Source organism: Symsagittifera roscoffensis, chromosome 1 (genome assembly GCF_963678635.1).
Source record: "Symsagittifera roscoffensis chromosome 1, txSymRosc1.1, whole genome shotgun sequence".
Taxonomy (NCBI): domain Eukaryota; kingdom Metazoa; phylum Xenacoelomorpha; order Acoela; family Convolutidae; genus Symsagittifera; species Symsagittifera roscoffensis.
Window position 1 is genome coordinate 58,059,488 of NC_087062.1, and position 144,179 is coordinate 58,203,666.

General features: G+C 38.5%; 2 protein-coding genes across 11 annotated transcripts; one reads left to right on the forward strand and one right to left on the reverse strand.

Annotated features, from left to right (window-relative positions):
• Nucleotides 1-30,012: 30,012 nt before the first annotated feature.
• Nucleotides 30,013-33,198, forward strand: LOC134856847 (uncharacterized). 3 transcript variants are annotated; one of them, XR_010164856.1, is made up of 3 exons: nt 30,013-30,045; nt 31,595-32,070; nt 32,565-33,198. XR_010164856.1 is itself a non-coding variant. In XM_063873139.1 (3 exons), the coding sequence occupies exons 1-3, from the start codon at nt 30,743-30,745 to the stop codon at nt 32,948-32,950; spliced, it is 951 nt and encodes a 316-aa protein (XP_063729209.1). In that variant the 5' UTR covers nt 30,720-30,742; the 3' UTR covers nt 32,951-33,198. The 3 variants fall into 3 exon arrangements, 1 of the variants encoding a protein (XP_063729209.1); XR_010164855.1 differs by lacking the exon at nt 30,013-30,045 and adding an exon at nt 30,708-30,801 and having other exon boundaries at nt 31,518-32,070; XM_063873139.1 differs by lacking the exon at nt 30,013-30,045 and adding an exon at nt 30,720-30,754 and having other exon boundaries at nt 31,518-32,070.
• A 20,364-nt stretch (nt 33,199-53,562) lies between these two features.
• LOC134846324 (MAP/microtubule affinity-regulating kinase 3-like) lies at nt 53,563-89,251 on the reverse strand. Of its 8 annotated transcripts, XM_063863640.1 has the most exons (20): nt 89,196-89,251; nt 89,068-89,121; nt 88,951-88,999; nt 88,746-88,882; nt 86,687-86,743; nt 86,468-86,602; nt 86,297-86,398; nt 85,992-86,211; nt 85,801-85,916; nt 84,727-85,105; nt 82,264-82,459; nt 81,676-81,925; nt 74,920-75,176; nt 74,781-74,795; nt 67,085-67,375; nt 65,578-65,934; nt 64,366-64,416; nt 57,464-57,514; nt 56,702-57,029; nt 53,563-55,159 (listed from the first exon to the last, which is right to left on the reverse strand). In XM_063863640.1, exons 3-20 carry the CDS (start codon nt 88,976-88,978, stop codon nt 55,046-55,048), a joined length of 3,084 nt encoding a protein of 1,027 aa, XP_063719710.1. In that variant the 5' UTR covers nt 88,979-88,999; nt 89,068-89,121; nt 89,196-89,251; the 3' UTR covers nt 53,563-55,045. The 8 variants fall into 8 exon arrangements, with proteins under 8 accessions (XP_063719710.1, XP_063719727.1, XP_063719719.1 ...); XM_063863657.1 differs by lacking the exon at nt 64,366-64,416; XM_063863649.1 differs by lacking the exon at nt 57,464-57,514.
• Between the last annotated feature and the right edge of the window lie 54,928 nt (nt 89,252-144,179).

A 144,179-nucleotide genomic window follows, 5' to 3' on the forward strand; every position in this document is an offset into this window, starting at 1 on the left:
GGATTTAGGGGAGCGAAAATCCGCCCCACCCCCTCGAGAAAATCCTAGATCCGCCCCTGAGGAGAAGTATTGTCGCATCGAAATCTCACTATAAACTTAAATATATTTTTTCTAATTTTAAGCACTTTTTAATTCAACGTATTTTTTTTAAATTTTCGTTGAAACTTTGTCCTAAAATGATAAAACATTAATAAAATGTATAATCACATCGTTTCTAAATATCCTCAAAAGCTATTGTGAAATTGTATTGTATTTTTTATTCTTGAACTTCAAAATTGGCTCGAAAGTATTAAGTTTAAGAATGAAGAGCTTTAAAATGAATTTGCGTTTACTTGTGTCAATTAGTGTCATAAAGAAACTAAGAAGCCGATACTTATTTCTTAATGGTTATTTACAAGACGTTTATAATTTTACTTAGTTTTCGCGCGTTTGCATATGAGCTCTCGACGTGTGAGGTATCACTGAACAGTAATATGAGCCAAAAGATTGAGATAAAGTTCTGTTTTCGCTGCTATATTCCGGAGTTTGTGAAGAACCATCTGATTCCGCCGAGACTGCCTATCTTTCAGACATTCCTCCCACTCCAGGCAATCAAATCAAACGATTTATCAGAGTGGCTAGCCAGAAGAGAAGGAAGCTTTTAAAATCAGAGAATCCAAATAAATAAGTTAAGTGAAATTTTCTTACAAGACGGTTTTTTATAATAAAAACAATAATTTTTTTCCAGCTAACAATACAATAATGATTGTTAAAATCCGAACTGACAATCATTAAAAATTAGACTGAAAGGTCATCATGAGATCGCCTTGTTTGTTTTCAGATTTCTTCGAGCAGAAAACTCAGGTTTCCTAATTGTAAACTCAAATTTTGATTAGTATTGACCAAAACTCAAAAAATTTCAGGAAAACTAGCAAGACGATGAAAATTCATCGCATTTTACTCTAAATTTAAAATAATTTTCCTGTCTAGTAAGCAAAGAACTTTTAAAAATGGCCTCTGTATAAAATGTGTAGCCCCGGAATAGCCCCTATACAAATGTTTCGTTTTGTTATTTGCACGTTTTTATGAGTTCAATTTTTGTTTTCATAATTTATTTTTGTCATCATCTATCAAAACGTTGAGTTAACTATCTACTGGGCACTTTAGGTGCAAAACCGTTTATAATTTTTTAAAAATCATAAAGCGAAGTTCAGTAGACGTATAAATTTTGTTCGTTTTCCTTGCTTAATCATAATGATTCGAATTTACGCTGCAGAAAAAAAATTCGATATCATTTGCTGAGATCATATCCAATTGGTTGACGACATTTTTGTATGCCTTTCCATCAATTGAATTTACATGCTGTACCATAAGCTCACAATTGCTCTATAAACAATTATCAACTATTTGTTGATAAAAATGTTTCTGAGTTAGGACCGAAGTGTATAACTCATAGAGTAATTTCGGATAGGGTACACCGTCTGCTCGTCACGCTATCTTATTTTCGGCCGGATAGATTCGTGCAACTTCTTAGTCTAATACCGATCCTAATCTTACTCTTATACTATCTAGTCTCAGGTTGTTTAACTAGTCTCTGCTAGGCTCAATAGATCTAGGGTATACTGGTTTATTGCGGCTGCTGAAGTGCTCGGGAGAGTCCAACTAATTTCTAAGTTAAATTCAAATCTCTCTGGTGCTGAAATTACAAGTAACTTCAGCACTTACAAATAAGTGGGTTGTTAGTTAGATGGATCATGATTGGTTAATATTAAATACTTTACATTGGTAAAACATTTAATTTATCCAATCATAAAATATAGTTTAGATCAGGTTCCACCCATCCGGGTTTTACAGAGTTTTTTAGAACAGTTCTTCTGTAATTCAAGGGTGGATGATGGACGTTGGTATTTGGCGAACATCATAATTTTCTTTCGCTTCTTCTTGTGACAACGACTGAGTCTCTGCAACAAAGTCAATTCTGATTCCAGAATGGTTGGCTATGTCAGGTTTTTCTGTTCTGCGTGGAGAACTTCTTTTGTGTATGATCTAGTTTGGGAATGGCGTGGAGATTGTGCGTGGAGGGGATGCCTGGTTACTCGGATCTGTACGTATACTTGAACATCGAGGTGGTCATTGGTCTAGTTCAATGAAGTCCTTTTCTGCGAAGTCAAGTCGTACTCTAAATCCTTTGAGTTGTGATTGTGAGCGGCATATCGATTGTAGTTGGTCATTCTCTCTCGAGTGTAGTGAGGTCGTCTTGTCTTTTGATGTTCGTCCTTGGTGTTGTATTCTGATCTATATATTGCATCATGTGATTTTACATTTTATAAAACTTTTATTAGTTTAATATTTTTTAATAATGATTTTAGTTAGTTGTTTTCACAAAAGCTTTTTGTTTTAGTTCGGTTATTTTGAAGAGTTACTCACCCTTGAGTAGCTCTTATTAAAAATAAAGGTGTGGTCACAAAGCGTGGATGTAGCGCGGTGGGTTAGGCCGGCTATAGAGCATGCTCAGGACGTCCTTTCCTGGTGGGTTAGGCCAGGAGTGGGAGTATGATTTCATGCGGTGTTTGTGAGGGGTCCTGTTATGTGACAACGTTTTATGTTGGGTTTGTTGTGGTTTTACTTATGTCTTGTTGGTTATGTACTTTTTCCAAAAAGCAAATTGTTTGTGGTATGGGTTTATCTTTCGACTTTTTTGTGTTTTATTATTTCTTTCTAAGACTTTGTAATAGTCTTCAAAAGAATAAATTATCCAGTTTTAAACTGGGTTAATCCGGTTTGGGTACCGTTGGTTTCCTTTTCTAAGTCATGCTGTTATTCTATGATTTGTGGTATTTAGTAAGCTGCGTTGGTTAGTTTTGTTTAGTATATGATTCCTTTCCAACCGGGTTAAAGGAAAGTTTGAAACATGTTATTGTATGTTAGAGTTGTTGAGTGTGAAAACTTGAAACTGAAATTCATTATTTTAAACAATTCTTCGTGGGCGAGCTGTGCGAGTGTGGATAGAATTTCTGTGCGAATGAAAGAAAATATCAAAAGGTTAGTACTGCAATTGCATTTTATTAATTTACTGCATAGAATTTGGAAATTTACTGCTAGTTATGGGGGAATTTTAAGATACAAATTTTCATCATAATTAGATTTACTGCTTTGGGGGAAAAGATTATAGATGAATTTATTGCATTGATATTAAATTTAGAAATTTATAAGTGTAGGAGATTAATAGAATTTTAAAATTGTTTGATGAAGATTGTGATTTTTATTGTTTCTTTTGTGGTTTTTGTAGGTGATTGTGGGATGAAAGCTAAAAATCTAATGAAAACATGAATAAAGAATGGTGAGTTTTTTAATATTTCAATTAGTTAGTTATATTCATTTAATTCATACTTACCTGTTAGTCGTCGGGGAAAAAACCGTGGGGGAAGATATCGTGAATTAGTTCTGAAGTTGTTAGTAGTTTAGCTAAGATGCGGATGATATTTTTAGTTTGAAGCAGTGGCCAAAGCAATTGAAGTGCCTTAATAGTGGTTAGTTCTTCAGTGCCTACTGCAAACTCATAAGGTGTGTTTTGGATTAAGTTATATAATTTGTGGTTAAATTTAGTGTTGTGGATGAATTCTAAAATTGGGATTTCTATAGGTTGTAGGAACTCGTGCGGGATAAGGAAGGGTCGGGATTCTTCGGCGTTGAAGGTCTTGGTGATGGGGCAGAAAATGTACATTTGGGTTATGGGGTCATAATTACGAAGAATACCATGGAGGTTAGTGTCTTTAATACAATATGTGAAATTTAGGAAATACGGTGAAGTGTATTTTGAATTGATGAATTGGAAACGATGGTGTGGTTGTCTAGAGGGTGTGTGGAGGTCAAAGTGATTTTGGATGAAACGATAGTAACTGTATGTATGTGTTTGTTTAGTGCGCAACATAATATCGTGTGAGCAGTGTAAATCTCTTTCGTGTGGTGCAAGGAAATGAAAGGTTAGTGAAAATATTTGGAAGCGTTCTTTAAAACTTTCGTATGCTTGTGTGTCTGTTAGTGCTTCTGAAATAATGTGATCAAACTTGCGGTCGAAGATGTTTAGTGTAAATATATATGGTGTCTTGATGAAAAATTTCTCGGTGATTTGTGGATTAGCGAAGCGATCGTCGTCTAAGAATTGATCTTGGTTAGCTCTAATGATGTTGTGATCGTAGTATTCTAGTGTATATTCATTAGCTCTAGGTGCAGTGTGTATTTTTAGTGATTTTTTATATCCAACGTAAGTAAACTGTCTAGCGGTTAGTGGTGTAGTGAGTTGATATAGCATGTCCTTGTTTCGTTCTATATCGATGGAAGTACTGGATAAAGGTAAGCAAAGAGGGTTAGTGAAATGATAGTATGAGGTCCAAGAGAGAGTGGGCATTAAAACGTATTCATCTACAAAGTTGCGTGTTTCGTTAGCGTCGTGAGGGGTGTTTAAAGTGTATTGTGGAAACGAGGGTAAGGTGATAGCTAAAAATTCTTTAGTGTTAGTATGCTGGGGGTGGTTGATGTATTCACGGGCTGTTCCTGGTTTTGCTGGGAAAGGATGGTTGGGGAATTTTCTTTTAAAAGTGCGGTAAGCTCTATTAGTGTTTAGGGAAGATATAGTGGATGTGGATGATGGTGTTAATGATTCAGTATAATTTGAAGAGGGTGTAGGGGGATTTGATGAATTTGGAGTGGAGGAGATTTGGTTTATGGTCGGGGTGTTAAGGTGGTAGGGTTGTTGTTGGAGGGTAATAAAATTATCTAGCTCTGGGGAGATTCGGGGGGTGTCTGGAGAATGAGATGATTGGTCAGATTGGTATGAGGAGTAGGTTGGGGTAACTTGGGAAGCATAAGAGGGTGTCGGAGTGATTGGGTCAGGGTTATTTGACAATATGGGTTGAAAAGGAGGTTGAGAAAAATTAGAAGGGTTACGAAAATTATTGGATGGGGATGGTTCTGAGTCGGCAAATTCATCGGGGGTTTCAATATTCGGGTTATTTAGCTGCGAGATGGAGTATAAAACTGAAATATGTGAGTTAGTGTCGGAATTCATGCCTGATGTTACATTGCTAGATGGAAAATCGGGTGGCGGAAAAGCAAAAAGTGGTATGATTGGGATTGAAGAGGTAAGATTGGTTGGATGGGAATTTGATCGGTGTAGTGATCCAAGTTGGCGGCTCATCGTGGGCTAAAAAAATTATTATTTTGAGACTGAAAAGCGGTGGTATGGGGTTGTTCAATAATTTGTTCATAAGTATTATCATCTTGTGACTGGTGTGTCATTATATGTTGGACGGGACTTTGTGATGTATTGAGTCGAAAATTTGGATTATGTGTGATTGCTAAATTTCGAAAATTTCGTGGGACTAGGGATAGTGGATGATTATTTGGTAGGGGTGGTAGTTGTGGTGCCGTTGGCTGTGTGTCGACATTGTTATGTTCTTCGTCGTATGTATTTTGTCGTGTTGTTATTTTTGTGTTATATTCTTTTATTTGTGCGTCTAAAAGAATTTTGTTTATAGATGTGGAAAAAATTCCAAAAAATCCTGCAAAGAGTATGCGTGCTACGCTTGCTTGTCTGTTTACTTGTGTGTTTATAGCACATGTATTGTAGATTCCTTTTAAGAGTGAGAAAAGAAATCCAATAAAGTTAAACATTGCGTATAAAATAGTCAATTTTTCTAAGATGTAGTAGGGCCATCCTAGAAAATCTAGGATCTCATTTTTGAGTGTAACAAAGCTAAAAATGTTAATTGGTGATATATCTTGGGGACGGTATTTTTCGCCGTTTAGATATATATAATCTTTAATGTCTTTAAAATATCCGCTATAGTCTTGTGTGTAGATATCGGCAAAACCTGCGGTTTCTGCAAGTTTGCGCAAGTTTTGGTCAATTGATTGTCTTTGTATTGTGTCCATTTGTGTTAATAATTCTTGGAATTGTTGTGTTCTAATGTGATGTTGAATATCTGATTTTGAGTATATTCCTATTGATTGTAAGTCTATATTTGGGTTTCGAGCGATAGCGCGAATGCTTTCTGGTGAAAATTTTTTGAGTGATTGCATTAATGTGGGATATGGAGTGAGAAGATAATATTTATTTTCATCAGGGTTTAGTTGTACTACATTGTGGCTGTTTTCTGATCCACATGGGACTGCGGTATCCCAGAAATAGGTTCTTCGTGAAAGTGTATCCACGAAATGTACTTTATTCTTATAAAAGATAGGGATTCTTTTATAACATCGTTTATCTTCAAAAACGTATAGTGGTGATACTTTTTTGGTACAAGTATAAAACCATAAGATGTTTCCTTCATAGTCTAAAAAATTTGATCTATTTCCTGATAATAAGTATCCTGCGTAGGGTATTTTTAATACTGCTAGTGCAAGTGATTGTAATATTTGTGTTCGTTCTAATTCGCATAGTTGGTGTAGTGTTTCTAATTCGGAGAGTGACATTTCTTGAAAAATGCGGCTAATTGTATAGTCTAGTTTCATATCCAAATGAATATCATAGTGGATATTACCGAAATATGTAGTATTCATTAGTGATAATTCTTGTAAGCGTGTGCTTCTGGTGTCATAAGGTTTTAGATGTCCACCAGGTTGTCCGTTACTTTTTTCAAAATTAACTGGTATATAGGATGTTCCTTCGTTTAGAGGATGACCTGTGGCATATGGGTCGATTTTTACTTTTCCAGTGGTCATGTCGAATCCTTTTTCGTATTCAACTAATATTTCAGAGTATTGTGTTCTGTGAAGTGGATTCCTGTATTTACATGCAAGTTCTGTTTCTTGATATATTTGAAAACGTGTCAATTTATTTTCTATATTGTCTATGTTTCTAAAATCGGAACTTAGTTTGCGTGATGGATGGACTTGTTCATATGGAATTGATTGTATAAAATATTTTTCGTGAAATTTTATCATACGAGCGTGTATTTTTGCTACTTGAAATGTTGTACATGTATCTTCGGGGAACCAAACAATTGTTGCTTGTGTTCTTGTTGTAGGGTCGCAATATCCTTGATCATTTTTACAAGGTAGTCGGATTCCTTGATAGATCATTGTATTATCAGATAAATCTCGTGTGAGTTGTATTTTTTCGAGTTGTATTTTCCAATCGAAAAACATTATTTCTTGGTATCCTTTATTTTTCGTGTCTGCTTTGCAGTTTGATGGGTTATTTATACCAATGTGTGGTATCCAATGTTTATCATGTAGGTCATAGGTTAATCGTCCGTGTGCGCCGTTATACGGGTATTTTTCGTCTAGTTTTATATGTCCTTGGTGTCTTTCAAGTTGTGATTGGTGTACAGAGTCTGAAAAAACTTGAAAATTAACTAATTTTCTTTGGGAGTTTTTATTTTGTGTGATGTTTAGTCTAAGTAATTCATTTTTACAATCGTCGGGATTGAGATGTAAAAGACGTTCTATATTACTTTGATAGAATGATTCATGGTCAAGTCGGTTTTTGTTTCCGTTCGAGACTTGTGAACAATGTACTTTCTTTTCGGAAAATGTCGCTGTGAATTTATAACCTGTAACTGTTGTTGCTCGGGCTTTGGAATAGAGTGTTGCTATTATATCTGTGGTTTCTATAGCTTGTGGTTCTGTTTCACATTGTGATACTTGATTTATTGCATATTTGTGTAGTGTTTTTTGTTCATTTTCTTCGCAATCGTAATGTGTTACTAATAAATCTTGTGGTCCTGTACGAGGGGAAGGGTTTATGTTTTGATTTGAGGTTACTAGAAAAGGGAGTTGGAGAAAAATTAATAATTTTAGAATATACATGTGTATGATAATCCTGAGTATGGATTATAAAATGTAATGTAACCAATTGTGTTTTTGGTGTATCTGTCGTATTTATATATTACTTCAGTAGTAATAAACGGTGGTGGTAGTGATTGAGCTGTTATGTTAGGTGGATTTAATGGGTATGGATGTTGGGTAATGTTATTTAACTTAACTGTGATTTCAAATTTTAATTGTAAACTGTTTTGTTGGAGTATTTGAATATTGTGATCACGGATATCGTTATGAATATCTTGGCGATATTGTAATCTATTAAGTGCCCAGTTATGAAGGCGGTTACTTTCTTGATGTTGTCCAAATAATGGTGGAGGTGCTGTGAATGTATTCCAGTCTAATCTTAAAGGAATATTTATTGATGATTGTTCTCGATATCTGGCGTCGAGATTATTTGGAAAATTTAAGTTAAAGGGTAGTGGTGAAAATTGGCTTATTGATGGTGTTGATGGTAGTGATAATGTTTCTGGTAGTGATGAGGATGTTGTTGTATCCGTAGAAATATCTATGGGGTCATTGACTAAATTTGGTTCACCTTGTGTAAATGAATGTGTAGTCCAATATGGAAATCGTGATGTTTGGTTTGGGGGGTTAAAAGGATTTTCACGTATTTGTTCAGATGTTGGTGTTGAACCTAAGTAGTCTGAGGGTAGACTTGAAGTGCTTCGTTGTGAAAAAAGTGTAGGAGTTTCTGGTTTGATACCAGTGGTGTTTTCTGGAGTGGTTTGTGGTGGGGATTGAGGTATATCAAAATGAACTCGGGGAGTTTGAAAATTTCTATTTCGTCGAGGATGTATAATTTGTCTATTTATTTCTGTTGTGTTTTGGTTTTGACTAAGGTTTCGTATTCTACTTAGTTCTTGTGGTAGTGTTGGGTAAAGATTGTATGTTGGTTCACTTAGGGATGCTTGTCGTTGAACTGGTTCTAGTGGTTCAGATAAACGAGCGTGCCGTTCTTCAAAAGTGTATGGATTGTCTTGAAAAGAAATTCGTGTAGATGTTTGAGGATTTTGAGTAGTTGAAGGTGGTGTTTGGTTATCTTGGGATGATGTCGGTGAAGACTGATTCTGTGACTGTTGGGTAGCAATTTTTGATGGATTTTTGAATTGTTACTTTAGTGAGAAATTTTGTGTTTATTATAATATTCTTCCAAAAAAAGAATTAGAAGGATTGTTGCTAGGGCAAATGTGATGATTGCTTTCTTTATACATTTACATATGGTCAAAATGAGGGATGATAAAAATGTTATGAAAATTACAAACAATAAAAAAATATCAGTTCTACTGAAAATTGTTCGTATCATTTAGACAAGTTGTTAAAATCGTACCTGTGGATATATTCAAGGGTTTTGGAAAGTTGGAGGAATAGTTCGAGTATAGTGTAGAAAATTAAAAAAATGTTACAAAAAATGATTAGGATTATTAGAAAAGATTCAAGTATATCAAAAAGAAATATTATAAAGGCTTCAAGTATTGAAAAAAAATGTTTAAAATTTATAAATATTTGAGCAACTGTTTGAGAGAAAAGCATTTAAGAAATGATCTCTTGGTCGAATATTTTTTGCTGTTTGAGGCGATTTTCTAGTGTGGTCGAATTATTTATTAGTTTTTTGACAAGTGGGTTGAGTTTTGTAAAAAATTGTTGGGGGCAATTTTCATGGTGACTGGGAGGTCGTCTTTTTCTTTATTTTTGTTTGTCAAATGATCCGGGGTATGGTGAGATTTTTATACTTTAGGCTAATTAAAATCTTCATTTTGTTACTTTAGGCTAAGTTATCAAATTTGTTTTGGGGGTATTCGTGGTCTGAATTGGGGAAATATTGTTGATCTTTGGGTTATTAGATAAGGGAGGGGTACGGTATTATGGTGATATTTATTTTAGTTGTCAAGTTGGAGTGGTTTGCTTATTTTTGACCTGGAGGTTGTAAAGTTATAGTTAGAGATGTGCCTGGAGTTCTAGATTATTCGTCTAATTGATCTTAGTTTGAGTTAGAGAAAGTGACGGATTGGATGAATCCTATTGGTCTATTTTGAACTAGAATTATTGCGTACTTGTGAGCATGTTATTTTGAAAATTGAAATGAAAAATGTTACGGAGGTTTCAAGATTGTGAAGTATAAAATCTTAAAATTACTTTTTAAATTCTACTTTCTTTAATATTTTAGATTGGGGGATGAACATTTTGTAGTTTTTACGTGGTTGATTTCGGAGTCTTGTTGCTTTTCTATGTTCTGATTTGTCTATTTCTTCTTGGGGTATTATTTGTTCTGTCATTTTTCTATTTTTTCTTGGTTTTGGAGGTTCTTTATGGTTTTGCGTATTGTTTTTGGTGGCGGTTGGTTTCGTGTTTTGATTTTCGGTGGGGTTATCATTTTGTTCTGTGTTTTTCAGATGTGGTTCATTTTGAATGATTTTTAATCCTGTGAAAGAATATAATTGAGTTAATTCGCGGAGTGCGTATTCCTTTGGGTAATAAGGTAATAGGTTGTTTCGATGTTGAACGATTTCTTTTTTGTCTGAGTCGGTAATTTTATATGTGACATCAGTGGGTTTTGCAATTATTTGGTAGGGTCCTTTTCGGAGGGGTTGTAATTTTTTAGAAATTCCTTTTTGAGTATTAAAATTAGGTATTAAAACAAATGTTCCAATTTTTAAATCGGAAGCTGGTGTAAAACGTGAATTGATTTGGTCATTTATGTTTTGTCTTTGTAATAACTTTTTCGTTATTTTTTGGTAAATTTCATTGTGTTTCTTATCTCTATTTAAAATCCATTCGGTGTGTGTACCGGAGGCTAGTTTAAGAATTTGTGGGTGATGAAAATGATCTTCATCGTGAGTATGTAATGGGAGGTTATAACAAATTGAGTCTTTATTTGGTTGACAATAACCTTGTGCGTTTTTATGAGAATTTGCTGTAAACATTATTGGTTTGCGTGGCTTTTGGTTAAAAACCATTTCGTATGGTGACATTCCTAAAGTTGTCGTGATTTGTGAATTATATGCTAAGGGAAATAATTTTACATCTGCTGACCATTCGGTATATTTTGTATCATTTCCGTTGATGATACATCTAAGATATTCTTGTAGTGAACGGTTCATACCTTCGACTAAGCCGTTTGTCCAAGGTGCATGAGATGTACGTGGTTTGTGTTTAATGTTGTATAAATGACATAGTGTTATTATTTCATTATTTATGAATTCTGTACCATTGTCTGTGACTAAAATTTCTGGTAGTCCAAATTTTGCTATCCAGTGTTCATAGAGTGTTGTGTAAGCGTAATAAGCGTTACAATGTGGTACTGGGTTAAGTGCTACATAATGTGTAAATGCGTCAACAATTACCATAATGTACGAGTTTCCTTCTGATGAGGGTGAAATTGGTCCTTTAGTATCAAATGAGATACGATGATTAAAGTATAAACTTTGTCCTTTAAAATCTTGTTTTTGTTCTATTTGTTTTTGATTTGGGTAAGGTTTATTTAGTTGACATACTATACAGTCATTGCATAGTACTTTTATCCAGATTGGTGCATTTGGGAAGTAAAAATTTTGTATGAAATTTGAATATGTTTTTTCTGATCCAGAGTGTCCTTTAATATTTTGTGTATGTGAAATATTAAAAGCTATAAGAATCATACTTATAGGGAGACATGGAACTGTAGATTCATTCAGGTTATACTCTAAAAGGTCTGTATTTTCGTTAATTGTTGTGTTGTTAAATTTGCGAAAGTATCGGAGGAGTGTTTTGTTTCCTAGAATGGTTGAATCTGCTTTGATAGGTTTAGTTTTATATTTGTGCCATGATTTCAGTTGTCTAATTACTGGGTCAAGGTTTTGATATTGTTTCAGTGTTGAAATTGTAATTGTTTCTGTTGGGGGGAGAAAAATGTTTTCGATTTCTAATTTAGATAAGGGTATTGTATCAAGTGGGTCATGGAGGTCAAAAACTTGATTTATTGTGTATTTTGAATCATTTGTTTGTGGTCCTGATAAATTTATTTTATCAGTTAAATCTTCTTTTTCAATTAGTGGAAAATGGTCTTTTTTAGGTAGGTGTTGTTTTGTTCGTTTCTGTTGGGTGTTATTTTTTATCCATTGAGAATATGGGATTGGTTTGAAAGTTGATGTTCCAAGTAGGTCAACTTCATAATGATTATTTTGACAATCTAAATAAAGTGGGAAATGTTGTAAATTATTTATTTGTGATTGTTCAATATCAGTTTTTACTGCATATTTGCATTCCAATCGGGGTGATGTTTCGTTTTCTGCAAGGTAGAATTTTATATTTTTGGGTATTTCAACTGTTGTTTTTCGTGTAAGTAATTCAGGTGGTGTATTTCGACTTAAGGTGTCTGGTAATGCAAGATTTTTTCCTGCAGTCCAAACTATATGTAAGTTTGGAAATTTCATTAGAATTAGTTGAAATCTGTAAACTCGGTGGTTTGGGTTAGATTTCTGTGTGAAAAGAAAAATGATGGGTTTGTGGTCTGTGAATAAAACTGTTGGATGTTTTGATCCAAGTATCAGAAATTCATATTCTGTTAGTGTATATATTATGGCTGTACATTCTCTCATTAGAGTTGAGAGTCGTAGCTCTGCTTGAGTGAATAATCGGGAATTTGCTGATATCAGGTTCATTTTATTTGTACCATTATGTGATTGTAATAGTGCTGCGCCGATGCCAAAGTTCGAAGCATCGCACATTGCATAAAATGGTTGATCAGGGTCTGGGATTGTATTTGAAATTTGTTCGGTTAAAAGTTTCTTTATTTCTTCGAATCGTGCTTGATGTTCTGTATTCCATTCAAAATTATTTTGTTGTCTAAGGATGTTGTAAAATGGTCGTAGATATAATTGCATTTTATAAACATATTTACTTAAAAAGTTTAACATTCCAAGGAATTCTTGGATTTTCTTTTTATTTGTTGGTGGTTGAAGTTTTTGAATAGCGTCAATGCGTGATTTCAGTGGAGTTATTGTTTTTCTTTCTATGTTATGTCCTAAGAATTTAACTCTTGTCAAAAAGAAGTGTGATTTATCCGGGGCGGCCTTCAGATTTTCGTTCTGAAGTATTTGATGATATTTTTCTAAAACTTTGAACATTTCGTCTTTTGTTTGTGATTGCATAAAAACATCGTCTAAATAGGTGATTGCGTTTTTCTTGAGTATTAGTGGTCTAAAAATTTTGCTCATAAAAGCTGAAAATGCTGCTGGTCCTATGGATATTCCATAGAATAAGCGGTTAAATTCATATTGTTGGTTTCCGATAACAAATTGTGTTAAACGTCGTGATTGTTCATCTAGTGGCATTTGATTGTATGCACTATTCATATCGGCGGTTGTAAAGTATTTGCCGTTTATTTTTGTTAAAATAACTTGTATTGGTTCAATGGGCCAATTACATTTTGATTCGTCTATAAGTGAATTGAGGTATCTAGCATCGAGAACGATTTTTAATGATTCTCCTTTAGCTAGAATGATAACGGGGTTGATGAATGTGTTGCCTTTTGGTTTTTCTTCTTTATTAACTGGTGATATAATGTTGTATTGTTCTAAAATATCGAGTAATCTGTTTACTTTATCATGTAAGTGAATTGGTACTTTACTTGCTCTCTGTTTTTTGAAAACTGCGTCTGGTTTTAATGGGAGATGTAGTGATGAACTGATTTTGCCAACATCGAATTTTGATGTTGCATAGACTGATGAATATTTAATTAGCTGTTTGGCTAATTTTTCGAATTCGTCTTGTGTTATTTGTGAATGTTGGAAATTAAACATTGTTAAAAATTTTTGTTGGTCCTCTGTGTAGTTACTGATGTTGAATGTAGGTTTGAAATATGGAGTTTTTGTGAAATAATCCGTATTTCTGTTTTCGTTACTTATTATATTATTTATAGATAATTCTTCATTAAGAATTGTAGATTGGCAAATATCTAGTAATTGGAGTATATTATTTACGCGATAGGCTTTTTCGTGTATTGGTGATATTGTAGCGTTGGTTTCACAATATCCTAAAAGTCCTAAAGGTAATGTTACTTGGTAAGGTGTGTTGTTATAAACATGTAAGGAAAGAATATCTGAATTCGAATTTTTCAAATATTTTATTGATGAGATTGTGATTTTGAAAAATTTATGAATAGGTTTGAATTCAAAATCTGACATATAAAATTTTTGTTTGTTTTGTTCTTTATCATATTGGTGAACTTGTTTGATTGAAAAATTATAGATGTTTCCTGATAGTGGTTTCAGGTGTTTTCTTTGTTGGTTATATATTGGATAAAATTTTGAAAAGAATGGTGGTTGTTTGTTTAATCTTTGAAAAAATGTTAGGGATGTTTCTTTTGTTTTTGTATATTTATCTTTGATTAATATTTTACTATTTAGGATGTTAATTGTTGGTATATACTTCGAAATAAATGGTATTCCAATGATATTATATTTAATATCAGTGATATGGAATATTTGTTTAAATGGCTTGTTTAGAATTTTACTTTGCTCCATTGTTCTGGTAGGGAGGAGAAATAATTGGATTTTTCCGTAGTTTATCAATGTTGATCCTTGTGCTGTTGCTAACTTACTGGAGGTTTCAAGAGGTGTTAGCTTTGGGTGTAAAGTTTTTATTTCATTCCATGTGGGAATGTTTATTATGTTTGATTCTGCTCCTGAATCAATTAAAAAATCTATTTCAAGGTCTGGTGGTTGAAATTCTTTATTTCTTGGGCTTTCTAAGAGAAATGGTATTGTTCAAATTTTTTCTTTGGGTTGTTCTTTTTGTATATTTTGATAAATGTGGTTTGTATTCAAGCATTTTGTTTTGGTGTTTTTATTGGTTTGATCTGTAGTGTTAATCTCATTTGTTTCTTGCGTCGTTGGTGTGGAATTTATGGGTGTAGTGTAATAATTTTGAAGAAATTCTGATTGATTTTCATATATGTGTGATGGAAAGGGTTGTTCATATATGACAGATTCATAGTCATTTTCGACTTTTATCATATTGATAGAAAGAGTGTTTTCAGTATCACTTTCTGAATCTGATGATGTACAGTTTATTTGATTGAGTTGTAACGTATCAGTTTCTGTGTTATCAATACCTGGGGGGTCTGATGTTGTTTCTGGATTAGCTTGTACTTGATTGATTTGTCTTTGATGTTTAGGTGTACTGCTTCTATGACGATTATTAGAGTTATTATAGTTATTATTATTCCGGTGTGGTGATTGGGAATAATTTCTATAACGATTATTATAACTTGGGTGTCGATTTTGTGAATTATTTCGCGATCTGTTTTGGTAATTATTGTTTGGTCTGTTATAGTTCGATCTATTATATGAGTTATTCCTTGATCGATTGTTCGGGTAATTCTGATTTCGATTGTTTGAATAACTTCTATTTCTATTATAGGAGTAGTTTCTATTCCTATTGTATGATGAATTTCGTGATTGGTTGTTTGGATAGTAGTTATTTCTTGATTGGGAATTAGATCTAGAAACAAATCGTTGTGTATTTGAATTTGATCTGGAGTAGTTATTTCTACTATTTGGTCTATTGTAGTGATTTTGTGATGAATTATACGTGTTTCTTCGTTCTGGTGATCTTCCTCTATAACTTGAGTTATATGGGGATTGATTTCTTGTATAATTTGTATTGTTCGGGAGTGGTTTTCCTGAACTGTTGTTGCTGTGAACTGTTTTGTTCGGTAAATTTTGATCTTTTTTCATGTATTGATAGAATGATTTATTTGGTTCTTTGTATTTTTGAGGTTTATTTTGACTATCTTGCTGCTTTTGTTTACATTCGGAAATACTATGTCCGTATCGTCGGCAATAATTACACCATTTTTTGAAAGATGGTTTGCCTTTAAAGTTCGGGTTCTTTTCGTAAATATTGAGTATTTCAGTGATTTTTTCAACGAGGTCTGTTTCTGATTCCTGTATATTATTAATATTAGTGGGAGTCGTTTCAATTCTGTTAACGTATTGTAATTTCAGATTTTCCGTTTCTTCTAGTTTCATCGTGATTTCTGCTTGTTCTAGTTTGTCTACTAGTTTTCGAAAATCTAAATCGGGTTCTCGAATTGAAGAAGGATGGGATGCTCTCTTTTTTATTGCTATTTTCCGTAATTGTGGTGTTAAGGTCATCATTAAGATTTCTGTCATCTTTGTGTTTTTATAGTCATGTGTATTTAGTGAATATGCTTTTCGAACTAGTGTTTCGATTCGTACTGCTATTTGCTTGATGGTTTCGTTTGGTAATCTGCGAATTTCATTACATAAAACTCTTTGTTGTTGTTTGTTTCTTTCAGAGTCAAACATTTTTGAAAATTCTTGTGTAAATCTTTTCCAGTTTGATTTTATTTCTAGAGGTAGTACTGAAAACCATTTTTGGGCTGCGCCATCTAAGGTTGTTTGTATCAACGCTGTGCGTCGATGTATCCAGTTTTGATGTAGTGGCGTATTAATTGGTTCAGGTCCTATATTTAAAATCAAATTTGCTGTTACTGCATTTAAGTAATCTTCTACGGAGTATTCAGGGTCTGTTCCTGTGAAAACCATTAAGGGTTTGTTTGATGTTATTGATGATCCACCCATTAGGTATGGATTCATTGTCATTTGTAATGATTCTGCTGCATTTGGCATTTGAGAAAAATTTGAAAGTTGGTTTCTTGTTATTTCATGTTGTTGAAGATAATATGGGAGTGGTATTTCATTTTGCATTTGTGATGCTTGATACGAGTGTGCAGTCATTGGATTTTGTTGTTGAATTGGTTGAAAAGATTGTGTATTAATTGGATTTTGTTGTTGAATTGGTTGTTGATGTTGTGCATCTATCGGTTGTGGAGAAAAATTCCTATAATTTGCACGTGTTTTCTGTATTCCTTGTCTACGATATTCTTGAGTATTTGGTGCAAATATATCTGGTTGTAAGAAATCGTCATCTGAGGATAAATAATCCATTTGATAAGATGTTTGTTTTTTATTTTTATTTTGTTGAAAAAATGGGTAATTTTCACTGCGATCCTGTGGAGGGTTTGGTTGAAAATTTTTGGAATTATATTGGGCCGTTGGGTTATCCCAGTTTCGAGGTTTTGTATATTGATTAAAATTCCTTTGTGGTTGATAATTTGTTTTTGATGGATGTGTATAATTATAATTATGGTCTGCAAAGTTGTTTCTAGTGAATGTTTTGCGTGTTTTTGATGGTATTGTCATGGGTCTGTATGTTTGGTAATCCATATGTGAATATTTAGGGGCAACCGAAGGTTTAACGGTTGATTGTAAGGTTACCTGTGTTTGTGAAGGATTTGTATTTCTTGGTGTTGTTAAATTTGGGCGTATTGGTGAAATACTTTGTTGTGTAGTTGTTGTGTGTACAATTTCTTCATTTATGAAGTGTGATGGTGTCTGGATATCTTGTTGAGTAAGATTCCTAGTTCCATTGAGGTTTTCGTTGTGTATGACTGTAGAGTTTAAACTATTATTTTGTGTATCGGGTAAAAATGTATTATAGTTTAATGGTGTTGCATCAATTGTTAATGGTATTACTCTTACATAATCTCTTATGTAAGATATTGTACCTATTGCTTGACTTGAGATTGATTGTGGAAAGCTTATAAATGCGGGATGAGACCATTCGGGGTCCCAAACATAATCTGATTGTTCTGTGATAGCGGTATCATCGTTCGAATTTTGGGGTCTAAAATTTTTTCTTGCTTGTGCAATTAAATCAATATTGTGTGTGAAATAATCTATTATGAACCATGCTAAAATTTTTTGTAGATCGTGTTTGGTATGTTGTGAAACGTCATCTTTCGTGAAATTTTCTTTAATGATGTTTAAATAACTAGAGAGTAGTGTAATTTCATGTCGTACTTTTAAATGTTTAGATGTTTCTGTCGGTGAGACATTTGTTAATGGGATTTCGTTTTCTAATATCGAAATATAACTATATATTATTGCGAAAACTTCATTAGTGAAAATGGAGTTTGCTCTTTGTGAGTTATGGTATTGGATGCTTTTAATATATTCTGAAAAAACTTTTGAAAATTCTAAATCAAGATCGTCTGTTTGAATAGTATATGTTCTATTATTATGGTTTGGGGAAGTGAATTCTATGGAGTAGATTCCATACTGTTGTGTTATGTTGCATATATCTTTTAGATAGTGATCTATGATTTGTCTTTTGATTTTTACATCGGGGAACTCTGTTTTACATGGACTGATTCCGGGTTCAAATAAATTTACGAGTAAATTTTGACAAAATATGTGTTGTCCTCTATCAGTATCTGCGTCTACTATAAAAGGAAAGATTTCATCGTCATCTGGAGTTTCGTCACCTGGGGTGTGTGTTGAACTCATTTTTTCGTTCGATGACTGTTAATATGTAATTATTAATGTGTCGAATTGGTTGATTCCAATTGTATAGATGTACTGGTTTGTGTTTGTACTGCTTTTTTATTCTTCTTTTTCCTCTTTGTGATGAATTTGAAGTTGTTTCTGAGTCAGAAAAATATAATTGATCGTGTTGTGGGTAATTTTTATCTATTGATTCTTTTAATTTGTAAAGTTCGTCTAAACTGTTGGTTTCTGATTCTGAAAATGCGTTTCGATTTTTTGAAAATCTTTTTCGTGTTATTTGTCTTTGTTTAGTTATTATTTTTCTTTTTAGTGTTTGTCGTTTTGTGCGAATGTATCCAACTGTTTGTGTATGAGGTGTGATTACAAGGTCGTATTTTTTGTTATCTATTTCACAATTGTGTAAAATGATTGTTTGTTTATTTCCTAGGTTTTTAAATGACATAAGGTTTAGAATGACGGATGCAAAGGTTGTTAAATGATTTCTATTTTCTTAAACTGTTAGTTCTTACGATTTTTTGGTTAGCTTAACCTGGGTCTATTTGTTCAGGGTTGGAGAGAAAAGTATATCGATTCCGAAGAATGATTTTTACTTTCTTGTGACTAGTATAAGCTAAGGTGTTAACTTACTTAATCTTACTTAGGGGTAGTGATTGTGTTCAAGGGTTGGAGAATAGTAAATCGATCCACAAGGTTCAGGTATAATTAGAACGCGAGTAGTTCGTTAGATACTATTTTAAACTTACTAAGTCTAAGATTTATCTTGGGCCTGGTAAGAGGGGGGGTCAAGTGAAGGATGAATAACCGAAGTTCTTCACTGTTTATCCTAATTTGAATGATTAGTTTTGTTTTAAAAATTTCTATTAGTCCTGGGTTTTTAGAAAGGGTTGGGTAGTGAATCGACGTTTGAGGTCGTTAGACACTAATTAAGTGGGTGGGGGAGAACAAAGTTGTTCTGTTTGATCCAAGGATAAGCCTTGATGATCAAATTTAAAATTTAATTAAGTAGAAAATGATTTAAGATCCAAGGATAAGCCTTGATGATCTGGTTTTAAAAATTAAGTGACTTTAAGTTTTAATAAAGTTTTAAATTTGTGTAAAGGAAAGATTAGTGTTTTATGATATTAGTGAGTTGATGATTGCTGTTGTGTTTTAGGTGATGAAGCTGGAACAACAAGATGATTTATGATTACTAACCATTTATTGTCATGCTGCTAATTTTTATTTTTATTTTCCAATAAATATTTTTCAAACATGTTTTGTATAATACTGCAGATAGGAAAACGATCTTAGATCTTTTTATCAATCGTTATTGTATAATATTAATTTTGTTTAGCGCCTGAAATGATTTTGAAGATTAACTTCAAGGTTTTATGTTTGCAAATGGAAATCTAAATTCATTGCAAGTAGTATTCGAAATATAAAAGTTTGTTCTGGCTTTTGCCGAACTATCATATAACTATACGGCAAGTTTCTACTTTGTCGTATGTCGTCTTTGGTTCGAGGTCTTCTTCCAATTCCGGGTAGTTCTATTATGGTTCGGAATATTGGCTCTGATCTATTGAGTCGGAGAGACATTTCAATTAAATTATTGTCGTATAACATTTTGTAAATGTTTTTGTCTAATTTCTAATCTAATTTTGGTTAATTCTAATCTAGTAAGGTCTTGTTCGAGACTTATGGTCGCACCAGATGAGTTAGGACCGAAGTGTATAACTCATAGAGTAATTTCGGATAGGGTACACCGTCTGCTCGTCACGCTATCTTATTTTCGGCCGGATAGATTCGTGCAACTTCTTAGTCTAATACCGATCCTAATCTTACTCTTATACTATCTAGTCTCAGGTTGTTTAACTAGTCTCTGCTAGGCTCAATAGATCTAGGGTATACTGGTTTATTGCGGCTGCTGAAGTGCTCGGGAGAGTCCAACTAATTTCTAAGTTAAATTCAAATCTCTCTGGTGCTGAAATTACAAGTAACTTCAGCACTTACAAATAAGTGGGTTGTTAGTTAGATGGATCATGATTGGTTAATATTAAATACTTTACATTGGTAAAACATTTAATTTATCCAATCATAAAATATAGTTTAGATCAGGTTCCATTTCGTATTTGATAGGAAAAACCGCAAAAAGTATTATATTTTTTCTTAACAAAAAAGCATTTGGCAAATTTAATGCTTTGTCTATTTTAGTCCTAAATGCGTAAATGATTTTTTGTTTTATGCAGCACTTTCATTCTTTCGAGTTTTAATAACAATTTTTTGTTTTTTGACTTCTCAAACTTCATCATGGTTTTCTTTTTATCGGTTTTGAGACTGGCAGTTTTTCCTTTCGGTTAATTTTCAGTTTCACTTTATAAAGCTTAAAGCTCTTGTGAAAAAAAAAGTTGGATCGTAAAATTGAAATTACAATGTCATAAGCATAAAACAAATGTTTATTTTGTTGGAAACAATCAGTCACCCATAAAAATCTTAAAAAGGATTTGACCTAACGAGGAGCCCTGTGGCCCAGCATAAAAAGATTCTGGCGCTTCATTCTTAGAAAAACTACGTAAAATGTGTTCTCTTTTGAAAGTATGCTGCTAAAAATTTAAATATTGAACAACCCAGGCCCTGAAAGGGACGACTTTTTCAAGAACTTGTATAAGATCGACCTTGTCAAAAACTTTATCAAGATCAAAAAAGTACATTGAGTTGATAATTTTTGATTACCCCACTTAAGTCGGATCTTATGTGACACTAAAGGCTCAGTTGCGTTTCGATCTTTCCTAAAGAAAACCGCATATTCTGTAGATTTTTTAAAGTTTAATTTGTTTGTTTCATTTGTTTGTTTCAATTCAAACTAGCTCATAATCTGTAAAACTTTTGAAATCTAAATGGTTTCTTTCCTTTGTTTATTTCATTGCAACCTAGCTTTTAAAATACTTTACTCAAGGAGGGAAGTAATGATATAGATTTGTAATTTTCTGCCATGCGTCCTAGTTTCATCTCTTCCCGCTTTGGGTAAAATGTTTGAAAAACTAAATTACAATTGACTAAACAATTTTTGTTGATATCTACTTTTCGATAGCTCATTTTTCAAAGCCTTCGAACATATAAAATTTCGTTTCATTATGTTAAAACAACAACCTGATCTTCTGGCTATTTGTTGACCAGTGAAATTGATAGCTCAGTTATAAATATTGGAAAACTTTAACCTGATTTTTCCACTAAATACCGATTACTGCATTTGTTCTACTTTTTCTTAAGTTATCTAGTTGCGTTAATTTTTTTCCTCTGTAGATGAATTTAAAATTTTTTTTCATTGTTTGTTTCTGTATAAATTTGAAATTTGGGCAACTTTTATTTTAAAAATTATAGAATCGAAGGTTTGAACACCAAAACACAAAAATTTAAATAAGCAAGACCACTGATTGCAGGAAAAAACAGTGAAGGTTTTGTTAAAAATATTTTGAAATTTTTGCGTCTTGCCAGGTATATTGTTCTCAAGGGGGTCTTCTCAAAAAAGGCTTTTTAAGAATTTTTTTTAGAGAGAGTTTTTTTTAGAGAGAGTCTTTGCAATGAAAAATTTGTAGTATTGTAAAACAAATTGACTTTTTCAAGTAACTAGCTCGTCGAAGGCTTTAATCTCTACAGAAAATATTTCCACCGATCAGCTGCTTAAATTGAACAAAACTCCAGCAGTTGGAGTCTTGCAAATAGACACGGATCAAGACTTCAAAAAGCTTACAGAAACAGAGACGGTCAAACACCACAGTTTCGCTCTTCTCGTCATAAAGGGATGATAACAAGTTTCATTTACTTTCATATAAAATAACAAGACCTACGGAGTGTTTCAGTCGTTTTTTCCATATCCCACTAGAAAATATCAGATCCTTTGTTTGAAACTGTCTGAAAATTTTTTTTAAAAAAACCTTAAAAATTGTATTTTCGTGGCTGCAACCGGATATCCAAAATTGCTTAAAAAGTTAACCAAACTACAGCCAGCCATCATCAGCCGGCCACTCAACTTATCTTATTCCAAGTCTACGCAAATATAATTCGGTTGCAAGCTCAAAAATTGAAATGAGTCAAAAAATTAGTCAGAAAAACGGAAAATTCAGACCAGTTTTTCTCGGCACTGAAAACAAATCCCCATGGTTCAGGTTACGGCTAAATGCAAAATCCAAGCATTCAGATTAGTACGAAAAAAAACATTTTCGGTTCAAACTAAATGTTTTGCATTTTAACTCAAGGGGTTCATATCGCTGCTGGTATAAAAAAATTTTTGTATAATACTTTCATCTCGACCGCTGAAAGTCGGAACCCCAGGCATAAAACATTCCGTCATATTTTGGAAAGTCGGAACAAAACATGACGGAAACAAAACTTGCAATCATCTTGTGGGGACATAGGATGGAGATTATTCTGCTGATGCAAAATTACTCGATGATTTCTTTAAAAAGTTCAACAGCAGTGTTATATTATTCAAAGGCGAGAAAAATTTACTAAGCAATGACTTTCCTGGCCCTTCAATAAGTTCACTCTATATCCAATCTTTCCTTCTAGACACTGGCGTCATTAAAAACTACTACGTCCCCAAATCGATGGAAGCTTTGAGTTTTGGTACAATACATTTGACATTACTAATTTCAGCATATTTTATTCGAAAAGGTGAAAGAAACAGGATTATTTTTTATTCGAAAGTGGTTGCAATTAACCGAAAAAAACTTGAACTAATTCGAGTTGAAGGAAAACTCCCAGTCCCTGTTCTACTCATGAATTATTTGTCAACTTCGATTTTATCTGTGACATTTAGTTTATCAATGTTACTTCTCGCGTTGGTTGACGAAATGATCATACCAATCCTGATTTTGTACTCAGGTTTTATAATGGGAGCGGCAGTTTTATTTAATTCGAGGAACCAATTTAACTTCCTGCATGCCTAATCAATCACTGTGGTTATAACATTCATATACATTGATAGGCACCTTTCAGAAAAGTCGGGAACGTTCAGGAAGCTCTGTAAAAATTTTCTAGACAAAAAAAACACTTAACACTTACGTAATCTCAAGCTAATTTTACTGTATAGTAGCATAAAAAGTCTGATGAAAAAAACAATAATAAAATTAATACCCGTTAATACTCGTACGTAGACCACATCAATTTTTGCAAAAAGAACTGACTAAGAAAACCAATCAAAATTTCTTGTTAGATTTTCTTCTCAGGTTTAGCGGCTTTCTTTTTGAGTGGTGTTCAGCATCCAAAATAAATTATAATAGTTTGATTCCAAAGTTTCTTATTACAGCAGCCGGATCGAAAGAAATGCTTTAAGACCGATTTTGAAGCGATCTAAATTAACTTTACAATGCTCACTTTGGCAACTAAACTAGGTTTGAAATCGTTTTCTTAGCCAAAAACAATTTTTTCAACTTAATTTAGTCAGCGTCATAGTGATCTATGGTTATGAATTGTGAGCAAGCACTTAGTTTGAGGAAGATTTAGCCGCAATTTCGCTACTAGTTACAATTAAATTATGGCAAATAAGCTTCCTTCAACCAACTTGGAACGATTTCTAAGACGGATGGACTCTACGCTTACGCGTTAATAGCGTGAAATATCGCGCGTTAATTTCCCAAATAGGCCAAATTGACAATCATTAAACCCCCATTACTTTACAAAACTTGATTGCAGTTGAAATGTCGTTTCGAATTCAGGCTCGCTTCAAATTAACAATACCGTTTGAATGATTAAAAAAAATCCGTCAAAAATGGCTAGTTATATAGTCAAAATTTGTCTGAAAAAAAAACCCACTCGAGCACAAATATTGCGTTACTTTTGTTACGAGAGTCGAAATAATAATACCCGTTTATTGCTGCGCTCGTACATACACCACATCAATTTTTGCAAGAAGAACAGATTAGGCAAATTCAATCAAATTTTTTATGTTGTTCCGACTTTCACAACAAAAATAACGGAATTTTTGTGCTCGGGTGGGTTTGTTTTCTTCAGACAAATTTCGAAATTTTAACTAGCTATTATTGACGGAATTGTTTGTATCATTCAAATGGTATTGTTGTTTTGAGCTTAATTTTGAATAATAATTCACCTATGAACATTTTTCATAAAGTTATAGGGGTTGGTTTAAAGATGGCCATTTTTGCCAATTAGTGACAATTAACGCGCGAAATTTTTAGCGCTGTTAACGCGTAAGTGGCAATTTAATCCGTCATAGAAATTTTTCCAATTTGGTTGAACGAAGCTTATTTGCCGTAATTGATTTGTTACTAGGAACGAAATTCAACACTTTGAATTTAATATGGTGTGGGGGGGGGGGGGGGGGGACGATTTTTACAAAAAATCTAAAACTAAAATAAAAAAATTCCAATTTTCCTGTTACATTTCTTTTCTTCATTTTATTACTACTCCATAGATGGTAAAGGATGTTCGAAACATTCAGGGTTTCGCCCTAATACGGGCAGTCTTGTTGGAGTTTCTACTCAGTTTTAGCGGCTTTCTTTTTGATACCAAACTTTTTAATACAGCAGCTGGATCGACAGAAATACTTTAAGTACTTTAAGGCCGATTTTAAAGCAATCTAAATTGACTTTAAAATGTTCACTTTGGAAACTAAACTGGGTTTGAAATCGTTTTCTTGGCCAAAAACAATTTACAACTCAATTTAGTCAGCGTTATAGTGATGTGCAGTTCTGAATTGTTTTAGGCAAGCAATTAATTTGAGGGAGATTTAGCCGCAATAATAAGTAAGCTATAACAAATTTCTGCAGATGCCATTTGTAAACAAAAATTTTCTATGCAAATTATTTTTTAAAAAAATGAAACTCAATGATGGAAACAACTATTTATGCTTCAGTTCTTCGCAAAAAAGACTTCTTATTTTTTCTTTCAGGCCAAAAACTGCACAAAAACAAAACTGCTGGAATCAAGGCGAAGCTCTGAATGTTCCGACTGCCTTTTATGTTCCTAGCATTCCTAGCAGTAATAACTTGAAAAAGTAAATGTAACAAAAAAGGACATTTTTGAAATTGAGATTTTTTGTGAAAACTATCACCCCGCACGCCATATAAAGTTCAAAGTGATAAATTCCGCTCCTAGCAACAAATCAATTATGGCAAATAAGCTTTCTTCAATCAATTTGGAACGATTTCTAAGACGGATTAAAATGCCACTTACGCGTTAAGATTGCCATTCTGGCCCATTAGTGACAATTAACTCGCGACATATTTAGCGCTAATATGTCGCGCGTTATTTGTCACTAATTGGCCAAAATGGCAATCTTTAAACCCCTATAACTTAACAAAAAATTTTCACAGGTGAAATATCCTTCACACTTAAGCTCAAGTAAACAATTTTTTTAAAATGATATGAAAAAATCAAAAATGTCTAGTTAAAAAGTCGAAATTTAACTGAAGACAAAAATTCCACCCCGAGCACAAATATTCCATTACTTTCGTTATGAAATTCGGAGCATTTACTTTTGTTATGAAAGTCGGAACAATAAACAGAGAAAGGTACTCGAAATTTTTGTTTACATTTTTCTCATATTTATGGTGAGACAAAAATCTGTAAATATCCAAAATTGAAGAGTAGAGAGAAAATGGGTAAAATGTTCTTAAATCAATTTGACAAAAATTAAATCAACTCGAATAATAACGCATTGTGATTTAAAAAGATAAAAAGAAAAATGGTGGAAAAAAATTTTTGTTTCGACTTTCGAAGAAAAAGCAGAACAGTAAGCTTTTTTCATTCAGTCAATTTTCGACTTCTTAACTAATCATTTTATTGAAATTTCTGATACCGTCGTAGAGAATCCTGAGCTCAAAAAATAAACTAATTTACCTGTAATCTTTTTTCGTAAGTTTATGGGAAATTGAAATTTGCTAATTTGGTCAGTTTGAGATATAATGCGATCTTACAAGACGCGTGAGCGGCGAATTAATGCGTTCGAATTGAATTGATTCCAGCACTACAAAATCTTTCCAAATTGAATCGAGGCAGCTATTTCATTTATTAACTCATACACGACAAAAATTGCAATACTTAATTTTTTCATATTTTCAGCGTAAAAGTCATAGTTTTGCTAATTTTTCCGACTTTCGATACGAAAGTAACGGATTATTTGTGCTCAGGGTGGGTTTTTTTCTTCAGACAAATTTCGACTTTTTAACTAGCCATTACTGACGGAATTTTTTATATCATTTAAAAGGTATTGTTGTCCTGAGCTTAAATTTGAAAATAAATTTCACCTGTGATTTTTTTTTCGTAAAGTTATGGAGGTTTAAAGATTGCAATTTTGGCCAATTTGGGACAATTAACGCTCGATATATTTTCTTTTTCATTTTATTTTATTACATTTAATTTTTTTATGTTACTACTGCTTCATAAACCTTAAAAGGCAGTCGGAAAATCCAGGGCCCGATACGAGCAGTCTTGTATTTAATTTACCAAAAATTAACGAGACCAAATAAAAGGCAGTCAAAACAATCAAGGTTTTTTCCTTGCCACGAGCAGTCTTTAGTTTGAATGTTTGACTAAAATAAAATCGATATGAAAACTATTTGACTCCATGTTTTGTCTAAACCTTTTTTTTGTGCTTCTGTGTTTAAACTTAAATCATCAATATCAGTGCGACAAGTGTTACAATCAAACATCAGCTATAGAAAAACCTTACGTATCCAATAAATCTAAAAGTTTATTTAATAATTAGACAAAAATTAGTGAAAACACTTGACCATGTAGAGGCAACATCATCAATCGCTTTAAACCTTTTCCATTCTGGTTTCCACAGTAAAATATAGCTCCCATTACTACAGTTGCAATGCAGAGGAGCTAGAAAAAAGTTTTTTAGTTGTGCGTGAGCTGCGTTTACTCTGCTACCTGGTAAAAGAATGCATAATTATGCCTGCAAATTTTTAAACCTGATTGTGAAATTCAGACAAGACTGCTCGTATCAAGGCGAAGCCCTGAATGCTCCGACTGCCTTTTAAGGTTTATGAAGCAGTAGCAACATTAAAAAATTAAAAGTAATAAAATAAAATGAACATTTTTTTCCCTAAAATTTGAAATTTTTTATGAAAACCATCCCCCCACTCACCTTATTAAGTACAAAAGGATAGATTTCGCTACTTCAAATCAATTATGACAAATAAGGCTTCGTTCAACCAATTTTGATAACAAATCAATTATGGCAAATAAGGCTTCGTTCAACCAATTTGGAACGATTTCTAAGACGGATTAAGTCTCCGCTTACGCGTTAATAGCGCGAAATATATCGCGCGTTGATTTTCCCAAATTGGCCAAAATGGCAATCTTTAAACCCCCATAACTTTGCGGAAAAAAATCACAAATGAAATATGTTTTCAAATTTAAGCTCAGGACAACAATACCTTTCGAATGATAATAAAAAAATTCCGTCAAAAATGGCTAGTTAAAAAGTCGAAATTTGTCTGAAAAAAGAACCCACTCCGAGCACAAATAAGAAAGCCGGAAGAATAACGGTTTATTACATCTCTGATTTTGTGTGTCGCTCTCCGCTGAACAATTCAACACTGAGAATTGCAATGAAGCGACATTCTGCCACCATTAAGAAAGTTCCTAAAACAAAAATATCATTGTTCTTCGGACTTTTGACGAGAGTGAGGAAAATAAAAGCGTGGAGTGGTTTTTTATTTAAAACGATTTTGATAATTTGACAGCTTATGGGTTTTGCTCTGGAATATCTTGGATTGCCAAGCAATTTTGTTTGCATTAGACAAAAAAGCCAATGGTGTTGCTGGTTCCCCCTTTTAAACTCTAAACAACTTAACGTCCTACAATTTTACTCCCTACTTTTTGTTGCCTTAGCAATAGAACATCGCTACATTTTAAAACAATTTCTATGTCTTAACACCGTTTTAATCCAAAATGAAAAGAAAACTTACTTCAAAGGCGATTTCGGTAACCATCAAAGAATTGAACGATAGAAATTTTTGCCATTTAAGGCCAGACAAATTCGCACTAATTAATTCGCGTAAGTTTTGAACAGAAATGACCTTGCAAATGATTTCAATGAAACGTTTCAAACCAAAATGAAATGGCCTTGCCAATATTTTCAATGAATCATTCCAAAATGAACCAAAAACAAGCATTAGTTCAATGAACTTCAAAAGCCCGCAAATAATTAGACGTCCTTTGACTAATATGGCCTAATTTTCTAGACATTTTCAGCCGGTATAGAAATTTCAAAAAGGTTTAACCAATGCCAAAAGCCTTAAAATCATTTGTTCTAGAATCATTCTCGAACTTAAACTCATGACCTGATCGCTTTGTCAGCTTTTTTTGAAATGTTTAGATGAAACTGTGAACTCGGAAGAAGACTCAATCATAATGTGTTTATTGTGTTTGCGTTTGCTTATCAATTGAGTAAAGTATGAAGTGATTGTCAAAATTCAATTTTTGTCAGAATTTTTCCGTCAAATTGTTATAAAAGAGCACAAGCAGCTTTTTTTTTAAATAATCATAAAGGTTTAGCGAAAAGTTTAATTGAAAAAAATTACAAACTTGTAGATAAGAGTCTTAAGTAAATTAGGAAGCCTCCTTTTAGCATGTATAACTAAGATAAAACAAGTTTTTCATTTTCGTGCGTGTGTTAATTGCAGGACTAACTTTGGTGTGATAAGAGTTAAGATAAGGAATTCATACAGCATTAATTTTAAGGTGTTAAAATGTACTGTGTTAAACTGGAAAATAGGAGTTATTTTGTTGTCGATTCAAATTGTTTAGTAGTGAATTGACTAATTGTTAAAATGTACGGTGTTGAATTGTATGTCATTAAATTGTAGGACACCGGTGTTGCTACCCGAATAGAATATTTCACTATGCGAGCTGTTTGTGCGTGGCAATTTATCCAAATTCATAATAGTTCCAAATTGAACTGAGGCAAGCTAATTGGTCTTATTTATTACCAATTATTAACTCAATCTTTCTCGACGACAAACAAAAAAGTCGAGGCAGTAAACGCAATTGAAACAAGGACAGCCGGTTACTGTGCAATTAGCACAAAATGTTCCGACCGTAGTCATAAACAAATATATTTTTTAAAGAATGCAAGCTAGTGTCCATTGTTTCTGTGTGGCTTGATGAAAAAATCGAAAAAAACTAAATTTAAGCATAGATGACAGCCATATAAAAATGAGAAAATTGTACAACAATCGCTGCAGAAAACTGGCTAAAAAATAAAAAAACTTAAAAACAAAAATTCAGATTTTTTATTTTATGAATACAATTAGTCTGTACTTTACCTGTACTCTGTTTCGACTTTCTGTATTTTCTGGACTATCAATTAACACGAGTGAATTGACAAAAACACATAATGTATGCTTTCATGTTTTTTTTTGTGATGATGCTTCAAATGAAAACAAGCTATCAGATTTGGTAAAACGCGAATTTTCTCAATCGAAAACTTTTTTTTTCAAATTAATTCTTTCAAACTTGTTTTTTTTTGTCTTGACTGGACTATACAAAACTGGACTAAAATTGATGATTCAGAGAATTGTAGGATAGCTCATGTTTCTTGCCGCAGTAACCCTTAGATCTCGAACAATTCAAGGGTTCCTTCTGAAATTTTTTGTTTAGCGATACGCCAATCTTCTCAAATGAATATTGCTGGTTGAACTTTCTGACGGGGGATTTTTTAGCAGATTTTTTTTGCTCAAATTCCAAATAAAATTTATTGGAAATTTCAGAAAAAAAGTTTAAAAAATTAATTTGTGCTCGACCTTTGTTTTGACTGTGCTCGACCTATGGTTCGACTTTCTCGACCAAAACCAAGTATAATTTATCTGTGCTTGACCTATATTTTGACTTTTTCAACCAAAGATTGGTTTATTTTGACTCTTTCGAATGAAATCGGGTATGTTTTGACTTTGTACTTGTATTAGTATTGCTTCTCGACCGCAAAACTTCAGTCGAAAAACTCGATTTACCAACTAGAAATATAAAACGAACCAATCGATCCTTGCCCCAATAAAAAGTTCTTTCCAAAATTGGTTTGGTTGAAAAAAAACACCCCAAGGATATATATTCCTCCCTTTTTTGAAAATTGGAACAAAAACTTTATAATAGGTATAAGGTCTCGAGTGTAAAGGCTTGCTTCTTTTGCACTGTGTTGTGTAATTGATTTGAACATTAAATATCATCAGGCTATTTTGAAATCCGTAAAGCAAAGCTTCGCTTTTTGATCAAAGAACACAGTTTGGTACTTAATTTTAGTCTCGAGTTGCTAGCATTCCTCAGCTCGTTTGCTGTAGAAAAGAAGCTTTGTAATTTCACTTTTTGCTAAATGTTTCCAGTTGTTGGTGAAGTTTAAAGGTTTGTCTAATAAGTGCTCGCTTAAAAGAGTCCTTTTGAGGTTGTTTTTTTTTGCTTCTTTATGAGTTATTAGCTTTTTGAATTTTTCTGAGTTCCAAATATAAATTTATTCGAATACAAAAAAATTCTGTAAAATACTTACCAAATATTCAAATTGAAAGAAAAATCGAGTACGACTGGATTTTTGTTTTCAAAAACGTTCTCCTTATAGCCACCCGTGAAAACGCTATTAGAATTACATGCATTTGATAGTTAGTTATGTGGAAAACACTTTGCACAGAAGAAAAATTTCAAAATCGTTTTTTTTTCACCGAAGCAGCTGATTAAAAAAATAGAACATTTTGTTGTATATGACCAACAAATCTGCTCACATATCAGGGCTAAACCCGGAATGTTCCGATTTTTTTAAATTGTCCCAAATAGGTCAACTTGTTAATTCTTAGGCTGAGAAATTTTTACTACATAATCACAAGGTGACACAGTTTTCAATTTTGAGCGCAGGAGGTCAAGGACTTTTAGATAGTATCTGAAACTTCGTTCAAAAGTGGTAGTTAAAAAGCGAAAGATATTAGAACATGAAAAACGGTTTGTGTGTCAAATATTACTCCAAGTTTTCTGGTATTTTGTGTTAAAAGGATTTGCCCGGACAAAAAGCAATCTGAATCCATATAAAATTCGAACCGTTGTTCAAATAACAAAAATACTAAAGCTAGTCGAAAACGCTAGCCCATGAATATCCCACACATAAATTTCGATACTAAAAATTGATCCTGGAAACTGTATTACAGAGAGAAAAATATTCGAAATTGACGCGCAATTAGGCAGACTTAACTAATGCGAGGAAAACTTAACTATTGCTCGTTTGTTACAACTAGATTTTCCAAATGAAATCATGCAAAATTACCACATATTTTTCAATGAAAAAAATTCTAAGATTTTTTAAAACTGAAGTTAAATTGATATCATACAAGAATCGTCGGCTCTTCGGGGAAGTTGAAACCTGAATGGTCGAAGATCAAGCGAGTGGCAATTGTAGTGGTTCCGGGAGCATTAGTTGGTCTAATTTTGGCATCATTTTATTGTGGGTTTAGAAAAGCAGATGGCATTTATGTGATGCAAAACATTCTGACTGGATTCATTGTTCTAGCAATTGTACTTCTTCTGAACTTCAAGAATTTAGGAGCTGCAATTGTGACTATCGTCATCAAATCAGTTTCTACAGTCATATTTATGAACATTACTTACTATCATGAAAACAGTCTTTTCTACCATAGTTTATTTCTCAAACCCCGAAATACGGCTGAAAAAATACCTTTTTGTGAAAAAGTTATCCAAAATGGAAAAACAGTATTGTTTGATTGTGCAGAATCAGTTTTCCAAGAGAAGTCGCCTTTTATGTTCTTCTTCACTTTCGCCGTGCAAGAGTGTTTGTGTCAGGTTCCCCTTTACTTCTTCAATAGTATGAGGCAAATGTTAGTGGCTATCATGTTTGCCATGTTTTGCTTGATTTACAATGAAGAACATTCGAGCAAACCTTCAGTCTGGTTCACAATATCCATCATTTTTGGTAAGCAGAAATTCTGAAGTTTTATGTTCTTCGCTTGCACGATCAATCCCCTAGAAAAAAAAACAAATTGAAACCCCTTACCAATTACTGAATAATCAACCCAAAAACCTAGATCTGCCCCTGCTTACAGTCATGATATTTTAAATTATACTGCAAAGTTTATATGATTTGTTTTAAATTATCGTCAATTTCAAAAAAAAACAAAGTGGTAACTTTATGTTAAAATAACAAAAAATTAGAGGGCCAACTTTTGGCGGCGAACATGAGCAAAATTCATCTGACAGTCTCTTGTGCTACTTTCATGATTGTCAACGACGATTTCCTGAAAACTTCTTTTAAGTTTTATCTACTTCGAACTCATGAGCAATAGAGCACAGTCCGTTTCACAGTTATTTTTTGTGGTTGTCAAACGCAAGAGACTGTTTATTCGCATTAGTAGCGAAAAAAATCGGCTCGCTTCTAAAAACAAGTTCTAAATTGATATATTTTTGCAGCGTCGACGTTCGGAGTTTCGATAGAGACTATTTTCTTTTACGAAACAAATGGGGGAATTGATTTCTTCAACTTCGCCCTGCTCCTCGCCATGCTCCTCTCGGTGGCAGGAAAAAGACGAGAAGTGAAGAATCTGTTCTGCGGTTGGGAGAGAAGCGAATATTACGATGTGTTACGAACGACGACAGAGGTAAACTCGCACATGCTTTGCGCTCCATTAGAATCGAGAGCCGAAACACTTTTACACGTTCGGTTTCCTCAACACCGATTGCTCAGAGCGAGTAGCATGACATCTATTCTGTACGACTATCTGGATTATGAAGGGACATTCTTGCACTCCCGATCTATGATCAACCATGATCTAAACATCAGGGGGGTTGACTGTTAGAACATAAGAGTAATTGCGATCAGCGAAAAAAAATAAGTCTTTCAGGAAGCTTAAGCAAACTTAAGATAATGAAAACGTTATTCAGTGTTCACTTAATTGGGTCGCGCATTTTATTGTTCATTCAAAAGTAAGTTGAGCTTGTTGTTCACTTTGACTGTTTGAGTTTGAAAATAAAATGCAACAAGACTGCTCGTATCAAGGCGAAGCCCTGAAAATTCTGACTGCCTTTTAAGGTTTGTAGAGCAGTAATAACATAAGCAACATAAAAAAATTAAATGAAATAAAATTAAATTAAATTTTTTTTTCTAAAACTTGAAAATTTTTGTATGTAAATCATCGCCCACACTCCATATAAAGTACAAAATATTAGATTTTGCTCCTTGTAATAAATCAATTATGGCAAATAAATTTCTTTCAACCAATTATCAATTGTCCCAAATTGGCCAAAATGGCAATCTTTGAACCCCCATAACTTTACGAAAAATGATCACAGGTGAAATATCTTTTCAAATTTGAGCTCAGGACAACAATAGCTTTCGAATGATACGAAAAACTTTGTCAAAAATGGCTAGTTAAAAAGTCGAAATTTGTCGGAAGAAAACAAAAACCCACCCCGAGCACAAATATTCCGTAACTTTCATATCGAAAGTCGGAACAATAAACCAAGATCAAGAGACATAATTTTGATCACAAAAACGGTTAATCAGTGGCTATTTTACAGTTCTTAGCGTATTGTCTACTCCTGTTCCAGAAAATTTCAAATCTCCCAAAAAAAAGTTTCGCTCGAAATCTTTCAGGGCTTTTTGAAAAAAGCTTCAAAACTTGTTTGTAGTTTTATTTTACTTAGAGTAGTTAGTTGCTAGAATCAATTTATTGTAGACTTCACAAAGTTCCTCCAACAGGTGAGCCCAAATTTTAACCGAAAAAAAATCTGATTCAGCTTTGCCCAAATTTTACTGACTCACAAAATTGATTTTGAATGCAAGCAATTTTAAGGCACCATTACAAAGAAATCGTTTTGTTTTTACCGCAACAGTTTTTATGGTTCAACCACAGAAGAGGAACAGGATGAGACAAGTGATTCCATAGAGATATGATTCGGGGTCTAAGAAATTAGACGACAAGAAATTAGACGACTGTAAGGAAATGCAATTATCATAGAACCAGGATTTACTCGGCCAAAAGTTTAATTAAGCCTGTGAACAAAAATCACGCAATTTGCACGCAAGTTGTAGGGTTGACAAATTAGACAATAAGCAAATTAGGCGGAGGCACTGAAAAGGAAGTTGCAAAACTGCAATTATGAGAAAACAGACGAAAGTGAGAGAGATTTAAATTCCTTGCAGACAAATTGCGTGAAAAAAAAGTTGTGATCAGATAACAGTTAAGTTTGGTTGGCCAAAAATTTTACGAGTCAATCATGCATAACTTATTCAATTCAAAATTCTCCTGTAAATTTCGGATTTAATATTTTATGTTCATTTAAAGTAACTGTTTCGATAGATAATGTCATTTTATGTTCTTTTTGTATTTGTAAAACTTGACTCTTAAGAAAAAATTTTGTTGGCCCTATCCTTTCATAGCAGTGATGTCTAAATGGACAGATCTGTAGGAAAAATCGTCTAAAGTCGTTTTTGTAGCAACCGTCTACTCTACTTTGCTTATCGTCTAGTTTCCTAGGACTCTCAAGTCACAGTTTAAGTTGGACAAGCAGAGCTTACTCAGCAAAAGATAATTTAAGTCGGTAAGCAAATTTCACAAAATTTGACGCAACCTGTTGTCTAAATTACATTATTTTTTGATCGTCTAATTTGCTTGTTGTCTTAATTCTTTGGCCTCATATGATTCATATCCGAGATGGTTTAAAAGTACCCTTACTTAGCCTATTTAAACTTGGCATTTCGATCTGGTTTTCGCAAACTCAATCAATTGATTCATAAAAGGAGAAAACAAAAATATTCGGAAAACTCGGAAAATAAAAGTATACACTTTTTTCACATTTTTTCAAAAACTTTTTTTACTAATTGCTCAACTTTTATCAGTTCTTTTCCGGTTTTTTGAGTTCAGTAATACTCTTCCAACTGTTCTAGAAAACTTCAAATCTCCCAAAAAAACTTTCGCTCGAAATATTTTAGGGATTTTTGGAAAAAGCTTCAAAACTTATTTGTAATTTTATTTTACTTAGAGTAGTTAGTTACTAGAATCAAACTTTTTGTAAGATTCACAAAGTTCCTCCAATAGTTGAGCCCAAAATTTGGCCAAAAAAATTGGATTCAGATGGGGAAACGGTAGAATAGCCGGGCAATTTGCAGTCCAATGTCACAAATGTTGTCCGAATTTTACTGACTCACAAAATTGATTTTGACTGCAAGCGATTTTAAGGCAATACTACAAAGAAATCGTTTTGTTTTTACAACAACAGTAAGTCGAAATTTTTCGGAAGAAAAAACCCACCCGAGCACAAATATTTCGTTACTTCGTATCGAAAGTAAGTCGCAACAACAAGGCTGCTCGTATCAGGGCGAAGCCCTGAGTGTTCCGCCTGCCTTTTAAGGTTTATGGAGCAGTAGTAACATAAAAAAATTAAATGTAATAAAATGAAATGAAAAATTTTTTTTCTAAAATTTGATTTTTTTTTGTGAAATAATCCCCCCACCCGGCATTTAAAGTACAAAAGAATCGATTTCGATCCTTGTAACAAATCAATTATGACAAATAAGCTTCTTTCAACCAATTTTGAACAATTTCTAAGATGGATTAAATCTCAGCTTACGCACTAATAACGTGAAATATATCGAGCGTTAATTGTCCCAAGTTGGCCAAAATGGAAATCTTTAAACCCCCATAACTTTACGAAAAATGATCACAGGTGAAATATCGTTTCAAATTTAAGCTCGGGACAACAATACCTTTTGAATGATATAGAAAATGGCTAGTTAAAAAGTCGAAATTTGTCGTAAGAAAACAAAAACCCACCCCGAGCACAAATATTCCCTTTCGTATCGAAAGTCGGAACAATAACAAAAACTTAAATGTCGCGAAAAGTGGCGCTCAAAACATTTCGAAAGACCATCAAACTTTTAGGATTCCACTGGGAAAAAAAATAACCTATCCAAGCTTTTTTCCCTGCCCAAGGCGTTAAACGGTTTTTTTCTCTAATCAAAGTCAAGCTATATTCGAAACCTGCAAAAAAATTCGGCTTATTGCACTTTTCTACATCGTTTCTCCGTGAAGAACGGAACAGCTCGTATGTTGGTCCTTTTACTTGTAAATATATCATCTTAAAAACCTGTGATAAAAAAAACGTTCGAGCAACTAAGACAGAAGCTAGCCCACCTGTTGAGAGCAGGAACAAGAAGAAGCAAAGACCTCGCAGTGCGCCAGAATTTTCGACCTTTGACGGCAGGATCAAGTACGATCCTCGGCTGGACAGTGACGTATCAGTGAACACCTTCGACAAGTTTACCTACCTCACATACTTTTGAAAAATAGCTGGTATTAAGTTCATTTCAAGTAAATTCACTCAATACTTTTGTATATATTACAAAGCTCTTCAAAATCAAAGTTCAAAGTTTTTTATCCTTTTCTAAATGTTAATGCTCAATGGAAGTAGAATTAAAACATACTTACAGTTTTTCTGATTGTTATAATCACTAATTCAAACAAGACTGCTCGTATCAGGGCGAAACCCTGAATGTTTCGACTGCCTTTTAAGGTTTTCTGGAGCAGTAATAACATCAAACAATTAAACGTAATAAAATAAAATAAAATTTTTTCTAAAATTTGAAATTTTTGATGAAAATTATCCCCCCAAACGCCATATAAAATACAAAAGGATAGATTTTGCTCCTTGTAACAAATCAGTTATTGCAAATAAGTTTCTTTCAACCAATTTTCAATTGTCCCAAATTGGCCAAAATGGCAATCTTTAAACCTCCATAAGTTTACGAAAAATGATCACAGGAGAAATATCTTTTCAAATTTGAGCTCAGGACAATAATAGCTTTTGAATGATAAAAAAAAATTCTGTCAAAAATGGCTAGTTAAAAAGTCAAAATTTGTGGGAAGAAAAAAAGAACACACCCCGAGCTCAAATATTCCGTTACTTTCGTATCAAAAGTATGAACAATATACCAATTTTGATTACAAAAACGGCTAATCAGTGGCTATTTTACAGTTCTTAGCGTATTGTCTCCTGTTCCAGAAAATTTCAAATCTCCCAAAAAATACTTTCGCTCGAAATCTTTCAGGGCTTTTTGAAAAAAGCTTCAAAACTTGTTTGTAAGTTTATTTTACTTAGAGTAGTTAGTTGCTAGAATCAATTTAATGTAAACTTCACAAAATTCTTCCAACAGGTGAGCCCAAAATTTAACCGAAAAAAATCAGATTCAGATGGGGAAAACAGTAGAATAGCCGGGCAATTCGCAGTCCAATGTCACAAAATTTGCCCGAAAATTACTGACTCACAAAATTGATTTTGACTGCAATCGACTTTAAGACAAAACTACAAAAAAATCATTTTGTTTTTACCGCAACAGTTTTCATGGTTTAACCACAGAAGAGGAACAGGATGAGACAAACGATTCCAAAAAGATATGGTTCGGGGTCTAAGAAATTAGACGACAAAAAATTAGACGACTGTATAGAAATGCAATTATCGTAGAACCAGGATTTACTCGGCCAAAATTTTATTTAAGCCTGTAAGCAAAAATCACGCAATTTGCACACAAGTTGTAGGGAATGACAAATTAGATAATAAGTAAATTAGACGGAGGCACTTAAAAGGAAGTTAGACGATTTTTCAAAACTTCAATTATGAGAAAACTGACAAAAGTGAGAGAGATTTAAATTGTTTGCAGACAAATCGCATGAGAAAAATAAAATTGCTTGCAGACAACAGTTGAATTTCGGTGGCCAAAAAACTCACAAGTCAACCTTGCATAACTTATTCAAATCAAAATTCTCCTGTAATATTCGGTTTTGATTTTTTATGATCAATTAAACTAAATGTTTTGATAGATATGGTCATTTTATGTTCATTTTGCATTTGTAAAACTTGACTCTTAAGAAAAAATGTTTTTCGCCTTATTCTTTTATAGCAGTGATGTCTAAATCGACAGATCTGTAAAACATTTTCGTCTAATTTTGTTTTTGTAGCAACCGTCTATTCTACTTTGCTTATCGTCTAGTTTCCTAGACCTCGGAAGTCACAATCTAAATTGGACAACCAGTATTTACTCAGCAAATGATAATTTAAGTCGGTAAGCAAATTTCACAAAATTTGACGCAAACTGTTGTCTAATTTACAATTTTTTCAGATCGTCTAATTTGCTTGTTGTCTAATTTCTTAAACCTCATATGATTTATTTTACTTAGAGTAGTTAGTTGCCAGAATCAATTTATTGTAAACTTCACAGTGTTCTTCCAACAGGTGAGCCCAAAATTTAACCGAAAAAAATCAGATTCAGATGGGGAAAACAGTAGAATAGCCGGGCAATTCGCAGTTCAATGTCACAAAATTTGCCCGAAATTTACTGACTCACAAAATTGATTTTGACTGCAATCGACTTTAAGACAACACTACAAAGAAATCATTTTGTTTTTACCGCAACAGTTTTCATGGTTTAAACACAGAAGAGGAACAGGACGAGACAAACGATTCCATAAAGATATGGTTCGGGGTCTAAGAAATTAGACGACAAAAAATTAGACGACTGTATAGAAATGCAATTATCGTAGAACCAAGATTTACTCGGCCAAAAGTTTATTTAAGCCTGTAAGCAAAAATCACGCAATTTGCACACAAGTTGTAGGGAATGAAAATTTAGATAATAAGCAAATTAGACGGAGGCACTTAAAAGGAAGTTAGACGATTTTTCAAAACTTCAATTATGAGAAAACTGACAAAAGTGAGAGAGATTTAAATTGTTTGCAGACAATTCGCATGAGAAAAATAAAATTGCTTGCAGACAACAGTTGAATTTCATATCCGAGATGGTTTAAAAGTACCCTTACTTAGCCTATTTAAACTTGGTATTTCGATCTGGTTTTCGCAAACTCAATCAATTGATTCATAAAAGGAGAAAACAAAAATATTCGGAAAACTCGGAAAATAAAAGTATACACTTTTTTCACATTTTTTCAAAAACTTTTTTACTAATTGCTCAACTTTTATCAGTTCTTTTCCGGTTTTTTGAGTTCAGTAATACTCTTCCAACTGTTCTAGAAAACTTCAAATCTCCCAAAAAAACTTTCGCTCGAAATATTTTAGGGATTTTTGGAAAAAGCTTCAAAATTTGTTTGTAATTTTATTTTACTTAGAGTAGTTAGTTACTAGAATCAAACTTTTTGTAAGATTCACAAAGTTCCTCCAATAGTTGAGCCCAAAAATTGGCCAAAAAAATTGGATTCAGATGCGGAAACGGTAGAATAGCCGGGCAATTTGCAGTCCAATGTCACAAATATTGTCCGAATTTTACTGACTCATAAAATTGATTTTGACTGCAAGCGATTTTAAGGCAATACTACAAAGAAATCGTTTTGTTTTTACAACAACAGTAAGTCGAAATTTTTCGGAAGAAAAAAACCCACCCGAGCACAAATATTTCGTTACTTCGTATCGAAAGTAAGTCGCAACAACAAGGCTGCTCGTATCAGGGCGAAGCCCTGAGTGTTCCGCCTGCCTTTTAAGGTTTATGGAGCAGTAGTAACATAAAAAAATTAAATGTAATAAAATGAAATGAAAAATTTTTTTTCTAAAATTTGATTTTTTTTTTTGTGAAATAATCCCCCCACACGGCATTTAAAGTACAAAAGAATCGATTTCAATCCTTGTAACAAATCAATTATGACAAATAAGCTTCTTTCAACCAATTTTGAACAATTTCTAAGATGGATTAAATCTCAGCTTACGCACTAATAACGTGAAATATACCGAGCGTTAATTGTCCCAAATTGGCGAAAATGGAAATCTTTAAACCCCCATAACTTTACGAAAAATGATCACAGGTGAAATATCTTTTCAAATTTAAGCTCGGGACAACAATACCTTTTGAATGATATAGAAAATTTTGTCAAAAATGGCTAGTTAAAAAGACGAAATTTGTCGTAAGAAAACAAAAACCCACCCCGAGCACAAATATTCCCTTTCGTATCGAAAGTCGGAACAATAACAAAAACTTAAATGTCGCGAAAAGTGGCGCTCAAAACATTTCGAAAGACCATCAAACTTTTAGGATTCCACTGGGAAAAAAAATAACCTATCCAAGCTTTTTTCCCTGCCCAAGGCGTTAAACGGTTTTTTTTCTCTAATCAAAGTCAAGCTATATTCGAAACATGCAAAAAAATTCGGCTTATTGCACTTTTCTACATCGTTTCTCCGTGAAGAACGGAACAGCTCGTATGTTGGTCCTTTTACTTGTAAATATATCATCTTAAAAACCTGTGATAAAAAAAACGTTCGAGCAACTAAGACAGAAGCTAGCCCACCTGTTGAGAGCAGGAACAAGAAGAAGCAAAGACCTCGCAGTGCGCCAGAATTTTCGACCTTTGACGGCAGGATCAAGTACGATCCTCGGCTGGACAGTGACGTATCAGTGAACACCTTCGACAAGTTTACCTACCTCACATACTTTTGAAAAATAGCTGGTGTTAAGTTCATTTCAAGTAAATTCACTCAATACTTTTGTATATATTACAAAGCTCTTCAAAATCAAAGTTCAAAGTTTTTTTATCCTTTTCTAAATGTTAATGCTCAATGGAAGTAGAATTAAAACATACTTACAGTTTTTCTGATTGTTATAATCACTAATTCAAACAAGACTGCTCGTATCAGGGCGAAACCCTGAATGTTTCGACTGCCTTTTAAGGTTTTCTGGAGCAGTAATAACATCAAACAATTAAACGTAATAAAACAAAATGAAATTTTTTCTAAAATTTGAAATTTTTGATGAAAATTATCCCCCCAAACGCCATATAAAATACAAAAGGATAGATTTTGCTCCTTGTAACAAATCAGTTATTGCAAATAAGTTTCTTTCAACCAATTTTCAATTGTCCCAAATTGGCCAAAATGGCAATCTTTAAACCCCCATAAGTTTACGAAAAATGATCACATTAGAAATATCTTTTCAAATTTGAGCTCAGGACAATAATAGCTTTTGAATGATAAAAAAAAAATTCTGTCAAAAATGGCTAGTTAAAAAGTCAAAATTTGTGGGAAGAAAAAAAGAACACACCCCGAGCTCAAATATTCCGTTACTTTCGTATCGAAAGTATGAACAATATACCAAGATCAAGCGACATAATTTTGATTACAAAAACGGCTAATCAGTGGCTATTTTACAGTTCTTAGCGTATTGTCTCCTGTTCCAGAAAATTTCAAATCTCCCAAAAAATACTTTCGCTCGAAATCTTTCAGGGCTTTTTAAAAAAAGCTTCAAAACTTGTTTGTAAGTTTATTTTACTTAGAGTAGTTAGTTGCTAGAATCAATTTATTGTAAACTTCACAAAGTTCTTCCAACAGGTGAGCCCAAAATTTAACCGAAAAAAATCAGATTCAGATGGGGAAAACAGTAGAATAGCCGGGCAATTCGCAGTCCAATGTCACAAAATTTGCCCGAAAATTACTGACTCACAAAATTGATTTTGACTGCAATCGACTTTAAGACAAAACTACAAAAAAATCTTTTTGTTTTTACCGCAACAGTTTTCATGGTTTAACCACAGAAGAGGAACAGGATGAGACAAACGATTCCAAAAAGATATGGTTCGGGGTCTAAGAAATTAGACGACAAAAAATTAGACGACTGTATAGAAATGCAATTATCGTAGAACCAGGATTTACTCGGCCAAAATTTTATTTAAGCCTGTAAGCAAAAATCACGCAATTTGCACACAAGTTGTAGGAAATGACAAATTAGATAATAAGTAAATTAGACGGAGGCACTTAAAAGGAAGTTAGACGATTTTTCAAAACTTCAATTATGAGAAAACTGACAAAAGTGAGAGAGATTTAAATTGTTTGCAGACAAATCGCATGAGAAAAATAAAATTGCTTGCAGACAACAGTTGAATTTCGGTGGCCAAAAAACTCACAAGTCAACCTTGCATAACTTATTCAAATCAAAATTCTCCTGTAATATTCGGTTTTGATTTTTTATGATCAATTAAACTAAATGTTTTGATAGATATGGTCATTTTATGTTCATTTTGCATTTGTAAAACTTGACTTCTAAGAAAAAATGTTGTTCGCCTTATTCTTTTATAGCAGTGATGTCTAAATCGACAGATCTGTAAAACATTTTCGTCTAATTTTGTTTTTGTAGCAACCGTCTATTCTACTTTGCTTATCGTCTAGTTTCCTAGACCTCGGAAGTCACAATCTAAATTGGACAACCAGTATTTACTCAGCAAATGATAATTTAAGTCGGTAAGCAAATTTCACAAAATTTGACGCAAACTGTTGTCTAATTTACAATTTTTTCTGACCGTCTAATTTGCTTGTTGTCTAATTTCTAAATCCTCGTATGATTCATAACCGAGACGATTTAACAGTTACCATTAGTTAGCCTGTTCAAACTTGATATTTTGATTTGGTTTTCTCAATTTCAATTAATTGATTCATAAAAGGACAAAAACAAAAATATTCGGGAAACTCGGAAAATAAAACTGTACGTTTCTTTTCACTTTTTTTTCAAAAATCTTTTTTACTAATTGCTCCATTTTTAATCAGTCGTTTTCCAGTTTTTTGAGCTCAGTAACACTCTTCCAAATGTTCTAGAAAACTTCAAATTTCCCAAAAAAACGTTCGCTCGAAATCTTTTAGGGCTTTTTGGAAAAAGCTTCAAAACTTGTTTGTAATTTTATTTTACTTAGAGTAGTTAGTTACTAGAATCAATTTTTTGTAAGGTTTTTCAAAGTTCCTCCAATAGGTGAATCCAAACTTTGAACGAGAAAAAATTGGATTCAGATGGGGAAAACGGTAGAATAGCCGGGAAATTTGTAGCAATGTCACAAATATTGTCCGAATTTTACTGACTCACAAAATTGATTTTGACTGCAAGGGATTTTAAGGCAACTCTACAAAGAAATAGTTTTTTTTACCGCAACAGTTTTTATGGTTCAACCGCAGAAGAGGAACAGGATGAGACAAGTAATTCCATAGAAATATGATTCGGGTTCTACGAAATTAGACGACAAGAAATTAGACGACTGTAAATAAATGCAATTCTCGTAGAACCAGAATTTACTCAGCCAAAAGTTTTTTTAAGTCTGTAAACAAAAATCACGCAATTTGCACGCAAGTTGTAGGGGTTGACAAATTAGGCAATAAGCAAGTTAGACGGAGGCACTTAAAAGGAAGTTAGACGATTTTGCAAAACTGCAATTATGAGAAAACAGACGAAAGTGAGAGAGATTTAAATTGCGGAGGAAAAAAATAAAATTGTCTGCAGACAACAGTTAAATTTGGGTGGCCAAAAATCTGTAAACAAAATTCGTCTAAGATCGTTTTTGTAGCAACCGTCTACTCTACTTTGCTTATCGTCTAGTTTCCTAGACCTCGGAAGTCACAATCTAAATTGGACAACCAGTATTTACTCAGCAAATGATAATTTAAGTCGGTAAGCAAATTTCACAAAATTTGACGCAAACTGTTGTCTAATTTACATTTTTTTCTGATCGTCTAACTTGCTTGTTGTCTGATTTCTTTAGCCTCATATGATTCATAACCGAGACGATTTAAAAGGTACCATTACTTAGCCTGTTTAAACTTGATATTTTGATTTGGTTTTCTCAATTTCAATTAATCTATTCATAAAATGCCAAAAACAAAAATATTTGTGAAACTCGGAAAATAAAACTATACGTTCTTTTTTCACGTTTTTTCAAAACAATTTTTAAAGCTCCATATTTAATCAGTCGTTTTCCGGTTTTTTTGAGGTCAGGAAAACTTTTCTAACTGTTCGATGGTAATGCTCATTTGTAGAAACTAGGGCTATTTCAGTTTTGTTGGGAACTGCAGTTCAAAATTTCCTGTCTGATCTTGTTTAATCAAATATTCATTATTTGCTTTTTGATCAGATTCTGACTTGATTTGATCAAGAAACAACTTTTAGTAGCCTATCACTAGCTAGTCACTGAACCTAAAGCGACAACAATTTAAAACTTTTTAAAAATTTGAATTCTATTTTTCAAAACTTTCGCTTTTTTTGTTTAGATATCCTTTGTAACTCTCATCGTGTGTGTGTTCAGATTCGCTTTATTGATGGTGAAACATTGCTTTTAAAGTTTACTGCTCTGTAAATCATTATATAGTCACATCTCTGAAGATAATCACATCTCTGATTTTGTTGTTTTTTTTCTTTTCAGAGTTGGTAGATTTTCGGGGGAGTTATTCAATTTTTGAGTTAGTTGTCTCATCTTTGACAGCTTTTGCTCGGCTTTGACTGTACACATTTCTTTTGAATCATTGTCTAATTTGATCTGCGGTAGGCGCTCAAAAAGTCAACAACGGTGAAAATTTTGGCTCATAAATAAAAAAAAATAGAACATTGTCTCAATTCGGTTAGAGGGTAGATTTCGTGGTTTCTTGTCTTGTATTTGAGGTAATTTTCATGATCATTTAAAAAACCTTGAGCTAAATTTATATTCCTAGGTCATGTTACAGACAAGACTTGCAAACATAGGTGCTTTGTAGACAAATTTCCGGCACCAGGATTTGACTTCAATTAGGTCGGCTAATTTTTGACTGACGACAATATTTCGGATAGCCTTTTTTTGTGTATCAGAGAAGGATCGGATCTTTTCCAGCACTGAGTCAAAACTGAGCTTTCTATCACTCGCGATACGAAAAACCTTGGAAGCTAACAAAAAATGATTCGAAAATCACTGAGTCGTACACCATGTATTCAAAAAACCTAAGGTTTTAAATCAGTCAGAAAAAAGCCTTGCCTGCATCCAGTTTCAAGCGTTAATAATCGATGATATTATGATTTTAGTAACATTCTTGCGAAAACTTAGGTAAAAAAATCAGATTTAATCAATTAAAAATCGATTCGATATTCCTATTTTGAAATCCAATTATAATTAATTATAATACATCTTAATCGAATATAATCGATTATTGATCCTTCTGTTTTTCTATACAATCATAAGCTTTTATAATAGATTGTAATCTATTATTTTTATCCCAGTTTCTAATTCATATATTGTGCACAAAAATCCATTATAATTGATAATCACCGATTACAATCCCTTTTGTTTGCCCCTTCTGTCTCCGACTTTGCATCCGAATTGTTTATATTTTATCGTTGTTGTAGGCGCTGGCTTATGAGAAAAATGATACAAATGTTTTAAGTTTTCTTAAATCAATTCAAAACAATCACTTTATTTAATTTTTCAATTCTCCATTGAAGTTGTTTCATGATGCACATCATACGTTTGCTTAACCAACAAAACATCAGCACACTGCTTTTGTTTCATTATTTAATCGGAAACACAATTGTTCACATACTGTGGGAACCTTTCAACTGTTACAAAAAGATCTCTATGAAGTTTTTGTTTCGTGGTATAACTTTGTGTTTAGATGAACCAAAGCATGACAAAACCGTTTTTAGAGATTTTGTTTTTTACAGAAAACTATTGAAAACTATAATTAAATGATACTTTTGTTCAAAAATTCTGACAAATAGAAAATTATTATCAATTAGACTCGATTATATTTGACTAAAAGAGTTTTTTGTATGAACTGTAATCATTTATAATCGATTCTAATAGATTATAACCTCTTGGATAATAGCACGATTATAATCGATTGTAAATCCTTTAAACACCTAACTTTGGTAATTATAATCAATTAAAATTGTCAAAAAATCATCATAAAAATCCGTCATAAGCGATTGCATACGCCTAACTTTGGACGAATAGTCGCCAATTGAGACGAAAGCATAAAGTAAAAAAAAAACTCTCAGAAAATTGTTGTCATAAATTTCGAGTAAAATTTTGAACTTCTAGACCACAACCAGGCTCAAATTTGTGAAAAACTAATCAGTTTACGCCCTGCAAAAGATTTCACTAGGCTAAATACTGAAGTTGAACAAACTTTAAAATTTTCATAAAAAAATTTATATATAAGTTAATTGACACAAAACTATGGGAATGTGAATTGTGATACTGGAATTTCCGACCTTTGCATTTTATGTAGACGTTACCTTTAGACCAAAATAGAAGTAGTCGATATATTGTGAATGTTCATTAGGAAAGCAAGTTCAACCTCTCACCGATTTGCCAGAAAAAATGTTTTGTTGGGGGGGGGGGGGGGGTTAGTTTGCGAAAACAATACACATTTAATTGTCAATATACAAAGATTGATTGTAATTTGAAAAACACAGAACCACTGCGCTGCTCATCTGAAATGGAGCATGAGTTCAGTGTGCAGGGGCGGATTTAGAGGGGGGAGGCCCTTTCTTCAGGGATTCGACCCCTTGCCGACCCAAAGTGTCCCTTCCTTTGGTACTTTTTAAGAAATTTTATTTTGGCTGACCGGGCCTAAAATTTTTCAAAAAGTGCCCAAAAACGGCTCTTTTTGACCTGTTTTTTCAAAATCTTGACTGCGGCGCAGACAATTTGACCGAAACAGCGTCTTTTTAGTGCTTTAGGAGGGCTCGGAAAATCAGTTTGGTCAACCTGTAAAAAAAAAGGTCGTCAAAATTTTCGACATTTTTTTGAAAACCTGCCCCCCTCGAAAGACCCACCCCTGACTGGAACAACCCTTGGATTTTTCTAACGGCGCCTTTGACACTAATTCATTTTTATTTTGAAGGAGAGCAGGCAACGAAAAAAGCGATTTTTCGGTCAAAACTGTTTGGTCTCAAAAAGGCAGACAAAATTTTTCAAGCATTTTTGAAAATCCTACGCCCTCCCCCCACCTCGAGAAAATCCTAGATCTGCTCCTGGTACGAACGGTTTCAACTAGAGTAGACGTTGTACTATTTTGAAATATGTTTTTTTTTAGCCAACCAACCCGGAGGCCTAACCCGAAGGTTAATTGTTTAGATTGACATGAGCATATATAACCAGCACCCATTAAGCTATTACTTACTTGCAAGAGCTTACCTTGCAAATTGCAGCGCACGTGCGATTTGATCCACCAATCATATGATTGCTGGGCACCATCACTACCGGAGCGCCGCAATGCCACAATATAAGCAAAAAAAGTCGATTAAAACGGAAACAGTATGCTGGTCTAGCGCAACGTCTACTCTAGTTGAAACCGTTCTTACCAGGAGCAGATCTAGGATTTTCTCGAGGTGGGGTGGGGGGGGCGTCGGATTTTTAAAAATGTTTCAAAAATTTTGTCTGCCTTTTTGAGACCAAACAGTTTTGACCGAAAAATCGCTTTTTTCGGTGCCTGCTCTCCTTCAAAATAAAAATGCATTGGTGTCAAAGGCGCCGTTAGAAAAATCCAAGGGTTGGCCCAGTCAGGGGTGGGTCTCTCGAGGGGGGCGGATTTTCAAAAGAATGTCGAAAATTTTTGAAAAAACAGGTCAAAAAGAGCCGTTTTTGGGCACTTTTTGAAAAATTTTAGGGCCGGTCAGCCAAAATAAAATTTCTTAAAAAGTACCAAAGGGGGGACACTTTGGGTCGGCAAGGGGTCGAATCCCTGAAGAAAGGGCGTCCCCCCTCTAAATCCGCCCCTGCACACTGAACTCATGCTCCATTTCAGAGGAGCAGCGCAGCGGTTCTGTGTTTTTCAAAAGGACAATCAATCTTTGTATATTGACAATTAAATGTGTATTGTTTTAGCAAACTAACCCCCCCCAAACAAAACAATTTTTCTGGCAAATCGGTGAGAGGTTGAACTTGCTTTCTCAATGAACTTTCACAATATATCGACTACTTCTATTTTGGTCTAAAGGTAACGTCTACAAATAACGCAAAGGTTGGAAACTCCAGTATCACAATTCACATTCCCATAGTTTTGTGTCAATTAACTTAGTAAAAAAAAGAGTAAAAACTTAGATTCGCGACTCCTTTCTATACAACACAAACAATCTGTAGCAAACCAGCTGATAGAAATTGAGTAAAAAATAGCTAGTTTGAAAATGGCCTACAAAAAGAGATTTGACGAAGTTTTCACAAGTTTTTTCTCTCCATTTATCTTGCGTAAATATCAGTTTGTGACTGGCACATCGAAGAAAACATGAAGCAGAAAAAAAACCACAAGCGGTACCAAAGCCGACAGTACTTGGACAGACACCCGTTAAGTCCAAAGAAGGTTGTCAATTAAAAATGTATAAACTCTAAAAAATACTTTTAAATTCCCACTTCAAATCACAGATATACATCAATTTCGCATATCAAACGACGCAACATGAGTCTGCTAAATCGTTTTAAAAACACAATTGTTTCTAAATTTTGAAAGACAAATGTTTCTAACTTGCAGAAAAAGCAAGATTGGTACCTGAAAACCAGACATGCTTGAATTAATATTTTTTTTCGGTTGACCCAATACAGAACTGAGAAATAGATTCAGTGATTCTGTTAGACAAGTTGACAAAACAAAATTGGCATAAAACAACTGAAAATTGAAAATTAAAAATAAAAAAAAACTTTGTCAAACATTGTCCACGTTTAAATTTGCGAAGGCTTTGGAGGGTAGAGAAGTTAAAACTTCAGCAAAAATGAAAAACTTTGGCAAAGGGGCTCAAAAAAGAAAAAAAATGCAATTTTATAACATTTGATTTTGACAAGATTTTTTTTCGCCCTCGAAATTACGCAATTTGTTATTCAAAACATGTAAATTTCAAAAAATCAAGACTACAAATTAGATGTCTTCAATCTACAAATCACCAGATAAACCCATGAGCTGGTTTCTAAAAATTTTTTTCAGACATAAGCAAAGCGGAACTTTGCATCACTTGCGATACAACGCAAGCCCAGCATTTCAAACGAGCAAATTGAAAATGAGACAAACAGAACAAAACAAAAAACCTTTTTCTTTCAGAAAAACATTCAAAACAATTTCAGAAAAAAGTCCAAAAACCCAACCATCAGTAATAAATAAGTTTATACTGTTTACCGAGCGGCCAACTAACTGAAAACAAGTAGGTAGAAGCCCATTGAAGCAAAAAAAAACAAATGTCATGAAAAAATGCTATTATGAAACAAAAAGTTCGAACAATTAAGTTTTAAAAATTTGAAGTCTTGCAACACAAACAACCTGAAACTTTCAAAAACAAATCAATCATTTTTGCTGTTACAGCAACAAAAATTTTAGCGGAAACCAATAAAGCTGAATTAAATTTTCAAGCAAAAAAAAACAAAAAAGAAAAAAACCAAAAAAAAAATTTAAGCAACCTCAAGGCTATATTTTAGAAAATTCAAGAGTAAAAAAAGTTTAACTAAGCTTACAGCACAGCATGATTACCGAATTGGAGACTAAGCCGACAAAAGATAAGCAGAAAAACTAAAATCCGACGACTAACAAAAAAATATTTCGATTTCATTAGGACACAAAAGCTACCACAAGACCTCTAGGCCAAATGAGAAGAAGCATAGGTGTTCAGGTTCATTAATAAAGCAACTTCACAATTTCCTACAGTCGTAATGTTATTTACTGTCTTACCTGTAAGAAAAAAATTTACAGGAAAGAAGCCTAGTTCCCGATTACAAGGCAATTTTCTCACGTCTACTGTGAACAATATACTGACCTAACTAAAAGGAAACCAAAAATTTAATTTTTATGATTACGGAATATCAAATTCAGCATTTTTAATACGGTTTTAGCAGACAGAAGTCAGCATCTACTTCTCTTTGGCATCTATAAATTTTATGTATTGTTATGCTAAAACATTGCCCGTAATTTTTTCTTTGATTAATTTCAGAATCATAGAATCAAAATTATTGTAACTTTAGGGCAGTTCTACCAATTTATATATCAATTCCTATCCTAAACTTGATTTAAAAAAAAAAACAGAAATGTTACTGTCCCATATGATGAAGAGCTCGCAAAACTGATAGTTTTCAGCCATTAAAAATGACTAACTCAATCGAGAAGAAATTGCAAAAATTTTGAAACAAACAAAAAAAGCATTTTGAGTTATATCAATTTCACATTTGGTAGACTAGTTTCTCAGAAAATTACTTGACAAAAATTTTAATATAGCTGAAATTGTTGATATCAGATGTGGCAAGGCAATTTTTGATGAAAGCAACAGTTTCAAAAAATCGATCAAAAACTCAAAGAAATTTTCTGAGACTTAAACTAAATTTCTACAAAGTGTGGAGCATTCCAGCTTATGCAGTTTACGGAAGATACACATAATCTACTTTTTTTGGTTGAACTCTTGATTCAAGATATGAAAGAACAGTTTTGAGCAATCGCAAAAATTTCAAAAAAACCAAAATGTCAAAAAAGCGTTTATATTCGGCCAAAAAATTTTTCTAAAAATTGGAGGTAACGGCTTATCTAGAAGATTTCCGCATTAGTTTTTTTTGCCATTTCAAGTTTAGCTTCAGATTTGGTACGGTAGTCTCTGTGAAAAAAAAAACGAAAATTCAAAAAATTGAGTCAAAGCTAAGGCTTTGGAAGGTAGAGAAATTAAAACTACAGCAGAAAGTAAAATTTTTGCCAATGCGACTCAAAAAATAATAAAAAAAGCCATTTCAGAAAACTTGATTCTGTCAAACAAGATTTTTTGCCCTCAAAATTACGCAATAGAAAATGATTATGCGTTTAAACATAAACCAAAACCGTTTAACTGAAAAAAAATAAATTAAATAAAACCCCTAAAAATCAGACTTCGAAGACCATCAAATTACAGAACTTTCACTCCTAGTGAAAAATTCTAAAATCAAAATGAAAATCAGGCTTTACAAAATAAGCTGATAGCAAACCGTACCAAGTAATATAAATTCAGTTTTAAAAAAATGAATCGACGGAAACAAGGCCGAAAACCACAAACCTGAAACAAATTAAAAGTCAACATTTTTTCCGAGAAAAGTATTTGAAAAACATCAACCCTGGAAACAAACTACTTTTATGTACTATTTGAATCATGGTATTTTTTGGGTTTTTTTTTAAATTGAGCTTGTCTTGAAGTTTACCATTCCCACAAAAATGACCATTCTCTGAACAAAATTAGTTAAGAGTGAAAAGGCTAGTACCCGATTGCAATACCTTTGCTTATCTCAAAAGTAAACAGAACTTTATTTCTAATTTGCATTAATTATGCAGCAACACTTTGCTGTACTGCTATAATATTTTACTCCTAGTTTCGAAACCGAGTTTGGGAATGTGGCGAACAGGAACGTCTGTTGTTTCTGATTGATATAAAGACTTCCATCACTCGGTACCTTCATCATGAGAATTTCCACCCAACTATATATTTCGCCAAATTTTTTTCTGTTTGCTTTATTTATTAATCAGTCACACTTTGGAGAGTAGTTTGTGAGATAAATCAAGTTTTTAAAACGGTCCAAAAAAATGACTTTTCTGGGGGCATAAATTTTTGTGTTAAACGAACTTGAGCATGACGGCTTAGGCTGGGGAGTTTCTCAGAACTCGTTTATTCAACTTGAAGCAATCTCAGATTTGAGAGGGTAGTTTTCGAGAAGTAAAGTTTCAAAAAGACGGTCAAAAAAAAATAAAATTGACCTGTAAAAAACATTGGGCGGCTTAGCTTAAGCAAGAGAGCTTGCCACAGCTCGTTCTTTTGATTTGAAGAACAATCTCGGATTTGGGAGGGTATTTGTTGAGATAAATACTCTACAATTTGGGCGTCGTAGCTAATGCAGGAGAATTTAATTCGCACATGAAGTTTGCACAATTCATTGTTTTTTCGAATTTCTTAAAAAATAGATGCCTTGTAAGCTGTTTGAATTGCTAGCACGATTTATGACTAGCGCATTTTTGATGAAATTAACCCAGCTTGAGAAAATTGGATCAACAGATAAAGTTTTTATTCCGCTGGAAATCTATAAATTAAATTCCACTTTTGAAACTAAAGTTAATTAGTTTTTTCACGCCATTTCCACGTTTGTATTTGAAGATTGCTATTTACGTCACTTTCAGCAGATGAATTTCAAATGAACTCAAAAATTGCATCTATACCTCAGTACATTCGTAAATACATCAATATGTATGAATGCACATCTGTAGTTACTAGAGACTTTTATGCACATTTTGAGTCTTTTTCCTGAAAAACAAGTTAGCAAGACTTTTACAAGAGTCGTTCCTACATTCATTACTCTTAAAAACGAAAAAATAATCTAAAAATATGCACCAAACACTCACCTCAGCCCACAGACTTTTTCGAAGACTATAGAATTAAGTAAGGTAAAAGGCGACTAGGGCGTGGGCTATCTTTCTTCTGGTATTTGACAGGGAAGTTTTTACCAAATCTTCGATTGTTGCGAAAAAGAAAAATTTATCGTAAGTATCTCAAAAAAGATGAAAAAAACATATCTCATACTTTTTCATAATGCATGCTTGTATCAAACAGGAATGAAGCTAAGAATCGAAACCTACTCAGACTGAAAAAAATGCAAACAACGAATCCGGTTGCTTGCCATAGCGATTTTTTTTGCCCCGGTCCTTACCCATTGCAAGACCAACGGTGTGGAGGTTGGTGTCATCCATTTCCCCGCAACTGGTCCCACCTTGAGGAGGCGGATGACACTGGGCTAAAGGTGTCCGCTATGATGCAGGAACGGAAAGTTATTTTTTATCGGAGGCGCGTTTTTGAAAAAATCTAAAACCTATTTCAGATAATTAAAAATTAAATAACTTATTGTATATCTGCACCAATTGTACAGCAAAACAAAACTGTCCTGCTATAATGATTTTTCCGTTAATAATGAATTCGATTTTGTGCAATAGTGTTTTGGTCAATAGGAACGTCTAACAATTCTGATTGCGTAAAAGTATCCGGCTGCTCATTAGGGTGATTAAAAGTTTACGGCTGCTCATTAGGGTGATAATCATCTACCTTGACAATAAGAACAGGAATTAAAAACCAGAGTGAAAAAAAAATAGTGAAATTTCAATAACCAATTTATATGAACAATGAGCAAGAAATGTATCTTATTTCCCCGTTTGACGAACAACTATCTGAATATATCAGAAGTATAATTACTTGATTCGTATTTGACGTAAGGGGAAACAAGGTGTGAATAGGAAACGAGACGACTATAAAAGAATTTTTGTAATTAAATTACAGCATAGAAACATTTTGAATCAACGGTAGACGTAGACCCTCGTCATAAGAGGGTGTCGGGATCATCTATAAGTCGAAGGTTGCGAGGAGAACGAACGAATGACGAAGTAGAAGAGGACGACTATTATGTCATATAATTATACAATACGATATCATATATATAATCATGTACAGCATTTGAAATTGCGAAGAGAACTTAAACTTCAGAAACGCATGAAACGACAACCGATTTGAGAACTTTTTAGACCGGACGAGTGAGCAAAGAGAAAACCAAAACATACAGAATATCTTTCATTTATTCAAATCAAAACTGCAGAAAAACATATTATGATCGAAACCGTTTCAAAACCAACAAGCTTGACAATTTCATAAGATACGATGTTAATTTCATTTTTAAAATTGAATTCTACTACAATTCAACTACAGTTAATGAAATTAGAGCTTTTGGTTCTGAAACTGGTCAGATGCCGAGATTTTCACATCTGTAAACATTCATTTGTTGGATTTGGACGTGAGAAGGCGAGAGGACTTAATAATGACGGAGTGGGTGTAAAATATGTTGAATTAAACAGGAGCTACTCTCTTTGCGATTCCCATTATCATAGAAAGAATGCTGAAAATCTGATGGAGGGTGAAAACTTTTTTCGCATGTTTAGTTGCATTTTATGATATTCTGGAAATGACTAAAGAGAGACGCCCCCAAATCAACCTGCAGCTTTTTGCTTAAGAGCGGCTTCAATTTTTGAATTTGCGATAATCGCTAGTGTCGTGCACTCATGTCGCCATCAGCTTACTCAACGTGATATTTACTATTTGCACGCACAGATTTTCATCTAACCAAATTCTGAACTCAATACAGAACAAAGAGGCACTAAAAGAAAGAAATTTAGGTGAGCAAAACAGGTGAGTTCGATCTTTCAAAAAAATAATAGACCCAATCAGTTATGCTGTAAATGCCACTTTCCTTTTCATTGTTTGTTCTTATAAGGTAATCTATTGTTTTTTTTCTGACTTTTCACATTCTTCTGCTTGCCATGAGTGCCTACTAAACAAGAGAAGGGGGACCACACGAGATGAGTTGTGATGAGGTGAAGGTAACAATCAATTTCGGAATCTAATTCATTTACACTACTGTTGGAGCGGAAAGGATATGGCTTGGGAATAATCATTAATTTAATTCATCCAGCAGAACTATTTCATTAGAGAGTAGAAGAAGAGATGATGTTGCTAGGATACGCTACCAGAAATCAGAAGATGAAATCAGATCAGAGCAGAGTTGAATAATAGTACAATACAGTCAGTACAGCCAATACACAATAATTTGCAATATCACAAAATTAATGAAAATTAATCAGGCCTAGCCATTTAGTTTTTAGTCGGCTGACTAAAGTACAATAGAATACAATTATTTGTACAGCTTCAACATCAAACAAATCTCCAAAAAATTTATCAGCTGCCCAAAAAAAAAGAAATTCATTATTGAACTACCAAGTAGAAAAATTAATCGACCCAATATGTATATTTATCAAAACTGTTCAGTCAACAAAATTCGAGGTTACTATTAGATACCGCCAGTGATAGTGATGGTATTAATATATGCATTTATAAAATTCGAATTGATTGAAAACTTTTGTCTTACTAAAACATGGCAATTTTGAACTGTGAAGCACCAGCAGTTAGATAGATCAAATGCCAATAACTGAAAAATACATTACATAACGCAACACGACTAACAAAACATCTCGTGCCACGATTTCCAGCACAGTCGGTTTATTCCGGAGTTACATTTCTTGGTCGAATATCCAACACAATAATTAAAGTTCAAAGTTAATTTTTCTGAAAATTTCGAGTACGCGAATTGTATTTTTGAGCAGTGTCAAAGTTTTAGTTCGTTGGCGATTTTGGAGGCAATCTGTTTGAAGCCTATTGACGTTCCAGCAATTCTCTTGAAACGCACTCCATTCAAGGAAAGTCGTGGTAACTTGCAAACCTGAAACATAGCCAACAGCCAGTTGGAAAAGTGTCAATGAACGCAAGGAAACCGATAAAAACAAATTTTTTTTTTCAAATATAAACTTCACATTTCGAATTTCCAAGTCAAAAAGAGATGGTCTTAAAACTCTTTGAATTTCAAGAAAAATTTATGATTGATACTTTTTTGATAAAATTAAGCCAAGTTGGAAAATTTGGATCACTAGGTGAGTTTTGTTTCCGCTAGAAAATCTTCAAATCAGAACCCACTGCCAAAACCAGAATTGGTCCACGTTTTTACGTGCCACTTTCAATTTCGTTATTTGAGAGCCCAGTTTCCCTCTTTTAGCTAATCAACTTGAATTAAAATTGAAAAAATTGTGAGGTTTCAATTTACCCTGAAATTATCCGAAACCATTTCATATGCTCTGCTTTTATGCTTGTTCACTAAAATACATGCTAACTTTAATTAGCATCAAACTTTTTAAGTTTCAAGGAAAGTAGCGAAGACACATGGGTGGAGTTGGTTTTTTTCATTTTTTAGGAGAACATATCTTAAAATTTAATCTTAAGCAGTTTGAGTTTTGACTTCTTTGTAAATCAGTTGAAGTCAAACTGCAAAAAAGTCAAATTGGGCCGGAACAAATTTAAGACATTTTCCCAAAAAAATTCACATCTACCTATTTATTTCTTCAATGCGTTCATAGTCACTGAAAAAGTTTGGACCATTAAAAAAAATTAGCATGTATTTTGAGTGTTCTCAGACAACTTCAAGAAAAATCAGTTTACGAACACAGCCCATTTTTATTCAGGTTGTTAAACTGCGAACTTTTAACAGAGGCTAAGCGGAGCTTTGCACCATTAGCACTAAAGCACAAATATAGCAAACCAGCCGAAATAGGATGAGACGATTACACCCAAAATGTCTATCTTTCTCGACCTGCCTTGAATACAGTTCATTTAAAAAACACGCTAATTAAGAGATTTGAATTAGAATTGAATTAGAGCTTAAGCGGTAACGAACCCGAAAACAACTGAGCAGACAACAGTTGAGCCGAAAAACTTATTTTCATGAAAAACGCTAGGTCGTTTTCTCAAAAATACGAAGGCATAAGAGCACATTTTTTTGCCTATCAAATGACTCAATATGAAGTCACTACGCCGATATAAAACAAGCTGAATTTTTTAAACCGAAAAAGTTGAAAAAAACTGAAATCATACCCAATACGAGTTGGAAAATTTACAGTCAAAGCCAAAATCGAATACAAACAGTATTTTAAATGCAGACTTGCTCAAAATGTGTATGTTGGTTGACAAAATACATAACTGAGAAATTGTTTCTGACTCTATTAGACAAGTTGGTTACCTGGAAAAAATTCTATGATGCATCATGCAATTTGGTAAGACTTGCTATTCGCAAGCGTAATAAAAGCCGGGTTACTCTTGCGTAAATTTTCATCTACACCCTTACGAAAAATCTGTTTTCAGTTTTTCATCCGATTTTCGAGTTGTCTATGCTTATAACCAACGACTAGGGCATGGATCTACATAAATGACCAACCTCCATTTCCCATTGGATGACACTGGCCTCGCCCTGATTAACCGACACCGCCCCTCCCGCCCCGTCTTGGAAAGTGCACAGCAGTAGGAACCTCTCCCTCTGTTCATAGTCACAATTATTATTGTCCAGTATCTTCCTGATTTCACTCATCATATCAGCCGGATCCATCGCACTAGTCGTCTTCATGTTCCACGTGAAGCGCAGAGAACGAGGTTTGTCAATTCCCCTGCCTCCTGCTCCCCCACTCATCGAGCCCCCTATAGTGCCCCCACCCTGGGCAGGTGCATGGAAACCTCCGCCTCCGTTGGTGACGTTCGTGTCGTGTTCCCTATAACGGAGGCACCATGTGAGTTAAATGCTCATTTCTTTAAAAAGATAGGCAGGTAGACAGTCAGTAGCGAAAAGCGGTTGATATTAATGATTATAGCCTATAAGGTAACTTACGTTTCCGAATAAAATTTCGCCGGTGTTCATTTCCTTGACTGAATCAATATCAGACAAAAAGCGTTCCATAACATGTAAAATAATGGTATGAACCTTTAAATTTCGACCGTGACTACTTGCAGGGTCATTAAGGGAGAGTGTAAACACTGAACACCGACTCACTCTATTATTAGAATCAAATGTAATTGAGTTGTTAAACATCATGACAACATCAATGAGGTAGTTTGAGATGCTCTCAGATAAGATGATTGGATTAATAAATACTGAAACTGACCAGATAAGAATGAGTTCAAAATCAATCCAGTCTGTGCTACTTGCCCTGTGATATTATGATGAGTGAAAACTGAGAAACTTTTGTGACGTCTGCCGCTGAAAACTCAAACAATTTCCGAGTTAAAAGATGAAAAATCTAATAAGGATTGATTATTGCAGTCCAATTTAACTGTTTAAAATTCGACACAAAAGCGAAGTTAAGAACAGAAACCCCAAGTCCGCCAATTGTTCAAAATAAAGCCAAAAAACAGTAGAAAAATAATTTACACAGAGGCGAACCTGCGCTTCGCAAACATTAGCCAGAACACGACAAAAAGCAGCTCAATAAAGTGAAATAAGAGAAGGCAGAAATCAGCCTCGAATTACTGAAAAAAATCTGCTACGTGTACAATTCGAACCTGCGACCTAGAAACTGAGACTCTCACGCCCTTACCACTCGGCCGACTCTTAAAAATACACAAACACTAGCTACAAATAAAGCAGAGAACTGATGATATGAAATTTCCAATGCTAAAGATTGTGACTATAGCAAAAGAGCCACAAATGGTGGCACTTTTGCGAACTAGGTTGCGAATTAGTTTGAACAAAAAGTAGATTTATACTGATTAACTACGCTCGCAACTTCGCTAGTTTAATCAAACTCAGAAACCGTGAAAAAACAAGCAAACCGTGTTTTTTTAAACATTTTTCATTTTTTTCAACTATCAAAGAAAAAATAGCCTAGCGCTCTTTGAATTTCTAGAATTATTTATGATAGAAGTTTTTTCGATAAAAATATCCCACTTTGAAAAAATTTGATCAATGGGTAAAATTTTGCTGGGAAACCTGTTTATGTCCATTTTCGAAATTAGAATTCGATTACGTTTTTCGCGGCCTTCATACTTTCACTGCTCGATAGTGGAGTTTGCATTCCTTTTAACAAAGGGAAAATGAAAAAAAAAACATTACGACCCACATAAGAATCTCAGCTACGTTCATCGACTCTTTATCAGCAAGGCGGTATGGCGCAGTAGTCAGAAAACTAGACTCTAATAGCGAGAGTGGGGTTTCAAATCACATAGAGAGCAGAGGTTATTTCATCCCTCACTTTCACGGTTAGTGTATAATGGCCTGTCAACTGCGCCATACCGCCTTGCTGTCTTCAATCACTCGCCATAAAAAAAAGCAGATACAGCATACCCTTTTATATTGCCAATGCTGAAATTCTAATTGTTGACATTTCAGAGATTTTGTCAGAACTGATCACTGAATTAAGCGAGTTGGGTTGGGGAAAAAATGAGCTCCGCTGAAAAATCTCATAATGAATATCCCACTATTAAAACCTAAACGGCATAAATTCCACATCTTTGACTTAATTATGAATCAAAAGAAAGCAGAATCTTTTGCGACATACATGAAGATACAATTTTAGCTCCAATCGGAAATCAAAATTAAAACGGTGTCTCAAAGAACACGACTTAGCACCAACACAAAAAATAATCATAAGCAAACTTCTAGGTAACCCTTTACAAAAATATCACCTTGAAAAGATTCAAAAAGCCATTTTCATTTGACGTAAATTGAGTTCACATTTGCATTGTTTTAAGAAAACCTATGTCATATTTTACAGAAGTCTTTTAATAAAAAAAAAACGATTAAAAATAGGAGAAAATGTGCATTACCCCCGAAATATAACACAAATTTCGTACGAAACTTGAAAGAATCAGAAAGCTCTCAAAACTGCGATCTTTTGCTTAAATATATCAAACACTAAAAAAATTTTGCGGGCATAAAATGACGCGGTTATTGCTCAAGGAGAGCTCGGAATATCAGTTGGATTAAGAAAAAGAGTAGCAAAAGGATAAGATCTTCGCTTGTTTATATCATGAAGTCTGATTCAGTTTGAACATTAACACTGGACAGTTGGAAAAGAGTTAATGCACGCGAGAAAACAGAAGCAAAAACTGCTTTAAATTAAATAAAACTACTTTTCAAATTTCAACAAGATAATCATAAGCATTTAAAGCTTAAGGAAAGCAAAAAAACGATAAATAAAAAAACACCTGCAATAAATGATTTTAAAAAATTGAAAAAAAAACATTCGGATAAATTTGAACAACAGCCAAGTGACAGTTGAAAACGAGTCAATGAACGCAAGTAAACAGCAAAAAGCAAAAAGGCAAGTAAACAGAGAAAATCTTAATTTTCGAATTAAGAAAAAAATGGCCTTTGAGCTCTCTGAATTTCTAGAACAACTAATAATTACTTTTTTTGATAAAATAAACGCAAATTGGTAAAACTGAATCAACGGCTTAAATTCCACATCTTTGACTTAATTATGAATCAAGAGAAAGCAGAATCTTTTGCGACATACATGAAGATACCATTCTAGCTCCAATCGGAAATCAAAATTAAAACGGTGTCTCAAAGAACACGACTTAGCACCAAAACAAAAAAAATAACCATAAGCATACTTCTAGGTAACCCTTTACAATAATATCACCTTGAAAAGATTCAATAAAGCCATTTTCATTTGAAGTAAATTGAGTTCACATTTGCATTGTTTTAAGAAAACCTATGTCAGACTTTACAGAAGTCTTTTAATTAAAAAACGATTCAAAATATGAGAAAATGTGAATTACCCCGAAATATAACACAAATTTCGTACGAAACTTGAAAGAATCAGAAAGCTCTCAAAACTGCGAACTTTTAATTAAATATATCAAACACTAAACAAATTTTGCCGGCATAAAATGACACGCTTATTGCTCAAGGAGAGCTCCGAATATCAGTTGGATTAAGAAAAATAGTCGCAAAAGGATAAGATCTTCGCTTGTTTATATCATGAAGTCTGATTCAGTTTGAACATAAACACTGGACAGTTGGAAAAGAGTTAATGCACGCGAGCAAACAGAAGCAAAAACTGCTTTAAATTAAATAAAACTACTTTTCAAATTTCACCAAAAAAATCATAAGCAATTAAAGCTTGAGGAAAGCACAAAAAACGATAAATAAAAAAAAACCTGCAATAAATAATTTTCAAAAATTGAAAAAAAACATTCGGATAAATTTGAACAACATAGCCAAGAGACAGTTGAAAACGAGTCAATGAACGCAAGTAAACAGCAAAAAGGCAAGTAAACAGAGAAAATCTCTATTTTCGAATTAAGAAAAAAATGGCCTTTAAGCTCTCTGAATTTCTAGAACAACTAATATTACTTTTTTGATAAAATAAACGCAATTTGGGAAAACTGAATCAACAGTAACATTTTCGAATTTAGAAGTCGATCATGTTTTAGTGACCTTAACAATTTCGCTTTTCGATAGTGGCGTTAGCCTTCCTTTACATGGAATTGAACTGAACTTCAGAAAACAAAAACTTAACCGCAAAAAAAGTAAATTTGAGTCTGAACAAATTGTACTTTTCCTAAAAAAAGTCATCGCGACCTATATATGAGTCTGAACTACGTTCATCGCCTGCTAATCAACCAAAAATGCCGATTATAAAAAAATGATATCCTAAACACAGTCAACAGATAGTTGGAAAAGAGCCAATGAATGCAATGAGACAAAAAAAGACATGGTTTTTGAAAAAACTTCAAGGTATTTTCAAATTATAAAATAGATGGGCTCAGAGCTCTTTGAAGTTCAAGAACAAGGTATCAATGGCAATTTTTAGATAAAACTAACCCCATTTGAGAGAACTGGGTAAATATTCAGGTAAAATTTTTTATTCCGCCGGGAAATTTGAAGATTACATTCTGGTAAAACTACAAACGTGGTAAGACCACAACATTAAAACTAATTGTGACACAGTGAGAACTCTACAAAAAAGCAGCTCCATAGAGTGTAGAAAGAAAAAGTAGAAATAGGCCTCGAATTAATAAAATTCTGCTGCGTCTCGGATTCGATTTGCGACCTAGCCATTATGAATCTCAGGCACTAACGACTCAGCCACGGATGCTTAATAAATCACAAACACTGGGCACAAATAAAACAGAGAACGGATGCTAAGAAATTTCCACTGCTACAGATCGTCATTGTAACATAAGTGCCAAAAAGGCCGGATAATTAAAATGCTAACACGCACAAAAGATGTCTTTTATGAAAAATTTGTTGACAGCAGAGGCCTCCGAGAAGTTTGCTCAGATGAGTCCTGTGAACAAAATTATTAAGGGTAAAAAGTCTAGTAACCGACTGCAACACACTTGCTATCGCAAGTGGAAAAAAGAAGATAAACGATTTTCAACAAAAGAAAAAAATCAACAATTTGAAGCAATTTTTTGCTCTTTCCACAATAAGGTTTTCATCGTCGACACACACTATTCACTATACTGAATCTGACAAAATTTAGGATCGAGAGAATAGGTATTTAATTTACGTAAACTCAACACAAACAATTATCCAATAAAATGCTATGCTTTTGATGTAAAATTGAAAAAATTGATCAATAAAGCCGAAAAATTTTATGTCTGATAAAGTTTACAATCAAAAAACTACTTAGAGTTCAACCCTCCATAAAAAGCACTAAGAAAAGGGTGGAAGTGGCTGGCAAAAAAAAATCAGAAACTAAGCCGACAAAAAATAAACAGAAAACCACAAATCGAGAAATCAGGAAAAACTTAAATTTAATTTATGATTTTTACCGCAAACATAATCGACAAACATTGAGGGATCCACAGTGAAGTTAATTAAAAGACTGTTGAACAATGAACGCAAAGAAACAACAAACTGAGTTGTTTTTCAGAAAAAAAAACTTCAATTATCGAACTTCAAAATTATATCGCCTTGAAGGTGACTGAAATTCAGGAACAGTTTATATTGACATTATGATAAAAATTAACTGAATACGAGAAAACTGGATCAAAATTCTTATTCCGCTGGGAAATCTGATAGTTACAAACCAATTTTCGTAGTTAACGTGAAACTTCTTCGAACACAGAGGCGAATTTGAGCTTTCAACCACTTGCAATTGAAAAATTATTGACTATGATTAAAGCAAATGAAAAGACAAACAAAAACTGAAAAAACTTACAAAAAATTGTCCTTTTTCAAAAAACTGGAACAAAATTAACTGCACCATTTGAAACTTTAAGAATCCGGTATTTGTCGCCTTCAGCATGGCTGATAATACTGCATCGAATGCACATAATACTCCTTGTATTTATAAAGAAAACCATTTCCAAAAGGTTATAATATGCATTTATGAAAAAGATCAAATAGCAAAAAAATTAGCTCTATTTCTTGGAATTCAATAACTTGCTAAAACTGAAATACTCTGAAATTATTCAACCACAATGAATGCAATTTATAAGTTCCCAAACTTTAGGCAAATTTGCTGCTGTGCCAAAAACAAGCAGACAAACAGAAGCTCATAAAGACTTTTTGACGCGGGGAGAATTTTTCGTTTAGAAAAAAACAGGTCCTTGCAAAATCATTGACCTTTGTCTTTGCAGGCAGGTGCGTTACCTCCTCGCTATATGCGCGAATCAACGTCTGACTTTTGATTTCAGATGAAACAAAGGTAGAAATGATTCAAGAGATTCTGTTAAACTAGTTGTTAACCCGAAAAAAAAATCTTTATTCCCATTTGAAAACGCTTGCGAATTGCAAGCCTAAACAATTTTATGAAAAAGGAGAATAAAAAATCACAAAGACTTATATAAGCGTCCTCACTATGTTCATCGATTCCTAAAACAAAAAGAAGCAAGTGTGCAGACAATACGTTAGGTGCTGAAATCCAAGAACAGAGTTATTTACGGAAAAAAACTTGTTGACCCGGTAAAACTAGGTTGCAAAACTTGCTATCACAAGTCTACACAAAATTGATGATTGACTTTTTTTGAAGAAACTAATGCAATTTGAGAAAACTGGATTAATAGAGTACTTTTTATTCCGCTGAAAAATCTAAGAATTACAACTCACTTTCAAAACTTTATATGCGACCTGAACAAAACTGGAAATGAACAAAACTTAAAAAGAAGTCAAAAGTCAACCGCAAAAAATATAATTTCCTTTCTTCTTGAAAAAAAATCATCACAACCTATATAAGTGTCTTCAGTACGTTCACTGACACATAAAATGCTAATTTCAAACAAAATTATCACACAAACATCTCATAACTTAATACAGTGCTGATTTAAATTATCCGGAAAAAACGAACAAAATTTGAAAATTCAAACACGTTTTTCTCGAATTGGGTTTGAAAAGATTAAAAGCGATGAGAATAAAATTTGCTCAGAATTTCACCAAAATTATTATGGTACCTCAAAAATGGGTAATTTTGGCTTTTTCCTATAATTCGAAAATCACGCTGAAACTACCTATTTGATTGATAAAACAATTTTTTTTTAAAAAAAGAAGCCTTTTGCACCACCCAACAAAGTTCTAGAAGAGTAAAAGTTCCTAAAACTTGCGTAAAAGCGTTTTAAATTTGGTTTTAAGCAAAGATTTAGATTTTTATATGGTAAATATGATCTTTTTTGGCTTTCAACCAAAAATACATTATCTTATACAGCTTTTTCGAAGTCTTACCCTTCTAGAACTTTAATGGGCTGTGCAAAAGGCTTCTTTTGATATTAAGTTTCAGCGTAATTTTTGATTAATTAGAAAACAGCCAAAATTACCCATAAATGTGGTAAAAATTTAGTTGCGAATTTTGCAAAATAAAATTCACCAAATTATTTGGTGAAAACCTGAGCAATTTTTATTTCGTTCACTTTTAGTCTAAACTTAACCCGGTTTGAGAAAATGGTTTTGAAGTTTCAAATGTTTCTCGTGTCCGGTTAATTTAAATCAGCACTGTACTAATCTATTTATATTTGCATGCTCTACAATTAAAAACAGAACTAATTCAAGCGCAGTAAAATACAAAACAAAGGGCAATCAACATGAAACAGAATGGTAGAAGCGTTAGTTTATAGTAGAGAAAGATGAAAGTAAAATATTCGAGGATATTCGCTGTTTACCTGGACTGAAAGCGAGAAGAGGACTTGCTACTAGGAAGGTCGTTTTTGAACCTGCAAAACACCAATAACTTTCTTCATCCAAAGCGAGTCAATTTCCAGGGGATCTTTTTTCCAGGCTTTTTGTCAAAGAACACCAAATCGTAGTCGACCATTCGAGAATTAAGTCATATTTCATAACTTTTCAACTATTCATTAATACAAAGTTTTTCGGAATTTTTGACATTTAACGTGTCCACGACGACAACCTTTCATTTTGATAAGGCGAAAGTATTTAATGCATTTTTAGTGCCGTTAAAGAAAAAATTATCATATGGAGCTATGAGATTGAACAACCAAACGATCATTGCCTAAAAATACTATTTCAGATAACAAGGAACCTTAAATGCCCCTGCACGAAATACTACGCTCGTTTCAAATTTCAGCCACTTTGTTTTTCGCTCATCAATGCAGAAAGCAATCTGAATATTGATATGTGACCAAAAATGAGAAAATAATGAATGATCTTAATTGGTATGGTTGCATGACTCAATAACATGAGGTTGATTTGTAAACCATTAGATATTGCATAGTGAAAACTCTGACAGAATTGAATGCATGGAATATGTTGAAATTCCAGCTTCGAGTTATCAACCGATGTTTAAATGACAGACTATTTTAGTTTCCAACTAACTGTTGCCTCTTATCTACTAAGGGCGAGTTCCCCATGCTATAAGCACCGGCCGCTGCCTCGTATACGTCTCCGGTACTAGAGTGTCTATTACGACTCTTTGGACTACGGTCAGCCTTAGAACTGCCACAGAACAGCAAAACAGTGATGTCTACAGAACTTCTTCTTGTGTGTCTTCTTTCCCTTTTAGACGACTTTTTTCTACAAAATCATCCACCCAATTCTCATTCATTTCATCTTCAGCATCATTATAGAAGCAATTGCGGTCGATTAACCATTGAAATAGAGAGCATGATTTCCCTAAGTCAGTAACATCATATCAAGCATCTCTTTTAGTTAATAGAATGATTATTTATAAGCTTCTATAAATTGACTCAACACACCGCCACCACCTGCATGCGCCACTATCAGGATAGAGAACAATATTCATGCACATAAATCACAGAGAAGTTAGGCATTACAACGAGCAACACTTATTCTAAAAAAATCATAACAGCCCTTGAGCCATTTAGCCTGCAAATTGATAGGGAATGAAAAAAACTTACCTCTTGCTGAATCGGTTTGATATTCTTTCGAACAGCGATGCTTGCACTGAGCTGCCTCTTGTGAACTCACTATGACCACCCTGGTTGGCCCCTTTTGCTGAAGAGGGGGCTGCTGGGTTGACGTTTGCCGCGGGAGGGATGTTTAGGGCTGTCCGGTGATCCTTAACAGGACCCCCGTGATATGTTTGCCTGCCCGCAACTTGTCTCGACAGCGAGGGGTTCTGAGGGGATGGACCTTGAGGTGCAATTTGGGAGCCAGGAGGGGCACCTCTCACTGACCCAGAATGGAGACTTGGTTGTTGCTGTGACGTGGGCTGCATTCTGGCTAAGCCAACTCCGCTAGTTGAGGAGGGCGAACTGAAATAAATGTTAAGCTCTTCTAGTCGAATAACCAAACCATTTATATATTTTAGATTTGTTACAAAGTCAAAACATACAAATGAGGCCGTATAGTCTGGACATAACAGCACGTGAAACTACCACATCGTTCTGTAGTAACATAGGTAAAAGTTGGTCCTCAAGACAAATTTCGTAGTAACTTTCTAAGTCTGAGACAATCTACAAGCGCTTGACAGATAAAATGATAAGACATAGCTATCAGTAAGGCTAAAATGAATAGACGCATGAACAAGTGGGTTTATGCAAACTAGAGATAGAGATTAAGACAAGGTCAGCAGAATACGACAGAACAGAACAGAATAGAACAAGATAGAGGATTCTCGAACAGATCAGAGCTTCGTTTGTCTCTTCTCTTACTCGATAACTACTGCCCCTGTTGATATTTCGACTCCTGTCGACTCGATTGGAGCTCTTGGGGATTGTAGGTTATAGAACAGCTGGCCTGGGGATCCAGTCGTTCCTGTTACCACCGGCTTTGCCGTTATGAGATGCATAGTATGCCTTTGTCTGGCACTGTTTCTGTGAGTTGAGGATGATGTTGATGATGATACTATGCTAGAGTGGCGATCTGTGTTCATAGATGAGGCCATAGTTGCAGCTACGGACGAGATCATGGACATAGGTGATGTTGTGGTATCCGTGACATACTTGTTTGACAACACACTAGCTGGGGTTGTGGTCGACGTAGTGGTTCCAGTGTTGACTTGGGTTTGTGTATGGGCCAAGGGAACATTGCTGGAGGGAGTTGCCACTACATCTGCCGATTTGCCACTCAGGCTGCACATACACATACAGTAGCATTAGTTAGTTGCGTTAGTTCATATTTTACATATTTTACTTTTCAAGAAAGAACCCAAAGAAAGTTGAAAGTGAAGGCACTCTAAGAATTGAGTCAGTAGAAAAAGCATCTAAGGAATATGAACTCTAGGTTATATCTACAGACACTGAAGAAGTCAATTGAACTCAATTTAGTCAGGTTAAGTGTGACGGAATTTCCAACAAAACAAACGAGGAAACCAAAAGTTCCATTCAGCCAAGTAACTCAAGCTCAAATATGAAACGGATTCAAACAATCAGGTTGTCCACATAGCATATCTATCAAGGCCACCTAGGATTTTCTGGGTCGAACTGGTCGGTGCCATAGGGAAGGAACGACTGTTCGTTGTGCATTGCGAAGGGGTATACAACTCCTTGAGGGTTGAAATCCTGGACCCCGCTGGACAACTGACCCAGCCGGAAAGGCTGTCCTCCGCCTGCAGTGCTTGGTCTGGTGGGGAGAGAGGGGTGACTTTCCGAGTTGCCAATATTTGAGTGGCCGTAAGTGGGATTATAAAAAGGATTGGTAGGGGACGCATCTAACTGATGAACGGCCGAGTTCCGTACTCGTGATTCTTCCACGCTAAATCAAATGGACAATTCACTCCATAATGCCATCAAATTATTCTGCCGTAAGGATGGCCGAGACGAAACAAAAAAAGCAATACCTTTAACTTTATATTTTCGATTTTTGTCATTTTGAAGAACATAGCCATCAAACAGCTGAACAAGCGTCAAAAAACTAGAGTAAAAAAGGAAAAAAAAACTATTGATTTTTTTACACAGTGATACAACCCTGGAGCGTAAAAATGTGACTATAAAAAACCGTAAAATCGTGACAAATTTCATATTTTCACACTTCGAAACATTACAAAATAGGAAACAATCTGGCCATTCTCCTACATGTATGATCCATACAGCTCACTTAAAAATCGAAGTAGGGGAAATATGGGAAAAAGAAAAAAATAAAACTATTTTTACGTCGTAATATTTGCATTCACATATTTTTGAAACGGCTTAATCAGAGCTGATCATGATTTCAAAAAAAATCAAGACAAGCCGCCAATCATTACTTTCTCTGGAATGAAGAGGCATTCGAAGGCAAACAAAAAATTGAACAAGCTTGCTGAAATCTTAAATAAGAAGAAATCCATGAACGCAAGTAAACAGAAAAAAAAACTGGCTTTTTATGAAAAAATTCGGAAAATTTTAAACAGAGAGGCGAAGATACGCTTCGCAAACACTAGCGAAAGCACGGATAAAACGCAGCTTTATAAAATGAAAAAAGAAAAAGAAGAAATAAGCCTCAAATTAGCAAAAATTCGGCAACGTCTCGGATTCGATCTTCGACCGCTCGCGATCTAGAAATTATTTATCTCACGCACTAACCACTGAACCACAGACACTGAAATTCTTTCAAACATTAGACACAAATAAAGCAGAGAACAGATGCTATAAAATTTCCAATGCTACAGATCGTGATTATAGCTGAAGTGCTACCAAATAATAAACACTATTATTTGCAAGTTAGGTTAGAAAAAAAGAAAGCTCGTAATGATACACTAGCTGCTCGCAAGTGTAATTAATAGTATCTATACATTAATTTTAACTGTTTATTCGCGGTTATAAGAACACATTGATTGGTCCTGGTCGAATGTTGAGATAAACTCACTATTTATCCGAATTCAAATTCTGTGACATACACCATTTACCAATGTGTAAAATTTAAGCACGAAAAATAACACATAACATTTCTTCATTAAGGGTATTCTCGCTCTTCCAAAAACCCTAGTATGCAATATAATTTCTGTTAATTTTCCGAACAAAAAAACAACACACTACCGAAAACACGGATAAAAAGCAGCTCTATAAAATGAAAAAAGAAAAAGTAGACACAAACCAAGTATTAGTTAAAATTCGGCTACGTGTCGGATACAATCCTGCTACCTACATATTATTAGTCTAATGCACTAACCACTCAGCCAAATACTCTTAACAATTCGCTAACACTAGCCAAAAAAGCAGAGAACAAATGCTATGAAATTTTCAATGCTATAGATTGTGATAATAGCGAAAGTGCCACCAACTAAGCATCTCTGATTGGGAGTTAGATTGGAAAAAAAGATTCGTACTAGTACACTAGGCTCGCAAGTGTGAACAACTAGCATCAGGCCTAATGTTTACACAGGCGAAGTTGCACTTCGCATAACAAGCAAAAATATGACCGATAATGCTACTGGGAAAAACAAAATGAGCAAAACTTTGACTCTAGTAAAACTTTGAGCCTAGAAAACATCTTAAGTGACTCACGTCAATTACGAGTCTACATAATTGCTAAGTAACGCAAGCCAATTATGACGCATTATCAGTACCAGTCAATTTGAAGAAAAAAAAGAAATTTACCAACTAGCATGCCTCAATTTATAGAGCGGACGCATTTTAGCCAGTATACCAAAAAGTTCATTAAGAACATCCAACCATGCCCAGGTTCGAACCCTCTTATTTTGTTGCGGCTCTCCTTCCCTACTTTTACGCTACAGATCTATGATACCTTGAAGCTAAAGTGATATTTGTAATATAAAAGTCTGTGCGTATATCCCTAGCAATGGCTGCACTTAATAGCTGGTTTTTGATCAAAATTAACCCTTTCAAAATGAACACTTTCACATTTTGACGCAACATTTTGTTCATACTATAACACAAGCTTTGCTTGTGTAAAAAAACTAACGAGTGCAATGTTTAACATTTCATTTTTCTTTTGACTTAGATATACCCTGTCCAATTGAACAGTTAAAAAATTTTAAGTTTAAATTTTTTAAGACCTTTCTTTCTGCTCAGCTAACTTCCGTTCAATTGAACAAATTGAATGTCTCCCGACATCTTATTCGAGCGTATTATCGAGCGTTAAACACTAGGTGGGTCATATCAGAAGATCGAAGATGCAAATAAAAAGTAAAATGAAAACAATTCATAGGTTTCTTCAAAAATTTATTTTCTTGATATTTTGGACTAACCATTTGCAAAAAAAAAATAACTAAGTACCTTCATTTGAAGTAGAAAAAAAATCAAAGTCGAAAAGCCAAAGTTTTCTGAGGTTTTTTTCGTGGTGAGTTTATAAGCTAACAGGTTTGCATTCAAATTATCTATGTGGTTTAGCAAGTTGGCTCAAAAGTGCCCAGTGTGAAGGCAGTAAAGATAAATAGCTAAATTGTAAATTTCAGAAAATCTACTTATTTCATATTTTTTTTATTTCAAAGTGCTTATTTACCACAAAATCATGAGCCAAACCGCGATAAATTAGAATTGAGCGTAATAAAATTTCCAAATTTTTGTGAGCAAACAAAAAAAAACATTAGGACTTATATAAATGTCCCCACAACGTTCATTGACACTTGAACAACCAAAACTTATACGTTATCTTTGTTATGAAAATACCATATGGCTTAAATAGGATTTTTAAAGATAATATGTACTCTCCTGAAGCCTATTATCAGTTAAATCTGTTGGCTATTTCAAAAAATTCAAAATATGAGAGCTTAAATCACACTAAAATGTTCAAAACATGAACAAAAGAGTGAAAAAACTGATTTTTGAAAAAACTTAAGCTTTGGAATTTTGAGTAAAAAAACATGGCCTTGCAGCTTTTTGACATTGAACAACTCACACAGAGACTAAGCTGCACTTCGCAAACACTAGGGAGAAAACGAGAAAGAGTAGCTCCAAAAAGTTAAATAAGAAAAGATAGAAATACGCCTCGATTTAGTAAACCATTTTATTACTACAATCGATAGCTTGCAAGTGTAAAAATTGACACCGTTTTGATAAAATTAGCTCTACTTGAAAAAACTGCATCAAAATGTACAAAAGAACTTCCGGGAAATCTCAAAAACAAAATCTAAGCTAAAAGTCGATCACGTTTTCGTCTTCTCCATATTCAACGAATCTTACACAGAGGTGAAGCTTTGCTTAACAAACACTAACAAGAACTCGACAAAAAGCAGCTCTATGAAGTACATTTTGAAAAGGTAGAAATAAGCCTCGATTTGGTAAAAATTCGGCTGCTCGGATTTGATCTGCGACCTTGAGAATATGAGTCTCACACACTAACCACTCAGCCACGGACGCTAAATAAATCACAAACATTAACAACAAAGAAAGCAGAGTAGAGATGATACGAAAATTTCAATGCTGCAGACTGTGATTATAGCATTAAGGCACACAAATGAGTGCACTCTTTTAATGAACACTTTTTTATGTGCAAGTTAGATTAGAAAAACGAAGGTTCGTACTAAGACACTAAGTAAAAAACTACAGGACATTCAATCTCTCACTCTATTCCTCTGTGCAGATAGGTCTAAAAAGCGGATAAATTCAAAACCAATAGTCGATAAAAACTTTTTGGAACTTTTTTGAAACTGAGTGCGAAACCAAACTAAAAGGGCTTATACATAAAGCAATATAGAGCTCTTAAGAATTTGGGGTACCAAAAATGCTTCACTTTAAGCTACAAAATTGGCAAACTATGAATCAACATGCTTCAATTGAACCAGACATAATTGAGTACTCCAAAAATTGACTAAAACAGCCTTTTTGAACAAATTCACCGCAAGTGAAGCAATCATTTCTAACACAAATTTAAGAACCTTGTGTTTCAGATTTACGCTTTCATATTTGAAAGTTGTATAGTTTTGCATTCGGCAAAAATGTTTCAATTTGATGAGCACAAAAACAAAACTGTTTTTCGTGACCTTTGCAGTTCGATAGTTGAGTTTCCCTTCCTTTTAACAAAGCAAATGAACTGAACTAATAAAAAGAAATAATTAGTCAAATCGCGCAAAAAAGTGATACAATTCAAGCGCAGCATTGCAAGCTAGCGAATAGAAAATGAGACAAATTACAAAATCGGAACAAAAATTGGGGAAAAAATAGAAATAATGTTTACCAAGCGACCACTAAGCCGACAACAGGCGGATAGATGCCCACTGAGCAGAAAACAAAAAAAAATGTCATTGTGTTCAATGGCCATTGTTGTCCAAAAACAGAAATTGTTGTCATAAAAAAACTTTAAAGTCTCGAGACAAACTACCTGAATTTCTTTTTTTTAAAAAAAGATCAATTTTTGTCTTTTAAGCGACACAAAATAGGCTAACTAACACAAGCCGAACCATTTAGGCCAAATATAGCTTTTAAGCGAAACAAAAAATATAACAAAAGAAAATACACAAACACTAGCGAGAACACGACGGAAAAGCAGCTCTATAAATTGCAAAAAAAGTAGAAGTAAAAAAAAGTTCTGCTTTGTCTTGCATTCGATCATGCGACCTACTTTGAACTAGAAGATTGAAAGTCTCACGCACTAACCACTCAAAACGCACGCTTAATACATCACAAACATTAGCCACAAATAAAGCAGAGAACAGACGCTATGAAATTTCCACTGCTAGACCACGATTATAGCAAAAATGCCACCAAATAAGTTAACACTTTCCACTTTCAATGAACACTTTTTATTTGCGAGTTAGGTTAGAAAAAAAAGGTTCGTACTAATACACTACGCTGATGGCTAGTGTAAATAAGACTATTGTAAATTCGAAACACTGGCATCTACGATGACATTGTTGAAAGCACAAAAAAGTTCGCATTTGTTGCAATAAAAACGAATAAACATCAGCAGACAAACTAAAGACCGACAATTCAATTTTTCCCCCAAAAAAAACTTTCAATTTCATACATACTAAAAAAAAGTTCCGGCCGGGACTTCAACTCCAGACCTAGGAGAGAAAAGGCAACAGAAATAACACTATCCCAGGTGGGAACGAACCTATAAAGTTTTGAGGTTTCATATTGACGCAAGTAAGATTAGTAAGAAAAGTCTAGTACCCAATTACAAAGGCCAGTTCGCGGTGAAAAAAGTCTAATTCCCGATTACAAGAGAAATGTTGTAGCAAGTGTAAACACAGTAAAATTCAAAGTAAAATTATTCAAAAACAAGTGAAAAATGGACAACCAACAGACATTGGAAAAGAGCCAATTATTGCAAAAAAAAGCAGAAAAAAATTCTTTGATTTTTTTTGTGAAAACTTTAACTTTCGAACTTCAAATAAAAAACATATGGCCTTAAAGCTCTTTGAAGGACAAACAATTTTATTGGCACTTTTATGGTAAAATTGACCCAACTTGAGACAACCAGATTATTAGGAATAGCTTTTATTCCGCTGTGAAATCCGATAACAAGAGAGTTGTCGTAGCAAGTGTAAGCACAGTAAAAATGCAAAGTAAAATTATTTAAAAATTAGAGAAAAAAGACAACCAACAGGAATTGGAAAAGAGCCAATTATTCCAAGAAAAAAGAAAAAATGATGTTTTTTAGAAACCTTCAACTTTCGAACTTAAAAACATATGGCCTTATAGCTCTTTGAAGGTCAAAAACAAAAGATTATTGACACTTTTTGGTAAAATCGTATGAAAATTCACGCCACAAGCTAATTTTACCTTATATTAGAATTTTTCAAACTGTTACCACGCAGCCTAAAAAAACTAGGTCACTCCCGCAACATGACAGTAATAAATATTTTTACAGGAAAAAAAATGCCCAATTACAAGACACTTCCTAAAGCAAATGCAATAAAAACCCGAAACATCAAACGTTAGTAATATTCTATTCATTATTTAGATATCAAACATTAGGCTCCAAATGACATGCATTTGATGAGTCAGATATAGATCTCCATTGACAAAAATCCAATACATGGCAGCGTATTTCAGTTGGACGACCTTGCGATTTTGGAAAGGTAAACCGGTGTCAAACAAACCAACATCACTTCAACTGGTGTACATATCAGACTACTTCAGTCAATAACTTCATTGACTTGGTATTTAGCTAAACATAAAAACTGAGCTGCAGCTACTATCTACAGTTCCAATTTGAATCGACAATACCCTTAGGTCCAGCTGCACTAAAGTACTGAGATCCTTTCGACCCAGTCTAATTTCAAACAGGCTGAAATAGCTGTTTACTCTAGATTCAGACAAGTAAACAAGCCTGCTTATACCAGAAATGGAGAGTGAATTAATCAAGCTTTGATCTAGCTAATGGATTGGCGCATGGTATAATCCCTCCCATCCCGTAATGACCATCATTTAACCTCCAGAGACTTTTTCTTATACTTTCATAGGTGCAGATCCTTATTCGGTAATATAAGGACGAAGCATATTGTGGTATAGACTACTGACGATCATCATTCAGTTCCTCATTTTCGTTCCGTTTGATTTCAGCCAAGGACAATTGTACTTTGATAACTTCAAAGACACAATACCACTAGACGGAATTTAATGCGTAGCTAGTGTCTCAAATACCACGTCTACGTCGAAACGAAAGAATATGCCTCTTGGGGTTATTAAATACAGAGGTGGCCGCTCATTTTTATTGCCTTTACAAGAATAAAGAAAAAAAATTGCATGAAAAACGACCATGATGTATTTTTGCTTATTGGCTTGTTTCTCATTATTGCCTTAAGCATATTTTCAGACTACATTCAAACCTCAGAACACTATGGTTTCGAACACTTTTGGCATACAGGGAACTTCACAGAACAACGGTTGCAAATTAAATGCAGCCGAAGTTAAAATGCAATGAATGAGATACGCTGCACTCATTTTTGCTCGTTTTAGAAAAGGTAGGTCATCAGAGACGTTTGCATGAGGCATTAATTCAGCGAACAAGCAAAACCTGCTCTGAAAAAATTGTGGAATTCGCTGTAGCATATAAAATTAGTAACAAAAAATTCGGACAGACAAAATTAATTAAAAATTGCAATTGACCTATTTTGGGAATGTTTTGCATACAAGTTTTGTCTGAAAAACGAAATTGCATGCAAATATCTGTCAAAATGGGACGATTACTCTTTTTTAATAATTCAGTCTGTCCAAACTTTTTGCACCTCACTAAAGTACAATGACAAACAAAAACGGTTAATTATTGCGCTCACCTGGCGTTAACACATCTAAACGAAAGGATAACGTTGTAAACAGGCTCATGCATAATCAGCAGTGCTTCAAAAACCTGATGTGCAACTGATTTGAAAATGTAAGCCAGTGAAAATTGATAACAAACCTAGAAAAACCTACCTTTCTAAGTTGCTGGGGTCTGGCTGGGCTAGATTAGCATTCACATCTGCCAAGTGAACCGAAGGAGGCGACCCATCAGACGGAGAGGCGGTTCCACCAGAGGGGTTCAGGACTGTGTTCATCCTAGTGAGGTTTCCATTTACAGGAGGGGATGCGTTGTTGCCGGAGAAGGAGGTACACTCCATGTCTCCCGCCCCAACTGTGGCCATCTGCTGTCCGGCTGCGGAGGATGATGAGTTGGAATGTTGTGTCGGATCCTGGGAACAATAAAAAAAATGATTTGTCCAAATATTGAATCAATTTCAAAGACACTTTTTATGAAGCCAAACCTGTTTTACAGACCATCCAAGAAAGATTTATGCAACTAGCACCAAAATTATTTCGATCAGCTTCGTAAATAATCGCAGGCGTAAAAACGTAAAATTCTTGAAAGTGAATTGAAATTGAACTAAATCTCTTTCAACATAGCCAACAGAAGGGTGGAATAGTCTGGAGGAACAAGGAAACCGAAAAAAAAACTGAAAACGTTTTTAACTTTAGATTAAAATGAAAATTACAGGACAATATACCTTATCCCAAATTGCCCTAAGCCATTCTACTATATACCAAAAAATCATATGCCAATCTACCCAACGCCAATCTATCCTATGCCTAATTATCACACCCTTAAGTTCTATCATATCACATTATATTACGCTAGGATTATCCCAAAACAATCACCTGTTGACTTAGTGATGACTTTTTTGGCCAAGTAATTAAAGAAACTCAGAGTAGCGGATCGTTTTGACCTTAAGGTTAACACAAGCCAAAAACTGGACTACGTTGCATCATATTGCCAACGCAGTAATATAAAAGGGGAAACAACCGGGCGAACATGCCGCGACCCTCTTCCAAATATCACTATCAAACCACTCTGAAGAGACAGGTTCAGGTCTTATAAGGACGACAAATGCCATAAAAGGATGGCATCTCAGCGTTACTGCGCTCTTCCAGGGCAGTCACCCATCACTTTACACACACCTGGATCAGATTAAGCAAGCGAATTCTCATAACTTAATCAGCAGTGGGGTAAATAGCAATCCAAGTGGAAAACAGTACAGTCTTGAATGAAAACAAGATGAACATATTGAACAGATTCAATAAGACTTATGTCGATTATTTCCCTGGCTCAATTGAGTTGCTTTCGAATGTATTTCAGCTTTCGATTGAAAAAACACATTGCGCGACAAGATGGAGAGGGAACACGGACAGCCAAAAAACTTTCTGCAAATAAGTTGGAAAAAGAAGATAAGAGAGGAAATTCGTAAGAGAAGAAATTCATCCTTTAAAAAATGAAATCATTCACCAAGCAGCAAATTTTGGGTCGAAATCTGTTTAGACGAAAACAAAACTAGTGTCATAAAAACTTTCATAAGTTTTACGACCCAACCAAACTGAAACACAAAATCGCATACAGATATATTTCGGCTTCAAAATTACGCAATATATGTTGACTAAGTCGATAAAACACAAACTGAAACAATTTAAGTATTTTATTTTTAAAAAAAAAACGAAAAAAAAACTCATAAAAAGACATATAAATTTCCAAATTTGTAAATTTCCAGTTATGGTATACCTGTTTTTATTGAAACGAAACCCAGAAAAAAAAAACAGGAAAAAAATTATCAACTATGCATTATCCACTCAGCCTAAATGACTGGATGATAAATGACTTTTGCTCATTTAAGAAACAGACGCAACGAATTATTAGGATGAAAAATGAACTTAATTTCTGTTTGTATTTGCTTAGAACATAATTATAATTTGAGCAAAGAAATCTTATATTGCTTTGATGTTTTTATTCAAAAGCGGCAATTTGTTTTTATGAAAAATTATGGCATCATGATCTGTTCGGAAATATTCTTCTTCGGATTTTTCAAAGAGATGGGGTAAGTTTCAATTGTTTTAATTTAAAGGTAGAGTTGCGTATAGTATAGACTGGCACAGGGTAGATTGGTATATAGGGTAGGATAGTATAGGGTAGAAGGGCATAGTGTCAATTGAACAGGGTTGATTGACATTGAGGAAGCCAAAAAAAAACATCAGGTTTCAGCTCTTTGAATTTCATAAGCAGTTAACGGTTAACACCTTTTTGATGAAATTGACCCAATTCTGGATACCGAGGCAAAACGGAGCTACACAAATTTTGCAATGCAAAAAACACAATGCGCTACAAGATGGTGAATGAAAAAAACATGAAAAAGTTTTCCGAAAAATAAAACTTTAAAAAAAAATTTTAAAATTACAGCTACAAAACTTCATTTTCGTAACAGATAAAGCTCATAAACAGCCTTCAAAAATAACCAATCATTTACCTATCAACAACAAAGTCAACAACTTTGGGTCGAAACTTGTTTGAGTCATATATTTCGTAAGTTTCAAGTTTTTACGACCCATCCAAACTAAAACAAATAATCGCACGGATAAAACTTGCAATATACGTTGACTAAGTCCGGGAAACATAAATTGAAAACAGAAATTGAAAAAAAAGATTCAAAATTGTGAAACTTCAGCTTTAATAAAAACTGTTGAAATTGGAGCAAAACCCATGTTTCAAAAAGCCAGACAATAAGATCCCTACCAGATAAAAAAAGGAGTTTCACAAGAAGAAAAATAAACAGACAGAAACCAGGACAAAAACCCATGGGTCCAGATGTGCCGCCTTTCAGTGGACTTGACAGACAGCGTCGCCTCTGCAAATGGCACAACCTCAACCTCCGATCAAAAGGGGAGCGCAGATAGCTTGCAAAGGCCGGGTTTTTTGTGTTCGGAGCTTCTAAGCCGGCCAGACTGCTCCGTCTATTAATCCTACTACTTTGCTCCGGCATAAATCCCAACCCTGGCCCGAACCAAGTCATCAAAGCAAACCAAGCAAATATGCGGTGCTACATTTGCGGGTGGAACCATTTTAAATGCAGTAATCTCCCCAATCTCAAAGACCACCGCAGAGATTTTTACTACTCATCCTGTTCCCAGAACCACATACTTCTACCCCCCTTTAACTAATATTCCCAACCGTAAAAAAAACGATTTCCAAAATCCAATTACTCCCGCTACCGACAATCCGCCAAACGTCCCATTTTCACATCGCGTCTCAAGCACCCCACAGATAAATTCTAATTCCAGTCAACCTCCACGCAGCAAAACCTCTTTTAACTCGGAACGTTTTAAAATATTTAACCATACTACAATTATATTGCAATGGTATTTTCGACAAAGCCCCTGAAATTGCAGCCCTACCATGTGATAAGCAAATCCACCTTGCAGTCTTCTAAGAAACCAAGCTGAAACCAAGTAACCGATATCCCCCGATTGACCTGAATTACACACTACTTAAGAAGTATACAAGAAGGTGGAGGCCTGCTGAACGCAACACAAAACTCTGCAAAAAAGACGGAATTCTGGAGGCTCAGAGCATTAAAAAAAAGGCAAACAACCAGTCTCCGAATCCCAATCTTCTACTTTCCCCCGGGCTGCAGCTTCCCGAATGACTATAAACCGTCTTTCACACAGTTTCTAACTGAAGAATAGGAATTCCAACATTCTTTAAGACACAGAGATGGAATTTTTAACGAGGAAATTATCAATTCAAGTTTTACCCCTGAACTTTGACATAACAACTTTAACCAACCAGGCTCCCTTGACGACAATACAACATCATTGTCTTCGCCGGATATACCTTTAGCATCACCTCCGCTTCTAATATCTTTGAGTTGGCAAACTCTTAACTTAAGGATCAGATCATCTCCCTATTTTAACCTAACTTCTTTAGAACGACGAAATCCCATTCTCTCTGAAAAAAGACCCACATTAATTTCAAAAAAGCGAATTAGCCAAATTTTAGCGAAAACATTAACACGTACTAGAATAACTCACCCTGCCGCATGATGTAATCGCCGCGGAGAAACAATAAAGTGACAATTTTACCGGCCGCTCGTGACCCCATTCTTGCCGGACGGCATCTTTTTCCACCTGTTCTCTCCCAGAAGCTAAATCCATGGCAGCGGAGTGAGACCAAAATCGATTTTAAGATAGTTTTAACCCGAAACTAAGTCTTTTAAACACCGAAATACAGAAATTAACTGCTAAGAGCAAAGACAAACGTTGGTGAGACTTCCTCCAGACATTCAGTCACCGCACGGCGTCATGCAAGTTCTGGAAAGTGGTCCGCTCTTTCACGGAGCGAAGTCTGAGGCAGGAAACCATCCAATCAATTTTAAAGCCAAAAAATTTTCTACTGCAAAAGACATTTCGAATAGCAACCATGTACGCAACAAAGAAAACATCAATCAAACAAGGCGCAGAGAGAAACCAAGCGAAAAGTCTATAAACTTAGCCTAGAAAACCAAGTTGAATTCAATCCAATAGATACAGCAACAGTCCCCCACATGGTAGACACCTCTCCGTGGTGTGGGGGATCAACGTCTTCGGACGGCGAAGTCTACCGGCTACGAGCCCTCCATACCCAACTAGGAGCTTCATGCGAGGTGCAGCTGGCGTCAAACACTGCCGACATAGAAACACGCTTCAACGTTGTCCCTCATGCGCAGCTATTCAAAACGCTTAATAACAGTTGGGCCCAAGAGCTCTGGATTGGACATAGAGTGGACTCGCTTAACTAACTAACTAACAGCAACAGTCATCAAGTCGACTAAAACCTCCAGAGCGCTAGGTCCCGACGGCCTGTGTACCATAGTTTTTGAATACTTAGGGCCGATTGCAATTGAGTTTCTCACTCACACTTTCAACCTCTTGCTCAATTATAATGTATTACCCCACGTCTGGAAAAACTCAACCCAAAACCAAAAAAGATTTGAAATCGTCCGAAGCTTATCGTCCGGTATCAATGCTCAGCCCAGCAGTTAATCTTTTAGAAGCCCTATTACATCCCAAACTCGCCGGACATCTACCTAGACCCCCACCAACACGAGTTCGGACCCTTCCACTCAACTACTACAGCCCTATCAACAAAAGATTTTTTTTTATATCAGATGGTTTTAACCAAAAAAGACCCCAAAAACGAACAGTACTAGCCACTTTTGACTTTTCGAAGGCCTTCGATGTGGTATGCCATCGTACTTAAGTCAAACTATTGCTCGGCTCTAGTTAACCTGACAGTCAGATGCTTCTCAAATTACCTTAGCAGTCGCCCTGCCAGGACCCTATTCAGAAACAAAATCGACAACCAGGAGTGTCCGTACAGGGGTTCCTCAAGGCTCAGCGCTTTTCTTTCTCTTTTAAGCTTTTAGGTAAATGATGCTCCTCTAAGGCCACCCTAAGTAAAACTTCAATCTTACGCAGACAACGATTTTCACCGTTTTGCTTATTCAAGTAGTATCCTCGAGGCGTCCGGCATTTTAACCAATCACTCAAACGAGCTCTATACGTTTTTAACGAACGGACACCTAGTGTTCTTCTCGAAATGATCAATAAGCCTGTTCAGCACCCACGACAAAGAGTTCAACTCCAAACCAACTGTTTTAATGAATTTCGATCAGATCAATACTCAATTAATTATGCCCAGTTTGCTACAACGCTGCAAGCAATTCCTCCCTGAACAAATTACAAGTCGTTCAAAACGCAGCTCTCCGTATTGTGACAGGGTGCACGAAGATGAGCACCAAAAACCACCTACACACTGAATGCACCGTGCAACAGCACCATAAACTTCTAGCCACCCAGTTTTCTTCGAAACCGTACCTTCACTTCCACCCCCTTAATTTCTATCGTAAGTTCCGCTCCCCTCTCAGTACAATCAAACCTAACTTCAAATCAATTAATTCTACAAAATAATCTCGAGACAAGCAATTTTACCCCATTTAACGTGTCAACAGGGACCAGCGCAAATTCGTTTTTAATAGTTTTAAACCTCTAAAAAAGGATCTACACAAGCTACGTAACAAATGCAGTCAATGACGCGCCCACTCCCAAAAATCTCCCGTTGCGTCCACCCGATATCCCTTTTAAAATACCATTATAATAGAATAGACCCCAATGTCCCCCCCCCCTCCCGAACTGTCCCTAGTGTCCGTCTCCCCATACTACTCTCCACCTCTAACTGCCCCTTAAATCCGACTGAACTGACCCCAATAGACCTGTGGCTACAGTCGGCCGAAGTAGCAATGTTCCTTAGACTCGGGCCAAGCTCGCATGACGCGCCCCCTGTGGGCAAGTAACAACAACATGACGAAAACCACGAACCCGAAAAAAATTGAAGATAACTAAAACCTGAAACGGGCTTTATCTAATTACTACTTAAAATATAGTAGTTTTATTAGAATTTTAAAAAATTGAGCACGTCAGAAGATGAATGATTCCAGGAGATGAGTAAACCCTGAGAACAAAATTATTTACGGGGAAAAAGTCTAGTACCCGATTGCAATACCTTTGCTTATCACAGGGCTAAAAACTGCATCATTAGGCACATTTTTTATTCCACCGGGAACTAAAAACTAAAACCTACTTTCGAGCTTCAAGTCGTTCATGTTTTTTCCCCGCTTTGTCCGTTTTCGTAATTGGAGATTGCAATTTACGTAACTTTTAGCAGATGAATTTAAATAGAACTCAAAATGTGCATACATACCCAAGTGCATTAATATGTATGAATTCACTTCTCTTATTATCAGAGAAAGAAGTTAAAAAAATCATCAAGACCTACATAAGTGATAATCACTTCACTCTTTTACACTTAATACGCCAAATTCAATGTCCCCTAACATTTGGGTTGACAGGCGTAGCGGTTGCATTGTTAATGCTAGTCTTGTGGCCACTGATCATGCCCTGGAATGGTTCACTCTTCTTCCTCTGGGATGCCGAGGATACTCCGCCATTGCCAGCTGTGGCAGACGCCATGACCCCACTGCCTCCGTTCGAGTTGGTTCCCTGTGTGTAGGAATTGTTGGACTGAGATGCGGCGGCAGGCGTTTGGTTGTCGTGTGGCGACGAAGGGTTTGTGACTGTGGATGACCTATGATCAGCATATATCCCAATGTAGTTTACCCCAGTCAGAGAGACTTCACGGTAAGAAGTCATGAAAACACCTACGATTATTTTGAAACTATGATTAACTGTTCTGTTCGTCAATTATTTTTTTGAATCACAATCAAAATAAATTTCTTTTCCGGCCATTTCCTTGCCTAAAACGTTCGAACTTTTAATTCATCGACGATCAACCAAATTAACTGGACGAGCTCACGAGAGCAAAAAAAAATTCAAGTTGAAAGCGCCACTGAAGGTTCTGTTAGCTTACAAATTTTGTATCTCGATTCCATGATAAAAATAAATCAGACTTAAAATAAGCCACACCTGTTGGAGGAGTTTGTAGAGGAGGCGACCATTGCGGACAGGGGGACTTTGGAGCCAGATCCTGTTCCATTCGTTCCAGCAGCCGTACTGGCTCCGCCGTCTGTGGTCGTAGATGAACGTCCACTCCTGTTTTGAGTTGGGTCCCTTTGGGACACTCCTGTGCCCACCCCTTCTGACTGTCTACTCGATTTGCCGCCTAAATGCCAGTTCACAAATTGATTTACAACTAACTCAATTCAGTGAAAAGAAGCCAGAGCAGTAGGAACACAGAGGCGAAGCCGAGCTTCGCACCACCTACGAAACATCGCAAACATAGCATGGCAATCTAGTTGACAAAAATATGAAAAATTATATCTCAGAAAAAAAATTATCACGATTTTCCTCGAAGAAATTCAATATGAGAAGCATGGCAATCTAGTTGACAAAAATATGGAAAAAAATTAGATCTCAGAAAAAAAATTATCACGATTTTCCTCGAAGAAATTCAATATGAGAAATTATGTCGAGAACGACAAATTCCAGCGTAAAATATTAGCATAAAAGAACAATTCCAACAGTCATTTGGAAAAATTCTCAATGAACGCAAGTAAACAGAAAAGAAATTATGACGTTTTGTGAAAAAAAAATCTTTCGAACTCCAAAGAAAAAAAAACAATCAACAAATAGTTGGAAAAAAGTCAATGAACGCAAGAAAAAAAAACTGATTTATTTTTGACCAAACTTCAACTTTCGAATATCAAAGTAAAAATATTTGACCTTAGTCTTTTCAAATTCAAGACAGATTTATGATTGAAATTCAATAATAATTTAACTCAATATGGGAAACTTGAAACAATTAAGTTTTTCATTCCGCTGAAAAATCTTTAAGTTAAATTTCACTTCCGAAACTAAGGTCGCTCACGTTTTTTTGCGCCTTTCACACGTTCGTAATTGGAGAAGACGATTTACCTTTTAACAGAATGAATTCAAATTATGAATGAATGCAGATCAATAGTTTCAAAGACTTTTTCCTGAAAAAAAAAACAAAAAAACCACTAAGACCTATATAAGAGTCCTCCTTACGTTCATCGACGTTTTAAAAATGTACCCTTGAAGCTTTTCGAACTTCAGGAACAATTTTTGGTTGACGCTTTTCTTTAAAAATTATCCCCTATGTGAGAAAACTGGATCAATAGGAAAGTTTTTCTTTCACTGGAAAATCTTACAACTTGAGTCGATTTATGAAAGAATTAGTCTTTCAGGTATTTTGTGATTTTATTACTTATACTTTTCCATAAGGGTGTTTGCGCTCCTTTTGGCAAGGGAAATGAACTGAACTGGAATAAACTCAAAAGTCAAACCTCGCAAAAATAAAACTTGAACGTGAACAAATTATTATGAACCGCGATAAAATAAAACTTGAATGTGAACAGATTTTATTCTTTGAAAAAAATCGTCACGATTAATAAAAGCATCTTCACTACGTTCAGTGACACTTAAACTCTTTGAAGTAAAAAAGGTGAAAACTTGAAATTATGCAAATCGGAAAATGTAAATCTGGAACCAAGATAAAATATTAATTTCAAATATAGTGGGCATTTCAATTCAAGCATTCTCAAATTATGCCTGTCGATGAGCTGGTCGTTTCAGCTGAAAATGAACTCTTGGGTTCAGCTGCGATAAGATGAAACATAGCAATGAACGCAAGGAAACTTAAAAAAACCCACTTGAAAAAAAAACCTTCAACTTTTTTATTTCGAAGAAAAATATAGATGGCCGCCTTGAAGCTTTTTGAATGTAAAGAACAATTAAAAATGAACATTTTTTTGTGAAAACTAACCCCATTAGAGAAAATTGGATGAAAAGGAAAAACTTTTATTCCGCTTGGAAATATGAAAAATTATCATCCATTTTTGAAATTAGAAGTCGATCACATTTTTCGTGATCTTTACACTTATGCTGTTCAATAGTGGAGTTTGTCTTCCTTTTAACAATGGAAATGACTGAACTTTAAAAGAAATCACAAGTCAAACCGCGAAAATTAAAATTGAGCGTGAACAAACGTTGAGACTTTTTCCTGAAAAAAAAATCACCTAGACCTATATAAAAGTACTCACTACGTAAGATACACTACAAATTTTGAATTCATTATGAACTAAGGTACGACCAGTTTAATGAGTCCTGTGGATAAAGTTGTTCACGGGAAAAAGTCTAGTACCCAATTGCAAAACCCTTGCTATCGCAAGGGTAAACAACAGCAGTACACACTGCTACTCTTGAGAATTTTGTTAGGATATTTTTTATGGAAATCGAGCTTTTAGTATCGATCATTCGATAATTCAAATAAGCTTTTTATTGCAGTTTATCCCAAAACCACAGAACACATTAGACAAGATCTTGAACCAGGAAAGCAAAAACATTAACGTGGAAGCCAATCATATCACCAGCACCCGTTTTCCACGTGTGGTTTCAAGACACACTTACGTGAGCTGGAAGAACCAGCTGTCACTGAGTCTCCTCCTGAGTTTTTTGGATAGGGCACAGGGTAAACATAGGGCGAATCTCTGTAAGGGACCTTGCTGGATGGTGCTATGCTCAGTCCCGGTGATTTCATTTCATCTGATATGTCTAACATTTGGGGTCCCGTCGGGGATGTTGGGGTTATTGGCGTGAACATATAATCTTGGGGAGGGGATACGTGGTGGGAGTATTTGGGGCGGTTAGTCTTCGAGGGGGCGTTGGCACTACAGGGAGCTACTGCACTGTGGTTTCTTCTGGGCAGAGCGGGGGCGCGCGATTCCTGCTGCTCTACAGCCCCTACCCAGTACTCAAACGGAGGAGACAACAGTGCCTCAATGTGAGACTTAAAAACAAATTAGGTCGGTTAGTACAATAAGAAAGAATCTAGACAGAAGCCACATCGACTATATTTAACTTTTTTGGCTTATCGAATGCAGATGGACAACAAATCATAGCTTTAAAAATATATTACATTGTATGAAGAACTCATCAGCATGATGTTCCCCGGCAATTCGAGTGAAGTTAAGTGTTTTCCTATGCCCTGCACTGAAATTGGGGCTAAATCATCCAAATCAGTCCGATAAAAAGTCGATGTGGTCTCTGCCTTTAAATAACCTTCATTTGTTCCTTTGGAACGGGAACTATTGTGGCCGCTTCTAGTGGAGTTGCCAGTTCTGGGTCCGGCAGATGAGCCCCTATTGGCCCCCGACCCCGGATCGTAGGTTGAGTTTCGAGCAGAAGAGGTGCCAACTATGGCATCGGCTGAGGACCTCGGCTTAGATGTAGAAACATACAGCTCCCCAGTACCCCTTGCTGAACCTCCATATAACTCTTGGTCAAGCTATTAAAAGATTAATTCAAAACAAAACCCCAAAACTTGAGATGTTTCTGAGCAAATACGTGACTCCAGAATTATATATACAAATATAGATCCGTTTGAACGATTATACAATCTTCTTAATAAACCGCAAGTTTTTCAGCGACTTTTGAAGAGTTATTATATATCTTTGCAATCAGATCACTGAAACTTCTACTTACATCTGTTGGTGATTTCCTTCCTAGCAACAAGTACGTGGCGAATATTTCGTCGTACTTTTGGTTGGAGATGCTGTATTCTATATCTTCCCTGTTGTACCCCATCTTCATAAGCGCATCTATTAAATATATGATTCCCTATCACACAATTAGTTCGAAGTAAAAATCATCCGAGGATAGAATCTGAGACATACCCATGCGTTTTGCGTCCCCACTATCAACAGCGGGTTCAGTGTAGGGGATCAGGGGCTGATCTTCATACCCTATATTCATCCACCTGTCTTGCATAACAGTTTCGAGGGATGAGCGCCTCACGGGATTTAGAACTAAGAACCTCTTCAGAAGATTTTCACAGTCTGTCGACATGTAAAATGGAATTCTGTATTTACCCCGAAGGACACGTTCACGTAGCTCCTAGAAAGTAAACATTTTATTTTAACTATAACACTTAAAGGCACGCGCTCGGTCTATGATTGAGCACTTATTCAAATACACTCACCTTTAAATTTGATCCGTCAAATGGGAGCGAACCACTAACTAATGTGTACAAAATTACTCCTAAACTCCAAACATCAACTTCGGGACCGTCGTACTTTTTGCCCTGAAAATTTAAACCCCTTGCTAGAACACGTTTTTAATTAATCGATCAAATTGTTTCAACCTAAATCACCTGGAACAGCTCTGGTGCAGCGTAAGGTGGACTGCCACAAAATGTGTCCAACTTGTTTCCGGCGCTGAACTCATTGCTGAACCCAAAATCAGCTATTTTTATGTTCATTTCGTGGTCAAGTAACAGATTTTCAGCCTGAAAACGAAAGACATTTATCTGCATAGAACGATAGAACATTGATAATTATTTCAGTTTTATTAGTTCTTCCTGATTACATACCTTCAGGTCGCGGTGAATTATTTTCTTTGAATGACAATATTGCACAGCTGACACAATCTACACAAAATGTCGATTATGCTACGACATCGACGTCAAATATTGAAAATTTTAGGGTTTGCAATGCGCTTATGTTTCACGTGTAAATACAAATCCACATTTCTTGAAAAAAAAATGATTTCCAAATTTTAAATAACGAAAGTTTTCAATGTCTTTTGCTGGTTTTAATTGTTACCGAAGCAACTATATTTCCTGAGATTTGTAAATTCAAAAGCATTGTAATCACTTTCACCAAAAAGAAAATTGATTCCTGGAGCCATGTTTTGCCATTGAGTGATAATCGATTATAATCGATTATATTGATACTTCGCACCAAGGCCAATAGCTTCTTTCTGATAACAAAGGTTTTTATTGTTAATGCCAAATGGTTGGCAGTATCGATGAACTTGAGCACCTTAATCGACTAAAAAACAAGTCTTAAGCAGAGGCAAAACGGAACCTCGAATTAGTAAAACGTTTGATGAGTGCCGGATTCGAGCCTGCAATCTACAGATTTGGAGTTTCACGTTCTCGCATCTGCGCTAGGGGCTATTCGAAAAATCCTAAAAATAGCCAACAGTGATGCAGGTATAGATGCTTATAAAAAGTCTAATTTGCAGCAAGAATGCCACCAAAATTTAAAAAAACGGGTGTTAAGTGCGGCGTTGAGCCTCCGCGAAGTAGCTTAGGAATCTCACGTCCTCCACTCTGATCCACGGACACCTGATTAACTGCACACACTAGCCGCCAATAAAGCAGAACAGGGGGTATGAAATTTCTACACTCCAGGTCGTGATTATATAAAAATGCAATCAACTAAGTGAACATTACCAATGAACACTTTTATTTACGACTTAGATTGGAAACAAAATGCATCGTACTATCTCACTACGCTCCGATTGTGTAATCATGGTAATGGGTCGAGTGTTATATAATGCTAAAGCCCTTTCCACTCGTGATTCGAACAACATTAAAACAATTCCAAGAAGTTGTCCCAGCGTCGAGAAAAACCTGTTTGAAATTTTTGATATTTAGTATAATTACGAGCGAATAAAGCAATCGAGTAACGTTCGATATATAAAAATGCTCATTTAAAATTTAAAAAATGTTTTGAACACAGATGCGAATCTGAGCTTCGCACCACTTGCGATACAATAATTATCGGATGAAAGCACCATGACGCTCAAAAACTAGCAAAGAACTTCGAACGCTGTTACAAATGAAGAACGAAGTGAAGTACACAGAAATTTTTTTTAAAAAATAGAATATTTTTTTGTGTTTAAATTCGTTTAGGTTTGTCATAGAAGTCCTAATGAGGTTAATTTAGGGCTTTCAAAGATTGCTGCCAGAGTCATCGATCTCAAAAGGACTATCGGGGAATAAGCCGGCAGTCAAGCTGACTCCGCCGAAATTTTTCGTCAAAAATCAAATCGAACAAATGAGCATGTAACGCCCATATAGGATCCACGATAGCTACATAAGTAGCGTATGAAAAGAGGACAAAGAACTTGGAAACTAAACCGACACAGCTTACGTCGACAACCATGAAGACGAAAGCTCAGCAGAAAAACTCTGATCGAATCTCTTGAATAAACATACAATGCTTTAAAATCAAATGATTTAACTAATTTTGTTAAAGTTGTTGTTAGCCCGAAAAGTTTAAAAAAGAAAACTACTTTAAGGTATTCATTTAGGTTTTCCTTGGCGAAAAAATTTCTATAAATATTACAAAAATATTATGCAAAAATATATATAGAAAAACTTCTCAAATTTTTTACTGTTTTTTTGTTTTTGATACATTTGCACAACATTTCTATGCATTTGTTAGTTCTTTCATCGCACCACGCACAAAAACTAACTTTTTTGTAGTATTTTTTTTTGTGGGCGGAACATTCAAACTACTTGCACGGCAACCAGCTATCCTTGTTAAACTTCTTAAATTCTTGCTTTCTAGCTGAGCATTCTAGCAAAGAATGGATAAGTATGCTTTCTAGATGGGCATGCTCAGCAAATTGAAACTTACCTGACGAAATTTTGCTCTAGCTTCCTTCTCCTTCATTCGTCCATGTGCAACCAGATAATCGAAGACCTCACCTCCACTTGCATACTCCATCACCAAGTAGAGTGAATTGTCCGTTTCAATGACTTCGAAAAGTTTTACTAAACCGAATTGATATAATACTTTTTGCAAATCCGCAGAGGTAATGAAAACACGTAAGAATACAAACCAATATTAGGATGGTTCAGCATTTTCATTATTTTCACCTCTCGGAATAGCTTAAAATAGACAAAAAAATGTATCACCGGGTTTAACTCAATATTCTCAAATTTCAAACGGATTTTACCTTCTGCAAGCTACTTTGATTCAACTTCGTCCGGTCAATAATTTTAACAGCAACCTAGAAAGGGAATTCAATATTAATTCAATAAAATTAAAGACCAATTGGTAAATATTTTTTAAAAAATTAAATACCTCTCGTCCTGTTGGGAGATGTTTAGCTAGCTTCACTTTGGCAAAATTTCCTTTTCCGATAGTCTTGTGAAATCTGTATTTTCCGATATGTGGTTCATGTTCTGAGATCTTATGTTCGGAGGAAATTCCTGAGCGTTCTTTTCTACTTGAAGCTCCCCTCGAAGAAGCGCCACCACTGGCGCTTCTGGTACCAGAGCTTGCACTAGCCACTTTTAACTGAAATCATTAGTACTTGAGATGAGACTAAATGAAACCAGCTCTATCGTTCATCACCAGATAACCCAACCGAAAAACTTCGAAAGTGTATCTTTGTCTGACTCACTTCATCACAATCGAGCTGAGTACGTATGAGGCGTTCGGAACATGTTTTGCAAAACAACTTAAATTTCAAAAAAAAATCATATCTAAGGAAACTAGTAATTAAAAAATGATTAGATTAATTAAGAAACTAGTACATTAGGCTCAAGGGCAATTCCAAATTTTTCTATTCCAATAAGATGAATTATACATAGAGTAGGTTCGTTCGCTCGAAAAGGATTATTGCTCAATTGTATTACCGAGTTTGTTAGTTCAAATCATCAAAAACCTCAGCAGATCGAAACTATTATTATTATTATTATGAATCTACAACATGAGTTGAAAGGGGGCACTCCCCTCAAAATTATCGTAAATCAGAAGGCGAATTGTCGGCAATCGTTTCATATGCACACAGTGCGCCATGTGCAAAGGTTTGTCTCAGAAAAATTGTCTTTAAATTAAGTCCATAAGTAGTCGAGAAGTCGCCTTTTGAGTCCATTTTCTTCCAAGTAGTTTACTTATACAGGCAAGTTGTTGGAGACACGTGCTGCGCGGTACCAGAAGTTTTCCGGCATATTTCTTTCTTGATCGATGGAGGCAGAAAAGTTTGTTCGGTAACCTGGGGTTCGAGTAAGGAATAAGATACGTGGTCCAGTCGATGCACATTTGGCCGTTAATAATTTTAGAAAGAAACAACAAGTCGGTCAGTTCCAGAAACAAGGGAATTGGTAAGATAATGAGCATCTTCAGTCTTTCTCTTTAGGTTAAATGCCCACCTACTATCCAGCGTATCTCGCGGTGTTGAGAACTTTCAATTGTTTTCATGTCCATTTTTGAGGGACACCAAGCAGGGCTGCCGTATAAAAGAATCGGAAGCAGCATAGACTTGTAGAGAATCAACTTGGCTTGCATACATACGGCTAGTTAAAACTTTTCTTTTTATTTGAAAAAAAAATACTATTGTTGCTTTGGCTATAACATATTCGACGTGTTTGTCCATTTCAGAGTCGTGTTTTCCATAAAACCTAGGGCTTTTTCCGCTGTCTTCGTTTGAATAGACTCTTCGCCAAGCATCAGGTCAACATTTTTTGGCGAAGAACATAAAAAATTCAGAACGGCACACTTCTCTACGTTGAAATCTATAAAATTTGTGATGCTCCAATATTGCAGTCTATCGATGTCATCTTGCATATTATTGCTTGATATGTGCGGGGTAGCATCCACAAGTTTTGTGTTGTCGTCGAAAGCGAAATTTTGATTGACTATTCCATCAGGAAGATCGTAAACATAAACTAAGAAAAGCAGCGGCCCCAGTAGTGAGCCTTGTGGATCACCACTTGTTACACTTAAATATCCAGAATGGTATCCATCTGTGTCCACATTTTGTTTTCTGTTACTGTTGAGACAGCTTGAGTAGTCTAATTAGAATCGACCCCTTTGTATACGGCTTCCAAATATACCAAGATTTGTGTTACTGTTGAGTGACCTCTCCGGAATGTGACATTCGACCAGAATGGACAAAAATGCAGATTCGGCGATTTCGAATAGTTAGCAGCTAACCTTCCGAATTGACAGTTTTGAGAGATTAGTGACGTTATTGGGACGATTAGTCAAACGATGAAGGTCAAGATATTCTGGTATTTTGAAATTTTAAAAATTCGAACTGAGAAGTCGCACTTCTGAGAAACGGCAAAAACCGCCATTTTGGAAGAAAACCAGAAGAAAATCAGAACAACAATAGTTGCGATGAAGATAACTACGGAAAAATTGAAGATCAGAATCGAAGAAAAAGCAGAGTTAGCAGAGACCGCTACGAGCTGAAACGATTGTGTCGCTACAATCGTTCCAAGGCCGTTCACAACAACATCCTTCCGGAAAGAAGATAAGGGCGTTATTTCCCCGGATTCAAGAATCCGGAGGGGTCTCGCGATTTGAACTGAAACTGTTTCATGTAAACTTCTAGCTTCCCGGATATGTCTTAAATTGAATTTATTTAACATCTGAATTCATTTTACGACAATGAGAAGCTAGGAGTTGGGGGAAAGGGTTGATCCATCTTCGATGTAGATGATGCTTTTTATCTGCTGAACAAAAACAGTAATATAACAAATAGTAGTAGCCCTGTTTTTAGGAGTGACCTCGTGGTCTGGGGATACTGAGACCCAGCCATGAGCTCACTAATTTTGCATGTAGGTAAGTTAGTTTGAGTGTTTTGACCGAAGCCGAAAGCAGTAACGTTTTGTTGACCAATGTTAGAAAGACCACCAAAAGAACTGGCTTTGGTAGAGACGGTGAAAAGCATATAGAGCTTAGTAACGCTGGCCAGTCGTTTTATAGCTTGGCTTCATGTTGCATCGATATGTACTTCCGGGCGAATGTTACATAGATGTTTTTATGGCGCTCCTGGGTGTTAATCTTTTTTAACACCAAGACCGGACGAACCGTTAACGAGCACTCAGCGCTGAGCGGATGCTCATAATAACGCCCTTAATAGGCCCTAACCGCCGGGGCGTAAGGGTAGTTCGGAACGCGGAAGCCTTTCGGATTACCGTGAATGGCTTTTTAACATAATTAAGACCGAAAATTCACGTTCCAGGAAAGGTCGGGTGATCCCCTCGTTCCCTGAGAGGTTTGTCACCAAAAACACTTAAAGATGTAAAAGAAACCAAACAAAAAGTAGTATAGTACCCAAGAAAAACAGAAAACACAAAAAATAACCGAAAAAAATCGAAAACAGTAAAAAAAAAAATAAAAAAAACTGTAGAAATCATCCCCCCAGACAAGATCCGAACCTCCCGTTTGTTGTTGATAGACATATTGTTGTTACAGGCAGTTATATCAATCAAGATTGTAACGATCATTTTTGTGGCCCGTTTGTGAGGCTTGTACTGTAGGGTTATTTGAGTATTTAAGCACGTTATTGCTAATTTGCGCTCAATCCGGAAGGGTCTGCTGATTTGCGCTCAATCCGGAAGGGTCTCGGGATTAGTGAAGAAGACTGATCCGGCAAGCAGTACAAGGAGTGACAAGAGAGGGCTCAACGACATTAACGGTCGACTGTTGGGTATCGTTAACATGTTTTGTATCATTTTTGGAACAAAAGATAAGATAGTAATCTGTGGGGGGCTCGACAGTGCTGCACTGTAGTGACCCTTCACCGAACTGCGAATTTCCGGGTTAAGCATCTTAATTCGGATATTGAACAAACCCGGAGGGGTATAGTATTATTAGTATTACTACTTATATACCCTATATTAATACTCTAATATCGTTTTTCAGTGAAAAACACAGTAAGCGGACCGGTTTTTAGGGTCAAAATAGCGATAATTTGTTCCCCCCACAAATCGCGATTTTTGAGATATCGATATTTTTTGAAACGGAAAAAAGCACTAAATTAGTGATTTACATCGTAACTGTGCTAGTAAAATAGGTAGAACCGGTTGAGTTTAGTTCAGAAGTGGTTGGAACTATTTTGGTACCAAAAACCGAATTTTCGTGATTTTTGAATAGACGAAACGCTATGAAACAAGAAAATTTTTTGAAATTTTTGAGTTAGGACGGTAAAAATTGTTGTTTGGACAACGTCAACTAGTGAAACCATAGGTTTTAAAACCGGTTTGCAGATAACCTTCCGGGTTACGGAGAAATCGAACTTAACGTGTTTGATTTAGTGGATTCATCAATCCGGGGGGGTCCAAATAGCATAGTTTTTCGCAAATTTTTCCAGCTAGAGCGTTTCAGATCGAGTTTTTTTTTGCATTGAACTAGAAGAGTGTAGGCTTTTTGAGCTCGGATCAATAAATAGGCCAAACAGAACAGAATTGCGAAAAAAATTTAGGAGGAACCTATAAGAGAGAAATTTTTGATTTTGGAAAAAAGACGTTTTGGTTAATAACTTTGGAACTACAGGACAGATCCAGTTGATCTTGGTACCATTAGATCACAAATTAGCTGAGCTTACTAATTAAAACACCAATTGTTCAAAAAAGTTAAGCTTGAAAATTTTTAAGTATTGTTTTTAGCAAATTCACCAATTCGGGAAGGTAGACCCTTCACATTTTATAAAAAATTTTTGGAAAGTCCTTACACCCCTACCAAAGAGTAGAAACGGACGAATAAGGCAATTTTACGCTGTTCTAGACAAAAAGGGAAGGCTAAAGGCACAACAAAACCTTAGTCGAGCCGAAATTTGGCTAGCGATGAGACCGTTCACCGTTAGTGTGAATTGTCAAATAAGAGGCTTAACTTCAATCCGGAAGGGTCTAGGGAAGGACCACATACCCTTCCTAGTTGATACAAATAGCATAATAGCATCGGAGAACGTATCCGGAGGGGTATAGGTTGAAAATCAAGGAAGTCTCCGAATAGCTATTTTTACAAAACCGGAGGGGTCCTAATCCGGAGTGCTCCAAATTTTTCCTAATTTGGAGGGGTCCCAATCCGGAGGGGTCTTGCTTTCACAAAACCGGAGGGGTCCCAATCCGGAGGGATCTTACATTTGCTAACCCAGAGGGGTCCCAATCCGGAGGGGTCTCAATTTTGCCAATCCGGAGGGGTCCTATTTTTGCCAATCCGGAGGGGTACTGTTTTTGTCAAACCGGAGGGGTATTATTTTTGTTAAAGGACTTAGGTAAACAGAAGAAAAGATAACAGTGAGGGGTGTTAGGTTATTAAGAGACAGGCTAGGACCCAGTGACTGCACTGGTAACTTGCCTTTCAAAAAAGACCAGACCAAAACAAAACAGGTCCAAACTCGGATATTCGCGACACTAAGTCTAAATTAAAAAAGAGTGTGTAACTCATTGGTGTGGACTGAAACCCAAAACGTTTTTGTTACAAGTGACTGCCCTGAGAATTTTAGTAGGTCTAGCTCGTGCAGTCCGAAGGCAGATAGGTAACAGGAGACTCGGTGGGTACAATAGACGCCCACTTGAGAAAATTACTGCCTTCAAGTTTTGTCTGTTTGGTGCAGCACCAAGCAGGGAAAGCTCTTTCTTTAAAATACAAGTTTGACTATTGTACTACAACCGACCAAAAGTACAATACACAAATGTTTTTCATAGAAATATTCTTATTAATATATTCGTTATTTCTGGTTTTAAATCAGCAATTTGTGCTTGATTGGGTAGTGAATACAGTATCTTTTAAATTGACTGATATCATCATACTGTGCTAGTTCTCAAATCTTATGACTAATAATCGATGATTGTGAATAAATTGTATACACGCTGTGCACTGATAACATTCAAGGATTCGTGGTCACTATTTAAAAGAAATTTTTGAAATTTATTGTGTTTTGTTACTATTATCAATAGTCAAACTAGAAGGACACTAGCAATCGAATTGAGTGTATAGGCAGTAAGAAGTGATATATTGAAAATGAGTCTAGACAAGTCAAGGATATCTAAACTAGGTGATAGCTTCAGGAAATTCATACCTGAAAGGCAAAGAAAAGCAATGACCGACCCTTTTGTGGAACGGATCACACGAACCCGGACCGACAAAGGGGAGACAGTTTCAGGCAGAATGGTTGAAACCAGGAGTCAAAAGTCCTCAGATGAGCTAAAAACTATGCTAGAAGTGGAGGTCCATCCGGACCAGGCCATGAATGAGAACCAGGAAATACAAGGACCGGAGGGGAGAGACAGAAGGCTGGCGAGTGAATCTACTCCGGTAGAACAAGGCCAAGATTTTGCCACTTCCACCGGGACACTGGACCGAGAGGAGATGTCGAAACTGTCCGACATCTCAACTGAAATAGTGGCAACTAGAAGATCTCCCACAGACAACACTATGATGGCAGGCGTAACGGAGAAACAGGCGACGTCCTCATCGTTTTCAGAAAGAGTGAAGAACACTTTAGGAAACATCTTTCCATTCACCATGGGAGTAGTTACAGGAGATGAAGGTGAATCCCAGGAGGAAGAAGAGGACGATGATGAGCAATTTGACTTTGAATCTCGAGTCAGCCTCAATAGTTCGACCCAGGAGAATGAGGCATACACCGACAGAGAGACTGGAACCATGGACAAATTTGGTGTGGTGAGAACGATAAGCAAAAACACAAACACATCAGGCCAGTCAAGAGACTTTGTGAGTATGAGAATTTTGGAAACGCGAACTTGGGAGAATAGAAACATAGGGCTAAGCAACGCATCGGCGGATCCAGAGGTGGATATTGAAAAGACGTCGAGGCAGAGAATCAAAGCCCGAATCTCGACCAGTACCAAGCTACCTGGGATCGACAGGGTGACACCGCCACTTGTGACCCCACTAGTAGAAAACGGAGCATCATTTGAAGAAGCCTTGAACAACATAGTGGGCCATAAGAATGAGTGAACTAGAAAGAGCAGTCCACGTTGAAAGAGAAAGTCTGCGGGAAGAAATAAACCGCAATAGACAAGAATTTGGTAGAAGCGAAAAACGCTTGAAGGAAAGAACGGATGAACACATAGCGTAGAACTTGTCGCGAATGACAAGATAAGCGGAACAGAGAGAGTTACGCTTGAGAGACGACATGGAGAAGTTGAGAATTCAACAAGAGCAGTCTCTTGGGACTCTTGACACAAAGATAGATGCGATGATGGAGAGGCGAACTCAGGCTATCATGGATAGATTGGACGGGCTACTAGGCAGCAGGAGTGGACCAAAAGATGGGGAACCGAACTGTGGACCCAGCAGGGAGCCGAGGGTGAACTTCAATGAACAACAAAATAGGAGAAGGACATATGGATCCACAAGAGGTAGGGGCAGTTCAGCAGGCTATGCCACAGGGGATAATAGAACATGGGGCCCAAACATCAGAGGAAGTTCAACTGCCAATAGACAGACCTCAAACGAACGACCGAAGCAAGGCACACATGCGACTGGGAGAGGTGATTCCAGGAACAGGAGTCATGCAAGTCCAGGGATGATTCATGCGAGCTAAGGAAGAAACAATCCAAGTGAAATGGACGGAAGGGAAATTCCAAGTGCAGAACCCTTATCAGGGGGCAATGATACTCAAGCAGGGCATTCAAGAGAGGCTACATCAATAGCCACAGCCCTGAACCTCTGAACAGGTCTTTGGAGATATTCCTTACGAGGTTATCTGGAACGAATGAACGTAGCGAAAAGTCCAGAAGGGTTTTTAAAAAACCAAGATGCTACAAAGGCGAATCTGATGGCTGCATTGATACCTGGATAGAAGTGATGAAACTGCATTTTGAGGAAAAGGACTTGTCAGAAAGGCAAGAATGCAGTGCGCTTACCAGTAACTTGGAAGAGACAACCCTAAATTGCGTGATGACCAAAAAGCAGTACCAACGGGACACTGCTGAGAAAATTTTTGAAATCTTGTTAGATCGTTTTGGCTCAGGGGTGCGGGGACACCAAGCAATGATGCGCTTCGAGAAACGGAGGCAACGAGAAGATGAGACGACAGACAAGTTTCTAGACAATTTGGAGATGCTGAGAAGGCGTAGCCAACCAGATGAGTCGAACAGAAGGATGAACCTGCCTGGCAGTAGCCTCAAATTTCATCGATGGTGTGAAGAATGATGAGCTTCGAACAATGTTAGCAACACATTACACACCACTCTCAACCAATGCGCCAACACTAGAGGAGTTGAGACTCAAGTCAAAAGAATATCTTTTGCTGAAGCCTCCATCGAGTTCTGGATATTACAAGAACAATTATGGCATTTTTAACAACGGACCAGCAAACCAAGGGAACAACTGGTATAAACCGAGAGACGATATGGACAAGAGGCGCTCTTGTGCAAATTGCAGTTCGACCGACCATCATGTGTCAGCATGCCTAACTTACAAACAAGGCATGAAAGCAATAGGCTTTAGCCTCGAGGACGAAGATGCATCAGAAGTCGACCATGAAGATTTCATGAGAGGAGTAATTGCAAAATTCGGCCCGAGGTGTTTCTTTTGCAACTTGGAAGGTCATTTTAAATCGGATTGTCCGCAATTCTGGGATGCTGTGGCAGACATCAAGCATCCAAGGCATGAGGAAGCTTTATCGGGTGTGAAAGCCAGCAAGGCTCGCCTATTGAGTGAAGCGGAGGTGCGCAGAAAAGAAAAACCGCAAGAGCTGGCAACGAAGAAGATGCAGGCGGTAACGGAAGAGATATGTGAACCGGAACAGTGATGCTGAACGTAGATGGAATCAGTATCTACACCAGGACATATGTGACAACAGACAGTGACCAGATAGGGCAGATCTATCTGGGTGAAGAAGAACTCAAAGTCCGCAGGATAGGCCATGACGCCATGATAGAGCAAGACGCAGTACACATTGGATACGAAGCACATGTGACTGCACATCTGCTCGACACCAACGGAAAGAAAATCGGAGTCACAGGGCTTCTGGACACAGGAGCGGTAGTCAGTGTGATGCCGATAAAAACTTGGGAAATAATGGGCTTCACGAGGGAAGATCTAATTCCGAAGAATCTCCGATTGGCTGCAGCCAACCGAGGAGCGATTTACGTAGCCGGAAGAACACCAATAACGGTCCTCCACATGGGAGGACGGGATCTTTGGATGAGCTTCCTGGTGGTAGAGAATTTGGACGAAGCCGACCAATTGATCTTGGGCAGAGATTTTGTCAGGAGTTTTGACGTGATGATCGACTTGAACAACAGTCTAGTAAGGATTAGGAACTCGGATCGGCAGTATGTTAAGAAACCAATTATTAGAATAAAAACAGACAAAAACAAGGTACCAATTTTTTTAGATAGAAGAGTAAAACTACAGCCGGGGCAGGCCGTGGTGGCAATTTTTAGAATGAGGAATTTGAATTCGTTAAGTGATAGTAAACAAGTTTGTTTGGTACCAAATCCAAATAGTCAAAGTTCGGTGATTTTAGGCCGGAGCTTCTCGGTAACTCGAAATGGACTGTGTGTCAGTGTGTTATTGAACACACTGGACACCACGGTTTCAATCCAGCGTGGAAAGAAACTTGGTTACGCCTTGCCGATGACGACCGACTATGAGGAGACATAAAACTTGAAGAAATATTGTGTGAAAGACTTTCCTTATCATGCCAACAAATATAAAATTTTAAAAAGGATTAATGAATTAAAATCTATTCATAAATTGTTATCAATGAAGGCCGAAACGGACGACGGCTTATCGAGCTGCTCGACTTTTCCGGAACGCCCCTCGTCACATGAACTAGAGTCTAACACACTGGTTTTGCCAGAGATAGAACACTTAAAAGGGAAAATAGACGAGGGAGATTTTGAATTACTTCGGGAGGTTTTAAATTGGAACGCGAATGTATTTTCAAAACAAAAGGCGGATATCGGTTGCTGTAACTTCGTTGAACACCAAATCGAACTTGAGGAAGGCGCCATTCCCCATAGGGTAGGCGCAAGACGAATGACACTACATAAATCGGAAGCGTGCCGAGCGGAAATAGAAATGTTGCTCGAATACGACATGATAGAACCCTCGAAGTCGCCATGGGCTTGCGGGGTAGTTATGGCGAAAAAGAAAGGGGCAGCTTAGGTTTTTTGCGACTTTCGCTACTTGAACGCGGTGACAATAAAAGATGCGTACCCGATACCGCAAATAGACGAGAGCCTCGCTAAACTTGGTGATGCCAAGTTCTTCACCACACTGGACTTGGGTTCTGCCTTCTGGCATCCCTCTGTGGAAGAAGGATAGAGAAAAGACCGGATTCGCGAGTGAGTTGGGGTTGTACCAGTGGAAGAAGATGCCCTTCGGCTTGTGCAACGCAACGGCCACTTTTCAAAGACTGATGGCTCAGGCTTTGACCAGAGTGACAAAGAAGTACGGGAATCTTGTGATGTGTTACGTGGATGACGTAGTCATAGCAACACCGACCCTGGAAGACCACATTGATTGGCTCGATGAGGTCTTTGGATGCATGAAAAGAGCAGAAAACCATCGAAATGTCAAATCCTTAGGGATTCAATCAAGTACCTGGGAATAATGGTGGACAGGCATGGTGTGAGGCCGGACCCGGAAGCAGTAGAAGCTGTGTTGACATGGAAGGCTCCCAGAACAGACACACAGCTCATGAGCTTCCTAGGGTTTGCCAACTATTACCGTGAGTTCATAAAAGGACATGCAGACAAGGTGTATCCGATGCAGAAGCTGATGCGCAACAAAGGGAAAAAGTTCGAATGCAGCGATGAAGCGTAAATGGCCTTTGAGAACATAAAGCGGGAACTGGGCGAGGCGCCAGTGCTAGGCATGCCTACTGAAAAGAGCATGTATATTCTTGACAAAGACGCATCAGTAGTAGCCATCTCGGGAATACTGCATCAGAGCAAGAATGGAATGGGAGAACCGTTCTCCGTCCCATTGCATATGGCAGTAAGGTGTTTAGTGACACTAAGATGAAAAATGGTGCACCAAAAGCAGAAATTCTTGCAGAAATCACATTTGTGGAAAAGTACCGCGCATACTTGGGGAGCGCTCCCTTTAAGTTACGCGTGGACAACAGGGCGTTATCCTGGTTGAAGACATACTCGATGGATCAGAGTTATATAGGAAGATGGATAGTGAGATTAGATGGCTACCACATGATAATCGAGCACAGGATGCGTGACAAACACCAGAATGCTGACAGCCTCAGCAAGAAAACCGAGTTCTATGAAAGATTGGAACAGAAGCAAGCCAATCAGGCGGAAATAAAGGAAGTATTCTCGTTTCTGGACAGAGAAACTTATGAAGCGCTTCCCTTAACGAGATGGTTGGACAAGTCTGGACATCCAATTCCAGGACATCCTGAATTACCTGTAGAGAGAGTAGCCGAGATAAAAATCCTATCCAAGAAGGACCCCGTGCCCTTGGATCTGTTGCTGCGCTCGAACCTGTTCCAGCAGGAACTTTCTCGAATGAACATTAACAGCCTCTCATTATTGGATAAAACGGTGAAGGTCACACCGCAAGTGATGCGGATGCTGGGTGGATTGTTAGAGAGAGAAGTGACCACAGATGACCCCGAGTGGGCAGCATCAGTGGCATCACTGACAGTCAGTGAAAAGGTGAAGATCATGCCGTCCAGACGACAACACAAAGAGAACGAGAGGGATTGTAGGACAATAGTTCAGCAACTAGTAGCCTCAATACCACACGAGGTTTTAACCAGTACTTCTTACGGACGGAAAGAACAGGGGAACGATACGCAAAAAAAAACCTTTGCCTTTGAGGACCAGGACAAAGAAAAAGAGAAGGTTGAACGAAACCTGGTTCAAGATTGTTTGTCCGGGGAGACGAACGGTGAGGAGAGTCGGCGAGTACAAGATCAACACCCGGGACAAGGAAGTTTGTCCGGGGAGTCTGATCAAGATGAAAAGGTTCCTGATGAGAAGCAGGACCTGGAGAATAAAGTTTTGTCCGGGGAGCTCAGATGGATGCGAAGAAAGCACAGAACTGACCCAGGAGATGGTGCAGACTCCGTCACAGACTCTTCAACAGATGACAATTCTCGAAACTCAGGAATGGACTCCTACTCAGTACTCAGACAGGAACTCATGCTCGGGATCGGAACTTTCAGAACTAGCGATCCGCACACTACTAGTGGAAACTCGAGCAAGGGATCTGGATAGAGAGGTATACCAGGACCCTGACAGTGATCTCTACCTCATACCAGGTGAAAGAGTCTTTGATAACGCAGCGGATGATCTGGAAACAATAGCGGTATCGAAACGTTCGATGAGTCTGCTGCCACAAAAAGAGGTAGTCAGGACTGATCTTCAGCCATTCGAACAGGAAACACAGCCATTGGCAACGATTTGGTGCGTTAAGATGGAAGAAGATACGCATCAACCCAATGAGCTGAATTGTCAGATGAGGGTCATGAAGACGTACTTGAAGGCGAGATACAGACTCTCGGATCTACTAAAAGCGCACAGAAATGACCGCATGACAAGCAACCTGAAAAAGTGGATCAAAAATGGGACAAAGGAGACCTCGAAGAAGGCAGTTACCGCATTCTGCGGCAGCATTTTATGCAGAAAGAAGAAAGTTATACTTGAACAAGGACGGGATTGTGGCTTGCAAGAGAAGAGATGAAGACAAAGTCCTTTACAAGTATAACGCGATAGTTTTGCCGCAATTCTATCAGACAAAACTCTTATTCAGGTCGCATGATCAGATGGGCCATCAGGGGATCGGCAACGTATATCAGAGGATCCTGAAGCGCTTTGAGTGGCCTGGAATGAAAAAGGCATGCGAGAAGTGGGTAACAGCATGCCTGTCATGCCAACAGGTCAAGGATCCAAGGAAGTCGCGATTTCCTTTACAATCGATCGAGTCGTCTGAATTCAACGAGGTGGTGCAGATAGATACCAAAAGATTTGCATGACATACAGTGGTTAGAATCAAGTCTTGGTCATAATAGATCACTTCACGAAGTATGCAGAGGCCGTGCCCTGCATCACTGCCTCAGCGGAAGAGACGTGCGACCACCTGATCAATACGTGGATAGCAAGACATGGGAACTCACGAATGAGCTAATGAGACGCTCACAGGTTGGTCAAGCTCACTCCACGACATACCATCCCCAGACAAATAGCTTAGTGGAAAGGCAAAATAGAACGTTAGTGTTGATGGTGAGGGCATATTGGTCCAGGTACATGACCGATTGGGACAGATATCTTCCACAGGTGATGGGAGCTTACAATAGCACGCAACATTCCACCACAGGAGTTAGTCTACATATGATGCTAACCGGGCGCGAGAAGTTTTTGTCCTTGATTATCTTCTACCCAGAGTATGAAGTTAAGAAGAGGTCACCACAGGTCTATGTAAGGGATGTAATAAGACGTCAGCAGGAGTTAAACGACTTATATAGACCAAATACTCAGCAGGCACAGGCAAGGCAGAGGAAAAGATTCGACAAGAAAGCAGCTGGTGCAAAAATTACTCGGTAGGAGATTACGTATGGGTATTTCAGAACGTCATACCACCGAAAGGAACGAAAAAGCTTTTAAAAAAGCGGAGGGGACCCTTCATGATTACGGAGGTGCACCAGGAGGGACGCTTCTATAGACTGAGTACTGGCCGAGCCGCTCATTACGAAAACATTAAGCCACACAATCCATCGACAGGAAAACCGAATGAGAAGATCCTTCCTGGGCTGCCCAGGAGGGCGACTACATATTCCGGCATCCAGTCTCGACTGGATATCCGGTATGCGATCGACGGGGACGTCGATGGATATTTTTTTTTCCGGGGAGTGGGGGTAGGACTTAACCACACTGAAAATTTATTAATAAAAAAATTGAGAATAGCAAGAGAAACAGGAGATTTAGAAGCGGAAACAGGCGAAGACCCTAAGAAACCGGGCATAGGGAGGGTAGTTGAGTCATATTTTAACTTACCAAATGAATATTCAAACAGCATAATACTAACAGGCAGCGATTTCATACTCACAAATAGAACATGTGCGATAGCAATCACAGCAGACATGAGTTGTAAGACAGCGTTAGCAGCGGATTTTAAGAGAGAATATAAAAACATAGAATTCCTTTGGAAGCAAAGACCAGGAAGAGGGGGCGTAGCAGCACTGCCTCCGGCGGCATCGCAGATACCGGAAAAATACCTATGCTTATTAGTGACACGGGCGACGGAGAAGCGGCACGTGGACCCGAAAACCTAGTCTTGTCCTTGACGAGATTGAGAGACTTCCTCGTGGAAAGGGAAGTGAAGGAGCTTTTGCTTCCAGTGTACGATCCGAACAGAGGGCGACTGCATCCTCAGGAACTGTACGCGCTCATACACGTAATCTTCTCCGATACTAATCTACAAGTATACTTACATAAGAAATATTACTTAAGTATAGATTACATGCAAGAGGACGTCAGACTAAAGTATGTGTAGTGTGTGATATGTGTGTTATGTTATTAAGGTCCTGGTTAAGAAGGAGTTAGTGACCACGAACAACTGAATAACGATCTTAGGAATAGATCCAAAGTTTGGACTGTCCAATCTTAGGTCGAATTCCAAAATTTTAGAGACCGATTGATTTTAATAATTTTTAGGATCAAAATCTTTTATCTGACTGTTTTAAATGATTTTTAACAAGACGTTAAGGTGAAACGGACAAGTGTGATATTCGTGACCTCTTTTCTAGATCCTGATTGATCGTTCAATTACTCACTTGAGTCAAATCATTAAATCAAATCGAATCGAACCTGAAAGGAGAATGGATAACTTCAACTTGGATGAATTAATGGACCTGGCAGAGGCATATGTAGGACCGATGGTAGATGCGATCTGTCGTCGGCTAATGGATCGAGACTTCGCTCTGGAGGACCCAGAGGTAGTCATGGTGCTGACCGCCCTGATAAACATCTTGGGGCATGACAACCGTGGGGACCACCCCACGGAAGTCCTATTGATGGCAGCATATGGAGAGAGGAGAGTACTAGACCGCACGAACATGAGAGTGATGAGGTGGAGAAACGGGGCTCTCTCAGGGAGTGACTTGGCGAACCAGCCTGGATTGGGAAGTTCTAGGACTTACCAACCAGGTGAGATGCCTTTGCCCTCCAAGCCCAAGCCTGGGCTGAGGAGAATGCATCAAGAGATGAACAGCGGGGCTACCTCGTCTAGTTCACCAATGAGAATAGCTGTGCCACCAAAGAGGGCGAGAGTAGAACATGAGGCTCAAACGAACCAAACCATGCAAGATCTAGATGGGATGAAAGATGAGCTGGAAAGGATCAGAAAGGAGATGGATGAAATGGCTAAGATCATGCTCATTACGGAGGACGACAGAGACATGTGGAAGAGATTGTTCGAAGACTGCAACAAAAAGCAGGGTGAAGAAATTGAACACTTGAGGCGGGACTACAAGGACCGATCGGAGCGGTTGGCATTGACAACAGCCGTGGAAAAAGTGATACCTGCTAGGACTATTCCTCGTGGGCAGTCCCCGATGGAGCTCTTGACGCCTCGAGAACTGAGTCAAACGACAGAAACGCGACTCCCAGCTACAACAGGTCGAGTGACAATCCCGGACCCGAGTGATACCTTGGGTGACCCAGTCGTGGAACAAACGGTGAGGAAGCTGATAGAGACAGCTGGACGACTAGTCGCCAATAGGAATGCGCCAGGTTCCGGAGTGACTGCACCCTATCGAACGATCGACGATACGGCAGAGTCCGGCTCTCCCAAGACATAATGACCAAAAGGGGAGCTAGCGATGCAACGCTACCAATGGGGAGCTCAAAAGTCCCAGACAGGAAGATACGAAAGATGCCGGCGAAGAAAAAATGTCACGGGTAATGGATGTACAAAAGAATAATCAGTTGAAGTATAACTTCACAGGAGTTCCGGAGGCGGATCCGAGAGCTTGCTTCAATCGAGAGACCTGGAACCCGGCAGTAAACCTGCAGCAACCACCACTGGGGACATAACATCCGATACTGGGAGACAGCTTGGTCAGAGTGCTCTCAAACTTGAGGACAACCTGGATCACCCCAGTGATGGCTTTCGGAGGCGCGACGATAGCCAAGTTTTTTCGGATGGTGGAGTTGATGAATCCAAGGAGAATCCCTAATGTAATGATCCTAGTTGGGACAAATAATATCTCGAGAAGCTCAGATAAGGAAGAAGCACTATGGGAATCAATGATGGTGTGCTTGTTTACTACCCTCTGGCAAAAGTTCAACTGCGCGGTACTGACCATTTTCACTGTGCCAATGAACACGAGAACATTGACTGCAGCAGGGAGAAGGCACAACGAAGGAGTAATCAGGTGGAACAACATCCTAAGGAATCTAGCAAGTCGGAATGCCGGAAGGATGATCCTTATGGATATCGAACATGAGCTGAGGGCTATGGATCAGGCCAGGCTGAACACTGACGGCATCCACTTTGATAGCATAGAAGGACAGGCTTGGTTGAACAGAGTCTTCCAAGAGCGATTGGATGAATTGGAAGTAGAACTCTTCGACACGGGAGTGCTGAAGGAAGAGGAAGCACCCGAAGAACCGACAATTACCACCTCTGTGCCTCCTAACCCGGAAACACGCTTGGGAGCGGTCCCAACCGTGATCATCTATAAGCCGAAAAGCTCCACCGAACCCGGGCACAGCACGGATGTACGAGGAGATCGATTGGGAAAAGCGCCCATCAGGAGGACCATTAATCCTGGACGAAAATTAGGGCCTGTCAACTCGACAGCGGAAACGACCAGCACCTCTAGATCGGATACGAGATCTGAGAGGACGAGCACCAGTCGAGAGTAGCGACGTCTAAACAGGAGCTTTCTAATGTGGTCGAGGCCAATACCTTCTCCATGGCACATTTACAAGGATATCCTGATGAAACTGAACCTTCAGACGGTGAGCTTCGCAGCGGATGCCATGAGGATGCTGAACGGAGCAAGGTTATCGATCAGCGGACTGTACTCGATAACAGACGTGGATTGGTTGATAGCTGCGGGCATAAACTTAAGCTCCACGACGGCCTTGAGGTTTGCTGATCTAGAGGGATTGCCCTCTAATAACACAATGGGCACAGTGAATGCAAGAACGTTACAAGACGTAAAACTGAATCAAGATGAGGGAAATCGAGAAGAGAGACCTGGAAGATTTTTGATAACGAGGGCGCCAATTGGACAACATGTGCAGATGTTCAGGCAGCTGAAAACTCCCCCAGGTCATGTGAAAGAAAGAGTATACCCGAAACAAGTGAATCAGGAAGGTGATGTCCAAGGATACGACGGGTTGAAAGCGATAAAGAAAGATGAGACCATCTTTGCCGCGTTTGACAAGGCGGAAATGAGGAAGGCCAAGATTATGATAGTAGCGAAATCAGACTTCGTACACACTTCCAAGTCTCTGTTTTGGCCGGATGTTATAATGTTGGCAGCAGTCGATCTAGACCTAATGCAATCCGTGTCAATGGCGATCGGGGTACAAAGACAGACAGAGATTAACCCAATCACAATTGTGTTTGCTGGCATCAATGACCATTTACACAGTAGGGGTTTCCTGAGCAGACTCAGAGAGCCTACGACAGCCTAAACCGCTGTATGGCCAGCGATAAAAGATATACTTGAGTCGATGGGTGAAGTAGTGGATACCCTGAAGGAAGTTTCCTTCACCAAGATGACACCGAGAGCCGTGTTCGCGCTGTCTCCGGGGTATGTACGTCTCCCGGATAGACTAAAATTCGTGTATGCGATAGTGGCTTTGCTCTCGGAAGGAAAATATGATGTAATCATATCGGCCCCAAATTGCGAGATAGAGATGGAGAATCTGAGACCACTCAGGGCCGAACTACCGGCGGTGTGGTCGGATATCTCGAACGCAATGAAAGGATTCAGGGACCACTCACTACACATGCTAGTGTTGGACGAGGTGCTGGGGTTGGAACTGTCCAACTTCAGTCGACAGCTCAAGTTGAAGCCAGGAATAAATGACGACCATCGAGTAATTGTGGCGATGTCGAATGACTTATATGTCCGAGAAATGGACATAAAAGAGGAAGGAGAGAGAAGAAACAACTCCAAGGATACCAGAGCTCACTTGGAGGCGATGGTTTTGAGAACAAAGCCAGAAGCTAACCAGTGGCTCACCTAACTCCTCGAGTAGCGGCATTGGGTGCGGATGCTTTTGAGCAAGGCCCAGTGATGATCAGGAAGATCCATGCCTACCTTGTAAAGGAGGTGAACCTGGCCGAAAATGCCGAAGAGAAGGCAGCCGAGTTTGTAAAATGAGTGTGCCAAACTACCCTGGAAACTTTCTGGACTCAGAAGGTGAAGGGAGAAGAAGGCTTTGAAAGGACTGATAGCATGCTGGAAGGGCTGGGAGCCGGATGGACCGCGTCCTTCTGGGAAAAAGTCTACCCAAAACTTTCTCGATACTCGATAAAAGAATTCCTCCAAGCAGTAGTGGAAGTATCAATCGTTGAACTACTAGCCTTGTTCGTGACGATTGGAGCAGAAAACTTCGTGAAAGGACCGGTAGTACTGCTCACCGAAGGAGTTCAGAACTCAAGGTTAGATGGACTTCTAACATTGATTGCAATAACACATGGAAACTTGGGAGGACTGATGAACCTGACACGTTACCCAGAGCAGATGAGAGAGAATATGAGGAGATTCGATGTGAAGAAAGCCACGGATTCGTGGAATAGGATAAAAAATCTGAGACATACTCTTATCCAGTACCTCCTGCATCAGAATCGCTTTGGAACAGGAGAGGATGAGACGATTGAGAGGGAGGAAGACGTGAGACGACATGTCGGGGGCATGCCCCTGCTAACTGATCTAAGCTTAGCTATGAGGACCGATCCCTTAGCGTTGATCAGAGGAGCCACGGAGTTTGTGACAGTGATCTATTGAGCAGCAGTCACGTTTGCGTTCCCATATGTTAAGGTGGAAGCGTACAGGAGGTCGGTGCTGCACCTGAACCTCATATCAGCAGTGGACGGGAGTGTGCTGAACTGGTGTGAGCAGCATGTTTTGCGAGAACTCATGAGCGAAGATCTGTTGCAGAGCCAGAAATGACGGTTGTCAACTTTGACGATCACTTCCCTACGACAAGACAAAGGGTGAGATTACCAAGATTCCTCGTCTCACTGCGGCATACCACAAGGTGAGAGAAGAGACGAAAGACTGGGGTGATTACGAGAAGCTGCCAGAGGAAATCCCTGAATTCCCTCTGATAAGAAGAATGCTGCTCGGAGCAGTCTCCGTAGTGCAAACTCCTAGACTGAGAGTGTTTGAGACCAATGAAAGGAGGGTAGCGAAATTCTCGGAAACAATGGATCCGTGTTTTGTGGGCAGGAATGCCGCAGTGTTACAGTATATGCGAGTTGCTTATACGGATCAAGCCACGAGGAGGCGCATAGGCAATGCCGCGACTCCGAAGCCTGGAGCGTTTGACACGGAATGGACGGAATTGAACCTAGCGCCAATGAGGATGAGAGGCAGAGCCAAAATACCTGAGGCCTCACTGATTTTGACCAGTGTGAAACAGGAGTTAACAGTGGGAGGAACGTTGCAGACGAGAACCTTCCTGGCACCCTTCGGCTATGAGGAAATCAAAGTGGTCCATGGAGAAGAGGAGGATACATCAGCCGGCAGGCTAATCAAACCGAAATTTCCGGAAGGGGCCAAGACTGAAAGGCAAGGACCCTCAAACTCAAGAGATACATCAGGAGGAGATTATGGGCAGGGAGGAAGCCGTCGATCGGAAGAGCCTATGCAAGAGGATCCCGATCAAGCAGAGAAGGAGGACGATAAAGCATCGACAGGAGCAATATCCAGCCTGGATTTCAATTTCCTCAGTGACTTTGAAAACAACGCAGACGCGTTGGAAACGACTGAACCAGCAAACGAAGGTACTTCGACATTGGAGCCTCCGTCAGCATTTGCGGAAATCAAACGAAATTTGCCGGAGAGCAGCTCTCCGGGCAATTCTAAAGACAATGAACAAAGACTCCTCGTGGAATCACCAAGGAGAAGAAGGAAAGAAGGCGCTGCCAGAGTACCCTTCTTGGGAACATTACCCGAAGAAGAGTGGGAGGTACATCACCGAGACCATGAAAATAGGACAGGATGCAGATTAGACAGAGTGGCCTTCATGGAAGAAGTCTGGACCGTGGTTCAGAGCTACGGAACCCAGTTTATTTTGAAAGTAGTTCTCAACCGACCACTGATGTGGGAAGTCCTTGACAAACTCGACGAGTGTGAAGGGAGATTGAGTGAGTTGTTGATAGACTCAGCCACTGACGAAAGTGAAACAAACTCCCCTATCAAGATGACACCGCAAAAGGATAAAGGAGAAGTGGTATATCTGTCGAGAACCAGGAAAGGAACGATGCGATCAAAATTGGTGATTGATAAGATGAATGAGATGAAGATGAAACTAGGCAGTAAAGTGATACCGAGGAGAGCGGGACAGACGAAGGTGGATTCGGAAATATCGATAAAAGCTGTCAACTCAGCGAAAAGGAAACGAGTCGGAGAAGTAATTGATTTGGGACAAGGTGATGATCGATTGCCTGGCACAGACAGAATGTTAACGGATGTAGCAATGGTGCCGCTTATTCTCATGGCAGGGATAAAGTTGACAGGTTATAAATCCAAAAGGAGTGACCGCACTCTGACAGGAGTGACGTTAGAAATGGAAATACTCAGGAGAGAGTACCATGAAAGATTTTAAACCGTCTCCCACGAACCACGGAAAGGGAATTGTCGTAGGACAATTGGTCCCAGTGGAATATAACCGACTGACACTGTCGGAGACTGTATCAATAGATGAACCCGCCGGTGGATACATGGAGATGTTGGAGTACAGAAACTCGGCCAGGACAGAAACTTGGAAGACAAGAGTGCCATGGAAAGTTATCTGGAGACAATGATGCAAGGCACCACCCTCAAGCAGAAATTATACGGGACTCTAGCGTCGTCTGAGATGCAGTCAGATGCGATCGAGCAATTGGTGAGCCTTCCATGGAAAGCTGTAGTGTTACGGTACTTTGAGGAAGAGATGAGGACTACGCCGAGGATACACGCTCTGATAGCAGTGCCCTACGTGAGGACTGAATTTCATCTGAGGTTCGCCTGGTGCATGATTGGACTGACTCGCGAGGAATATGATTCAGAAGAAAGGAAGAGATCGAAAGAAGAAAAGGTCTTCCTGATGACGAGCATGAGGGATCTGATAATCCAAGAGGGAATGGCAGTAGCGTGCATGAAGCGAAGAGACGCTCTCTGTTTCATCCGATTCACGATAGAGCAAATTTCAGTGCCAGCATTGAATACTTGTGTCAAGATGCTGAGAGAGGGCGATGAACGAGTCAGAGCCCTACTCTTGCTAGCACTGCTGGATATACATCAAAGTAATCCAATGAGGGTGAACATGAAAGAACCTGTAGAACTAGAGCCCATGAGGAAAATAGACGAAATCAGGAGATTCTCAAACGAGGAGCTGAGGCTCACTAAGGAATCTATGGGAGCACTGCCAAAATCCAATGAATACTGTGGACCGATCAGGAAGAATACATACAGTTACGTTTTTCGGAGTCATAGGGATAGCGTACAACCCGTTTCTCAGTGAAGACATACGCGATTACTTCTTTGATTACGAGCAAAGAGTGTTGCTAAGATTCTGGACTTCTAGAATTGCGACGATAAGAAGCGCTGCTAATCTACAGACCAAGCTGGGACTAGTCTTAGAAGAAAGGGTAGCTGCACCTTCCGTGCCAGAATCCGACAAACGAGTGGAGTTTGGGTTGGGATTCTCAGATGAATTACTGAGAACGAGCTTGATGGTAGTGTGGGAACTGATGAGACCATCATGGTGCCCTAGTCCCAATGCTGATTCGATTCTGCAGGCAACACAGGATGTGCAGAGGGAACTAAATGCAGACTGTAATCTGCGTGATCTTAATATCGTCTATAAGGTGATGACAACAGCCTCTACGAGCAACGGGGAAGACAAAGTGGAGTTGCCTGGCTGGGGACCAGAAGACTGCGTTAAACCTGATAGATGTCTAGCGGAATTCTGTGGACTGGAAGGTCACGTTTGTGGAAGTCTGAATTGCGTGAAAACCCTGGAGAATCAACACAAACAGTTGACAATATTGTTTGGGAACATTGTGATGAAAGCGAAGACGGAAACGGAATTGATCGCAGATTGCCATGGAGGAACCGAGGTGAATCTAGTGACTGCACTAGGATTCTACAGTATGTTTGGGTCTTTAGAGTCATTATTGAATCTAGAACAGAAACATGAGATGGTCACGGCCATCAGTGTAGAAATTCTCCCAGGAGTTATGCAAACTGAGCAAAAGCACATAGGAAAATGGAGGGAAGCGATCGAGGCGGAAATGAACATCAGGCACAGTGAAACTTATCGCAGACCATCGGGAGCGCGATATGTAGTGGGATCGACATTAGCTCCAATGTGCAAGATCAGATACCCAGTGCATTTCGTAGCTGTGGATGTAAAAAATACGAGAACGATCGTGGATCAAGCCTTCTCAGTGCCAAAGTGTGTAAGACTAGCAAAAATATCGGAAAAGTCTTAAGAATTACTGTGCAGAATATTCTCGGCAGTCCCGGAGAGAACTAAGGAGGAGTTAGAACCAATACTGGGAAAGAATTTCATTGGATACGTCAGTGGGAACTTCAGTGACTCTGAAAGACAAAAACAGAGAGGATCAACCGTTACGGATTACAATACAGTAGATGAAAATGATGAAGTCCACCGAGTGATGATGGAAGTGGAACCACTACTGGAAGCTTCGGGAAGGCGTAACTGGAGGAGCATCATGCTGACACATGACGAGTTTCCTTGCCATTGCTTGCTGCAAACATGGTGGTACCCCGAAAGTAGTAATCTGGTGTCGATCTGGGACTCTGGAGAGCTGCTCTCCATGGGTTTACCAGACTCATCACGGCCCATAACAGTAGTGATAGTGGGAGTTATGATGGCGATACGATGGCTGGAAGCTCATGTGAAGGAGAACAATAGACAGGGGGCACCAACGCGAGAACAATTGCAGAAATTGGATTGTCTAAAAGATTTAGATCTTTTTGAGACAATGTGCAAGATTCTGAACATTCCGATGGAAGTGAAAAAGATATGGGCCAGGAGACGACTGATGCCATGGTTTAGTTCCAACATGACTGCATGGTTGTATGAGTATGCCAAGAAGCATATGTCGAAGCACGGCAGAGTGTACAGTGTGTATCAGCTGGACATTGGGGCATGAGCTTTCAAGCGAGCTTTCGTGATTCATCGGAATGCAGTGACTACTGCTGTAAAGAAAATTTCCAGGACAAGTGAACGTAATGGATGAGAGAAGGAAGAGATGTTGAAGAAAGATTTGGAGAGAAACGTGACGTTGTGTCTCCAAAACAGCTTCTGCAGGAACAGAGAATCTAACGTGGATCCCCTACCTTGTTGCAAAGAAAGGGTAGAAGAGCAGAAGTGTTGGAGGACTGCTTCCAACAGCGTCAGAATAGCTACCGATGTGTTGCAAGACACATACACTGAAAGTGCAGAGTCAATGTCGCAGGAGGAGGAGATGGAGCATTGACAAATGGCCGAGAAACAAGATGCGAAAAGAAAAAAAATTAGAAGAATTTAGAAATTTTAGAACTTCTAAACGACGAAAAAAGAGGAAACAAAGAAGTGACGAAAGAGAAGAAATTAAAACTCAGAATTGTTTTATGTGTGTGACAAAAACTCAAGTGAGAAACTAAACAACCAAGTTGTAATTGAAAACTGAAATAAAACATTTAGTTGAGTTTTGAACGTTAAAGAATTTGTTGCATTTATAAATTTGAATTTTGATTTTAGTTAATGGCTTTAGAGACACTTACTATTTATTTAGAAAGGCTTGAGTAAAGAGTATATTTAAATATTCTAGCCTGCATGATTAATTTTAATCAACTAGGACAACTGATCACTTTGTGTTGACATGAAAGGCTTGGGTAATCTCTCGAAGAGGGAGATTGTTTCATTGTTCTTTCTAACCACAGAATTCCTTAGTTTTGATATTCAGGACCAATAACAACTAAAATTTCCGAAGGGAAGAAGCATAGTAGTATATTTTTAGCTTGTTGGTTGGCAGGACTGTCCTACAAACTAACACCTTTTAAAACCTAGGAGGAAAAACGTTTTAAATCAGGGCGTTGACGTTGGAAGTCAGAAAAAATGTTTTATCTTTAGTCATATCCTCGGATATGCAGATTAGTGTAAGAATTTGGAAGGCTATAGTAGTGTAGTATGATGCCATTCATATTCTGCAGTGAGTCGATATGACGCGGATAAAAGTAATTTCGTGCATTTTGTAAATTCTGTTCGATGACACTGTACCAATTTTACGAACATTGCGAAATTCAATGGGGACATTGACCGGGCTGTCCGGGGAGTATGTGACATTCGACCAGAATGGACAAAAATGCTGATTCGGCGATTTCAAATAGTTAGCAGCTAACCTTCCGAATTGACAGTTTTGAGAGATTAGTGACGTTATTGGGACGATTAGTCAAACGATGAAGGTCAAGATATTCTGGTATTTTGAAATTTTAAAAATTCGAACTGAGAAGTCGCACTTCTGAGAAACGGCAAAAACCGCCATTTTGGAAGAAAACCAGAAGAAAATCAGAACAACAATAGTTGCAATGAAGATAACTACGAAAAAATTGAAGATCAGAATCGAAGAAACAGCAGAGTTAGCAGAGACCGCTCCTGGTTGAAATGATTGTGTCGCTACAATCGTTGCAGGGCCGTTCACAGCAACGGTGAAGGGTAGAAAAACATCCTTCCGGAAAGAAGATAAGGGCGTTATTTCCCCGGATTCAAAAATCCGGAGGGGTCTCGCGATTTGAACTGAAACTGTTTTATATTAACTTCTAGCTGCCCGGATATGTCTTAAATTGAATTTATTTAACATCTGAATTCATTTTACGACGATGAGAAGCTAGGAGTTGGGGGAAAGGGTTGATCCATCTTCGATGTAGATGATGCTTTTTATCTGCTGAACAAAAACAATAGTAATATAACAAATAGTAGTAGCCCTGTTTTTAGGAGTGACCTCGTGGTCTGGGGATACTGAGACCCAGCCATGAGCTCACTAATTTTGCATGTAGTTAAGTTAATTTGAGTGTTTTGACCGAAGCCGAAAGCAGATACGCTTTTGTCGACCCGATTTTAGAAAGACCACCAAAAGAACTGGCTTTGGTAGAGACGGTGAAAAGCATGTAGAGCTTAGTTTAGACGCTGGCCAGTCGTTTTATAGCTTGGCTTTATTTTTCGTCGATATGTACTTACGGGCGAATGTTACAGAAGCCATGTTGTGATGCATGTAACAGTCGCCTACTTAAGTCACAAATGATATTTACAAAAAAAAGGCCCTACAACCATTGGCTCAAGAGTCAGGGACACTATCTCTTGTGTTTTTCTACCCTGAACGGTCGGCGCCAATTCGGTTCACTTGCGACATGAGACTAAAACCCTCTTTACAGCTTAAAAGCTACCACCAAAATACCCCCCACTCTACAAAATAAGAACGTACCCATACTTAGGTCTCAAAATTCCCAAAACACGCGAACGCCGTTAAAAACAGGGTCGGACCATTCCGTTTTAGTTGCTTTATTTAGACAGTGAAACTTTGATCCATTTCAGATGGATCAACCTAAAACTCTCCTTACCTCAACATAACTATTACAAAACACACTCAAGAAAACTAAATTTGGTACTCACATACCAGCACACTCGATAATTGGAGTAACTAAATTAACTAGCGACTCTAGCATTAAAGGCATTTAAATTTTAAATCAAGAAGTCTGTAATTAATGAATTCCAGCAAAGGAAATGAGTTTCAACTTGGGAATTGAGTTTTTGGGGCTGGACCCTTGGGATACCCCGGCTGTCCACCCTTCCACCGAAGGTTCGATCTGGTCCACTTCTACTGAATATCTTCTACTTTCGCAATCGTTCTGTCTTCTATTTCAGGATAAGACAGCTCTACTCTAGTATGATATTATATCTGGAAATTGCGAATAGCAATTTCCCGCTGTTGTTTTTTATTACTTTCCCGCGATTGTAATTCGGTTGTTCTGGTCCTTTTTTTCTGAGATTTTCAGTTGTCGCGAGAAAGTTGAGCATGACATGCTCAATTCGAATTTTTCAAAAATTCCATTTCACCCCAAAATCACGTTGATCGTATTGCTCAAGGTCAAACTTCTAAATATGACCGACTGGCACATACTCCGCGGACTCAAAATCGATGTCATCATCGCGGGTTGCTGTCTGCCAGTGAATCCTCAGAATGTCGAGTGTTGCTCAAAATACAGTGCCAGTGGTCATTTACAGAAGTTTGCAGCAGATTTAATTTATTTTACGCCCCAAAATTCACAACCACGCAAAATTGTCACACTATCACTCAACAACAATCAAAATCTGCATACACCTGCACCTTAAATTTCCACTTTGCAAGCTAATAATTAAAACTTCTTTTGTCTTATCCAATCAGAAAATTGTCATGCAGCGTTTCGATTTATATAATAGATATAGCATATTAATAACAATATTTCGTTTCGCTAAAATTTCTTTTTCGTGACGTCAGATTTCATCCTAGTTAACACTCAAGCCCCTTTGCTTCCCTCTCAAGACTCAAGAATCCTTCACTGAGCTCCCTGCGCATTTCGTGCTCCTTGCCTTTGAGGTGCTAGGCCCTGATGCGTTTGACACCGTAATCTGCCTCAGCAGCGCTTCCTCATCATGGGAGCTGATCACGATCTCTTCCTACGCTTTTAGTTGTTCTTAGGATTGCATCCACTCCCTCTGCTCTTGCAACCTCTTTGCTTGGTTTGGAAAACCCTTCACTTTCGATTCCCTGTTCCGGCAAAAGGAGTTGTGAAGACTCAGGCTCATGTTCTTCGCTAAGTCCTCTTTCAATATTGACTCTCTCGCCTTGGTATTATCTCGAGACACCCTACCAACTCTCTTCCAACCGGTCGTAACCGCATTTCGGTGAGTCAGCAAAGGTCTCTTGAAGCCTCTGTTCCTATCTCCGCCAGGAACTGTCGATATTCTTTCTGATGTTTCTTCATGTGATCCTTCGTCACCGCATATAACCAAGATGTCAATGTCGCTCGAAACCACGGGAAGAATCTTATGCGGCTCCATACGTGTCTGACCTCCATCGGTATAGCGAACACTTTGCATGCAGTCTCAAACAACTCAAGTCTCCTGTTATAGTCAATAGCGTGTATCGATTCTGCTGTCGGTGTCTTCGACTCCCGATATTTCGTCACGTTCTCTTCGATCCATCGCAACGCCAACATTGTTTTTTTTATTACTTTCCCGCGATTGTAATTCGGTTGTTCTGATCCTATTTTTCTGAGATTTTCAGTTGTCGCGAGAAAATTGAGCATGACATGCTTAATTCGAATTTTTCAAAAATTCCATTTCACCCCAAAATCACGTTTATCGTATTGCTCAAGGTCAAACTTCCAAATATGACCGACTGGCACATACTCCCCGGACTCAAAATCGATGTCCTCATCGCGTGTTGCTGTCTGCCAGTGAATCCTCAGAATGTCGAGTGTTGCTCAAGATACAGTGCCAGTGGTCATTTACAGAAGTTTGCAGCAGATTTAATTTAATCTACGCCCCAAAATTCACAACCACGCAAAATTGTCACACTATCACTCAACAACAATCAAAATCTGCATACACCTGCACCTTAAATTTCCACTTTGCAAGCTAATAATTAAAACTTCTTTTGTCTTATCCAATCAGAAAATTGTCATGCAGCGTTTCGATTTATATAATAGATATAGCATATTAATAACAATATTTCGTTTCGCTAAAATTTCTTTTTCGTGACGTCAGATTTCATCCTAGTTAACACTCAAGCCCATTTGCTTCCCTCTCAAGACTCAAGAATCCTTCACTGAGCTCCCTGCGCATTTCGTGCTCCTTGCCTTTGAGGTGCTAGGCCCTGATGCGTTTGACACCATAATCTGCCTCAGCAGCGCTTCCTCATCATGGGAGCTGATCACGATCTCTTCCCACGCTTTTAGTTGTTCTTAGGATTGCATCCACTCCCTCTGCTCTTGCAACCTCTTTGCTTGGTTTGGAAAACCCTTCACTTTCGATTCCCTGTTCCGGCAAAAGGAGTTGTGAAGACTCAGGCTCACGTTCTTCGCTAAGTCCTCTTTCAATATTGACTCTCCCGCCTTGGTATTATCTCGAGACACCCTACCAACTCTCTTCCAACCCGTCGTAACCGCATTTCGTTGAGTCAGCAAAGGTCTCTTGAAGCTTCTGGTCCTATCTCCGCCAGGAACTGCCGATATTCTTTCTGATGTTTCTTCATGTGATCCTTCGTCACCGCATATAACCAAGATGTCAATGTCGCTCGAAACCACGGGAAGAATCTTATGCGGCTCCATACGTGTCTGACCTCCATCGGTATAGCGAACACTTTGCATGCAGTCTCAAACAACTCAAGTCTCCTGCTATAGTCAATAGCGTGTATCGATTCTGCTGTCGGTGTCTTCGACTCCCGATATTTCGTCACGTTCTCTTCGATCCATCGCAACGCCAACATTTTTTTTGATTACTTTTCCGCGATTGTAATTCGGTTGTTCTGATCCTATTTTTCTGAGATTTTCAGTTGTCGCGAGGAAATTGAGCATGACATGCTCAATTCGAATTTTTCAAAAATTCCATTTCACCCCAAAATCACTTTGATCGTATTGCTCAAGGTCAAACTTCCAAATATGACCGACTGGCACATACTCCCCGGACTCAAAATCGATGTCCTCATCGCGTGTTGCTGTCTGCCAGTGAATCCTCAGAATTTCGAGTGTTGCTCAAGATACAGTGCCAGTGGTCATTTACAGAAGTTTGCAGCAGATTTAATTTAATCTACGCCCCAAAATTCACAACCAGGCAAAATTGTCACACTATCACTCAACAAAAATCAAAATCTGCATACACGTGCACCTTAAATTTCCGCTTTGCAAGCTAATAATTAAAATTTCTTTTGTCTTATCCAATCAGAAAACTGTCATGCAGCGTTTTGATTTATATAATAAATATAGCATATTAAAAACAATATTTCGTTTCGTTAAAATTTCTTTTTCGTGACCGCAGATTTCATCCTAGTTAACACTCAAGCCCCTTTGCTTCCCTCTCAAGACTCAAGAATTCTTCACTGAGCTCCCTGCTCATTTCGGGCTCCTTGCCTTTGAGGTGCTAGGCCCTGATGCGTTTGACACCGTAATCTGCCTTAGCAGCGCTTCCTCATCATGGGAGCTGATCACGATCTCTTCCCACGCTTTTAGTTCTTCGTAGGATCACATCGACTCCCTCTGCTCTTGCAACCTCTTTGCTTGGTTTGAAAAACCCTTCCTTGTTGATTCCCTGTTCCGGCAAAAGGAGTTGTGAAGACTCAGGCTCACGTTCTTCGCTTAGTCCTCTTTCAATATTGACTCTCTCGCCTTGGTATTATCTCGAGACACCCTACCAACTCTCTTCCAACCCGTCGTAACTGCATTTCGGTGAGTCAGCAAAGATCTCGTGAAGCCTCTGGTCCTATCTCCGCCAGGAACTGCCGATATTCTTTCAGATGTTTCTTCATGAGATCCTTCGTCACCGCATATAACCAAGATGTCAATGTCGCTCGAAACCACTGGAAGAATCTTATGCGGCTCCATACCTGTCTGACCTCCATCGGTATAGCGAACACTTTGCATGCAGTCTCAAACAACTCAAGTCTCCTGCTATAGTCAATAGCGTGTATCGATTCTGCTGTCGGTGTCTTCGACTCCCGATACTTCGTCACGTTCTCTTCGATCCATCGCAACGCCAACATTGTACTCACCACCAGGAGGGTCACCTTCTGTCGATGATCGGGTAACCCGATCGACCAAATTTCTTCCACGTCCGATACCAAGCAGAGGTTTGAGTGTTCCGGGTACCACACCGTCTGTGCCAGACAATGGCATGGGCATTCCCCATGCGTGATATCGATGCTCCGGAGGTTGCGTTCTCCCGAAGCCTCCAGCAGAGGTTCCAATTCCATCATCTTCTCATGTGTTATATCATTTTCCTCCTGTGCTGGGGCACTGCTCATCGGCTTCCCGATTGTGTTCTGCCTCTCAAAGTCACTCGTGTTTTCACCTTCCAAACTCAAGAGTTTTTCTCCCCAGATTTCACTCAAGTCATCTCTTTTTTCCCTTGGTACAATTCCCAGGATCTTCCTCAACAGCCTGTGTGAATGATGTGACATTCGAGCCAGTCGTACGCACTTGGGTACCGAGAAGGCTTTGACTACTAGTATCCTCTGGCTGGATACCTCTACCATCGCCATGTGTAATGGATAGTGGCTTCCACATAGGTTGGCCATGACTGATCCCACCAAGGACTTGGAATTTACTGGCAGACTATAGGTTTCGCCCAAGCTTCCACCCACTGATGGGCTTCTGAATTATTCGCAATACTCCGGGCATGATTCCACGCTCAGCGCTGTCGCAAATGGTGCTCAGACTCCAGCATCTCCAGGGACTGTAAGCTGCGCATCCCCAACTCCGTTCCTATATTCACCATAGTGTTCGTGTAACACTCAGCCACTATATGCACTTCACTTTTCTCTCTTTCTGTTACGTCGCCAAACCAAGCGATTAGATCTTCTCTCTGGAAGGACCGCACTCTGACACATGATCGTCCATCACAAGTGTGCTCTCCGCCTCCACACGTTAGGTCAAGACAACTACCGGGTTCCAACTTCTTCACTGATCCCAGCTTACTCATCGCCTCACCCGACTCTTTGCTCTGAGGCAGGATCAGCTTGTGTAGTACATTCAGAGTTCCCAAGTCTTCATCCTTCGTCGGTGCCAGCCTCACTCGCTCCTGGACCTCTTCAATCAAGCTTGCGTGGGGATGTGGGCACCATTACGGTGGTGTCAGCGACTTCCAAACCGTTCCTAAATTCGTAATCAGCATGCCATTCCCATTCCCCATTTTCAATTCTACTCTCTTGTTTGAGCGCGGTACGCTAATCACCTTTGGCATCCTCTCAAGTATCAGGCCTAGGCTCGGTTTTTCTCGTTCCTCTGAATCAATCTCGATTGTCTTCTATGTCCAAAACTTTAACAGCTCCGTCACTTCGTGATTCCTGTGAGCGCTCCCTGACTCTGAATCCAAGAAAGGGTTGTACGCTATCCCCATTACTCCAGACATATATTGGTATTCTCCCCGCTTGTTGGGTTTCGAGTAATCTTCAGTCGAGGCCAAGTTACGATGCACGTCATGTCCCTCGTCCAATTTTCTTGTTATAGAATCTTCGTATTTCATCAAGTTTCCCATGATTCTCTAGAGATTGCCTGGTGTCATCTTCCTTTTCGATCCCCGTACTCTGGTACACGTTCAGTATGACCGTGGAGACTCTCCTCTCCATAGTTTTGCTCCGCATGGCCTTCTGATGACACACTTGGACGGAACTGTTGGTCATCACTGACATTATCCTCCTCAAGAAACAAGTGGCATCTTTTCTTCTCACTAGACTCAAACCGGAATGGTCTCTGGCGATATGCTGTACCAGCATCTGATAAACTTCTAGACTCTTGTTGCCCAGTTTCAACTTATCGTGTGAGGTCAACACTTCTAATTCTATTCCCACTAGGCTCCATGCGAACGTCAGCTGCCCCGCTGTTCTAACGAAGGGATTTGCCATCAATGGCAACGCGGACGAGAGTGTTCTCATCGCCTCTTCGAAGTAATCCCGCAGAAAGTTCTGCCAGGTTCAATTCAGCTGACTTCCCAATTCTAACTTGTTAATCTCGGCTTTCTGTTGGGTAACCCAATTGCGGCGCTTGCGGGACACTCCACGATCGAGCTTCTTCAGACAGTCCTCCAGTTCCTTCATTGTCTCCAGAGCCACCCACCAAGGTCGAGCCGTATTCCTCGTCGCATTCTTCTCAAGAGGGTCGCTGGTCACTTGTTTTCCAATAGCCTGATGCTCGTTCGAGATCCATTTTTTGCCAACATCCACTTCCCACGTTTGTCCATTCGTCTAACCCTTTTTCGAGCTCGACTTCTGAGGTCTGAAGTCTTCTTCCGTTGCCAGACTCGTCGAGACCTCTATCTCTTTCACCACCTCGGCCAACCTCCTTAGTTCGGAGCTGCCCTTGTAGGCTGTTGTCTTCCACCGCGCTAGAACCAATGGAGCCGTCTCCCTCAGATTCTTCTCAGAGACCGCATCCGCCGAGGGGCTATTCAACTCCTCTACCTCCTTTTTCCTCTTTCCAGACTTCACACCTTAGCTTGGGGGCGTCGTCACTGCCGTCCCTGATTCGACCTCTTTGTCCTGGTCCAGCCCTTCCGACTTTTACCTCCCCCTTCTCGAGCCTTAAGGATATTAATATCTTTAATCGTATTACTAGTATTAAGCTTATCCTCCCTTTCAACCTAAATCATTTTATGGTCAGTTTTTTGTTTCAGAATAGAGCTGTCTTTACATTCATCATCTTCGGTCTTCTGCTCCGTTTCTCGCAGCTTGATCATCTTGCTCAACAACTCCTTTCTCGCCTTTTCGTCCAGTCCGGGGCCCATCAAAATTGGTTCCCCGAACTTTACCACCGTGTCCCATAATTCTTCTTACAAACCCTCCAGTGTAGCTTCGGTTTCTGCTTTCTGGTTAAACTCACTCAAGAATTCTCGCCACGCCTTCTCATCCAGAGTGGTCAGGAACATCCATTTATTGCCCTCGAAGGTATTCTTCTTACTTTCTTTGGCACTCAAGAGGATCATTCCCATGTTGGAGGTTTCGCTGATCAAGGGTAGTTCCAGGTCTTTGCGAGGGGATGATGTCAGGGGTGGTGCGGCCGGGTTCACCCAATCGTCTCCACTCAAGTCCTGCAGCAGTTCCTGAGTGGTGAAATCCTACTCAGCTGGTTTCTGCTCAGGCGTATTCCCCACCTCCATTTCTTCTCCTGCTTCACTGAGAGACTCATCCATGCTCTCCCCTTTTGACTCAGCTCGCCTTCTCTCAAGTACGTCTCTAAACCTACTTTCCACGGGACCGTTTCTCTTGTCTCCAGGGGTGCCCACTGAGAGGGATGAGGGTGTAGCTGGGTTCTGCTTCTTGTATTCCGTGAGGGCTACATTAAGGGGCCTGCCGCATCTAGCTCCTCTTCCTCTTGCTTCATCTCCAATTGCTCCAGCCCGTAGGGTGCTCGATATTTCCTCGTGGCGATTTTCATCTCATCTTTCAAGGCTATGTGTCCTTCCTCTACAATCATTCTTCCATCGTCCAAAACCGGCAGCATATTCTCCAGCCTAGCGTGTTCAAGCGTCCTCAAGATATCCCGAACCTCGAACTTCGGGGGCATTGAACCTCTCATCCTCTTCGCTTGGGTCGTCCACGAGTTTATTTTGATGTCGCACGTGTGAAAATAAACTGCGGCTGTGTACGCAATGAACAAGGGATCCCAACCGTCCGTGAATTCCTTCTGTTGCTTCTCCACCGTGGCTCTCGCGTGTAGGGATGGGACCACCAACGGGCTATTCATCCCCAGCGTCATTCTTCTGACTATCGGGAACTTTGGGACAGTGGTGGGCAGAAGCTCTCGCTCAAGTATCATCTTTAGCTCTTTTTTCACCAGGTCAAAACCTCCTTTCCATGCCGAGTTTCTCAAGATCTCTTGGGGTAGACCTCTAAGGGACCCTCACGTTTCCCTCCCATTCTGCACTGTAACTGTCCCCGGAAGTTGAATACCATCAGCTCGGGGTCCTTCATTTTCCCGAAGAGCACCGTGTCGCTCATCCGTGCCCTCAATTCCTCCTGTCTGCACCAGATCAGCACTGTTCCCTCTAGCACACTTGTTAAGCTCACGTGTGCCACTGAGTTTCGGTACGCCGTCACAAGCGGGTCAGGAAAGGCGTATGTCACTGCCGGTCCATAGATGCAGGTCAATACCTCACCAAGTCCCCTGATCATTCCTAGTGGGTCAGATCTCATGGCTAGACTCAGATCCGTCAAGAGAGGCATGCCTCCATTCGCCTCCTTCAATTCCTCCTTCGTCTTAGGATTCTTCTCTTCGCCTGTCAGGTGTCGATTCTGCATCAGGAGGTACTCTACCAACAGCGTCTTCAGTCCGGCCGTACACTTGTACGAGTAGGTCTCCGTGCTGGGATGAGTCTTCCCCATCGACAGAGGCTATCCATATTTCTCCGTGGGTCAAGAGTACTAGTGTCAAATACCCGTCAATTCGTATTGTTTCCACGCCTCTACTGAACATGTAGGCCGGACCCATGTTAAATGGATACCTGGGGTAGACCAAGTACAGGGCCAACAAGAGATTTATGGGCATGTTCAGCAGTTCCTGCACGAACGCGTCGAAGATGGTATCTTTCACATAGAACACTCTAGCCATGTACCTCTTCTCCCAACAAGGGCTCAAGAACTTCAAGATCTCGTGATCCTTCCTCGTCTTCAGATCACCCTTCGCGTGTTCCCTCCAGAATCCCTCAACGGTGACTTCATTCGCCGCTGTGACAAATATTCCTACTGTCATGTCCCTGCTCTCTGCCACTTCCAGTTGCTTCTCAAGAAACTCCCATATCTGCTTGATGAGGAGTGGTGAACTCTCCCGCGTCTTGTCCGTGGCATTCTCAAACCTTGGTGTCAGGAACGGCCACCTGTCTCTCTCTTGCGTCAGACGGTATGCCATTGCTTCCAATTGTTTCTCAGCCGCAGCCAATTTCTTTCTCTCGTTGTTCGGTCCCCTCGCCTTGCTGGTGGAGTTCGTGATTGTCAAATACATGCCTCGAAAGCATAGACTCGCTGTCAAGTGGTTTATTGTTGGGTGATCGTCCCTAATTTCAGGATTGAACTTCAACTGCCGAGCTAGATTCGAGATCTCAAGCAAGAAGACCTCGTCCAGTACTATGAGGATATCTGCCAGCTCATAGAATCCCCTTAAGGCATGAGACACATCAGCCCATGCCGCCGCCAGCTCCGGCTTCAGAAGCCTGAAGTTTGTCGGCTCTAGCTCGCGATTAGGGGCAGCTATCAGTACCCGCCACGCGTTCCCTTCCACTATCAAGATCAACATGGCATACACGAACTGTAAAGCGGGTGGCATACTCGCGTAGCCCGGGGACGTCGTGAATGCCACTCTCGCCCTGGGTCCAAATCTAGAAACCACCGACTCCTGCACCTCATTCATTGCAGCGAACAACGTCTGGATTGCTTCCCAAATCTTTTTAGGCGTTGGCGCCTCCCCTTTCAGGCGCTCTAGTAATCCTGCCGCCTGCAAGTGATCGTTCATTCCCGCAAACAACAATAACTCCGGCTCGCAAGGCATCTCCGATTTGATCGTTACCACCAGGGTCAGCATCTGATTTAGCTCCGCACCAGGCAGCAAATACACCAAGGTTTCCGGCCAAAACAGTTTCGGGGACGTCCCTTCAAAGTCCGAGCCCGCCACGATAATCACTCTTGCCGCTCCCGGTACTGATCGATCATATACTGCCAATATTTTCGCCAACTGCGAGTTCCCACAGGGTTTACCAAATCTAGGATCATCGGCTAACTTAGAACCTTAGTACGCGGCATCCGGGAGCCCCATGTCTCCCGGCTCAAGCAGCTTCTCCACTATTCTTAACTGTGCGGGAGTTGCCACCCTGATTCCGGCTATACTTGTTCGATGTTTGGGAGGTTCCACTATAAGTACCGGACTTCCCAACTGCTTGAGTGATCTGTAGTTGATCGGTCCCATCACCGACTTCAGCGGGATCCCAGTCAAGTCAGCTGACTCCATTGTCTTCGCTCTTGTCTTGAGAAGTGTGCCTCGTGGGCCTTCAACCAATCTACACAGTGGTGTCGACTCATGTCCTCGTGTGACACATCCTTGAGCCCCAAGGCCTCCGCCAACTCCTGTCTGCAGTCCAAATCCTTCAGGTCCAACTTTTTTTCTCTTCGAATATCGCGTCTTACTCGCATCTGCTGGTCTCTCCATCTTCTTGTTGTCCATCACCACTACCGAACTCCACGACACCAACGAACTCTGGGGCGTGGATGACTCCGCCTCTTCAGCCTCCATCGGTGTGGACCCTGACTGAGTGGTCCGGCTACTCCTCGAACTGTCTCGCGAATCGGCTCTCGCTCCCAGACGGCTGGATAGGGGTCTAGGGGCAAAGAAAGGAGGTATCGGGGGTGGGCCAAAGGTAAACTGGGCCGTTTCCAGCAGGTCCGACTCAATAAGTCAACAGCAGGCTTAGGTGTCTTTGGAAGACACCATTCAGCCACTCCGTTCCCTTGGGCGTACCAAAGTGGATGCCGTCCGAGGATGCATCATGCGGAAGGGAGCGTTCCATCAGCTCGGCCACATCTAGCAACCTCACGGGGAGCACGCTTCTTTGCTGAATCTGTTGATTTCCTCGTTGATATTTCGCACCTTCTCATTCATTCCATCGCATGTTGGTCAAATTTCACGTTGTATGGGACCGTGCAGATGGTGAGTATGGCGGGATCAGAACAAATCCTCAGCTCCTGAAGGATACAACTTATCTTCTCGTGCAACCTCATCACCTTCCTTGACTCTCCTCTAGACACGTCATTGGACCGTGTACATCTTCACCATATCCATCATCTCCAGGGCCGCCAACATCTACGGCGTCGCAGCTCCAGAAAACTCAAGACTCCAACCTGCCAGTGTGACTGGATCCGCGTCAGCACCCGTATCAAGCTGTCCCCTATAATCAGGTGAACCGTACACTCCGGTATCTTGGGTTGAGTGAAGTATTCAGCCCAAGCCGCGTCATGGAAACAGTCCCTCCTGGCCCGCTGTGCTGCCGTCCAGTCCATTTGGTTGTGTCTGTGATATCCACCATCCTCATTCTTCTTGTAGCTCGCGATTGTCACACTCCTAACTGGATAGTCCCTCTAAGTAGGAGGTCGCCCTTCCCTCACCGAATCGTCACGGGCTTTCGACTGTAACCTATCCTGTAGTACCTTGAGACGTGATGAACTCGACCCAGCTTGGCTACTACTTGTGGTTGAACTAAGGGTATACCCTGGTAGCTTGACCTCCATCAATGGTCGTATCGATTGCGTATCCAGACTGTGCACAGAGTGTAACGGCTCGGGTGGTATCCACACCTCCAGCCCATCATTCATGTGCTCCTGGGCCGCGCGGTCTAAGTTGAACCGGCCGCTGGGCCTAGGAACATCGTCCACCTCCATTCGCGACTCAGGTATCGATGCTGTGGCGGCTGGCTCTGTTGTCCGTGTCCTCTTTTCTTTCTGTCTCGCGAGCTCTAGTTGTCTTCTCTGATGTTTCTCCGTCACCAACTTCAGCTGCTCACAGTTCACTTCGTTCTCGCGGACCCTCTGCTCCTGCTGGTATTCCGCCCTGATCATGTTGAGATCACGCCACGCTTGATCCCTCTCGAGGATCGCCTGATCTCTTTCCAGGTTTGCCTGGTCCCTCTCTTTCCAGTTTTGCCTGGAGTTTCGCGCCATCCCTGTCAAGGTTCGCTTTGTCATTTTCCCTCTGTGCCCTCTCTAGTTCCCTCTTCAAGCTACTGAGGTCCGGGTATGCTTCCTCCGTCTGTTGACAACGTATCATAGACGACGGCCTGCTCGTGGATTGGGCCGCGAACGCCGCTGTCGGTATGGTGGGGAGTGGAAACTCTCCTGCGCCATATTCCGTGTTGTTGCTCAAGCCAGGATTTCTCGCCAAGTCGAATCCCCTCACGCCTCCATCCACATTCCAGGACAACCATCTGGTCTGCTCCTGATTGGATATCCCCTCCGTCGTGTAGCCAACCATCAAAACAGCTTCTGTTGCTGATTCCCTGCATTCACCCTGCGCCTCTAACTACAGGATGACGTTCAACATCACCGCCATCCTCTCATCGACTTGGGTGTAGTTCAGATCCCTCAAGCGTTTGTATAGTTCATCGAGCGTAGGTATCTTAAGCGCTACAAGCATAGACTTCCAAAAGCGATCCGCCATTGTTACAATCTCCAGATGATCTCACACAAGTCAAACAACTTGAGAATTACCTTACCAACCCACTTGAGAATTATCTTACCAACCAACTCGAGAACTGCCTTACCAACCAACTTGATACTTGAGAAATGTTTCCCTTCAAACTTGTTCAAGACCTTCCTTTTCTTTTTAAATGAGCGCAGCTAGGTCGTCAACTCAATTTTGCAAATCAATCTGAAAATAAAATGCAGTTTTTAGACCGAGATGTCCTGTGCCTAACCTAAGCCCCTCCCCCCCAACATTGTGTTTAAAACATTATCCCACAACTTATTTACAAAAAACAATCCAGTTAGTGATTTTTAAGAGCATGCAGAATCATTTCATGTTTTAGCACCATTATTTCTCTAAGATTTAATTGTCATGCCAATCACATTAAAATCCGTCTACCTGACTCGTGCCCCTTTGTACCTAACTTGAGACCCCCTTTTTACCTATTTTGAAACCCCCTTTGTACCTGGCTTGAGACCTCCTCGTCCGCCCGAACTCAGGTGATACTCAAGTAGTAGTTCTTGTGTAGGTGTACCGTTATCTCCGTTTCTGCAAAGACCACGTGTAGGATAGCGTATAGTTCCCTTGGGTTTAATTTTCCCCTGTTTGGGTCATAGTCGGGCATTGAGACCTCCATTATTCCTCTTTCGACCATGAAGTCTCTCAGCCTCGTCAGTGCCAACATCACGTGCTCAGGATCTATCGTGTTCCTTTCATTGATCCTCGTTACCAAAAAGCATAGATATTTACCCGGGACTTGTGAAACTGATGGGGGAAGCGCAGCCATTTCTCCCAACCCCGGTCTCTGCCTGAATAGAAACTCCAGGTTCTGATATTCTCTCTTGAAATCAGCCTCTAGTCTCCATTTGAAGCTCAAGTCTGCCGTTATACAGATCGCACTTGTCCTATCTGACAGAATGAAGTCGCTGTCCGTGATCAGGATGTTCTCTGAATATTCATTGGGTATATCAAATTTTGTTTTGAAATTCCGTCCTATGGCAGGCTCAGCATCTTCCTCATACAGTTCCAGCCCGCTGGTCTCTCTCACTTCTCTGAGTTTCTTTATCATCAAACTTTCGGTGTGGGTAAGTCCTACCCCCACTCCCCGGACAAAAATATTTATCGACGTCCCCGTCGATGATGCTGGGTCTAAATTATCTGGCGGTATCTCGAGCGGCCTGTCGGTTGCTGTCCAACCGAAAAAGGGATCTTTTTTTTTTAACGTGTTTTTCTGCTGACCATGTCGACCTGCTGGATGCTTTGCTCTTCATCTCCTTTGCTCTTGACACCGCGCATCCATTCTAGTATCCTCAAGTTTGTGTTTTCCCTCCTTTCTATCTCGCTCTGCTCCAGATCTGTTTCTTGTTCTGGTGTGGAGTAGTCTTCCTGTGGGTAGTGCTCACTGTCGTTGATGATTTGCCATTCATCGTCGGCTACCAATTCGCCCTCACTCAGTAACTCTTCGCTCAATTCGTCAGGCTGTATCTTGTCAATCAAGAAGTCATCCCCGTACCTATTGTATCTCATGCCTGTCCGTTTGCGATTGCCACTCCTTGTTCCTACTGTTATCGGCAAGTCTGTTTCCGTCCACTTTGGCACCTCGTTCTGCTCTGGATCATTCCAGTCTTCTTCCGCAAAGGATTCCGCATCTGAGTCTGCTTCTATCTTTTCATTATCGTCCATGCTCACGTCCTCGTTGCCATCATTTTTTTCTCTGGTGCCTTTTTCGTTCACTTCGCATGCTGGCTCTACCAATAGGTACTCTAGTCCCTCCATAATCTGCAGTACGCACCAGTCTTCCGGAGATGGGACATGCGGTTTCAGATTTTCATAATGCGCTGCTCGTCCCGTACTCAAGCGGTACAACCGTCCCTGCTCGTGTACTTCCATTATCATGAACGGTCCACGCCATTTTTTAGGTAGTTTCTTCGTCCCTTGGGATGTATGATGTTCTGGAACACCCAGACGTATTGGCCTACTGCATACGGTTTCGCTTGAAGTATCCTCTCATCGTATTTCTTCCGCTGCCTCATTTGTGCTTGCGTCGTGTTCCTCCTACAGGGCTCGTTTAGTTCCTGTTGTCTCTTGACCGCTTCTTTCACATAAGCTTGAGGCGACATCGTTTTCCCTTTGTGTTCTGGATAAAATAATGTTAGGGGTATTGCTCTCTCCCTGCCCGTTAACATCATGAAGGGACTGATTCCTGTTGTCGAGTGTTGCGTGCTGCTGTACGCCCCTACCACTTGCGGCAGATATTTATCCCAGTCTGTCATGTATCTCGAGCAATATACCCTCAGCATGTTCACCAACGTTCTGTTCTGTCTCTCCACTAACCCTTTAGTCTGAGGATGGTAAGTCGTTGAGTGCGCTTGAGCAATGTGTGACCTCTTCATCAATTCTTTTGACAGGACACCCACAAAGGCTTTCCCGTTGTCCGACTGAATTGTCATCGGACAACCAACACGTGATATCCAATGTGTTATCAGGTGGTCACAAGTCTCCTCCGCTGGGGCTGTTTGACAGGACACCGCTTCTGCCAACTTCGTAAAGTGGTCTATTATGACAAGTATTTGGTTGTATCCCGACTCTGTCATTCAGATCTTCTGGTGGTCTATCTGCACAACCTCCGAGCTCTCAACGGACTTGAGTGGGAACTTCATATTCCGTGGGTCTTTCACCTGTAGGCATGCCAGACACGCGTTCACCCATCTTTCGCAAGCCTTCCTTAATCCCGGCCAATCAAACCTGTGTAGTATTCTCTGTTGCACCTTGTCTATCCCCTGGTGCCCCTGAATAACACTTCAGTCTGCTATAACTGTGGTAGTATGATGAGGTTATGCTTGTGTAGTATCTTCTCCTCATCCTTTCTCCTGCATGCTACCACCCCATCAGCTGTGTGAAAGATTAAATCTTTTCTCTCCTTGTAGAACTGGCTCAAGATCTTGTAGTTGTCTTCTTCCAGATCCCCTTTCTCTTTGGCTCCCGTCCGAATCCATTTGGAGAGATTGCTTGTCATCTTGTCATTCTTTTGGGCCCGTATTAGATCCGACAGCCTATATCTCGCCTTGACGCGTTCCTTCAGTGCCATTATCTGACCATTCATTTCGAACGGTTTCCTTGATACAGCAATTTTTCAAGTTCTTCACCTCCGCGCACCTCCTGCTGATCCAAAATGTACGTTCCTGAGGAAGGATCCGTCTGTAGCTCCTTGTCGCGGTGCCCCATCTTCTCTTCTGCCAATATCATGCATAGACTATCTTGGTCATCGCTGCTCTTCTCTGAGTCTTCATCCCATTCTTCACACTCCCCGAAAAACTTTTCTTCTTCAGCATCTTCTTCTTCAGTGGGCCACTCCCCGGACTCTTGACCCAGTCCAAGGTGCTCAGCCTCCTCCTTGAATGCCACCTTCTTCTTCCTAACCATAGTCCGCTTAAGTATGTCCTCAGGGATTCTCTCAACCAATGACTGCACGACTTATTTTTCATCAGTTTTCTTTTCTTCCAAGTAGTTATCGCTACCATCCACATCATTCCTTCTCAATATCGTGACTTCTGGTTCATCTTTACCCTTTTTTTCGATCACAGGTTTATCGTCTGCTAGTTTCTCGAGTAACTTCCTCAAGTCATCACCTAACTCTGTCCTTCCCGTTTCCACTTGAATGAGATCATAGCCTTTTGACTTTAGTGTCTCCCTCACAATTTTCGACTTGAGCATTATCTCCATTGGCATCCCTTGGGTTCTTTTCAAGATTGTTTTTTCTGGACGCTCCTATGGTAATTCGGGATAATCTTCTATAGGTTTGCCAGACTTGTCGAGCTATCTCGTGAGTGGAAGATTATCATACGTTTACTCATCCATGAAGGAGAAGCCATCTTTGATTTCTGGCCTATCTGCCTCCCTCTGTTCCTGTCTCTCGTAGAATTCCGTCTTCTTACTCAAGCTATCGGCATTTTGATGTTTGTCTCTCGTCCTATGCTCAATTATCATGTGGTATCCATCGAGGCGAACTATCCATCTCCCAATGTAGCTCTGATCCATTGAGTACATTTTCAACCAGCTGAGTACCCTGTTGTCGACTCCTAACTTAAACGGCTCGCTACCTAGGTATGCCCTGTTTTTTTTTTGACAAAGGTGACCACCGCGAACGTTTCTGCTTTAGGCGCCCCGTACTTCATCTCCGTATCACTCAAGACTTTACTCCCGTACCGTATGCTATCGGTATCAAGACTGTCTTTCCGTTCCACTCCTGCTTTTGATGTAGAATGCCAGAAATCGCTACTACCGACGCATCCGTGTCCAGCACGTACATTTTTTTTTGCGTTGGCACCGGTGCTTCACACAACTCCTTCTTTATTCTCTGGAATGACTGACTCCTCTGCTGCATAGTTCCACGTGAGTTTCTTGCCTTTGTGCCTCATCAGTTGTTGCATCGGTTACACTTTGTCCGCATAGCCCTTAATGAACGCCCTGTAATATTTCGCAAAGCCCAAGAAACTCATCAGTTGATGTTCCGTTTTTGGAGATTTCCAGGTCAGAACCACTTCTACTGCATCTGTATTTAATCGAGTCATTGAGTATTTCGCACTTTGATGGTTTGCACTTTAGTCCCAATCTCTTCATGCAGGCGAACACCTCGTCTAGTCGCTCGACGTGGTCTTCTACTGTCGGTGTCGCTATTACCACGTCGTCCACGTAGCACATTACCAGGTTGCCGTATTTCTTCGTTACACCTATCAATGCGTGTGCCATCAATCGTTGAAACGTAGCCGTGGCATTGCAAAGACCAAAGGGCATCCTTTTTCATTGAAACAGCCCCAGCTCGCAGGCAAATCCTGTTTTTTCCCTGTCTTGCTTCCTCAGTGGAACCTGCCAAAAAGCGGATCCTAAATCAAGAGTCGTAAAAAATTTTGCGTCCCCTAACTTCGAGAGGCTCTCATCAATCCTAGCTATGGGATAGGCATCCTTCACCGTGACAGAGTTCAGATACCAAAAGTCGCAACAAAACCTTAGTTGGTCGCCTTTCTTCTTAGCCATCACTACTCCACACGCCCTCGTTGATTTGGACGGTTCTATCATATCACACTCTAGTAAGGTCTCTATTTTTTTTCTACATGCATCCGATTTGTGTGGGGTCATACGCCTCGCCTCCTCCCTGTGCGGTACCTCCGACTCTTCAAGCTCTATTTCATGTTCAACAAAATTACAACATCCAATGTCTGCCTTATGTTTCGAAAAAACATCCTCATTGCGCTCTAGTACGTGCTTGATGGCTTCGAGCTGTTCGTCCGTTAACTTGCCCCTCAAGTGCTCTATTTCTGGTAAAACTAGTTTTTTCCTGGGTTTTTGTGGGTCTTTCCTGGAAATTCGAACAGCTCGAAAGTCCATCGTCTGTCTCTGATTTAAGTTATTTCACAAGACCTGATGTATCTTTTATTTTCTTTAATCTTCTCAAGATACAAATCTTGTCCCAATGATTGGTACAATCAAGAACTTCATTCTCTTTCACATTTTCAGTCATTTCTTATCGAGTTTTCACGGGTAAAGTGTATCCCAGTTTCCTTCCCCACTGGATCGTGATGGGTATATCAAGAGTATTCAACAAGACACTGACGCAGAGGCCGCTCTTGGTTATCGAGAAGGATCTTCCTAAAACAGCAGCACTTTGAGCACTTTGACTATTTGGATTTGGGACTATGCATACTTGCTTGTTGTCACTTAGTTCATTGTAATTTTTCATCCGCAAGCTTACAATTGCCGCTTCGTTTGCTTTCAGCCCCGCCCTCCTACTCAAGAATACCGGTGCTTTATTCTCATTCGTCATTATTAAATTTACCGGTTTAATTACGTACTTCCTTTCCGGGTTTCGAATCCTGAACATGTCATTGTTTAGATCAATTGTTACGTCGAAATTTCTGATCAAGTCTCTGCCTAAAATGAATTGGTCAGACTCATCCAGGTTTTCCACCACAAGAAAGATCATCCACAGATAGCGTTCCCCCAAGTTTAGGGCTATTATTGGTGTCCTCCCTAGTGTCCGCAGCGCCCCTTTGTTTGCAGCTGACAGCCGTATTCTCGAGTCTATCAAATTGTCTTTGTCGAAGCCCATTCGCTCCCAAGTTTCGATTGGTATAACGCTCAAGACCGCTGCCATGTCTAGTAACCCGCGCAACTGAGTCTTCTTGCCGCTTCTTCCAACATGGCGCAGTGTCCAATCGATCTCACTTTCAGTTCTTCTCTGCCCACGTAGATCTGTCCGGCTAGGTCTTCGTCACATGTTATCATATTTTTCGTGTAGATGTTTATTCCATCAATGTTTAACATCACCTCATGCGGACCATAGGCTTCCGTGTACCTATTTTCGTTGCGGACCGACTTGCTACCACCTCTTGTGAGTAGTGCCCTCAAGGCTCTAGAAGTTGTCTGCGGACTTATTGCACTGAAGTAATCTACGTACACATCAATGTGCATTATCGTCTGATCGATTGGCTCACTCAGGTTTCTCGTTACTTCGTGGCCGCCCACAGTGGTTATCGACATTATTCTGGCTCCACTTTTGTTATTCCGAATGGTTTTCCCGTCACCACTTTTAGAGTGTTGCAGTTTCCACTCCTTGTCGCACCCCTTTTGGCTTCTGGTACTGGTACCGACCTACATAGTGTCTCATTCAACTTCTGCCTATCAATCTCCTGTTTCAGTCGTTGCTCGATCTCTTTCGTCACTTTGTTGACAGCCTCCGCAGCTGCTCTCTCATAGTTTATTTCCAGAGAATTCTTGGTCTCGGCTTCCATGGCATTTTTGACTTGCGTTACAGCCATCACCGTTTTTGTCGGTAGTTCCGCACTCGGTGCCTCAGAGTTTTTTGCGTCAAACTCGGCTTGTCTGTTCCTCATGTTCTGTACCGCCGCCAGCGCTAGCTTGTGTTTTTGGTGACTTTGGTTCTTCACCGCTTCCCAAAACAACGAACAATCCATCCTGAAGTGGCATTCTTGATTGCAGAAGAAGCACCTTGCGCCTATTTTGATAATCCAGCCACTATAGAACTCATGTTGCTTCGCCTGGCTCAAATCTTCCTCATCCAGCGCATATCCCAGACTCTTCATGCCTTGCTTGTACGTCGTGCAATCCGCCACGTGATGATCCGCTGATCCGCACAATTTGCTAATGACCTGCGTTTGTCCATATCATCTCAAGGCTTGTACCATGACAACCTCTGTGGTTGACACCCCCTTGCATGTTCCTATTGTCTGAGTACGAGTACTTCTTAGGTTTCATCAACATGTACTCCCTTGACTTTTGTCTCAATTCTTCCGGAGTCGGTGCATTATCATTCGACAGTGTATAGTATGTATGTTGCTAAGATTGTTCTCAAGTCGTCACTTTTTACCCCATCGATAAACTTCGAGGCGATGCTGAAGTTCCTTCTGTTTGTTGATTCTTCAGGATCACTCCTTCTTCTCAAGCTCTCAAGATCATCCCGGAACCGATCGATTGGTTCATCGTCCCTCTTTCTTCTCTTTTCAAATCTCATCATAGCTTGGTGGCCCTTCATTCCTGATCCAAATCGGTTTAACAATATCTCGAAGATCTTGTCCGCAGTATCACGTTCCTCTTCCTTCTTTGCAACTACATATTTTAACGCTCTGCCCTCTAAGTTGCTCAGTATAGCTGTGCAGGCCTGCTTTCGTCATTCAAGTTGTCTTGTTCCAAATGTAGTCTCATGACTTCTACCTATGTGTCGATGCATCCATCTGAGTCGTCTTTAAATTCCTTTGGTTTCTTGAAGGTTTTCCTGGATTTGCCACCTCCTCTTTCACTCGAATCAGTGTTCCTTGTAGCGAGTGCTTCCAGTGTCCTTTTCTTCACTTCCCAGGTGTTAGCCCACGTCATGGCATCGGGTCCTACATTGCTGCTCGTTATGGTATCCCCTGGATCATTTGTCGTATTTGAGGTTCCACTCTTCATAATTTTCTTGGCTCCCCTGGTCCTATGCTCGCTGCATCCCGGGCTAACTGTGTGGACTCCCGCTTGTTCCGTTGTGGTTCTGCGAAATCGACTCTGTTGCCTCGCGTTCTGTCTGTTGCCAGCTTGTCTTGTGCTGTAGAGTTTCTCAAGAGAGCATCTAGTTTGGACTGTATGGCACATGAACTTTCAGCCTGGTCTTTGCTCATTGTGTCTATTATTGTCTCCAGAATCCATAACTTGTTGTTCATCGTGTCATATCGTTGCATCATTTCTTGCATGTCCTTTTTGATATTTTTCTCCCGCTCTTTATCGGTAGCCTCGACCTTGTCTGACATCTGCTGTAGCTTTTCCTTCGTCGTCACGCCAGGTGGAAGTAATTGTCTAGGTTCTCGTTCTTGTTGTATCGTATTCCCTTTTTTAGTACTTGTCGATCCTCTTCACTGCATTTCAGTTTTTTGTCGATTTGATCCAACTTCGCCATCAAATCGCCCAGCTCGAGAGAGGTTGTTTTCTCGTGGTTAGCTGTCGTCCCATGGTTAGCTGTTGCCCCATGTTTGATTTGCTCATCGTTTTGAATGGCCTCTTTTGTTATCGTGGAAACTGTTTCAAACGTTTTGCCTTTCTCGGACGTTGGTTCTACCTCCTTTTTATCTCTTGGTTTCATTCCGACCATCATTGCGACCCTCTCTGTGAATGACGTTCTTTTTGTTTGAGAATCATCTTTTATTGTTTCCGGCGTGTTGCTTGTTGTGTCCTCCACAGTGTCAATTGGCGAGACCTCTATCGTCTCCTTTTCTTGTTCTTCCGCATTCGGCATCGGTGTTGACTCCGTTGTTTTCCTTTCCACCTCATCAACACTCTGATCTGGTGTCTCAAGATCAATTTCTATAGCCGGTACCGTTCGTCCCTCCACAGCGCTTACTTTCGTCTTGCTCTCCTTTGCGCTTCTTGTGTTGACCATGCTCACTGAAAAGTTCTTTCTCATTACTTTTTGTTCCGACGGCGTTGCTTTCCGTTGCGACAAGTTATGATTTGTCTTTGACTCTAGAACTCTTTTTTCTGCTATCGGTACCTTAGTTCGCCTCATGATTTTTATTTACAATTTTCTCTATTTACAATATTAATATTTACAAAATTCTATTCTAAGGATAAAACTTCTAAAAAGTATTCCTAATTCTCTTGAGAAAAAAAAAAACTTTCAATTCGTGATCTTAATAGAGCGGATTTTTTGTGATTTAATCGTTCTGACCGGTCTTTTGTGTTTTTACTTAACTGTTGGGATATTTCACACTGTCCCAAGACCTATCACTGAAGTGTTGGGCTTCCTCGCACTGTCCCAAGACCCTTTCCGCTCTAGTGTTGGGACACTTCGCACTGTCCCAAGACCTTTTCTAACTGTCCCAAGGCTTCTTCGTACTGTCCCAAGACTTCTTGGTACCCTCCCAAGACTTTTCCGTGCTGTCACAAGACTTTTCCGTACTGTCCCAAGACTTTTCGGTACTGTCCCAATATTTTTCAGTACTGTCCCAAGACTTTTCCGCACTGTCCCAAGACTTCTTGGTACTGTCGCAAGAATTCTTGGTACCGTCCCAAGACTTTTCCTTACTGTCCCAAGACTTCTTGGTACTGTCCCAAGACTTTTCCGTACTGTCCCAAGACTTCTTAGTACTGTCCCAAGACTTCTTTGAAATGTCCCAAGACTTCTTCGCACTGTCCCAAGACTTTTCCGTACTGTCCCAAGACTTTCGGTACATTTCCCAAGACTTTTCCGTACTGTCCCAAGACTTTTCCGTACTGTCCCAAGACTTTTCGGTACTGTCCCAAGACTTTTCAGCACTGTCCCAAGACTTCTTGGTACCGTCCCAAGACTTTTCCGTACTGTCCCAAGACTTTTCTGTACTGTCCCAAGACTTTTCGGTACTGTCCCTAGAATTTTTGGTACAGTCCCAAGACTTTTCCGTACTGTCCCAAGACTTTTCGGTACTGTCCCAAGACTTTTCAGCACTGTCCCAGGACTTCTTGGTACCGTCCCAAGACTTTTCCGTACTGTCTCAAGACTTTTCCGTACTGTCCCAAGACTTTATAATACTGTTCCAAGACTTTTCCGCGCTGCCCCCAAGACTTCTTGGTACCGTCTCAAGACTTTTGCGTACTGTCCCAAGACTTCTTCGTACTGTCCCAAGACTTCTTCGTACTGTCCCAAGACTTCTTCGTACTGTCCCAAGACTTCTTCGTACTGTCCCAAGACTTCTTTGTACTGTCCCAAGACTTCTTCGTACTGTCCCAAGACTTCTTCGTACTGTCCCAAGACTTCTTTGTACTGTCCCAAGACTTCTTCGTACTGTCCCAAGACTTCTTCGTACTGTCCCAAGACTTCTTCGTACTGTCCCAAGACTTCTTCGTACTGTCCCAAGACTTCTTCGTACTGTCCCAAGACTTCTTCGTTCTGTCCCAAGACTTCTTCGTACTGTCCCAAGACTTCTTTGTACTGTCCCAAGACCTTGCCACTCAATTGTTGGGACAATCGGATCTCTTCTTCTTTGTCGTTGGGACTCTTGAACCACTATCCCTGGTACCACCACTTAAGCTCTAGTATAAAAATTTCCCCAAAACCCAACCTTACTGGCCAAAAAATCCAATTACTAGCCTTCTTGTATTCATATTCCTTTAATAATCTAATGCAAGTTGAAACCCAACATGTTCGCAGGTGTCTTGTGATCACCTGTTCGTTCAAAACCGATAAAATGAGTACCGAAAAGGTAAAAACTTAAACGAGAAAAATGATAAAAACAGAAAGATGAACCCACCTAAAATTCAAAGGTGACCAATGTCGTCCTTTCGTGAAAAAATGTCTGGTACCTTATTGTCACGCGTTTTCCTCCCCCCTACTAACGTTCTTATGGGGTATTCTCTTTCCGGGTTACAAAATTTCCGTCTATTTCCGTTCCCCCCACCCGATCCGACCAGGGTACCTACCTTAATTCGATCTTAAATTTGGATATCCTTGCTTTGTAATTCACGCGTGTAAGATTATAATGTAACTAGATCGACGATATCGATTGATTAGTTACGCTAACGTGCCCTCCTTTTTACAATTTGCAACCACCACCAACCTCTAACCTAACCAGCCCCCCTTCTAACCTCTCCCCTATTTAGCCCCCCTTTTAAGCCGAAAATAACCCTAAGCGCTGGGTGCTAAATCTCTTGAGAGAAAACCGTAGAACATGTTTCCAAGCTCTGCTCAAGTGAAAACGTTCCTCAAAACAATGGGATTCCGCTTATTCAATTTTACACTTATCTCATATAATGTAATGTGGATTCTAACGGTACCCGATTGACCAACCAGAACACCCCTGTGTGTCCTCCTCTGGTTGTTCTGATTCCGTGCTGGTCGTCTCCTTGGCTTGTCCTGCACCTCTCACCAGCACCAATTTCCCACTTGGCTGGTCACCTGTTCCAGTCAAGTCTCCCAGTGGTCTGTCGAGTGACCAAACAGAACACCCCTGTATGGGTATACTATTTAATTAGTATAAAGGTTTGATCCAACTAATCTGGTATCAAAGTCACTGCCCTTTTTTGTTTTATGGTTTTTGTTTTTTTTTTCTATTCTTATATAGTTTTTGTTTCGCCTTTTTGTCTTTTTGCTCGTTTTTTGTCCCCCTAACTACCCTCCTTACTCGGTTAGCTAGGCCTCGTTCGGAGAGCATACCAGGAATTTTCTCGAGTTTTCTTAAAAAGCTATCACGGTACACCCGGAAGGTTTACACGTTCCCGCTGAGCCGTACCACCGGTACTCTAGAATGGGCATGTAGCTCGGAGCTGTGTCAAGTGGGTTTGACTCCGTAGTCATGATGTCGTAAAAACACCCAGAAGCGCCATAAAAACACTATGTAACAGTCGCCTACTTAAGTCACATATGAGGTTAAAGATTACCATTGGCTCAAGAGTCAGGTATCTCTTGTGTTTTTCTACCTCGAACGGTCAGAGCCAATTAGGTTCACTTGCGACATGAGACTAAAACCCTCGTTACAGCTTAAAGGCCACTACCAAAATACCCCCCCACTCTAGAAAATAAGAACGTCCCCATACTTAGGTCTCAAAATACCCAAAATACGCGAACGCCGTTAAAAACAGGGTCGGAACATTCCGTTTTAGTTGCTTTTTATTAGACAGTGGAACTTTGATCCATTTCAGATGGATCAACCTAAAACTCTCCTTACCTCAACATAACAATGACAAAACACACTCAAGAAAACTAAATTGGGTACTCACATACCAGCACACTCGAGAATTGGAGTAACTAAATTAACTAGCGACTCTAGCATTAAAGGCATTTAAGTTTTAACTCAAGAAGTCTGTAATTAATGAATTCCAGCAAAGGAAATGAGTTTCAACTTGGGAATTGAGTTTTTGGGGCTGGACCATTGGGAGACCCCGGCTGTCCACCTTTCCACCGAAGGTTCGATCTGGTCCACTTCTACTGAATATATTCTACTTTCGCAATCGTTCTGTCTTCTATTTCAGGATAAGACAGCTCTACTCTAGTATGATATTATATCTGGAAATTGCGAATAGCAATTTCCTGCTGTTGTTTTTTATTACTTTCCCGCGATTGTAATTCGGTTGTTCTGATCCTATTTTTCTGAGATTTTGAGTTGTCGCGAGAAAGTTGAGCATGACATGCTCAATTCGAATTTTTCAAAAATTCCATTTCACCCCAAAATCACGTTGTTCGTATTGCTCAAGGTCAAACTTCCAAATATGACCGACTGGCACAGCATCTAGATGGGACACTATCACTGGGTGTACAGCATCAAAAACACACTTCTCGAAAATTTTCGAGACTTAAGTCACCGTCCTGTAATCTTGCTTCAAATTAGGTGAAAAATCTCGACTCGGGTGGCAAACTTGTTGAATGCATATTTTCAATCGGTGTTCACCATAAAGTGAGACTGCGCATTCAAAATGAAATAAATCACAAGTATCACTTGATAAATGGATGGACAAACCTGTTTTGTTTTCCCAAAGACGAATATTGCGTCAGTTATTCAGAGTTGATCCAAAGAGAATTGTTGTGGCTATAAATTAGTTTTTTTATTTTGTTTTTATTTCAATTCTGTTTTCCAAAAATTGTGAAATTATTCTTAAGAAACCCTAATCCTAACCTAACCCTAACCCCAACCCTACCCCGAATCATTTTTGGAGAAAAATAACTGTGTGGCTCCGACCTTCGAGATTTCATTTTTACTCGTCGTAAGCCAACAATTTGTGACGACTAAAACTGAGCAAAAAACCTGGTTTTAAAACCTCGATTTTGATGAGCAAGGTGTTTTAAATTGAGCAAAAGCACTCTTAATTACTTTAAATTCGATTAAAAACAAGTTTTAACATTATTCTGAACATCTTGCCTTTTATGAAAAAATGGTTATCATACAATTTTCATATATGCAAATTGTATGATAACTGTTTTTTTTTAGCTTAAGGTTAAATTTTCGTTTTTGATGAGCAATGTCTTTTAAATTTAGCAAAAGCACTCTTAAATAATTTAAATTTGTTTATAAACAAGTTTGAACAATTTCTGAAAATCTTGCATTCCATGAAAAAATGGTTATCATACAATTTTCATATATGGAAATTGTATGATAACCATTTTTTTTTTCAAAAAAAATAAACGTAGTTATTTTTCATCACCAGACTGTTGTATTTGGTTCAAATAGCCGGCGAAACTTGATTGAATCTTTTTTCAATGGTTTTTTGAAATTGTATAAAAATTGTATGATTAGCATGTTTCTATACATTTGATGCAGGCAATTGTATGATACGCTTTTTCGGTGTGGGTAAATTTAAAATAAGCATTTTCAGTTTATGGAGGTCAACCCGGGGTCACATTACCTTTCCAGACCTTTTTGTTGGTTTTAATCGGTTTTCTTCATAAGGCCGCTCAAAAATCGTTCGGAGAGCATACCAGGAATTTTCTCGAGTTTTCTTAAAAAGCTATCACGGTACACCCGGAAGGTTTGCACGTTCCCGCTGAGCCGTACCACCGGTACTCTAGAATGGGCATGTAGCTCGGAGCTGTGTCAAGTGGGTTTGACTCCGTAGTCATGATGTCGTAAAAACACCCAGAAGCGCCATAAAAACACTATGTAACAGTCGCCTACTTAAGTCACATATGAGGTTAAAGATTACCATTGGCTCAAGAGTCAGGTATCTCTTGTGTTTTTCTACCTCGAACGGTCAGAGCCAATTAGGTTCACTTGCGACATGAGACTAAAACCCTCGTTACAGCTTAAAGGCCACTACCAAAATACCCCCCACTCTAGAAAATAAGAACGTCCCCATACTTAGGTCTCAAAATACCAAAAATACGCGAACGCCGTTAAAAACAGGGTCGGAACATTCCGTTTTAGTTGCTTTTTATTAGACAGTGGAACTTTGATCCATTTCAGATGGATCAACCTAAAACTCTCCTTACCTCAACATAACAATGACAAAACACACTCAAGAAAACTAAATTGGGTACTCACATACCAGCACACTCGAGAATTGGAGTAACTAAATTAACTAGCGACTCTAGCATTAAAGGCATTTAAGTTTTAACTCAAGAAGTCTGTAATTAATGAATTCCAGCAAAGGAAATGAGTTTCAACTTGGGAATTGAGTTTTTGGGGCTGGACCATTGGGAGACCCCGGCTGTCCACCTTTCCACCGAAGGTTCGATCTGGTCCACTTCTACTGAATATATTCTACTTTCGCAATCGTTCTGTCTTCTATTTCAGGATAAGACAGCTCTACTCTAGTATGATATTATATCTGGAAATTGCGAATAGCAATTTCCTGCTGTTGTTTTTTATTACTTTCCCGCGATTGTAATTCGGTTGTTCTGATCCTATTTTTCTGAGATTTTGAGTTGTCGCGAGAAAGTTGAGCATGACATGCTCAATTCGAATTTTTCAAAAATTCCATTTCACCCCAAAATCACGTTGTTCGTATTGCTCAAGGTCAAACTTCCAAATATGACCGACTGGCACAGCATCTAGATGGGACACTATCACTGGGTGTACAGCATCAAAAACACACTTCTCGAAAATTTTCGAGACTTAAGTCACCGTCCTGTAATCTTGCTTCAAATTAGGTGAAAAATCTCGACTCGGGTGGCAAACTTGTTGAATGCATATTTTCAATCGGTGTTCACCATAAAGTGAGACTGCGCATTCAAAATGAAATAAATCACAAGTATCACTTGATAAATGGATGGACAAACCTGTTTTGTTTTCCCAAAGACGAATATTGCGTCAGTTATTCAGAGTTGATCCAAAGAGAATTGTTGTGGCTATAAATTAGTTTTTTTATTTTGTTTTTATTTCAATTCTGTTTTCCAAAAATTTTGAAATTATTCTTAAGAAACCCTAATCCTAACCTAACCCTAACCCCAACCCTACCCCGAATCATTTTTGGAGAAAAATAACTGTGTGGCTCCGACCTTCGAGATTTCATTTTTACTCGTCGTAAGCCAACAATTTGTGACGACTAAAACTGAGCAAAAAACCTGGTTTTAAAACCTCGATTTTGATGAGCAAGGTGTTTTAAATTGAGCAAAAGCACTCTTAATTACTTTAAATTCGATTAAAAACAAGTTTTAACATTATTCTGAACATCTTGCCTTTTATGAAAAAATGGTTATCATACAATTTTCATATATGCAAATTGTATGATAACTGTTTTTTTTTAGCTTAAGGTTAAATTTTCGTTTTTGATGAGCAATGTCTTTTAAATTTAGCAAAAGCACTCTTAAATAATTTAAATTTGTTTATAAACAAGTTTGAACAATTTCTGAAAATCTTGCATTCCATGAAAAAATGGTTATCATACAATTTTCATATATGGAAATTGTATGATAACCATTTTTTTTTTCAAAAAAAATAAACGTAGTTATTTTTCATCACCAGACTGTTGTATTTGGTTCAAATAGCCGGCGAAACTTGATTGAATCTTTTTTCAATGGTTTTTTGAAATTGTATAAAAATTGTATGATTAGCATGTTTCTATACATTTGATGCAGGCAATTGTATGATACGCTTTTTCGGTGTGGGGAAATTTAAAATAAGCATTTTCAGTTTATGGAGGTCAACCCGGGGTCACATTACCTTTCCAGACCTTTTTGTTGGTTTTAATCGGTTTTCTTCATAAGGCCGCTCAAAAACCGCTCAAAAACCGCTCAAATCTTGCTGAAAAACCGCTCAAACCGCTCATATCTTGAGCGGTTTTTGAGCGGGATCTCGACCCTGGCAGTGATGACTTCGTTGTAGCAGAATTGTTACCCCAGTGAACTGATTCCGGAAGATCGCTGCCTCTCCTCAATGACTTGCAGTACTTGAACAGTGGGCGCCAGCTGTGACCATTGGGGATGTTACTTTCTTAAGCTGCTTGGTCATCTTCGCAGGCTTTTCTGTCAGATCACAAAGCAGTTTCTATGGTAATTGAGGGATCGAAACCATCTGGCCGCAAATTTGAGAGAGGACTTAGCTATTGTAAAGCTGACTTTGATGGTATCTAGATAGACATGATAGAGCAGCCTTTTAAGGGAATCTGCTGGTCAAATCCGTGCAAACTGGTGCATGAATAGGATTCATGGCTTCCACCAAAGAACGAAAGGAGAGTTCTTACACGAACCAGTCATTGAACGAAATTCAAACCGCGGATGTCCAGCGAAACTTCACGCAAATTGAAAAAGCTTGAAATGTTAGAACACAAACTGAAACCCAAAGAAACAGAAGTTTTCCGAGTAAATCTTGCTGAAAAACCGCTCAAACCGCTCATATCTTGAGCGGTTTTTGAGCGGGATCTCGACCATGGCAGTGATGACTTCGTTGTAGCAGAATTGTTACCCCAGTGAACTGATTCCGGAAGATCGCTGCCTCTCCTCAATGACTTGCAGTACTTGAACAGTGGGCGCCAGCTGTGACCATTGGGGAGGTTACTTTCTTAAGCTGCTTGGTCAGATCACAAAGCAGTTTCTATGGTAATGGAGGGATCGAAACCATCTGGCCGCAAATTTGAGAGAGGACTTAGCTATTGTAAAGCTGACTTTGATGGTATCTAGATAGACATGATAGAGCAGCCTTTTAAGGGAATCTGCTGGTCAAATCCGAGCAAACTGTTGCATGAATAGGATTCATGGCTTCCACCAAAGAACGAAAGGAGAGTTCTTACACGAA

Coding starts and splice junctions, on each gene's coding strand:
- LOC134846324 (XM_063863633.1), bottom strand. CDS start 88,978: ATGAAAATGCTGAACCATCCTAATATTG. Junction 81,926..82,263: donor TCTACAAACTCCTCCAACAG/GTGTGGCTTATT, acceptor TGCTGATCATAG/GTCATCCACAGTCACAAACC. Junction 65,935..67,084: donor TTCGACCCAGAAAATCCTAG/GTGGCCTTGATA, acceptor CATTTATTTCAG/TTCGCCCTCCTCAACTAGCG.
- LOC134856847 (XM_063873139.1), top strand. Junction 32,071..32,564: donor CACAATATCCATCATTTTTG/GTAAGCAGAAAT, acceptor ATATTTTTGCAG/CGTCGACGTTCGGAGTTTCG.